Source organism: Erythrolamprus reginae, chromosome 3, assembly GCF_031021105.1.
Source record: "Erythrolamprus reginae isolate rEryReg1 chromosome 3, rEryReg1.hap1, whole genome shotgun sequence".
Lineage (NCBI taxonomy): Eukaryota > Metazoa > Chordata > Lepidosauria > Squamata > Dipsadidae > Erythrolamprus > Erythrolamprus reginae.
Genome location: NC_091952.1, coordinates 206,771,780 through 206,915,958, shown reverse-complemented (window position 1 = coordinate 206,915,958; position 144,179 = coordinate 206,771,780). Strand labels below are relative to the sequence as shown.

The 144,179-nt window shown below is 38.7% G+C and overlaps 1 protein-coding gene across 2 annotated transcripts; it reads left to right on the top strand.

The window, feature by feature from the left end:
- The first annotated feature begins 53,091 nt into the window (after nt 1-53,091).
- On the top strand, nt 53,092-135,929 carry KLHL14 (kelch like family member 14). 2 transcript variants are annotated; one of them, XM_070747702.1, is made up of 9 exons: nt 53,092-53,176; nt 54,801-55,796; nt 75,641-75,762; nt 104,003-104,092; nt 110,984-111,062; nt 124,495-124,685; nt 124,787-124,945; nt 128,091-128,248; nt 133,521-135,929. In XM_070747702.1, the coding sequence occupies exons 2-9, from the start codon at nt 54,844-54,846 to the stop codon at nt 133,659-133,661; spliced, it is 1,893 nt and encodes a 630-aa protein (XP_070603803.1). In that variant the 5' UTR covers nt 53,092-53,176; nt 54,801-54,843; the 3' UTR covers nt 133,662-135,929. The 2 variants fall into 2 exon arrangements, with proteins under 2 accessions (XP_070603803.1, XP_070603804.1); XM_070747703.1 differs by lacking the exon at nt 53,092-53,176 and adding an exon at nt 53,493-53,707.
- Nucleotides 135,930-144,179: the final 8,250 nt, after the last annotated feature.

Below are 144,179 nucleotides of genomic sequence, written 5' to 3'. Positions count from 1 at the left end.
CGTCCAGGCACTCTGGACTGTGGATGCATTTTGCTGTGGGCTGGGGTCACGCAAAAAGCCTGCTCAGGCAGCTGGTCCTGGCTGACACCTCTGCTGCCTTAGGAAATGATAGCTGGGATCCCGTCTCTGTGTCTTTGAGCATATGAGCTATTCTTAGCATACATGTGCACAAGATACGAGACCAAGAAGCCAGTGCACATGCACACACTGGAAACAGGAAGATCATCTCCCAGTGAGCGCATGCACATCACCGGGTGAGTTATTTTGGTTTCTGGCACTCCCGCATGCGTGAAGACCACCTGGCTGGTGCACCAGAACCTGGAAGAGCAATGGGCAATGGCTTCACGTGCCTGGAGAGATAGCTCTGTGTGCCACTTCCGGCACTTGTGCCATAGGTTCGCCATTATGGATTTAGTGTTTATGACGTAGGCTACTTTTCTTGTTCAACAAGAAATGATAGTTTAAAACATAACTTAGTATAATTTGTGAACCAGTGGTATTCAACCGGTTCTATCGAGATCAGACGAACCAGTAGTGCTGACCAGTACCTGTCCAAATGTAAACACATCGTGTTTTTGATACTGTGCACATGTAAACAAGACTTTGCATGCACTCATATTTGTGAACCATTAGGGAAGGTAAATGAATACCTCTGGTATGAACCCAACTAACATGCATAAGTTCCTACCGAATCACTTGTACCAACTGGGTATTGCCTTCAGCAATGGTAATTTTGCTTAATCTGAGAAGTAAATCTATTTTACAATTCATTTTCATCTCCTCTCACACTATGGACTTTTGTTTTAAAAATTGTTAAATTAAGTTTAAAAGAACACAATATAACAAGTTTTATAAAGTATAATTATATAAAGAACTACATTAATGATAATTATGTCTTGGGAAAACTAGCTTAAGGAGTGTAATTTAAATTTAAGGAAATACTGGATAAATATATAACACGGCATAAATAAGCTATATGTCTATTGGATGTGTGCATGTAGTCCTTTTGGGTGAAAGTCCACCCATGGTTAATTTAAGCTTTCTCCATTCTATGTTTAAAAAATCATAACCTTTCTACAAAATGTAGAAACATTCTGTTGACATTGTTAACTACTTGGCAATCAGATATTCTTAATTTCTGTTGTAAGTCACTTAAGCTCTATGAGCTATCAAGTCCTTGGTCTAAGGTTCATGTGTGAGCATCTAAAAATATTAACCCAACTGACATACTAATTTAAGGTTAATTCTCCACTCAAGTACAACTTTGATAAGGTCCAATGTCTGCATATAAGTTAATCATTTTTGGTGCAAATCTTCAGTAACTTTGGAAAGACTCAATTCTACTAAAAAAGCAATGGTTGTGCATTTCCTTTCTGCACACAAACTTCAGGCATTTAGACAATATTTTCAAAGAATGAGTCTCCATTTATCTGTAAAGAAGAGCAATGGCACTGAAAAAATTAAATTTAAATTGCTCTTACCACAACATAGCAGGAATAATTTTCTGGTATCATATAACCTTCATTGCACAGAATGTTTAAACTCATGTTTCATTTTCAGGGAGCTGAGAGATTTTTTTTTCAATTACAATTTCCCTATATGCAAAATATATATTACACATACTATATACTTTGATCAATAACAAAGATTTGGGTAAGCAAACTGACCTTCATAAGACAGTTGGACCCTGTAGTTGAGATTAAGATGGGGTTCATGAGAGCAAGTAGATTTATGCCAACTAGTTCCCATTTTAAAATTTGATGCTCAAGAATTGTGCAAACAATGGTACAGTACAAGAATTGGACCAAACTGCATTTAAGTCTAAACTAAGGGTAGCAAATATCTGGTTTCAGATATCCCAACTTCCAACATTCCACAAACTAGCATAATTAATGATTAGAGGTACTCAGACAATGGAAGTTACTTAGTTAAATACTCTTCAAACTCCCTGAAAATGAAATGACAGATGTTAGCAAGCTCCTAACTTCTTACTGTGTGTCAGCACAAATTTATCCTTGCAAAAGTTATTTATAGATTATGCCAAGGCTAGCTCCATTGTTAGAAAAGATTTTGGTTCTTATAAAAGGTCAGTACATTGGAGGTTATTTAATCCATTATTGTGCACTGGGAGAAGATGCTGATGGGGGTGCCTGCTTCGTGAGCCAATAAAGTACCTACTTTAGATATTGGATGAGTGGAGGTGCCATTTACTGCACTGCTCAGAGAGCCAAATAGATTGGCCCAAGTTTGGCTTCAGCTTTGAATCCATCAAATCAATGACATGTTAGCAGGAGAGTTTCTCTAAAGAGGAAATGTTTCCACTTTTGGCCTTGTTTTCCTAATGGAGCTTGCTTTCAGAGAAAGTTGTATCATTAGAACAAGGAAAACACCTGGGATTGCTATCATGGCTATTTCCCAGTTTTATAGAGGATTGCATCTGTATTGTTTGCTTGGGAACTTAAGTATCTGTTTGGGAACCTCGCAGTTATATTTATTTTTCATTAGGATGCACTTTTTAGCTTTTCTTCTAGGAAATCCATATAGAAAACAAAGCAATGCATCCTGACAACTGCTTCAGAAAATATGTGGGAAAGGATGCAATTTTAGATATAGTATCCTAGATGTTTGTCCCACTGAAAGCCATCAGACTTTGCCTTCTGCTTAGACCTGCACCTTTATTATAATAATAATAATAATTATTATTATTATTATTATTATTATTATTATTATTATTATTATTATCATCATCATCATCATCATCATTATCATTATTATTTATTAGATTTGTATGCCGCCCTTCTCGGCAGACTCGGGGCGGCTTACTTAGCATTTTCCTTTCTAATTGTACCAGAATAAAGATTTGTATTTGAATAGGTTAGGGCTTTTGAGTTTTTAAAGGAACAGTAGGATATCAATGTTTTGAATAATAAAATGACAGAGTTAGTATCTTCTTGGAAGATCAAGATGGTACTTTTCCATTTCACAATTAAATGTTGATTCATGACAATCTGCTTTTCTTATTTATTCAGAATTATTTTGATGTTAATAGAGGAAAAGATTGTCATAAAATATAGTAAGAAGAAAGGTGGAGAACCAAATAAAAATTCTCCTCCTAGGTCAGTGATGGCGAACCTTTGGCATGGGTGCCACAGGTGGCACGCAGAGCCATATCTGCTGGCACGTGAGCCGTTGCCCTAGCTCAGCTCCAACATGCAATGTGTGCCGGCCAGCTGGTTTTTGGCTTGCACAGAGGCTGTAGGAGGGTGTTTTTGGCTTCCAGAGACCCACTGGGGGGATGGGGGAGGGTGTTTTTACCCTCCCCCTGGCTCCAGGGAAGTCTTTAGAGCCTGGGGAGGGTGAAATACTATGCTACTGGGCCCACCAGAAGTTGGGAAACAGGCTGTTTCTGGCCTCCAGGCAGCATCCAGGGGGCAGGGGAAGCTGTTTTTGCCCTTTGCAACCATTGAATTATGGGTGTGGGCACTCGCTCATGCACCTGAGGAAAAAAAGGTTTGCCATCACTGTCCCAGGTCTTTCAGTCTTAAAAAGTCCTAACTTTAACAATAAAAGCAACCATAACAGTAATATGTGGAATGCCTTTTTACAAGGTTTTGTTCATTCCAACGTGCCGAAGGGACACTTTTAACAGCATGTTTGAAATTGGCATATACAGAATGGAACGCCAATACAGACAGTCCTTGACTTATAACCACAATTGAGCCCACAATTTCTATGACTAAATGGGACAGTTGTTTAGTTTTGTCCCAATTTATGACCTTTCTTCCCACAGTTGTTAAATGAATCATTGAAGTTGTTATAACATCATTGCTACATGAATCTGGCTTCCCCATTGACTTAGCTTGCCAGGTCACAAAAGGGGACCACATTACCCTGGGACACTGCAACCAGAATACATATGAACCCATTTGCCAATTATCCAAATTTTGATCATGAGTATGCTGTACTGGTCATAATTGTGAGAAATGGCAATAGGACACAAGTGCTGTTGTAACTTTGAACGGTCACTAAATGAATTGTTGTTAAGTTAAGGACTACCTGCAAACCCTAATATGTAGTGTTTGAATTTATGTGACTGTATTGCAACTTTTGAAATAGACATTAAAGCTGACCTTCTTGTAAAACTATTTGTTGCTGCTTTTCCCACTCCTTTGAGAAATATCCTAGGAAATCATACCAGAGTAGCTTCTTTTGTATATGAGAACAGAGCACTAGAGTTCCTTTACTGTACTTGTTCAAATTAAAATGTAAAAGAGCATTTGATAGCAGAACCACTCTATCAAATCAGATCCCCACAAAGATACCTTTCATCCAAAAATATTTAATCTTCAGATAGCTCTCTGTTTTCCCTTCTCTTCTCAATCCATAGGCTGCCCAACTGCATGCATAATTTGCCAAAAGTTAGTTTCAGATCCTACATTCGCCATTTATTGGATTGTTCATATTTATTAAACACGAGTGCTGTTTTGTCTAAGCACTAATAATTTCAAGGCTAAACTGTATTGATAATCAGTAAACAAAGTGAGTCCCACTGAAATTAATTGTAGCAGTAGCACTAGTGATGCCATCGTAGATTAGGACTGAGGGTCACCATGGCCATTTAATCAAGAGCATATTTTAGATCTTTGTTTTGCTAAAAGAAAGAAAGAAAGATCTGCAGTCCTGGAAATGCTACCCTGCCTCGCTTCCTTTCTGATTCTCATTGTCATGCTTTGTGTAACTAGCTAAGTTGATTTGACACCCACTGCACAAAAGGTTGTCCCTTCTGTTCTATCTATCTTAGCTGGTACCAGGAACAGAGTTAAAAAGCAGCACAGCTGGGAAGACAGTGATCCTCACAAATATACAAAAGCGTACCAGAGGGAATAGTCATCAACATAAAGTGAACAAGCACCCAGACTATTGATTACATGCTGCTCACAGAACACTGGGCATTTCTGCCAACTTCTTTCCACTTGTATGCTGAGTTACAGACAGCATGTTATACTTTGCATCATCAGTTTGATGAATAATGCACTGATAAACACTGCAGCCAATATTCTCTTAGAGCGGAGAAGCCAGATGTCATCTGGACCTCCAATAGTTTTAACCCTGGGCCAAAGACAGACACTGAAATAAATAGTAGAGTGCACCACAGAATGGGTAATTCCTAAATGCAAGATTATGTACAATATCAATGTAGTTGGGAAAGCATTTGCAAAAATAGAGGACTGTTGTAATTGTTCTTGTTCCTTCATAAGCGAGGAAAGTAATTCATTTATGTTTCTAGTGCACGGTTGGCTTAAATGGTTTGCTTGTTAATCCTGTCCTAGGTCAGAAACTTTACTTAAATTTTAGAGAAGGCAATATCGGGTGAGAACAGGTTTAAGACAAGACACTGGGCCTAATCAGCAGGCAGGAAGCTTCAAGGAAAGGGATTTTTAAATATATATATATATATCTTCATATAAAGGAATTTTTCAGCTAGACTATGGGAAGAAGGAAATTAGGTGGTAACTTTAGAGAATACCATAAAATATGATTGGATGCTGTTTCTTTATAACTTTTTCTCTTTCTTTTTTTTCCTCTTTCTTCACATTTTTTCCATTTTTAATACTTTACTTCCTTTATTTACTTACTTACTTACTTACTTACTTACTTACTTACTTACTTACTTACTTACTTATTACATTTGTATGCCGCCCCTCTCCGTAGACTCGGGGCGGCTCACAACAGTAATAGAAAAACAATGTACAATACAAATCTGAAAAGTCAGGACTCCGGTAGTTTAAATCAAACTGGTTTATTCATGGCAAGAGAGATTACAAACACTGGAACGGTAGATTCGCCGGAATGAGGGCAACGGCTAACCCGTTGCCCTTTTATACTCTTTTTAACGCGGGCTTTTCCCAACTGACACACATTTAACTTTCGCGGCTATTTTCTGAATAGCCGCGTCTTAACCAATCGCAGATTTTCTGCGAATATTTTTAAACAAACACAACACCCCTCCCTCTTTGGCTGAGACCACGATTACGTGTTAATCCACGTCACATAGTCCTGCAAGCGGATTGGTGGTTTTACAGATCTCTGGGACCTGCGCAGTTCATTTTGCTGGGAGCTGCTTGCCTGGGCGGCTGGCTCCGTTGCTCCGCTAAGGCTAGTCTCTGACGGGCCTGGTTGCGATGATGCATTTTGATCTTCGCCGGCCGCCAGGGGCAACAAGCAGCCATCGCTGGAGTCTCGAGGTGATTCTGGTAAGTCCTCTATTGGTTTGTCTACAGTAGGCAAAATGTCTGGATTAGTCTTCATTCTCTTGCGTAGTTGGTCGACATGCCGATGCCAACTGCGCCCATCTGTTAATATTACGATGTATGTTTTTAAACCTGTTTTATCTAATACTGTTCCCTCTTTCCATTTATCGTTCGAATCATAGTCTTTAGCATAAATTAAATCCCCGATGTTAAACTGTCTCTCACTTTGTACTTTTATTTCTTTTTGGTCATTCTGGTAATTTGGGTGAATTCTGTCTAATTTAGAACGGAGGTTTCTGCCCATTAAAAGTTCTGCCGGGCTTTTGTTTGTGGACGCTGACGGCGTAATATGCTGAATGGTTAAAAATTCATCAATTTGTTGTTGCCAATCTCCTAATGGTGCTTTGTTTAATGCTTCCTTTGTGGTTCTAACCATTCGTTCTGCTTGCCCATTAGCTTGGGGAAAATGAGGTGGAGTGAGCACATGCTTTATGCCCTGGTCTGCAAGAAATAGTTCCATTTGACGGGCTGTTAACTGAGGCCCGTTGTCAGATACCAAAATATCTGGAATACCATGTGTGGCAAACATTTTCCTTAATGCCTTTATAGTTGCGCTAGTAGTTGTGGATGCCATGAGTTCAATTTCCAGCCACTTGGAGTATGCATCCACAACCAGTAAAAAAGATTGGCCCCTGATTGGTCCTGCAAAGTCAATATGTATTCTAGACCAGGGCCCTCTTGGTGTTGGCCACTCTGATGGTGTGACTTTTGGTGGGTTGGGTCTTGTTCTCTGGCAGGGTACACAACCACCCACCCATGACTCTATGTCCTTGTCCAACCCTGGCCACCATAAATGACTTCTGGCAATAGTTTTCATTTTGACTATTCCTGGGTGACCTATATGCAATAACTGCAATGCTTGCTTCTGTAAGGATTTTGGAATAACAACCCTATCTCCCCATAATATACAATCTTTTAACACATTTAATTCAAACTGTCTATTCTTAAAAGGTTGAAATTGGTTAGGTTGTTGTTCAATTGGCCATCCCTTTAATATCCATTGTTTAATGTATTTCAAAATTGGATCTACTTGTGTCTGATTGGCTATTTCTGTTGCTGTTAATAATGTTTGTTTACTAGTTTCAATTAATAAAACGCTTGAGGCAGGGGCTGGATCACTGACTAATTCTGTTTGGGGGCACCTGCTTAATGCATCAGCATTTCCTATGTCTTTCCCCCCCCTGTGGATTAATGTATAATTGTAAGCGGCTAGAAAAATAGTCCAACGAGTCATGCGAGGGGAAAGAAAGGCGGGAGTTTGTTTGTTTCCCGCCAAAATACCTAAGAGCGGTTTGTGGTCGGTGATTAACGTAAAGGGCCGACCACAAAGATAATAATGAAATCGTTTAACTCCAGCGACAAGGGCTAACGCCTCCTTGTCGAGTTGGGAGTAATTCCTTTCAGCTGCCGAAAGAGTTTTAGAATAATAGGCTATTGGGGCTTCTGTGCCGTCCGGAAAGTTATGGCTGAGGACGGCTCCTATGCCGAACGGTGAAGCGTCGCAGGTTAGGGATAGGGGCATAGCTACATTATATTGTACTAAGACACTGTTGGAGGAAAGTAAATTTTTTACTGCTGTGAAAGCGGCTTGTTCTTTTGGTCCCCACGTCCAGGCAGAGTCTTTCTTTAGGAGGTTATGAAGCGGTTCTGCCACCGTCGCTTTCTGTTTAAGAAAGACGGAATAAAAGTTAAGGAGTCCTAGGAATGCTTGTAAGTCTGTCTTATCTAAAGGGGTGGGGGCATTTCTTATGGCATCAACTTTGTCATTTGTGGGGTGAATTCCAAAACGATCTATTGTAAAACCCAAGAATTCAACTTTGGGCACGGCCCAAGAACATTTGTCTGCTTTTAAATGGAGTCCTGTTTCTTTAAATTTAGTTAAAACGCGCCTGATTCTGTCCCATAACTCAGATTTGGATGTGGCTGATATTAATACGTCGTCGAAATATGGGACGACCCCAGGAATATTATTTAAAATGCGTTCCATCAGACCCTGAAAGATACCTGGGGCGGTAGAGACTCCAAACTGGAGCCGGGTGCATTTAAAGGCACCTCTATGAGTTACGATTGTCTGGGCCTCAGAGGTGTCTTGATCTACGGTGAGCTGTTGATATGCCTGTGCCAGGTCCAACTTCGCGAAGATGGACCCATTTCCTAAGGTGTGCAAGAGTTGTTGCACTACTGGGATTGGATAGGCATTATGCTGTAGTGCTTTATTAATCGTGGCTTTATAATCTGCGCAAATTCTAATAGAGCCATCCGGCTTAACGGGTGTTACAATAGGAGTTTCCCATTTGGCATGATCAGTGGGGATTAAAATGCCCTGAGCTATCAATTTGTCCAATTGTTCATCCACTTTAGGCAAAAGTGGAATGGGAATTCTGCGGGGCTTTAATCGGATAGGCGAAATATTTGGGTCCAGATTAAACGATATGGGGCTGCCTGTATATTTACCCAGAGTGCTAGAAAAAACTTCGGGAAATTCTTTCAACAAATCATTTGGGTCAAAAGAGTCACATACATTGTTAACCCCTGAAATTTCAATGCCTAAAGGTTGTAACCATCTAAGTCCCAGTAATGTGTGTTTAGGACCGTCAACCACTAACAGAGGTAAAAACCCTTGAAATTTTTTAAACGCAATAGGAACATTTAAGCATCCTAATACTGGAATAGAATGGCCCTGAAAATCACTCAAACCCGGTTCCCAAGGTTGCAAGTCAGTTTGTTTTACACGAGGTAAATATAATTTAAGTTTTTCCCAAGGCATTATGGAATGTCTGGAACCGGTGTCTAATTCCATTTGGCAGGGGTGGCCGTTGAGGAAAAGAGAAACAAATAGCTTGTTTTCCGCAGCGGGGAAATTGCAGTTTACGGAAGAAGGGGAGTTACCTCGTTGGTTAGAAGAGGGCGAGTTGTCAGCCGGGCGGGAAACGTTGCGTGAAAACGGTGGTCGTCGATTCCTCGGTGAAAAATAGGGTCGTTGGTTTTGCTGAGTTGCTGGAGTTGGGTTGGCGGCGCGGCAGACTTCAGCGATGTGGCCGCGGCGCTGGCAACGACGGCAATAGGCGTCCTTGAAATGGCAGCGAAAACGAGGGTGATTTCCGTTGCAGCCGGCACATCTGTCTGCTCGGGAGGCTTCTTTGGCGTCATGGTCGGAGGCTCTTCGGATTTGAAGACAGGTGTCGTCTGGAGTAGCGGATTCGGAGTGTTTTTCATCAGGAGAGCAGGCGTGCCAAGGTGATTCATCAGGAATGTGATGAACGGTTGAGGTTGCGCGTTTAATTTTGGCAACAGATGTTTCAGATACCTCGGAGGCTTTTGCTGCCTTAAGAATGTCTTGGAGAGAGGCATCCTCATCAACTAAGTATTTCTTCTGGAGTGTGATATTAGTTAGACCGAAAATAAGGCGGTCAATCAATTGTTCCTCTGGATCCTTGTATTTGCACTTCGGAAGGAGTGCGCGTAGGCGAGTTATAAAATCGTTGGTGGATTCTCCGTCCGCTTGCCTCATCTGAGCGAATTGATGGCGGTATACGCGGACAGGAATCGTCGGCTGGTAATGAGCGGCAAGTTTTGCTTGTAGAGTTGACCATGCGACGGTTTCCAGGGTGTCTGGGTCAACGAGTGTGGAGGCTAGGCTGTAGACTTCTGTGCCGCAATAAGCGAGGAATATAGCTTTCTTCCTCTCGTCATCGGCGTCATGTAGATTGCTCGCTTTCAGGAAAAATGTGAATTTGGACATATACGAGGTCCAAGCTTCCGTCTCGGAGTTGAATACAGGCGGCGGTGGAGCCATGGCCGAGTTCATGGCTGCGTTAGCGGGAGTTCGACCTCCTCGTCGCCACTGAAAAGTCAGGACTCCGGTAGTTTAAATCAAACTGGTTTATTCATGGCAAGAGAGATTACAAACACTGGAACGGTAGATTCGCCGGAATGAGGGCAACGGCTAACCCGTTGCCCTTTTATACTCTTTTTAACGCGGGCTTTTCCCAACTGACACACATTTAACTTTCGCGGCTATTTTCTGAATAGCCGCGTCTTAACCAATCGCAGATTTTCTGCGAATATTTTTAAACAAACACAACAAAATCTAATAATTAAAACTAAAAACCCATAATTTAAAAAACATTCACTCAACATACCATACATAAACAATATAGGCCTGGGGAAGTTATCCCAGTTCCCCCATGCCTGACGGCAGAGGTGGGTTTGTCTAAACTTGTATTATTTTTATTGTCATAACAAAATTCTTAATAAAATTTTTATCCCAACTGAAAAAAAACATGTTCTTTTGCAATCTATTCTGTCTGCAGATTCACTGAACTATAATTTCCATAATGCCCAGTTAGCATGCTCATTTAGGTTGATATATGGTATTTATGGACTTTCTTCTCTATTCTGCTGCGTTTGAGATATTTCAAAGCAACCAACCATTTTGACAGTATGAACGAAAATAGCTTTGTAGGTCCTGCAGTTTCTGTCAGGCCAGTGAAATGCACAACCCAGGCTACCTGTAACCTAATTTGACAGCTCAAACCAGGGGGGGGGGAGGCTTCTTTAAAAACACACAGCAAAAGAGATTTGGTCCAAATGTTTGAGAATCCATCTGAAAGCATGGGCAAAATTCCTATGTAGTTGAGGACAAACCATGGCTTTTATTTTGAAATGATTGTTTTAGCTTTGCTCCAAGTGGAAGGCTATTTCATAGCTACTGGATTTTGCAGAATGTGAAAACAATTAGAAAGCATGCACTTTAACTTTGTTTACTTACTTACTTACTTACTTACTTACTTACTTACTTACTTACTTACTTACTTACTTACTTACTTATTACATTTGTATGCCGCCCCTCTCCGTAGACTCGGGGCGGCTCACAACAGTAATAGAAAAACAATGTACAATACAAATCTAATAATTAAAACTAAAAACCCATAATTTAAAAAACATTCACTCAACATACCATACATAAACAATATAGGCCTGGGGAAGTTATCCCAGTTCCCCCATGCCTGACGGCAGAGGTGGGTTTGTCTAAACTTGTATTATTTTTATTGTCATAACAAAATTCTTAATAAAATTTTTATCCCAACTGAAAAAAAACATGTTCTTTTGCAATCTATTCTGTCTGCAGATTCACTGAACTATAATTTCCATAATGCCCAGTTAGCATGCTCATTTAGGTTGATATATGGTATTTATGGACTTTCTTCTCTATTCTGCTGCGTTTGAGATATTTCAAAGCAACCAACCATTTTGACAGTATGAACGAAAATAGCTTTGTAGGTCCTGCAGTTTCTGTCAGGCCAGTGAAATGCACAACCCAGGCTACCTGTAACCTAATTTGACAGCTCAAACCAGGGGGGGGGGAGGCTTCTTTAAAAACACACAGCAAAAGAGATTTGGTCCAAATGTTTGAAAATCCATCTGAAAGCATGGGCAAAATTCCTATGTAGTTGAGGACAAACCATGGCTTTTATTTTGAAATGATTGTTTTAGCTTTGCTCCAAGTGGAAGGCTATTTCATAGCTACTGGATTTTGCAGAATGTGAAAACAATTAGAAAGCATGCACTTTAACTTTGTTTACTTACTTACTTACTTACTTACTTACTTACTTACTTACTTACTTACTTACTTACTTACTTACTTACTTACTTACTTATTAGATTTGTATGCCGCCCCTCTCCATAGACTCGGGGCGGCTCATAACAATAACAAAGACAATGTAAGAACAAATCTAATAATTTAAAAAACACTAAAAAACCCATTATTAAAAGCAAGCATACACACAAACATACCATGTATAAACTGTATAGGCCCGGGGGAGATGTCTCAGTTCCCCCATGCCTGACAGCAGAGATGGGTCTTAAGAACTTTACGAAAGGCAAGGAGGGTGGGGGCAGTTCTGATCTCCAAGGGGAGTTGGTTCCAGGGGATCGGGGCCGTCACAGAGAAGGCTCTTCTCCTGGGTCCCGCCAAACGACATTGTTTAGTCGGGAGAACTTTGTTGTCTGCATCTTACTCAAAGATAATGCTAAATCTGCTTAAAGTATCATGTGAACTTACCAAAATATGCATACAGTGTTAAGTAGGGTGAGTGAAGAGACTGGTAGCAGGCTTCATGCAACAGCTCTTTATTCCAATTATGAACAGATCCGGCAGAGAGCCAGTCTGACAGTTTGCCCTTTTATAAGAAGCTGTCAGATGACTCAACCAATCAGGAGCTAGTATTTTCCCGCTCAAACAGAGGACCTGTTTGAGCAGGAAAATGTTGTAAACAGGCACTCTTGATATGTAACACCCCTCTCATCTTGAATGGAACATTCTACTTAACAGAATTGTCCCATAAGTAGGCGGGACATTTGCAGACCCTTTCAGATCTGCACAGCTCAATAGGTATGGTGACAGCAGCCTAAGAGGATGGGTCAGGTTGTTTCCTGCTCTCCGCCCATGGAAGCTCCTGAAAGCTTTTGGAGCTGGGTGGGGGGGACTTGGCTTCAACCAGAATCAGTTTGTGGCTAGTGCATCAGTGTATATCTGGTTCTTCAGGTATGTGTTCCGCCTCCTTTGGGCTTGAGTTAGCTGTCTCCTGCTCCATCCATGGAAGCTCCTGAAAACTCTTGTGGGGGATGGAGCTTGGCTTCAACCGGAACCAGTTCACAGCTGGTGCATCGCTGGATATCTGGTTCTTCAGATATGTGTTCCACCTGTCACGGGCTTGAGTTATCTATAGGTGGATCACATTGGAATTTGTTATTGTCTGGATTTATTTTACCCTCTATTTCTAAGTTTGCTTGGCACTGGCTACGCAATTGGTCTATGCGCTGCCGCCATTTCCACCCATCATTTAACCTGATTATGCATGAGTGTGGTCCTGTTATTTCTACTATTTTTCCAGGTAGACATAGGGACCCCTCAACAAAGTTCTTTACAAATACCAGGTCCCCGATGATAAAGGATCTGATTTGTGTGTTTGTTTCCTCGTCTTTTTGTGCTGAATAACTCGGATGCAACTAATCTAGTATTGATCAAAGCTACCAGCCTATTAACTACTCAGCTGGGCTTCTCCCTGTTGCTGCGCTTGGGGTGATGTGTTGGACAAGCATGAATTTGTCCACCCTGGCTTGCCAGTACATGGGGCCTACCTGCCCGATTCTTTCAGTCTGGCTGGCTGGAAAGGATTAGTCAAGGTGTGGTGGATGCCCTGCTTAGTTAGGAACCCCTCAAATTGGGTGGCCGTAAATTGTGATCCATTGTCAGAGAGAAGGACATCGCATAGGAAGTGCATAGTGAATAGTTTCCTTAGCACTCGTATAACTGCTTCAGCAGTAGTTGACCCCATGAGAATAATCTCCAGACATTTGGAGTATGTATTGATGACTACTAGGAATGTTTGGCCATGAAGGGGCCCCACAAAGTCTATGTGGACTCTGCACAAGGGTGCCCAGGGCCATTCCCATTTTTGAACTGGAGCCTTAGGGGGAGCTGTTGGGACTCCTGGCGTGAAGTGTAGCAGGCCACCCACTTCTCAATTTCCCTGTCCATATTTGACCACCACACATAGCTTCAGGCAAGGGTCTTCATTCAGACCGTCCCCAGATGTCCCTCATGCAACTCTCTTAATATAGACTGATGTAGCTTAGGGGGTAAAATAATCCGATCCCCCCATAACAGGCAGCCCTCTTGTCAGACATTTCATGCTGTTTAGCCACAAATGTCTTAAACTCTAAGCTAACTGGCCCTTGTGGCCATCCCCTCCACAGCCAGTTCAAATATGCCCAGAAAACAGAGTTCTTCACCAAGTGCTTGGCCACCTCGACTGAAGGGACCGAGCCAGAGTCAAGGCAGTCTATCAGCAGGATGGGAATGCCCATGGTTGAATTGTCCACCAGTTCAGGCAGGGGGCACTGCTGAGGGCATTGGCATATTCCAGCGTCCATCCCAGCCTGTAGATCTGTCTGTAACTGTAGGCAGAGAGAAATATAGTCCATCTAGTGAAGTGGGGAGAAAGAGACCCTAGGGTGGGCAATCCCCAGCAATAAGTCCAAGCAATGGCTTGTGGTCCATGACAAGTTCAAAATCCCTCCCAAACAAGTACTCATGGAAGGTGCTCTGAGTAGGTGCTCTACTGAAGCACTTTGTTAATTGTGCACTTATAATCAGTGCAGATGCGCACTGACCTGTCATTTTTGATAGAAGTCACTATAGGGATTTTTCATTTTGCATGATCGATGGGCTTGAGGATGCTCTGGCTAATCATTTTATCTACTCTTGTTCGATCTTTGGCTTTTGTGCTAAAGGGACACTCTGGGGCTTCATTCTAATGGGTGTGATATTAGGGTCTAAATTGAATGAGATGGGGGTGCCCACATACTTGCTGAGCTCGGAGTTATATGTCTTGGAACTCTCTAAGCAGGTTGTCTGTGCAGCCACTGGAAATGGTGTTGATTCCTGTCACTCCCATGCCCAATCAAATCAATCTAGGCCCAATAGACTAGGGAGGCAGCCGCGGACCACAGTTAGGCTTCTGTTGAACTTCTCAAACTATATGTGGAAGGTCCCCAAGTCCAGTACTGGAATGTGATTCCCTTTTGCTAGATGCCCTGGCCGTTCGTACCACCAGCAAATGAAGTCCCAATATTTGCATGACATCCTTGGGTGATGAGACCAACTGGGACAATGTGGTGGCCTGGAAACCTTTGCCCCCTTCTGTCATTCCATTCAGAAGACCTCTTCCTTGTTGTTTTCCAACTCAATATCTTGGCACTTGCTCTTGTGCATGGATGGTGTTGTCTTTTGTGGGACTGATGTCATGGCGTGCCTTTGGAGGGATTCAACTGCCTTGTTCAATGCCTCAGTAGCTTTCGCCTCGTCTAAAGCCATCTGTAATGTGAGATTTGTTTTAGCCAGCAATCGTCTCTGTAGGTGGAAACCTTGCACCCTGCAGATTAACTGGTCTAAGAGAATGTCATTTAAGACCCTAAATTTGCAGTGCTTTTTGTAGGGCCACCATATACTGATTAATTGACTCCCCATTTCATTGCATCCATTGCCGAAACTCGTGGTGTCTCACTACCTTAGATGGAACCAGGGCATAATGGGTCTTCAACATGTTCTACAGCAGCACTTGCCATGGTATTGTCGGTACTGGGACTCTGTACTGCCATGTTGAACACCTTGTGGCTGCAGAGGCTGAGAAATAGTGTCTTTTTGCTATTGCCCAATAACCCGAGGAGGTCATTTGCTTCCATGAAACACTCAAATCAGGTTATGTATGAGTTCCAGTTCTCCTTTTCTGGGTTGACAGGCATAGGCAGGTAGAACATTAACATTTTGCAGCTTTGGTTGTTTGAATTTGCCACACAGAATGGCCGCCATTCCCCGTTGCTGCTTGGGTGGATCTAGTTGGGTTCTGTCAGCTCTTTTTACTTCAGTCCATCTTCATATCCCACCTTTGTCACCAGTTGCTAAGTCAGTTGAGTGAAGAGACTGGAAACAGACCTTATGCAACAGCTCTTTATTTCAACTATGTACAGATCCAGTAAAGAGCCAAGCTGACAGCTTGCTCTTGTATAGGGAGCTGTCAGATGACTCAGCCAATTAGGGATTAGTATTTTCCCACTCAAACAGAAGACCTGGTTGTAAACAGGTACTCATGATATGTAACATACAATATATATAGTTGGCCCCAGAAAGGAAAAATAGGACGGAAACAGAGAGAATCTGCAGACACATCAAGAAAGAATGACTGCTAATTTAAATTATTTTGAACTGTTGTTTTTTAGCAGTATTCTTGAACTGCAACATTCAACATGCTATAGATGGATGGATGGATGGATGGATGGACTGATAGAATCATATTCACCATGAAACAATCTCATAATGATAATATAATGGCCATTATTTTAAATAAGAAAAACATCATCAAAATGGGAACTACATATTCTAATGTGTAGGCATAGATTCAAATCTATACATAATTACCATAATTAAAAAATAAAATACCTCTCAGCATAATAGGGAAGACAATAACCAGATGACCTCTTCTGTTCGTTCTGCTATCCGGATGCTAAATGTGGTTGGGCAATTTCAAAGTCACCATTCTGATTTCTCATCTTTAAACTAGGTTAGGGCTATGCAGTCCTACAAATAGAGAACTGTCCTCTATAAAGTAGGGCACAGGAACACATTAAACAGTGGGGGGCTACCAAATTGAAAACTGATGCTTAAGAGTGTGCCTGAAGAAGAAAATAAGTTGATTTCAAACATTTAAATCAATTCTTTAAATAATTGAAGATATCAAAAGATCCCTACATTGTGTGTCAGAGTTTCTATAACAAGTTGACATTCCAAATATGACTCAGGAAAATCAGCCTAATTATACTTTAAAAGGCTACATGTGCCCTATAAATGAAAGAAATTGTTCAAAAAGGGTAACTTGCTTGTAATGATGATCCCCATAACTTTGCCAAGAACAATGAGTTTCTTTATAGCTTGTTTAGCTAGTAAAATATATAAAATCTAAAAAGGAAATTGTTTTAAAATCCCTACATTTTAAAAATCTAGCATTTATATTATTTTTATTTATTTATTTGTCAAACAAGTATAGTATTATAGTACATATTAACACAACATAACATAAGTAGAATGTAGTAACAAAAATGATAATAAGACAGTAGGACAGGGACATTAGGCACATAAGTGTACTTATGCACGCCCCTTACAGACCTCTTAGGAAGGAGAGGTCAATTGTAGATAATGTAAGGTTGAAGATTTTGGGGTTGGGGGAAGCAACAACAGAGTCAGATAATGAGTTCCAGGCGGTGACCATTCTATTGCTGAAATTGTATTTTCTGCAGTCAAGTTTGGAGCGATTTACATTCAGTTTGTATCTATTACGTGCTCTTGTGTTGTTGTTGTGAAAGGTGAAGTAGTCACTGACAGGGAGTACATTACGATGTATGATTTTATGAACAACAGTTAAATCAGTTCGGAGATGACGTAGTTGTAAATTTTCTAGATTTAGTATTTGAAGTCTGGAGGGGTAGGGTAATTAGCATAGGTTGAAAAACTCTCTTTTTCAGCTAAATGATGTGTTGGGTAAGTACTATGGCCATAGCCAGTCAGTTCCCAAGTCGGATTTGTGCTCTGCTACTAAGTGCTAAAAGTAGCAGCACATACTGTTTCTAAAAAGAAAACTATCTTGAATCAAACCAAGTTAGAGGAAATGTAGTATGGCACTAAGTGTGTTATATTGCTGTGATGTGCAGGAGTAAAATCAGCACTCCTAGTTGAAGAGAAACATATAATGGCATTCTGGAAGTAACATGAAAACCATTTCCTTAGAATGTCCAGTTTTGATCTGACCCTCTTAGACCAAAGCATCTCTTCACTGAAACAACAAGGGGGGAGAGACGCATATGTTGTGGAGCCCTCAAAGGTACATCTAATGAAATGTCTTTCAAAGAACAGGTCTGATTTATTCAAGCCATAACTAATCTCTTTTTGAACATTATCTCACAGTCAACCATTGATTTATTTGGAAGTATTTTCTGAAGCTAATAACCTATTTATAAATGGCAAAATGAAGCATGATGAGCTGACTACTAGCTGCAGTTCGGCAGTTCACATCTCACTAGTTCAAGGTTGACACAGCCTTCTGTCCTTCCGAAGTGGGTAAAATGAGGATCCAGATTGTTAGGGGCAATATGCTGATTCTGTAAACCGCTTCGAAGGGGCTGTAAAAGTGGTAGATAAGTCTAAATGCTAGTGGTTATGTCTTGGACAGCTCATTCTTCAAAATCAAGGGAACAAGGGAAGTCTTCGTCTATTGGAAAGGAACAGGTTCTATAGGTAAAGGGCTTAAAGATTATGAGTATGATTTGCTCTCCTGAATTTGGGCAGAAAGTAAAACATCTGACGAGAGTGAAAATACAGCAAGGAAGTTCAGGGAGGGCGGGGGAATGAAACCAAACCTTTTGCAAATCATAATGGAATGCAGCACATGTTCATCTTAAGGAATGGATGGTAAAGAGAGACAAGCAAGGAGTTACCATATTTTTTGAAGTATAAGACACAAATTTTTCATCCATAAAAGAGGCTGAAAAATTGGGTGCGTTTTATACAATGAATGTAGCTTTTTGAAGATATTTTTTCTTTTCTTTTTTTTTCCTTTTTTTTATTAAAAAGTTTTTATTACATATATACACATTTACACACAATAAATGTTTTACATCATATATTAATACAAAGCCAAATCAACACATGACAAACAAACAGACAAACAAAAAGGATTCTTAAAATCTAGTTACTTATTTAAGTACATCAATTGCAATATCTATTCACTTAGTGTGTTATATAGTATTTGTACTTATATTCCCTTCAGGAGGTAAGTTATGAATGATTTTTGATTTTAAATTATTTTCTGGTGAAGCATGTTGTAACCTCAGTATTTACCATTTTCTCTTGTAGGTTGTCACTGTTCTTTAAATCATTTATTTTTTTCTTATCCGCCTTCTTTCATTCATGTTTAATTTCTTTAATATCATACAAATCTTTCTTAATAAAAAGGTTTTTTGTATATATATCTTTTATGATTTTTCCTATGTAATAAAAAGGATATAAAGTATTGTTAGTCTTGTATTTTCTTTTGAGTTTTATTTCTTCTCTTAAACCAATTATAAAGGTATTTCCATGTTTTATCATGTTCGGAGTCTTCTTTGTTTTTTAATTTGATTGTTAGTGCATCTGATTCAGCACAGTGAAGATATTTTTTCAACCCGGTCACAATTCAAAGTGTTGGTTATGACCTTTAAAGCCCTTCATGGCACTGGACCAGAATATCTCCGAGACCGCCTTCTGCCGCACGAATTCCAGCGACCGATTAGGTCCCACAGAGTGGGCCTCCTCCGGGTCCCGTCAACTAAACAATGCCGGTTGGCGGGCCCCAGGGGGAGAGCCTTCTCTGTGGCGGCACCTACTCTCTGGAACCAACTCCCCCCGGAGATCAGAACTGCCCCTACTCTTCCTGCCTTCCGTAAACTCCTCAAAACCCACCTTTGCCGTCAGGCATGGGGAAACTAAACATCTTCCCCTGGGCACGTTGAATTTATATATGGTATGCTTGTGTGTGTGTATGTTACTATAGGGTTTTTTCTTAAATTTATAATATTTTAATTAATTGGATTAATGTATTGGATTGTCTTTTCACTTGTTGTGAGCCGCCCCGAGTTTTCGGAGAGGGGCGGCATACAAATCCAAATAATAAATAAATAAATAAACCCGAACTGAATGATCAGCTCACGATCTTCCCAGCTCTTACTTTGCAGACTTTTTCATTGTTACTCTCTCCAAAGAATGTTTTTCCATTCTTAAGCCTTTGCAGGCTTTTTTTTTTTTTCATTGCTCCGAATAGGTTTCTTTCCAGCCCTAACAAGGTACTAACGATGTTTCCAACTCTTACCAGCTTGCAGGGTCTTTCATTGCTACCCTCTCTGAATAAGAGTTTTTTTTTAAACCCTAAGGAGGGGATAAAATAATGTGCTGAAGCCGACTAGACTAAGGATGCTAGCCAGATGAAAACCTGGTAGGCAGATTTTTTCCCTCTTCTATTTTCCTTAATTTTCCCTAATTTCCCCAAAACTAAGGTATGTCTTATACTCTGGTGTGTCTTATACTCGAAAAATATGATATTCAACAAATATTCAATTCATAAGAATCAGAGTCCTCGGAGTGGGGCGGTATATAAATCAAATGAATGAATGAATGAATGAATGAATGAATGAATGAATGAATGAATGATATTGCTCTTCTGTTAAGTCAACATAAAAATACCACTAAAAGAAAACCAAGGGAGCAACACTAGCATAAAACTGTTTGGGAGAAAATTTACATGGACTGGGAAAGGCTTAGGACACAATGGTAGATTAAAACAAAAAGAAAAGAATGTAGAAAAGAAAAGAAAAACAGATAGGTCTGAAAAATAATTTGTAAAGAGACAAAGAGCCAGTGACTGTAGTGAAATTTCAATTACCCTGGCATTGATGGGTATGGCAGCAATACAGTCATTAGAAAGGGGATGCATGTTTCTAAATGTAATACTGGGCTATTTCTTCTGTTTGAAGAGCAATCAACAGGACTAGAGGCTATTCTGGACTTCATCCAAGGAAATGAAAGTAGGTGAAATGAATAGCACGATGCTAATAAACCCTTAGGGCTATGTTATCATAATATCACCAGATTGGAAACAATTCTGAGAATATTTGTATCTGAATGGTTATCAAAGTACAGCACTCTGTCTGGAATGAGTTGGAGAAAGTTGATAGGAAACAACTGTTTGTGGGCTGTAAAAAGGGGGGGAAAGTATGCATTTGTTTAAAAATAGAAAGCCTGTGACATTTCTATTCTGTTTAGCTTTAATCAAGGTTGAAATAATAAGAAAGTGAAAGCAGTAGTCCCAAGAAAATGTAATGCAGGTATCAAAATAACTTTGTTATTCAAAGGACAAATGCCCTCGAGACACAAATAAATGTGGCAGAATCAAAATGAATTAAAAATATTATGGGAAAATATTATGAGAATATTAACCAATAATCTATAAACAATGTTTCTATCAAAACTAAAGCCATGTTACCCTATATATTAGAGATACATGTGGGAATGCAAACATAGCACTAGTTTGAGACTGTTTAAAGCACTTGTATCTTTCCCCATGACAAACTTAGAGCACCTTATAGTGTTCGTAAGTTAATGTGGTGATGAAGGAAATCCATGATCCTCTTTTGGCTAGGCTGGTTAAAGCTAGAAATTTTATTCAGATCATCTGATCTTCTGAAGAGGAATTAATATGTTGACCTGTGACTTGGTTGAATTGAGACTTCTGTTTATTTTGACTTCTGCCTTGTAACAGCTAAAACCTTAGCAATTCTCTCCTAGGGTTGATCTTGGTTGTCCATTGGTCAAGTAACAGTTCCATACTTTCTCCAGGAAATCTAAAGTTAGCCCACACCAGCTCCGTCCGTTTCTTCAGCAGTTCTTTTTAATATGTTGACATTTTTGTACCTCTGCTGAAGGAAATAAGGAAAGGTAGAATAGAAATAGGCAGTCTTCATGCTATAGAGCTGGGGTATCAAACTGATGGCCTGTGGGCCAGATGTGTCACATGCAAGCCACGCCTATGAGTTTATGAAAGGCAAGGAGGGTGGGGGAAATCCTAATCTCAGGGGGGAGCTGGTTCCAGAGGGTCAGAGCCACCACAGAGAAGGCTCTTCCCCTGGGTCCCGCCAGACGACATTGTTTAGTCGATGGGACCCGAAGAAGGCCGACTCTGTGGGACCTAACCGGTCGCTGGGGTTCGTGCGGCAGAAGGCGGTCCGGAAGATATTCTGGTCCGGTGCCATGAAGGGCTTTATAGGTCATAACCAACACTTTGAATTGTGACCGGAAACTGATTGGCAACCAATGCAGACTGCGGAGTGTTGGAGTAATATGGGCATACTTAGAGAGGCCCATAATTGCTCTCGCAGCTGCATTCTACACGATCTGAAGTTTCCGAACACTTTTCAAAGGTAGCCCCATGAAGAGAGCATTACAGTAGTTGAGCCTCGAGGTGATGAGGGCATGAGTGACTGTGAGCAATGACTCCCGGTCCAAATAGGGCCGCAACTGGTGCACCAGGCGAACCTGGGCAAACGCCCCCCCCCCCCCCAGTCTCTCAGTTTCAGGCCTAATGTCTTAATAACATGCCAACTAGCTGTATAATTCTGTAACTTTTATAAATTTAATTATTACCCCAAGAACAAATATTTCAGAATAGGTAAAGGCTACCAGATTTGGTATGCAAAAATTTGAACATCTGAGAGTTTTCCGTATAGATTTGCTGCTGCCAAGAAGCCACCCAGATTGCGAAATCCAAATCTGGGAAACTGAGTATGTTTTTCTAAATAAATTATATCTTTGTTATGTTAATTTAAAATCTCATTCTGTTGCATTAATTATTGTAATAATTTCAGGTGCCATGGATTTATTTGGTTCTTATCCCAGGCCAATATTCTTTTTTTTATCACATCCTTAGCATTTTCCTGTGAAAATGAGAGTGAAGGATAGACTGACTCTCTAGTCCAGTGTTTCCCAACTTTAACAACTTGAAGATATATGGACTTCAACTCCCAGAATTCCCCAGCCAGCATTCGCTGGCTGGGGAATTCTGGGAGTTGAAGTCCATATATCTTCAAGTTGCCAAGGTTGGAAAACACTGCTCTGGTCTATAATAGAAAATGTGAATGCTTAACTCTAAACTCTCAATACTTAACTCTTATTACTTCGTGGTCATTTTCTTTATGTTTGTTTTCACTAGATATTTATTCCTTGCTTTTTAAAAAATTATTTAATTTGACTTCTATGCTGCCCAATTTCGAAGGACTCGGGGCGGCTTATAATAATAAAAGAATTACAAAACAGTAGAAGTCAAAAATATTATCTAATCTCTAAAATCCTAATAACTAGTATAAAATGGACATAACAACATGCATACACACCAGGAACTCAAAGCATCAGATACAGAACAGATTCTTTGAAAGTTTTTCTACAATAAGCATCTTCTCAGGCATGTTGGGCTGACAAAAAGAGGCCCCAAAGAACCCAGTGAGTTTAGGTGGAACTTGAATCTGGGCCTCCCTGGTCCTAATCTCACACATTAACACATTTAGACCCCCCCAAAAAATCATCTTTCATTAAGGAAATTTCAGATGAACAAGTTTAAGTTGGATTTATGCCTTTTGCTAAGCTATAATGCTTGGTTTCATGTGTTGTATGATTGAGGTTTATTGAAAAGAAGATAGCTAAGCATACCATAGCTTAGTGTGAATTGGTATTTAGAGTTCACTGTGATTTTGTACAATAAGGGTTTCTTCAAAAACAGATCCTTATGATAGATATAAAAGTGTTTCCTTCTTCACAGCTACCCTGCAAAACCTTGTCTGTTGTGAAGCAATCATGGGGCTGATGATATCTTCCCTTGGGAGCACAGTAAGTCTTTAGTGTAAAATATTTCCCATATTTTGGTTGAATTATCTGAATTCTCCCATCTTGTGTGGCAGGGGGAAAAAAACAGAAGGAGATAAATGAGATTCAGGACCTGGTGTCAAGCAAGACCTTGGTAGATGGAAAAGGGTTGATGAAGAACGCAGCAGCTTGTTACAGCTTCAGAAGGGGGTTAGTTGTGTGCCCTTGGCTGGTGCTTGTTGCCAACTCCAGCGTGTTCCCTAGCCAGAAAATGGGGCGGCTAGGGGATGCTAAGTATGCTTCACTAACCAGTAGATCATACCCCCTCAGGAATGTGTTGTCTAGCTGGCAGGCTTGAAATGCTCTGCTGAGTATTAGAAAGAAAATTCTGTCCTGTGTATGTTTATGTTTCTACATCTTTCCTCTCAGGTTTTCTCTGAAGCTGCTAATGGCTTCAGCAGTCAAATTCAGCCCCAGACTTCCCCTACAATTCATGAAATGTTTAGTATTACACACACACACACACACACACACACAAACCCCTTAATGAGGATCGTTGGCCTCAGAATCAGAATTCCACTCTGAAATATCCCCAAGAGTTGCATCAATAATCTGTTGGATAAGGAAGGGCCAATGCTGATATAATGTACATAGATTTCTGACAGGGCCCAATTATAGCTTCATCCCTAGAAAAATTACACGGGCTGTTAATTCTGATATAATGTTTCCATGTATATGTGTTTGAAGAATCATCCTGTAAACATCAAATGTTGCGTTTGAAGGGCCCCCAAACCTCTAGTATTTAAGAAGCGGTACAATTATTGCGATTTCATCCATTGTAAGGACGGGAGGATAACAGGAGTCGATCTACCCCTGCTGGATTGCAATGCTGACAATACCAAAGCCTCCTTTACAGCAGATGCTTAATTACCTGGAATTAAAATTGTTATCCCAGCTAAAGATCAGCGGCCTTTTTGATTTGCATTTAGAATATAAACCTCTTTTTAAAAAATAATGGAATAAACACTGTTTTGGAATATAAACATTCAAGATACCAAAGATAATGAGGTGCATATTGATTGACAGAGAGTACATATCTTTTTTTTCTTTTGCTAATTAGATTTTTTAAAGGGCCTTACTGTAAAGTGTTGTAATAATCAGCACAAAATCACACTATGCCTCAATCATACTCTAAGGCATATTCAGTTGGCTTTTCATTTGCCCTTTTCAACCAGAGACCCCGTTCTACCTCCTCCATACAGTAGATTGTTTTTATGGAAGATTGAAACAGGTGGGTCAGAAGAGTCAAGATGGCAGTTGTAGCCAGATGATTGAACCCCATACCTTTCAAACATGTGATACTTGTAAAATAAGGGTCAAGGCTCAGCCATCATGTCTTTCTCTTCCACATTGAACATGGTTGTTTTTAGGAAAAAGAGCCATTATGGAATAATCAGCCCTGGGATCTTAACTTAAAGGGTCTTAACTTTGACCTAGCTTCATTCTTCAAAGTAACTTACTTGTTATCTCAAAGATACCCAATTATCAACTCTCTAGTATGGAAATCATTTGAAAAGGTGCTTCCCAAAGCCATATCAGAAGAGGCAAAGCATCTTTCTCCGTAACAGTAAAATAGCCATGCCCTTTAGCCGCTTCGAAGGTTGTGTCTGATTGTAAGCCCATTTGAGCACAGTCTGTACCTGCACGTTTGAAGTGAACTGGGGACAGCCTTTAAATATAATTGCACCAGATCCAAAGATCTCTAGCAGCTTTGCTCCTGCTAATCTGTTTTTATAAAGCATTTATTTTCAAATACTTTGTGTTGTGGTTGGCTCTGGCCCAGCTCCTGCCCCAGGGAATGGGGAGGTGGATGCAGAGGAAAATTCAACATGTCACAGGCCTGTGTTATTGCCGACAGAGTCAGTTCAGAGTTTACTCTCCTCAGACGAAGAAGAAGGTGGGAGTGACTCGGCAGAGGGGGGCTTGGCACACAGCAAGGGCAGTCAATCTTCCTTATCTTCTATAGCTTCAGATGATGACATTTTGGACCCATGCAAGCGCAGAATTATGCGTAGAAGAGACCAAGTAAGAACATATTACAGGAAATAAGGGAGGCCACCTATGTTTGGATGGGGCTCCAGAAATTATGGCAGCATGTGGATTTGGCCATTGTGGAAGCATATCTGTTTCGTCAGGAATCTTGTGTGCTGGACTTTGTTGCTTTTTCACGCCTTTGAAACCAAAGCAGAGCAGTGTGTATGTGTGTCTCCCTTCTTTGGAAGAAGAAGGGGTGTGAAGTTTCTCCACAGCTGCTGGCTAAGTACTTACTGACTGCTTAAGGGAAATTGTACAGACTACTTAGTTGTTTTGGGAAGAGTGCTCTTTGCAATACAAAAAGAGTGCTTAGTTTATTTTGACTTGTTTGATAAAGAACATTGTTTTGAATTTTCAAACGTGTGTGTGTGTGTCTAAAATTTATATCCTTGAATTTTTGGGAGGCTCCTATCAGAGAGCCCGGCAGAACACTTTACATAACCTAAAAGTTCATTGATCTCAGTGTTAATTCCAGTTTTAGAAGAACAATATTGATGAAATGAGTTAATGTTTCTCACCTTGCCACTGTTTTTCTCATTATATTTTGACCAATGGGCTTATATGAAAGTAAAACAAATGGGAAAATAGCACAGAAACAAATGCAAAATGGATCTGCTGTGTCAACTATCTTTCAATCTTAATACCTTCTTTATTTAGATGGTGTTGTCTCTGGCAATTACATAGCTTCTGGCTGGGTTTACAATACACCTATCATGGTCCCGTCGGATCCCGGTTTGGAGGAGAAATCAGAACCGGCACCACCTGATAGGGATGGCACATCTCTTTTGGAACATCTGGAGAGTCCAACACCAGGAGATGACATAGCTCCCCAAATCAACACAGACTTTGGAAACTTCACACTGGATTTCAAGCATCTTCCACTGTTTGCCTCTCCATTCTTGCACCATACTCTGGGTCCTTGGTTTCCAAATGAGATGCAAAAGTTTCCACAGTCTGTGTTTATTTGGGGAGCCATGTCATCTCCTGGTGTTGGTCCATTGTGCTTTATTAAATCTGGGGTCAATGCAGCCGTCTACAAGAAGGTTTTGGAGCACTTCATGCTTCCTTCCGCAGATGAGCTTTAAGGGGATGCTGACTTCATTTTCCAGCACGACTTGGCACATGCCCACACTGCCAAAAGCACAAAAATCTAGTTCAGTGACCAAGGGATGACTGTGGTTGGTTGGCCAACAAACTCACCTGACCTGAACGCCATAGACAATCTATGGGACATTGCCAAGAGAAAGATGAGAGACATGAGACCGAACAATGCAGAATTTCTGAAGGCTGCTGTTGAAGCATCCTGGTCTTCCATAACACCTCAGCAGTGCCACAGGCTGATAGCTTCCATGCCAAGCCACATTGAGGCAGTAATTGCTGCAAAAGGGGCCCAAATGAAGTACTGAGTAAATATGCATTATCCTTTTCAGAGATCCAATATTGTTCTATGTACAATCCTTGTTTTATTGATCGCATGTAATATTCTGATTTTTCTGAGATTGTGGATTTGAGGTTTTCATGAGCTGTATGCCATAATCGTTATAATTATGACAAATCGTGGCTTGAACTATCTTGTCTTGCATGTAATGAGTCTCTCTGATAAATTTCGTTTCACCTTTTAAGTTGCGATACTGAAATAAATGAACTTTTGCACAATATTCTAATTTTTTTAGTTTTACCTATATTTGCTGACTAAAATGGGCTTCTTTCTATACTCTTTCAACCAGGCCAGCTGCTAGTTGGAACAACAGAGCATGGTACTTATGCCTGCAGTTTGTATACTAATTCATTTACATGCCCTCATATATGAATGCCAAAAATTATGAAAAGTATTTGTCTGAGAACACCTATATTGTAGAAATGATTAAACTTTTATATTTCATAGAACTTTTTAAAAAATTATGTAGACATGAGTAGCTTAAAGCCAAATTGTACAATACAATCAGACACATTTGATGTATATAAGCTTGAAACGACTTTTCAGATTTTAAATGTAAAGTATGAATTCACTGCTGTGGAATATTTTCTGTATTATTAACAATACCCACAACAACAAAATAGGTTTATACACACAAATCTATCGGAATTGATACCGGTATTAGATCAAGTTTGTTTCTAATAAGTTCTAATTTCCATTGTTTTTAGTCTGCTCAGTTGAATCTGAAACCATGTTTTGTGAAGTAGTACTATCTTTTGAAATAATTAGAAATAATTTATGCTTCTTAATCTCTGGTCAGCGCATAGAATCAAAGGCCTTTACAGGGTGGGTCAAATGGTAGAATATTGTTAAAGGGGGGGGACTTCAATTACATGAGAGTGACTGTCTCTTAAAATTTTTAACTTTCCTAAGGAGGCTTTCATACACCATCTATTATTCCAAATCTTAGAGTAGTTCAATTTCAATTCAATTTATTAGATTTGTATGCTGTCCCTTTCCAAAGAGAGAGGTTTCCTGGTAAAGCTTTACCTTTGATCTTTGGAAATTATATCAAGTACTACATCCCAACAAGTAAACAAAGCCAAGAGGAAGAAGTAGTTGGGATCAGGACTAAAATTAAGTTTGATTTATTAAAATTAAATTAATATGATTACTGTACCATGTCAAAATAATAATGATGAAGAAGAAGAAGAACTGATGATGATGTATGATTTAACATGATAGAAGTACAATCATAATACTTTCTTCTATCATATTAAAAATGACATGTGACTGTTGGGTCTGAAGTTATGTACCTCTGCCCCAAGCTCAAACTTCTCTTTGCCATTTAGGACTTTGTGTGATGGCATCAGAGGGAATACCATGCATACTTTGAATAGAGGAATGTAAGAAAGCAACTTTAGAATTTCACAGCCTTCTGGCAAGGTCCATGCTGTTTTACAGAACCAGCCAAGCAAAACAAACTAACAAAAAATTAGTTAGTTCCTGAGGGAGATCTATGCAGTGATAACAGCAGCTTCGGGCTGGGTATAACATTGTATTGCAGCTGCTGTAAGTGAATGTGCAAACATTTATTTATCAAAAATGAAACCTTGATATAAGGTTTAATGACACCACCCCTTGAAAACCTTAGAGGCTGTTTAAAGGTTTTTCCTCCTCCCAACTTGCTCCAACCTTCCAGCCAAGTCGTTTATCTGTAGAGATGCTGCACAACCAATTTATATGGCCTGTTGGAGCTTGCACACTTTTAGTGGGCTTTCCTGTAAAAAAAGGTTGGAGGAGCCGGCTTTCATTTTGCCCACAGACTCATGAAACCCTGTAGAAATTACAGCCTCGTGATAACGATCCAAATTTCCATGAAGCTTAACTCACAAACAGGTTGGGAAATGTGTGTTCTTGGTTGGAGGAGCTGGAGAGGGGAGAAGAGAAGCAAGACCATGCATACCTGCGCAATATTATGCATTTATTATGCACAGAATAAGAGGGGGGGGGAGTTTAAAGAAGCAGCCACCAAAGTAGCCACAATGCTGAAGCCACATTTCTCACTGGATTTCCATCCTGCAGAAATGGGAATATCTGTTCACAGAAACACACACATATAAGCACACACACCTGGTGTGTAAGTGCGTGTATATGCATATTTAAATAGAAATGTCCGAAAAACTGGATTAGATGGTAGTACTGAAACAAAAGTAGAAGATAAAAGCATCCTACAGCTTTTTTGCCTGGTTTTCACTATTCCCAGTGGGGGGGACGGACATAGAAACATAGAAGATTGAAGGTAGAAAAAGACCTCGTGGTCCATCCAGTCTGCCCTTATACTATTTCCTGTATTTTATCTTAGGATGGATATATGTTTATCCCAGGCATGTTTAAATTCAGTTACTGTGGATTTACCAACCACGTCTGCTGGAAGTTTGTTCCGAGCATCTACTACTCTTTCAATAAAATAATATTTTCTCAGGTTGCTTCTGATCTTTCCCCCAACTAAGATTGTGCCCCCTTGTCCTTGTGTTCACTTTCCTATTAAAAAGACAGAGATAAATGTTAAAGGAAGGTAAAAAATTTTGTTGGTTTAACTGTTTCCAAGCTAACTTGTATAAGATTTGAAGATATGTATATTTTTGCTAGCTTTATGACTTCAGACTAAACTAAGTATTTGTTCTAAGTAGCAGGCTCAGAGGGAGAGGTTTTAAAAGACTTTGCATTGTTCATAGAGTCTCTCAAGCAGAGTAAGGGTGGAATTCCATCTGTTCCATCCAGTTCAGTTCAGTGAACTGGTTCGCTTTCAGTGCTTCACTGGGCTGTGACACTTTGTAGAAATTAGACTAAATTAGAAAAAAGGGGGGAAGCTTTAGATAATCATTTAAGAGGCTGCATGGTAGGATTGCCAGAAAGTCTCATTGCCTCAGGTTTCTCCTTTTTGCCATAAAGGCAAATTTAGCACATTCCATTAAGGATAAAGGATTCTACCTCCCAGATTTTAAACCTGTTAAAACAGACAACATCCTCCTGAAATTAATAGGATCTGCTTCAGTGTAAGCAGAGATGCAAAAGTCTCTCTTTCTCCCTCTCCCTCCCTCTCTCTCTTTCACACAGATATCTTGCATGAACTCCTGGCTGATCCCTTCTCACCTTGTATGACTGTCCACCGACTATGAGGGAATTAACAGCAAAATTGTGTTTTTGGCAATTTGAATAGAAAGCATGGTGTCTAGCTGATTGAATAGACTTTCATTTTGATTCAATGCCTTTTTTAATCAAGCAAGTCAGAATAATCCACATCCTTTGGCTAACTAGCAAAGCACTTCTCTTTTTAAAAAAAAGAGAGAGAGAATCAAATGCCAAATATGAAAGTACATACTTTCTAATAAAAAGTTGCACTAAAATCAGTTGTATGCATAATTAAATTGGTGTAAATTACATTGATTTAATAGGGTGGCATATCTGTAAAAATATTAGTAACATCCAAAAATGTTAGTCCTCCTTTAATCAAACCAGAATGCTTTATCGCTGGCAATGTGATCCAGGAAGATTTAACACATGAGAAGCATCTATTCTGCGAGAGCAGCTTCACGATTTCACTTATTTTCTGGCTCATAAGAGCATGATTTAAAATGCACGAATGAGAATTGTAACAGTGAAACATCAGCAAGTGACACTGCTGGGATCTATTTTAGTTATGTAAGTGACAAAGGATTAAATGGTACAGCTACAACCAGGAAAGGATTCTGTTAATTCCAAGCACCAATTAGCCTAGGAGGAGGAGAGGCCTAGTATACATATCATGCAACAACAACAGAGTTTATGTTTGGGGAGAAGCAGGAATCAAAGGGTTGATTTCATCTCCCCATTGTCTATAGCCACCATGTCCAGTAGTAATGGATGCTAAGAGTTGTGCAGTTGAGCCATAATTGGAGGATCAAATATATTCTATCCCTTGCCTAGAAACATAGCATCCAGCAGCCACAAAAGAATAACCATGGCTTAGATCCAATGCAGGCCATCTGTCCATAGAATGGAGACCATAGTCAGAATGATCATCCATCTTTCAATGTTAATTGAGTTTCAAAAATCTTCCAGATCAGATTTGGGGGCAGGACATGAGCAAAGAAGCCATTCTTAAGCATAGAAGCTGCTTGGGTGACTTTGGGCCCATCACTCTCTCTTAGCGCATTTGCCTCATTGAGTTGTTGTTATGGAGAAAATAGGAGGAAAAGGGAATATTATATGTATTTTCTCCTTCTTTTATATATTTAAAAAGGCAGGATTAAAAAGAAACTTTGGCATCAGAGCTTTACTAAAGAAGCCCTTCATACAAAGCCTATTTATTTTTAATTACTATACAGTGGTACCTCTACCTACAAACGCCTCTACTTACAAACTTTTCTACATAAGAACTGGGTGCTCAAGATTTTTTTTTTGCCTCTTCTCAAGAACCATTTTCCGCTTACAAACCCGAGCCACCAAAACTGTAACCTGAAAAGGCAGGGAGAAGCCTCCGTGGGGCCTCTCTAGGAATCTCCTGGGAGGAAACAGGGCCTCCACCTTCCCTGTGGTTTCCCCAATCACACACATTATTTATTTATTTGCTTTTACATTGATTCCTATGGGGAAAATAGCTTCTTCTTACAAACTTTTCTATTTAAGAACCTGGTCACAGAATGAATCAAGTTTGTAAGTAGAGGTACCACTGTAGTAATATTAATTAATTAAGTCTATATGTTGCCCAACTCTCAGTGACTCTTGGCAGTTACAGTGCTCCAAGAATAAAATAAGAATGATATTTTGGGACACTGAGACAAAACCCTTCTATCCCATCAGACTGCAAAGGAACCGCTAAAGTTGTCTTTTGTTCCTTTAGGTTATTAATGCTTTGAACAGCCTTTTCCCTATGTATAGGTTACATTTTCTCAAGACACGAGTTGAGAAATGTTCACAAATTATGTTTAGATGTTTGTTTTTATTTTCAAACAAGTGGCAAAAGGACCAGCTTTTTGTTCCAAATGTTTCTGTCTTAAATCAATCTTCTTCCTGTGCTTATCTTATCTTTCTCCAATCTTTTCTTTTCTTTCTTTTCGAAACATTGAGCATATTGCCCAGCAAACATGTATCTTACTAGCAAATTAAAATATAGTAATTAAAGATAAATTTTACATTACAAAAAGATGGTAATTAAAAATAGCTGCAACCCCACTTAATAGAGCTACCCGTTTCTTATAAGTTTTGCTACTGTTTTCTAATTATATAGGATGATGACAATTGATACTCAAATATGGCCAAAGTATAAAAATGGACAGATCTGATAAAACAAGCAAAGTAAGTTTTATTGTATCTAATTATTCTACCATCCTCTTAACTGCTTAGAAATATCTTCTGGAAACAATTGTACAAATGAGCTAGCAGCTATTTCGCTTTGAATATCTTACTTCAAATTCAACAGTGTGTGTGACCCAGCATCTCATTTTTTAAGAAATCACAGCAGGTGGCAGCACTTAGTTGATACTGGTAGATCTGAAAAAAGCTAAGCAGAGTGAAACCTGGTTAATATTTGGATGGGAGCATCCAGAAATCTAAGGGTTGCAAAGTACATGATTTAAAAAAAAAAAAAAAACCACAAGGAGAAGACAGCAAATTAAATTTGTGTTATTACCAAGATAACTTCATGAGCTTACTCATGTAATCACTAAGACCTTGAAATTTACTTTGAGAAAAATGGATTTTAGCAGGAAGATAGATTTGAACAGTTTGTAGTGACTGCATTGATTTTTAGCAAACATATTTTCAATTAAAATGAAAGGCACTTTATCAGTGATAGTTTTCTCTAAATAAACTTGGAAAATATGAATTATTGTACAAAAGATTTTCTAGTCACTTGCTTTTGCTTTGTGTTTTTCTAAGATACTAGCATAAAATGAGCAGCTAGGACTCCAGAATACTAATTGCCCAATTTAAATTTAAAGATACCCATATATGCTGCAGATAGAATGCTAAATGTAATTTCTACAAATCATATTTTTTTATTTTATGTACACTGAGAGCATATGCACCAAAGACAAATTCCTTGTTTGTCCAATCATACTTGGCCAATAAAGAATTCTATTCTATTTTTTCAAAACAATTAGGTACATACTTCACATTTCTATTTATGAAGACCATTTAAACAAAGAACTGAAATAGAAAACAGATGGTGTAAGACAAAACTCTATCAACCTGAGTAATATGGACTTCATAGGCTGGTCAATTTAGGGCTTTTAGCAGACCTACAGAAATAGTCTACCCTTGTCTCCTGCCAAGATATTGTTTGTCCATATAGACTAGCCCAAATACCTGGGTTTAATTTCTTTCAGTTTGCCCCTATTGATTCTTCTGTTCAAATGTCACCCACTGATGTCAGCCATTCACCTACCTTTCACCCACCAATTATTTATTCCCCTTACTCCTTTTTCTTCCAACATGGCTCCCAATAAGTAAGCAACAGAAAGGCAGATGATGTAGAACAGGGGTCTGCCCAAGTCTTGGCAACTTTAAGATTTGTGGACTTCAACTCCCAAAATTTCTCAGCCAGCAAAGGGAATTGAAGTTCTCAAGTCTTAAAGTTGCCAAGGTTGGAGACCCCTGATGTAAAACATCATGATCAGATAAATACTCAAAAGAGTTTCCCCCTATATTGTGGCATGTTTTTCATAGCTAATTAAAAGCAAACAACCCTCCCTCCTCCAAGAACTGGAAATGAATATATCAAACTGAAAGGCTCCGCCCTACGTTGAGTTGGCTGTGGTAGCAGCCGAGGTGACCTGAGGGGAACGGATCCCGCCATGGGGAACTGCCACATGGTAGGGCCCAATAAGACATTCATTGTCTCAGGCGGCTGTTGCAGTTCCGATGACAAACAGTACATCTACAGCAGCTGGGCCTGGGCTACCAGGTGCCTTTCTGAAAGACAGAGGCAAATTTAGGGAGGAGCCATGGTGAGCAGGTGAGGCAGAGTTAAGCTCTGCTCCCCAAACCCAAATTCGCCAAAGTGTGCCAGGACATTTCATCTCTGGGGGAACAGACAAACAAATAAGGAATCCAGCGAACATCATGGAGAAAGATAATTGCCTGTCACGAAGACTGGGGGCCTTTGTAACTTTGAATCAGGGAGCAGGAAGATTGTTGGCCTGGCAGGCCAAAGTCTCTTTATTTATCACACGGCCATTGTGATGTCATGATAGCTCGAACAGCAAGGAAGCAGGGAGGAGCAGCTCGGTCAGGGACAGGTGCTTATCAGGAGCCAGCAATCTTAAAGACAAGGGGATATCAACTTACTGTCTCCCAGTATGTCTCATGTTCTGTGTGTGGGTGACCAGCAGCCTGACTTTTTACTATAGGAGAATGCCGGCTTGCCCAACCAGCATTACTACCACCAGCAGCCTCCTCTAAAGTGGTAGGTTTTTTTGCAGCCTCCCACTTGGCCAGTTTGACTCTATGGCAAAATGATTCTCACTGCCCTGGGCGCAGCGTCCTCTTTCCCCAATATCACAGCATCTTCTTTGAGTCCCACTGCCGCCACAAGCCTACTTTGACCAATGCAGCCTCACCTCCTCCATGCCGTTTTGACTACGGTTTCAGCTGCCGCTGCCCCTACTACTATTGCCACTGTGGTGGCTAGCAGCAGAAGGAAACAGGACAACAAGGCCAATATTTTTGGCTTTAGTGGCACTTTGCTGTGGGGCTGGACTGCCGGTGGAATTCCCCAGGCTCATGGTGCTGGGGGACTTTAACTTGCCATTGGTTAGCTGATGCAGCTAAGGAGTTCAAGGCTTCCATGACAACCATGGACCTGATGCAAGTAGTTCAGAGACCGACTCATAAGGGGGGGGGGGTGTCACACACTTGACCTAGTGTTTATCTCAAGGCAATGAAGAGATGACCTGAGATTAAGTGGCATAGTCATTTCTCCCTTGTTGTGGTCAGGTCATTTCTTGCTAAGGTTGGACTTTAAGGCATCACTCCTCCATTAAAGGGAGGAGGAACTGATTAAGTGGTTCTGCCCCAGACGCCTAAAGGACCCAGAAAGGTTCCAGAAGGAGCTTAGGCAGATACCCAAATCCCTTGTACACAATCCATCTGAGTCTCCAGTAGTATCCTGGAATAGAGCGATATCTGCATCTTTGCGACCTCTCCATGGCAGTGGATCCAGCTCCCTGATTTACTGAAGATATCCGAGAGATGAAATGCCAAAAGAGACATTTAGAGCGATGCTGGAGGTCCAGTAACTCCAAATCTGACTGAACACTAATAAGAGCTTTTATTAGGTCTTATTTAATGGTGACATGGGTGGCAAAATATTTGCATTTGTCCACACTTATTGCATCCACTGACTCGCGCCTAGCAGCTCTTTTTAGGGTGACTCGTTCCCTCCTTCAGGTAGACGAAACACAGGAGTGGGCAAGGCTATGGGAGTCATAAGTTCCTTCACTTGTTTGTTGGACCAATGTCTTTCCAGGCTGATTTCGTCCAGCAGGGAGGTGTCACGAGGCTGGCTCAAGGCTTGGTCAATGCCTCCTTGAGGGAGGGGTCTGTCCCACAACCATTAAACGTGGCGGTTGTGAGCCCCTTCTCAAGAGGCCTTCCCTAACAAGACCAAGTGGCTGTGGATACTGCCTCTGAAGGACTATGTTGACTGCTCCTCCTTGGTGCTGGGGAGACAGAAATTAACCCCCTCAGAATGGGTTCACAATTTGGGTGTCCTCCTAGACTCAGATCTGATCAGATTAGATCAGATCAACATCTGACAGCTGTAGCTAGGGAAATCTTTGCACAGGTTAGACTAGTGTACCAATTGTGACCCCACTTGGATCGAGAGGCTCTTCTCACAGTCACTCATGCTCTTATCACCTCACGGATGGATTATTGCAATGCACTCTACATGGGTGCTACCACTGAAGAATGTTCAGAGACTATAGTTGGTCCAGAATGCAGCTGCGAGAGCTGTTGTGGATATGCCCAGATACCCCCACACTACATCAATTCTTCGCAAGCTGCACTGGCTTCCTATTGGTCTCTGGTCACAATTCAAGGTGTTGGTTATAACTTTTAAACTCCTACATGGCTCAGGGCCAGAGTATCTACAAGACCGCCTTCTACCACATAGCTCCCAGTGACCAATAAGATCCCATAGGTTTGGTCTTCTTTGGCTCCCGTCAGATAAACAGTGGCGGGTCTGCAGGGAGAGCCTTCTCTGTGGTTGTCCCGACTCTCTGGAATCAGCTATCTCCTAAGATCCACACTACCCCTACCTTATTGGACTTCCAGAAATCTGTAAAGACCTGGCTTTTCCGACAGGCCTGAAGCCATTGACCTCGAGGGGATGACTAGCAAGGTCGGTCCATGAACGTATGGATGGCTGCAATTATTTTAAATTTAAGTGTTTTTATACTGATTAATTTCATTTTTGTTGTGAGCCGCCCTGAGTCCCTAGGAAGTTGGGCGGCCTAGAAAAACAAACAAACAAACAAACAAATAAATAAATTTTGCTTTCTGGATTCATCCCAGAGTAGATGGTTTTTGATCTAAGATTATAGACCAGTTTTAGGTATGGTTTAAAAAGTACATCCCTATGCCCTGATTGGTCTGGGATGTTGGGATCATGTCTTATGGGACAAGAACTGATTATAATTATTTGTAACAGCTGCCAATAACTGCAATTCTACATTATGGTTACAAGAGTAATCTCTCCCGAGGGAACATGGTTTACAAAATGAAAAGAGTTTACAGAGAGGAAAAAGATTATTGCCATAATAAAACTGATTCCTGAAATTATGGCATGATGCCACAAACTTCTCTCCATGCAAATAAATGCAGCATATGGGGAGGTTTGCCAGAATATGTTTCCTCTGTGAATAAAAGCTTATGCCAAAAATCATATATGATCTCTTGACAAAAATCATAGATGGCCTCTTGCATTTTTGCCCAGTGAAACAAATTTCCCATTAGAGTTTTGCTCTGCTTCCTGCAGCACAGTAGCTTGCAATATCTCTCACGAGCATTTAGTAGGGGAATTTCCCAGTATTTATCTGAAGATACTAAAGATTAAAACTGGCCTTTCAAATGCTCAGTCCTTCAGGGTTTGTCTGATGCCAGTAGTAACAGAAGCTATTTTGCAGGAGTCAATTAATTAATCAGCTCCCAGTAATAGACAACTGATCTACACTGTATCCTCAAGCAGAAGGACATGCAGAAATCGAGAATTCGGTCCATTTGGTAGATCTTTCTTAAAATGAGGTGTATTGCACTGGCCTGGTGTTTATTGCGCCAGCTATTTTAAAGTTTCACTTTAAAATAGCTTTTAAAATTTTATTTATTTATTCATTTGTCCAATACACAAATACATAGGAAGAAAAATAGGCATGTGATAATATAAAAGAGGGTGAAAGTGAACTTAGAGGAGAGGATATATGAAAGGAAGAGAATATATAAGATAGGTGAAAGAAAGGAAAGACAATTGGACAGGGGACGAAAGGCACACCAGTGCACTTATGTACTCCCGTTACTGGCCTCTTAGGAACCTGGAGAGGTCAATCGTGCAGAGTCTAAGGGAGAAATGTTGGGGGTTTGGGGTTGACACAATTGAGTCCGGTAATGAGTTCCACGCTTCGATAACTCGATTGTTGAAATCATATTTTTTACAGTCAGGTTTGGAGCGGTTCATATTAAGTTTGAATCTGTTGCATGCTCTTGTGTTATTGCGGTTGAAGCTAAGTACTAAATAAGTAAAGCTAATATGTGTATTACATTCATGTAAAAGATGAAGGCTAAATATACACCTGATTTAATGTATATTTAATATATACCTGTAATGTATATGTATACACAGTGAAGGGCTACCAAAAATTTTACTACCGTACTGTGGGCGTGGCTTATGCAGGATGCCCTGCATTTTCTTTCAACTTCTTTCAGTGCAAATTGGGTGCTCTGGGGTGGAGCTCCATTTTCAGTACCCCACTGCGTCCCCTCCATCCGGGTATTAACCCACCCTTGTGTATATGTATGTGCATAAAAATATGTATATGTGTATATATTAATGTAAATATATAACTGTATAATGTATATAAAGCAAAACAGAAATGTTTTATACCAAAGAAAGATATGTAGCACCCATTGACATTGTTGGAGGGAGCATGAGATCCGAAAGCAAGCTTTCTTGACAACCAGCATAACCCCTTGGCAATGTTTAGCTACCGTTTGCTCATTAGTAAACTTATCCCAATTATAATTTTTTATTTGAATTTACAAAGAGAGAGGGGAAAAATTGCATTTACATTTCTCTGCAAACTAGAATGCAGAACAGAATTTTGTGAAGAACAAAACACATACTAATGACTTTCTTGATGGCATTTAGAATACCAGTAGCAATTCTAGTCAAGTGCATGCCACTCCTAAAATCTGACTTCAAGGGAGTTAGTATTTACTTCCTGCACAGGACAACTTCAGAAAAGAAATCCTAAATTTAAGGATGACGTTTCCTTATAAGCAAATGATCCTTCCAAATTTGGGGATCCTTTCATTGTTGCTGCATGAAAATAAGTAAAGGTCTGCTCAAAGTAATAAACCAAAGATGTGATTGATGGTTAAAGTGAACTGATGCTATTTTATTTCCCATCCCCTGCTCTGACTTCTCTTTAACACTCAGGTAACTGTCAAAAAATGGACCTAGCTGTTATGGATGACAAGGGGTAAATGCCTTCGTGTTGTCCTCCAAAGGTTAAAGTTTACCAACTCAGTTGGAAGCCACAATCTCCAATAACCATTAATCCACTAAACTCCAGTAGGAGTGAACACATTTATTGCTGTAGTCACTAAAGGGTGAAATAAAGATTAGTTTTTAGTTAGGAACGCAAAGCTTTTTAGATCAATACAGACCCACAGCTGGAATCAATCTAAAGTTTGAAATTTTTAGGTAAAGATTTACAGGGTTATTTTTTGCACTGTTAATATTCCAAAGGTAAAGGCTGGGAGAGGGGAAAGTCTCTGCTATATTATATAATAATCAAATGGAAAAAATACTCACAACTTCAGAACTGACATCCACTATGCATCTAGCAAATGAGTAAGCCACTAGTAATGTGGGCCATAAATTTGCCAATAAACAGGTAAAGCCAAAATGTATTCATAAACCATCATGATAAAATAGTAGCTACAATTGCCTACTTAAAAATATAAGTAATCAATAAACATTAATAATAGAATTGTTGTTGCATTTCTTTATCACTATGCATATTAAGCATTTCAATTATTTCTACTTAGTTTGGCCTTGAGAAGAATATAGATATGCTTTATTTTAAAAAAGTCACTGTTTCTCAGTCAACTGGGAATAGATAGCTTGTTCTACTCCTCTATTGTTCATGTCTGAAGCATGTATGCAATTTATTATGTAATTTCTCCAGATCTGATCACCTTCAGACCATGCAGTGTCTGAAGGTGGAATAGCAAAATGACTTAATAGATCAGTGTTTTAGATATTACTAAATCTGGTTGAAATGTCTTTGAATATTAGTAGCTTGGGTTGGTGGTTATGTTGTTGCTGTGGACTCTGAGCTTCACAATTATTAAATCTTCAATGTGAGGCAGAACCCAAGTTATCATGAACATTTTATGATCATACTGTATCATTCCATGCATTGCCACTAACAGAGCCAACGTCAACATGTATTCCTGAAGCGAAAAGGCATTTCCCAATTACACATGATGTAGATACATTTATATGCACTATTTAATGTAACTGAGAAAAATAAAAGAAAACCATTGCTAGGCAAGGTTGCAACTTCTTCCGCATGGCTTATAATTCTCTCATATTATATAGACTGTAGTACAGTGATGGTGAAACTATGGCACGGATACAACAGGTGGCATGCGGAGCCATATCTGCTGGCACGTGAGCTGTTGCCCTAGCTCCGCTCCAACATGCATGTGTGTGCTGACTAGATGATTTTTTGCTCACACAGAGGCTCTGGGAGGTCATTTTTGGCTTCCAGAGGGGCTCCAGAAGGATATAGGAGTGCATTTTTACCCTCCCATGGCTCCAGTGAAGCCTTTGGAGCCTGGGCAGGGAGAAACGCGAGCCTACTGGGCACACCAGAAATTGGGAAACAGGCTGCTTCCAGCCTCCAGAAGGCCTCAATTTTTACATAAAATAATCTTCCAACTCAACCAATCAAAAGAGAAACATTCTATTTAGCTCTCTGCAACCCTTCAGTATGATCTGCTATGCACAATGTAGCACAATTATACATTGAACATAAGCAGGTATAGAGCTCAGGACCCACATTATGATATTTAATGATGAAAAAATCCAGAGTATAAGGAGAATGTATATGAGACTTTGAGGAGGTAGCCCATACATCCAAGTTGTGCATTGCCCAAACTTTTCTGAGAGACAAGCCCAAAAGATTACTGTTAAATCAGTAGACTGGAGACCACGGGCTAATAATCAGCTCTTTATTAGCACAGACAAATAGAAGTGATCAGCTCAACTCTCAGTCTCCAACAGAGAGACTGGCTTGAAACCGCAGCTATTTATACTTTTCGGGAAAGTGGGAAACTTTTGACAGTTCGTTAAAATTGGCGGCAAGTCCATTTAACTTGCCACGTCTTAGCCAATCAGCGTTCGTTTTAAAAACGGCTTACAAAGACATAACAATTACAATTGAGGACCTCCTGGATCCATCACTGTCAATGAAGACATAGGGGAAAGTGGATTTATACAAATCTTTGAGGGAAGAAATAACTTGGCATCAGTTCTGCATACACTCTTGGACCTCAAGGAAAAATATGTCTTTTCATTTTTTGGGTCCCAAATATGATATACTTTTATCAGAGAGGCATGTACAGTCCATATAGTTAATTTTTTTGGAAGTAAAGACAAGCCATTCCTTCAAGTGTTTTATATTTAATTTGTTTTAGTGTTTGTGCTATAGTAAGATACTGCATTTTACTATTCTGTGTTAATTATTGACAGAATTTTTCGTGTTTCTTCCTTCTAAAAATATTTTAACATTATAACACATCTTTATACTGTTGATTATTGGGAGATTTTAAATTATAAGGATGTTCACAAATATTTTATTCAGTAGAGCTCATGAAAAGCAAGTCCTGAAAGATGCAACCTGCTTACCAAAAATAATAAAAAGGCTGTATATTATATCACTGCCTATACTCTTTCTAATCCTTTAGAAGAATATCAAAATCACTCTTTATATGTGTTTATTTCATTAAAAATCTATAGAATTTTACAATGAAAACTTTTACACTATAGCAGAATTTGGAATGTATTACAGCAGAAGAGCATCTAAGCCAGGTACAATTAAATCCAGCCAAGATCAAATAGATATGTATAAAACTTTCAGATCTTTGATCACTTCTCTGTTTTTTTTAGTCCTACAGAAGATTGTTTCACATAGTGATTTCGTTTGTAGTTACATTTTACAGAATACAGTATTATGACTTACCCTGAATTATATTAACTAATATTTTGGAAACAGCAGCAAACATTTCCCAGTTATCACCAACAATTATTCAAAACAAAGCAATAATAAATAGGGCTTCAAAAGTAACTTTTTCAAAGAGATCAGGTCTTCCTTGAGCTAATAGCCGATCAACTTGTTTTTATTCCTTCCACTCAAAGGAATATAGAAAAGAAATTGCATAACTCAGAAATTTTTTGTTTGACTGTCAGGAGGATTACGCTCCCCAAACAGAATTGAACAAGATCAAATTTGTTTTGCTAGAATAAGTTGGAAAAGAACAGAGAAATGTTTGAAATGACTCCAACCATGTTACTTCTTTGTTGGTAAAATATAAGTTCCTAGAGCTTATGAAGGAAAAGAAGAAGAAGAAAAAGGAGAAGCAGTGTCTGGAGAACTTCCAGCTCCCTAATTAGGTCTTTCCCCTTCTTAGCCTCATTATCCAGAATGAAGGGGCCAGGGTTAGAAAAAATTCTACGTTGTTTTCCATATGCAAGCTATCTTGTGTACACATACAAACACATGAAGTTGAAACACAATGGAACAGAAAAACACAGAGAGACACAAAGTCTACTAATCTATCCTGGTTATACATCAAAGATACACTTATGCACATACTTGCATTAATCCTTGGGGAGAAAAGAAACACATACAAGTAAACAAATGTAAATACAACACCTGGCAAGAACAGAAAACATATACACAGGCAACACGTGTGCACAAATCCTGATTAGACATCGGGGGAAATGTGCATCCATATAGATACTCACATTTCCTTATTTATTTAGTGTACAATGAGAACATGACAGAAGAGAAGTAAACATATACACACAATCCATATAATTATATCCAAAAACCTCTATGGGGGTATGGCAGTGGACTCATAACTGAACGTCCAATTCAGCAATCCAGTTGATCACCTCTAGTATTTCATGCAGACCTTCAGGGAAATAGAAAATGCACATTGTGGGCAATCTTGCACAATATGTTTAATAGTTTGCATATCAGCACCACAATTGCAACAAGGGGAACTTTCCCATCCCCACTGATAGTCACATATCAATGCATTGCGAAGAGAGCAGAAATGCACACACATGGATGCAACAGGTTACCTATTAAAATGCACACCATTTTCCTATGGCAACTGCTGGTAGAACAGATAGAAGGAATTCCAGAAACTGAAATAAATACTTTGAAAGAAATTCCAGAAACTGAAATAAATACTTTGAAAGTTTAAATAAAATGATATTGAAGTTTATTTGGGCAGGGGAAAAACCAAGAATTAAACAACAACAACAACAACAATAATAATAATTATTATTATTAATAATAGTAATAATAATAATAATAATAATAATAATAATAATAATAATAAATAGATTTGTATGCCACCCCTCTCCAAAGACTGAATATTTTCAAGATAATAAAAAACAAGGATGACCATAGGATTTTATAAGTTTGGATATAATGGACAGATACTGTACATTTACTAATACAGTAGATGTATAGATAAAAATTGTAAAGAAAATACAGTTTATATGGATTATATATAAATGAAAATTTAACGTTAAGACAATTTACTGTAGAAGTACCTAGGAGGTTTATATGTATAAATGTATTGTTTGTTTTGTTTGATGTTTGTTTGCTTTTTTAATGTTTTTATTTAAATATTTATACACAATTTAAAAAATTTAAAAAAGGAATTCCAGAAACTGGACTCTATTTTGTTATTATTTCCAGCCCAAGATAATATCATGTAAATAGGTTCAGAAACCTAGTGTCACCAGGAAAACTCCAAAAGGTGACCAGAATTGTAACAAATTTGGTATGCTGAAAAAGGTTAGTAAAAGAAAATTTATGCTAAAAAAATGAATCTGATTCTTTTTAGAGAGCTGTGAAAATATGCAGACCCCTTGCACTCTGGACATAAATGGTTTCAGCTTCACCCTCAAGATGATACTATAGGGTACTGCACACCAGAACAACTAGACACAAGGGCAGGTTTTTTTCCTGAATGCTGTTACTCTGCAAAACAACTAATTCCCACAACATTGTCAAATTATTTACAAAGACTATGTTACAGAGCTGGTATTCAGCTGGCTCTATCTGGTTCGGGCATAAGACACACCAACATTTTTAGCCTCTTTTTTTGGAGGGGGGAGATGTGTCTTATAATCCAAAAAATACGGTACTCTACATAATTTCTCTACTTTGCTTAATATTTATATGGCATTGTAAGGTGTCTTGTTTCTGACATGGGACGGTGTTGCGAAATGTAATTTCTATGCTTCTTTTATATAGTTATATAATCCCTATGTTTTGGCTACTTGAACAATATTACTACTAATGTTTGCTTTTATTATTAGCCATACATAAATGTTTATTTTGGAATTATCTTTGTAATGAAAAGTATCACAACTGAAGCCATCAACTCATCACATTTAAGTTTGGAGCTGCCATGGGTCCATAATTATTTTTAGTCTCTCCTGACGAAAGTCCGATTTCAGCTGATTGGATGATGATTTCTATAAACCATTATCAATTGCCTAAGGGCATTCAACTCCCCCAGTTTCTTACTTACTTTCTTACTTTTCAAGACTTCCATGGAAGTTGAACAATTCATTATTTTTAAAGAAGATAACCCACTCACTAGTTGTACAATTTTCTTCAGTGCTAAAGAACTATAATAATGTAATTTCCCATGTGCAATGTTCATATATCAACTAAAAAAATAGCCAATATACTCTTCTCAAAATGAGGTTAAGCCAAGATAGTGTAAATGCTGGGCCCAAATATGCATAGACTTGATATTTTAAGCTTTAATTATATTGTTGTTTTATTTTATCCTTAACGTTCCACACAGCCAAAAGTAACTTTAGTAAGTGGAGTCGGATTAGAATCTCCTTGTGACCGATATCCATCAATTCTGAGGCCCCTGGCCAATGAAATCCTATAAATAACTCAACACAACTTACAAGGGTTTCTATCAGTATGTTCCACACTGAGTTGGGTTTCATTTTTATGTGCCTTTCTCATTTACCTGGTTTACACTGAATGTATTTTTTTAATTTATTCTTCTAATTAAAAATATTTAAACATTGAAAGCATTTTAAATACTTGCATTTGCAAATCAAATTGACAATATTTAGTTACATTTCCTACTGGAAAAAGTTAAGAATTTCACTTGCATTTCTTTGTATTGATATATTTTTAAATACTGTACTCAGATTTGTTATTATAAAGATTTATTTTTACATTAAACATTTATTTTCCTCTTTGTTTTTAAATATATACCGTATTTTTTAGTTTGCTGACTCCATGTTTTATCTGTGACTTTGCAGAGGGTGATCTGCTTCCCTTGTTTTTTTTCCAAAACATTTTTCCAAAACATTTGAAACAGGTTTAAATGGGTCTACAAGTCTACATTGAAGACTGTAATGCTGCCAATCTTGCAATAAAGCAGGCTTTTATTAGTAACTACATTAAAAATGCCAGTAAAAATTAACAAGAGGAATTTTCAAATTTTCTACAGGAGGTTTTTTGATAATTCTCCTTTTTTCTGTCCCGCCATTATGGAGTTATAGGGAATTAACTAATTAACCTGATGCAATTCCACTTCTGGCTGGGATACTATTTAGTTTGAGGGAGATTTTTTTTCTTTAATTTAGCACAGCTGAAGGTATTTCATAAGGAAATAAACCTGCACAGCAAAACATCACATTTCCACAGGGCTAACAAACATTTACAACAAAGGGGGATAGTAATGTCTTCTCCATCCATTTGCTGTACTGCATATAATTTCTTGTAGGTCACCCAGGGAAAAAAGTTCAGCCTTATAGCTTTCTACTGAGCAAACATTGGTGGGTGAAAACAGTCTAAAACAAGTTTACTCGCCATAACTCTATAGATCTCAATAAATCTTATTTTTTGCAAATACAGTAAGGATTGTTTTATTGCTTTCTAGAAACTTTGATGAAGAATAGGAATAGGAATACTTTAAATTTTATCTGCTGAAAGTAATACAAATACAAATTTGAAAATAAACAACAATATAATCAGAAAAAATATTTGTATTTGCATGATTTAAATAAGATGATTAGCCAATCTAAGGTTAAAGTTTTTGGGGTCAGATAGTATATTCCAGGCATTGATCACTCTATTGCTGAAGTCATATTTTCTGCAGTCAAGTTTGGAGATGTTTACATTTAGCTTGAATCTATTACGTGCTCATGTATTGCTGCAGGTGAAGTAGTCATCAACAGGAAGGACATTTTGGTATATGATTTTATGAACTACATTTAGATCAGATTGGAGGCGATGTTGTTGTAAATTGTCTAATCCCAGTATTTCAAGTCTGATGGAATAAGGTATTTTGTTGTGAGTGGAGGAGTGAAGGACTCTTCTTGTGAAATATTTCTGGACTCTCTCAATTGCATTAATGTCTAATATGCAGTGCGGGTTCCAGACAGGTGAGCTGTATTCCAGAATTGGTCTAACAAATATTTTGTAAGCTCTGGGTTAGCAGTGTAACATTGCCAGAGAAGAAGCTACATAAAATCAGATTAACAATTCTTAGTGCCTTTTTGGCAATGTTGTTACAGTGGGCTCTAGCATTTAGGTCATTGGATATGAGTACTTTAAGGTCTTTGACAGAGTAAGGGTTATCAACAAGTTTGTTTCCTCCAAGTTTGCTTTTTGTATTCTGATTCTTTTTGTCAGTGTCTAAGACAGAGCATTTGTTGGTTGAGATTTGAAGTTGCCAGTTATTTGACCATTCTGCTACCTGACTCTGTGGTTTCTTCCCCAGAGCCCCAAAACTTTAACATTAGACTGTCTACAGTCGACCTTTCCCCATTTCTAAGAGGACTGTAAGGGGCATGTATAAGTGCACAACTATGCCTACCGTCCCTGTCCTACTCTCCTCTTTTATCATTACTTTTTTTACTTATGTTTATTCAAACTACTACTATCCTGTACATGTTTGACAAATAAATAAATAAAAATCAAATAAATCAATCAATCAATAACTGGCCCTTGTGAGGAAGAATAATAGAAGCTTAGGTTCTTCCCTATTCCCTTCCCATTATGCATTCCCAGTTCCCAGCTTCCTTGTTCCTCCTGGCAGCCAAAGCAGAAGTGGCTATGGAAAGAGCAGTGCTGCAGGGGGGCAATTGCAGCCCCGCAGATTACTGAACCCCCTCAGGCTCTTTCCACATGCAACACTGAATGTTCAACTACAAAAAGCCTGTTCCCTTTTCTCTTGGAGAATACCACTTTCTGACCACTCTACTTTAATCCTGCCTCAGTAGCAATCTTGCCCCAGCGTGAAGGCTCCAGTGGAGGACATCTTCCATAAAATAGTAAATACCTAATCATGGAGTTTGGACAGAGATTATTTGTGGATGAACTCTTGGGCCCTTTTTTTTTTTTTTTACATTAGGCCATAATCTTGGAACCTTTTATTTTTATTTTGGTCTTCTGCTTCTTTCCAATGCTCTGGGTCATGCAACTGAAACTCATTTCAGCTAAATAACAAGGAATAAATGCTAAAAAAAATTGCATACACCATATTTATTCTCAATAACACATATATACATATACATATACATACAAACATGCATACATAATCATATTATTCTCAATCTCAATAACATATATAAAAAAGAATATATTACTCTTTTCAGATTTGTAAGTATGTTATATTTACTGCAAAATCAAAAACAAATACTCTGATAGCAATAGCACTTAGACTTCTAAACCACTTCACAGTGATTTGCAACACTGAGCGTTTTACAGAATCAGTAATTTCCCCCAACAATCTGGATCCTTATTTTACCGGATAGCTGACTCAACCTTGAGTTATTCAGGATTTAAGGAATCGAACTCCTGACAATGTAAGAAGTTAGCTTGCAATACTGCATTCTAACCACTACACCACAACTCCAATTTAACTATTTACAACTACACTATATTGGAGCAGGTAGACACTATACTTTGAAAACCTAATGGTATAATTATATATACACCACTGTCATCAATGATCCATCCTTACTGGTCCTGCCATTGCTTATGGGTTTTGAGCAGTGCTCCTTAACCCTTTTGGCACCAGAGACTAGTTTCATGGAAGATAACTTTTCCATGGACCATGGGTGGGAATAGTTTTGTGTGCAACCTAGATCCTGCACATGTGCAGATGAAGCTTTGTTCACTTGCATGGCCCAGTTCCTAACAGCCTGGGGATTGAGGACCCACAGTTAGACAATCTCTCAGAACAGATTTTGGATATATAAGCCAAGCTGTAGAGAAGAGGAAGAATTATTTTAAAAAATGTTGGCAGATGTTTCTTATAACTTAGTGCAGAAATCCACTTAATCTGGGCTACTGAGCATGTTTGGAGTTTTAATGCTCAGTCAGGTGCAACAGATGGGAAGGGGGCAATCCCAAAAGTAAAGAAAAAAACCAAAATCAGATAGGGAATAGAGGCTAGAGGTTCCTAAGAGAGGTCTGCCAGCACATTGGCATGAGCAGAAGACTCCGGGTATTATGGCTAGAGTTCCATACTCAACAAAAAGAATATCTTGATAAAGAGTTCAGAACATAAGGAAAATCCTGGGCAACAAGTTCTAGATGTCCAAAAATGTTTGGGCTACAGTTCTGTAGCTAGAGTAGTTTCTAATTGTCATCCTTCCCATGGCAAGATACTTTTAAAACTGGGGGGGGGGGAATCTTCTATTGGGATTTGTAGTTTCATGGGGAGACTTTTTAATTCTTTGGTTTAGCACTATTATGCAGGGGGGGGAAACTCTTTTAAAGGGTTTAGAAAATAAGTATAAATTCATATGAATAATATAATAGGTAAGCTACTTCTTGGAGACAGTACAGAACACATTCATGGAGCATTTTTATTTTGCAGTACAGTAATTTGTCATCAGTAGAAGGTATGACATCATTTAATATCACTTTGTAGTTCAATAAGGCAGATTTTCCTGATCTCTTTCCTTTCAAGATGTGTCAGACTAAACTACTATCACCACCTTCTGAACAAGGATTTCTGTTTGCAGATGACAGGACCAGCTTCCCATCATACCTGAGAAGCATCAGAGTGGGGAAAGTTGTTCGTATTTCATTTGGATTTCAACTATCTCTTCTGTCACTTGATTGGATAGACTGGTGTGAAGACATGAAACAAAGGAGAAATTTTACAGTATCATGAAAAAAAGGTTATGGGTATCTTTTCATTTGTATCCTGAAAGGTAATGCAGCAGAGACAAATTCCTTGTGTGTCCAATCATACTTGGCCACTGAAGAATTCTATTCTATTCTGGTGCATTGTTATATGATTATATACTGCTCAAAAAAATAAAGGGAACACTTAAACAACACAATATAACTTCAAGTAAATCAAACTTCTGTGAAATCAAACTGTCCACTTAAGAAGCAACAGTGATTGACAAACAATTTCACATGCTGTTGTGCACATTCAACTTTGTACAGAACAAAGTATTCAATGAGAATATTTCATTCATTCAGATCTAGGATGTGTTATTTGGGTGTTGTCTTTATTTTTTTGAGCAGTATATATATCCACAGTGGAAGTAATGGAGCAATTGCTGGAAATGAGAGTTCTCTACCTTGCATGGTTCTCTTGGTGAACAGGTATTGAGCATAAAAGAACTATAATAAGATTTAGTGGCTATTTAGCATTATGCCTTTTGTTAGTAAAGATTTAAAAACGTAATATACATGTTGAATGATACTAAATGATAGGGGTGGGCTACTGCCTGGATGGGGGGGGGCGCAGTGGGGTAGCGAAAATGCAGTTCCACCCCAGGGCACCCAATTTTCACTGAAAGTTGAAAGAAAATGCAGGGCATCCTGCATAAGCCACGGCCACAGTGTGGTAGTAAAAATTTTGGTAGCCCTTCACTAGTTCTTTGGATACATAAAAGAAAGTGTTGCTCAGCTGAATAGGCTAGACAATGTCTGCACAATGACAATCAATAAATCACAGACTATTATACTACACATTCTTTGTGCAAAATATATACTGTATATCTAAACTAACTATATATATTCAATGGAAACTGCAGTTTAATGTTTCCAAATGTAAAATAATGCACTTGGGGAAAAGGAATCCTCAATCTAAGTATTGCATTGGCAGTTCTGTGTTAGCAAAAACTTCAGAAGGATTTAGGGGTAGTGATTTCTGACAGTCTCAAAATGGGTGAGCAGTGTGGTCGGGGAGTAGGAAAAGCAAGTAGGGTGCTTGGTTGCATAGCTAGAGGTATAACAAGCAGGAAGAGGGAGATTGTGATCCCCTTATATAGAGCACTGGTGAGATCACATTTGGAATACTGTGTTCAGTTCTGGAGACCTCACCTACAAAAAGATATTGACAAAATTGAATGGGTCCAAAGACGGGCTACAAGAATGGTGGATTAAGCATAAAACGTATCAGGAAAGACTTAATGAACTCAATCTGTATAGTCTGGAGGACAGAAGGAAAAGGGGGAACATGATTGAAACATTTAAATATGTTAAAGGGTTAAATAAGTTTCAGGAGGGAAGTGTTTTTAATAGGAAAGTGAACACAAGAACAAGGGGACACAATCTGAAGTTAGTTGGGGGAAAGATCAAAAGCAACGTGAGAAAATATTATTTCACTGAGAGAGTAGTAGATCCTTGGAACAAACTTCCAGCAGACGTGGTTGGTAAATCCACAGTAACTGAATTTAAACATGCCTGGGATAAACATATATTCATTGTAAGATAAAATACAGGAAATAGTATAAGGGCAGACTAGATGGACCATGAGGTCTTTTTCTGCCGTCAGTCTTCTATGTTTCTATTCTATAATATGAAAGCTATCTATGGTCCATATGTGGTCCTTGCCATCCTTCTTTTTAGTTTCTAAAAACCACTGAAGTTGTAATGTTGGAATGTGCTGACAAATCAACATGAGGAAATATTCCCATTTTTCTAGCAAATTAGAAAAATTTTCAAGAAAATTGACATGCAAACCCTCAACTCCATTTACCCCATTCAGTAGTATGAAAGTGATATCTTAATGAGACAAGACTACCTGTGTTTTATAGCCTGAAAAATTGAAATCTACACATTACATATATACATATTTGTATATCTGTTTTTCTGTCAAAAAAACACAGATATGTGTGTGTGACATATTTTTGCTGATAGTGAAAATGGAGACTAGTATAGATCTATTTCAAGCTATTTAGCTCTCATCAGCTAGCCAAGAGGCAAAAAGGAAGCAGTATGCTCCCTCCCGTATTTGGGTATACCAGGGTGATTCGGGGGGGGGGGGGGGTGTCTGTGTGTGTAACACACAGTAGTTTTGCTGAAAAGAAAAATGAAGGGAGACTAGTATAGATCTATTTCAAACTATTTTGCTCTCATCAGCTAGCCATTCCCTTACTAGGATTTGAACCTGGGGAGTCTGGCTGTAAGGCAGTAGCTTTAACCTCTAGACCACAGGTTCTCCTCCTCTCAGAATATATATATCCTTAGAATATACTGTATATAGTGAAATCACAAGCTGAGATTTCACAACACCAAGAATGCAGCGAAGGATTTACTATATTTTACAAAAGTTCTACTGCATTTTTTTGAAAATTAAATATTTTCCAGTATTATAATTTTTGAATACAATGAACTTTACCACCATGTCTATCACTGTTGCTGTAGAAGTGGTAAACATCTTAGTAAGTAGCACTTTATGCTTTTAATTTGACACAAGTGGTAGCAAATGTGTCAGATTTGGTGCTTCCAAAAGGGTTTTGTGCCTCTGTATAGACACAATAGACCAGGTGGGTGTGTACTTACCAGGTGGGTGGGTGGAAACCAGAGGAACTATAGTTCAGCATAGATGCCTGGCAGCAGGTTGGCAAAGGCTGATGTTAAACTAAGGCCAAAATTGTCAATGCAATTAACCCAAAACATTGAATAATGTTTAATAGGAGCCATTTTAGAGAAAGCAATTTGTAAATTATATTACAAACTGTATACAGTAATTTGAATCATGACATCAGCATTATTTTTATGGAATTAGTGACCTCATCACAAGATGGGTCCACCCACTTTCTTTATGATTCAACCTCCATCTGGTTTCCTCCTCTCAGCATATACTTTTGCATTCTCTGCAAACCAAGAAGAAAATAAGGACATCTCTCCACCTAAAAATCTTGCTTCAAATTTTAAAGAATTTTTATTCCAAACTTCCTCTGAATTGCTGATCTCCAGCTTCCTTTAGCTTTTTCAAGATTGTACTGTACTTTATTTTCTTTGGGGGTAACAGGGAATTTGACCAGTTGTAGATCTGGGAATGTAATGTATCATGGAATCAATGATGGAGACCTTGCCCTCTACTTGAGTTCCTGTGCATAGAAGGAACAGCGTAAAATATCCTCAACCAACTATTATAAAACAACTAAGGGGGGAAATGTGTTCCTCAGCAAGGAGCATAACTGTCTGCAGATCAAGGGAAAAGTTGAAAGGCTTTGTTTGGTTAAAGAATAGCCACCTCCCTACTCTTTTGAGTCATCTCCTGCACAGCAAAGTCTCTAGACTCCAAAAGAAATGACAATATGCTAATCTGATAATAAAAGTGACTTCTGATCTGTTATCTGTTCAGCTGACAGTGAAGTACAGGGACGGTTGTCTAACCAGACAAAATGATAGAGAAAATATGCTTTCAAACAAGGGCATAAATCTCAGATGGCACAGATGAACTATTAAAATGGAATAGTTATAGTACCAATACTACGCACTAGCCTCATTTTACCTCCATCTTTTCCTTTCACAGATGCATGAACGAGGATGTACCCTGTCAAGCTAATAACAGAGAGTTAAGAGGGTGGCAATATCTCTTACACCTAGATCAGAGTTTCCATCATGAGGGAGGGGGCAGAAAAGAAAATAATGGCTAGTATGAATCTAGGAGCATACTGTACAGGAACCAAAGTTTGCATATTGCACTTGGTGCCTGAAGATCATAAATCTATGCATGAGAAAGATGTAGTGGAAATTTTTTTGGGGGGGATTAGAGTTTATTTTTGTCATCTCTGTGAGACAGCTACTCATTCATCCAGATCACAGCTAAGAAAAAAAGCTGGTCACAGAAATTAGCAGTTTCAGCTCAGCAGCAAAGTCGCCAGCCTGTGAAGGCAGAGAGAAATTGACTAATTAGCAATGCGCACTAAAACTTGACGGTTCTTTATAGAGAGACGAGAGAGAGGAGAGAGAGAGGCAGAGGAAGGGAGGGGGGGGTCGCTTTCTCCCCTTCTTTCTTCCAAAGATGTTTGAAATCGCAGTCATTTACGCTCGACAATTTTTACAATAGCCTTGAGCCATAATTTTGCGAGTCTCTCCAGCATCCATCCCCCTGTATGGTCTCTCTCCACTGGCCATGCACGACCGTTTCTCTCCCCAACCGTGGATTTCCTATTACTCTCGTTACGACTCACTGAGCCCCAGGCCCAAGGATAATGATGTGTTGTTTCTTGGTAGCATAATTTGTCACACGTACATTTTTTCTTCTTCTTCTCTTGCAGAAAGCTCTGCGCGCTCTCTCTTTCTCTCTCCCCTTCTCCCTCTCGTACATTTTCTTGCTGTTGCTAATTCATGGTGATCAAATGATGTACGACAAAATAAATTGTAAAGAGTGACTGCTTGGAATTGGGAACAAGAAGGTTTTCTTTTTTTGTTTTTGTTTTGAAGGAGCGATCAAACCTTTAAAAAGGAAGGACAATTGATTTTTTTGGGGGGGAGCTTAAGTGAACCTTTACTTTGGCAGCTGGTTGTGAAGCAGGTAAGTTTCTGGCCTTCGGTCTAACCGTCTTGGCTGTATTTTCTTGTGGCTTGTTTATTGTCGTGAAGACGATGTATGCCTGTGTGTGTGTGTATATGCGCGCGATTTCTGTGGACGACAAGTATGGGCGGGGGGGCACTTGTATTGCACACACGTCTTTGGAGAATAAACTCGAATTGTAAGAAATGGCCAGAGGAGGAAAAAAAGGGGGAGGGCGAATGGGAGGTGTGTATATTGTGGATGGAGGAGAGGAATGACCAGATCCACTTAAAGGGAGAGGCTCTTGGAGGTTTCTTAAAACCTGACTGCTGGGAGGGGAAAGCGGCCGGGGAAGGGGACTCCCTCGGACGCAGAGAGTGCAAGCAAAGCCGAAAAAAGGGGGGGACGACGACGGTACAATGGAAGTAGCAGTCCTCGCTGGAATCCCGCAGAGGAGAGCCGGCGGCGGCACTTGCCGTGCTGTGGCGGGCTCTATTCTCCCCGGGGCGGGCAAAAACCACCGCGGGCCCCTTTCCTCTTCACCACTAGCAGGTGCAACCGGCAGCGGGTCTTTTTTTTTCTTTAAGGCTCGCCTTTTTTTCATTCCCTCAGCCCCTCAAGAGTCCCGCGACTTTGGCTGAGGCGCTCTCGGGCTTCAGCTTTCTCGCGGCACAGGGACACTTTTCCCGCCAGTATTTTCCTCCTCCGCCCCCGCCCCCCCCGCGTATCTCCCAGGCCCTCCGAGCTCACCCGCCCTCCCCGAAGTTCCCAGAGTTGCCCGAGTTAAAAGCGCCCGCCGCTTCCGTCCCCGAAAGGCAGCCCAGGTCGGTCCAAACAACCCCGAGCACCGGGCGTGAGGCGAGCGGCCAACCTCTCGCCCCTTCCGCCCGGCGTTAAAATGCAGCAGGAGCGTGGAGGTCTGGCCGAGAGTTCGGTGCACGCGGCTGCGCTCCCACCCACCCCCACTCGGCACCGACAGCCCTTCCCCTCTTTTTTTTTCTCGTCCTGCTCCAAGGCGAAGCGTCTCTCGCTCTGCAGAAAATAAAAGGCGGGAAAAGGCGCAGTTTGGGAGGGGGGAGAAGGGGAGGGGCCTCCGAAGGGGGCAGCTCAGTCAGCTTGGCTCAAGTGATGGCCTGGCTCTGGACTTTGGAAGGACGGGGTGGCTTCTTTATTTCCCCCCCTCCTCCCGTCCTTTTCTTCCCCGTTTGGGTCGTCGGGTAGCCCTTCTGGGAGCTTTCTCGGCTTACGGAACAACAACCCCAAACTCTTCTCTCTCCCCCCCCCACTCCCTCCCCTTCAGCATGGGAAGTGCCCCGTTGCAAATTAGACAGCAAGTGGCGCGCGGTTTCTTCTGAGGCGGAAAGTAGTTGCCCGCAACCCCCACCCACTTTCGGGGAGGGGAACCCGCCTCGCCCGCCGATGAAGGGCGAAGCCCCTTGGCGGGGGGCGCTGGGAATGCCATGCAGCCCGAAGGCTGCCGCCATGGGGGGAAAGGGACGACGGCTGGATAGGAAGCCTCTCGGCTCTCGCAAGTCGGGTGGGCGAGCCGGGCCTGTGAAGCTCCGTGTGGATGACTCTGTGTGCCCCCTCCCAACCGCTCATTTTGCCTTGTCCCCCCACCCCCGCCTTGCCCCTCTTTGCCCAGGTCGGAGGTGGGTTTCCAGTCAGGTGCGCTGAGGCCGCTCGCCATGTCACGGTCCGGGGACAGGACGTCTACCTTCGACCCCAGCCACAGCGACAATCTGCTTCACGGCCTCAACCTGCTGTGGAGGAAGCAGCTCTTTTGCGACGTGACCCTGACGGCCCAAGGCCAGCAGTTCCACTGCCACAAGGCCGTGCTGGCCTCCTGCTCCCAGTACTTCCGATCGCTCTTCTCCAGCACCGCCGGTGGAGGAGGCGGGGGAGGCGGCGGCGGCGGAGGGGGGAGCGGGCTTAACCACCCCTTGGGTGTTGGACCCGGAGCTCAGGACGGCCTGCTTCCGAAGGAGCAGCAGCAGGAGGAGCCCGGCACGCCCTCCTCCTCCCCGGAGGACAAGTTGTTGGCCAGCCCTAGGGCCATCAACAACCTGGTATTGCAAGGCTGCTCGTCGATCGGGCTGCGGCTGGTGCTCGAGTACCTGTACACGGCCAACGTGACCCTCTCCTTGGATACGGTGGAGGAGGTCTTGTCAGTCAGCAAGATCCTGCACATCCCGCAGGTCACCAAACTCTGCGTTCAGTTCCTCAACGACCAGATCTCCGTGCAGAACTACAAGCAGGTGTGCAAGATCGCAGCCTTGCACGGCCTCGAGGAGACCAAGAAGCTGGCCAACAAGTACCTCGTGGAGGACGTGCTGCTGCTCAACTTCGAGGAGATGCGCGCCCTGCTAGACTCCTTGCCTCCCCCGGTAGAATCCGAGCTGGCGCTCTTCCAGATGTCCGTCCTGTGGCTGGAGCACGATCGGGAGACCCGCATGCAGTACGCCCCGGACCTCATGAAACGCCTACGCTTTGCCCTTATCCCGGCTCCGGAGCTTGTCGAGAGGGTCCAGTCGGTGGATTTCATGCGTACGGACCCAGTCTGCCAGAAGCTGCTTCTGGACGCCATGAACTACCACCTGATGCCTTTCAGGCAGCACTGCAGACAAAGTCTGGCCAGCAGGTAAAAGAAAAAGGGAGGTGGTGGAATTCAGCTGAAACCTAGTATTTTACAGGGCATTAACTAAGTATGAAACCCAAAGTTCAAAAGTTGACTTCAGCTGTAAGCAGCTGAAGGGGGTGCCTGAGAGGGACTTGATGAGTAGAGTTTAAGGGCGGGGTAAATGTACCTCCCATAGGTATTGTAGGAAAATAGCAAACAGCCGAAAATATATTCTGGCAACAATCACAGATACATAACTTAGGTTGAAAAAAAAAGGAACATCAGGGAGCAATTGTTAGTTCATGGCCTTTGAAAATTGTAATTTGTGATTTGGTGAGTTTGATTATTGAAAGTTTGGACAGAATCTACTATTTTTGACAATAGGCTGCTGAATCAAGGACTATTATCTTAATGCAGTGCTTTTAGAAAGAAGCTTCTTAAGAACAACCAAATGATTACCAATGCATTTCTCCTCCCTTTTTCTGAAAGAAATGTTGTTTGGGTATTTGAGGAAAGCAAGTTTTGGAGTCCTCCTCCTCTTAATTATAGGGCTTATTAATTTGGGGGACAAGAGAATGAAGGGAGAAGATGTATAAGAAGAGCCTGCTGAGAGCAAAGAGAGTAGAAGTGGGGGCATCCCTAGATAAGATGTTGTAGTGTTCTTCAGACTCTATACTGTTAGATGGATTTCAAATGTCTTGCCCATCCAACTAATTTTAGAGGAGCAATACAGCAAGTAAGATTGGTGACAGGGGAAAGTGAAATGTGCTGGATAATTCAGTAAACATGGAAAGAAAATTAGATAAGCAAGCAGCCATGCCTTAGTCCCATTAGTTTTAAAACTCACTATGAGCTCCCTGGGTTATCTGGGTCTTTTCTACTTGGAATTAGTGTTCGTTAACTGTGACAATAGCAGGTAAAAATAACATATACGGCGATGCTACATTAAATGTAAATATTATATTTAGTTACCAGAACATGCAATTAATTATGGCCTCTTGCCTTTTTTCCAGTTTAACATTTTGTAATTTAATTTTTTTTAAAGCAATTCAGAAATCAAGTAGATTTTAAATGCTATGGTCTGAGTTTATATCTTAAAATCAGATTATGTATCTACTAATACTAGAGATAATGAAATAGTCCCTGCTGTATTGAAAAAATTGAGTATCATATCTATGACATCAGCAGCACTTCCCTTCAAGTGAGTAAAGCAGTGTGAATATATTAGAGTGGAAAGTGTCTCATACAACATTTTAAATGGATAATTTAGGAAATCAATGTATAACATTAAACAGAACACACACACATATAGAACTTATGTTTCATAACAACCGTAAAGTTTACATATCAAACTTTCACTTTTCTACACAAAGGAATACTTTCTGACCTAATGTATCAGGAAATAAATCAGATTTGTAGTGTTTTGAAGTGTAGTTTGTTGCTTTGCATAGAAGAACTTATATAAAGTTTGTATGGCATTCAGTAACTGATATCTGAAGAATTTCTTATGTTCCTTTCTTGAGGGCTTTTTTAAAGAGCTCAACTGCATTAAGAATTATTACATATCTTGGGAGCTTAGTATTAATAGATTACTCTGGGATGAAATAGGTATCCCATATGGTGGGAGAGTGTGGTGCTTTCCTTAGCTTGAATTCTATGCACCACCTGTGACACGATGGGTCTTTCCTTGAGGTGGGTTACTGAGATACCAGATTGTTTGGTTCAGTGCAAATACCTTCCAGCTTCATTGGTCCATATCATTTGAAGGATGTGACTTCTGAATGTTTGCAAGTGTCAGAAATAGTGATACTGACCTTCCTTTGCTGTCATCTTACTTCATCCTGGGTGAAACCTACAATCTAGTTTTCTGGACATTAGCCCCATTAAATTCAGTTAGATTTGTTTTCAAGAAAACACATATAGGTTTGCATTGTATTACTTTTTATATCTATAAACATACTCAGATTTGGATATAGAATAACGTTGGATATATTTAGACTATTAATCCAAAGGAATTGCTATCATTTGAAAAAAAAAACCCAATGTTATTCTGACTAGCCCTGATATTTCGATCTTAATGGTAATATTACTCAGCTTTATCACTTGGATCGTTAACACCAGTAGGCCTAACTATGTCATTGTGGTGAATTATCACATACACATAAATAATAAAGAACAGATCAAATACCCTAAGAAATGAGAAAGTACATATACACTAAACGAGAGAGAGAGAGAGAGAGAGAGAGAGAGAGAGAGAGAGAGAGAGAGAGAGAGAGAGAGAGAGAGATTTATGCCATGATTTTATAAAAGTTGTGATTGAACTTTTAAGACCCAGTTTAGAAACTCAATGAAAAACTAGGACATAAATACAGTATTTAAAAAGAAAGCATTCTTAAAATGTAGCATTAAACAGAAGAAATATTTTTGAAAATATGCAAATATTACATATAAGGTTTTATTTTTTAAAGAAAGTTATGAAAGTAAATTAAATTAAGGCAAATGAACCCAGTGAATGGTTTTTTGAAATCTTTATTGATTTTTGGAGGAAATAATGACATTGTAAATTAACAGGTCAAAAATGCAAGCATTGGGAAGTAATACACAAATCTGATTCTTTTCTACCTTCTGATAGTTTTGTGTACTGGGATAAAAGATGGGATGTCATAAGTAACGTCTTGCTGTTCAAGAATGAAGACACAGAATTAATGCATATACTTTTAAATTAACATTTAATACAAACTCTTATTTCCTTTAATAGGGCTGTCTCAGGCCTTCAACATCTTTAATAACCATATTTTTAATTTGCTTAAAATAACACCTTTGTTCCCAAAATATTACTTATGTAGTACATAGTATATAGATGGTTTGGGATTTGTAGTATCTATTTTAAACTGTTATAAAAGAAAGTAAAAGTAAATAGCAAAAATGTGGAAACATCTGTACTGTAGTACAATACTGATATTTTTGATAACAATATGTTAAAATGACATTTAATTTGAAGCATGGGGTCATCATTAAAATCTTTTTCATTTCAAATATTATTAAGATTATACTACTGAGCTTCAGACTTAGAATAAAATAACTTCTTTGACACCAGATGTATATATGTGTATATAGTTTACAACCTGTTTAACAGCAAAACAGAAATGAAACCTATTAGCATGATTCCAAATGTTTTTAATAAGGTGAAATTGGAAAAAAAATCTAACTCAGGTTTTAAACGCTGAAATTAACAGGAATTCATTCCAAGCATACTTAAGGAAATTGCAGCTCTGTAAAGTGCTAGGTATTCTGTATTCAGTCAGTAAAGAGTTAACTTTTAATTATATGTACATTTCATTCTCATTATTTAAAACTTTAATATGGGGTTTTTTAATGATGTTTTTATATGCTTACATTCAAATGCTGTAATTATAGTTGTATGCAGGGCGGACCAGTTCCAACAGTGGAAAGCTGGAAATGTATCTTTGCTCTTCACTGTCTGTATCCAAACTCTTAAGATCATCCTGCTCTGGATGTTTTCTGTTGAAGATCTTGAGCTTTCAATTACTCTCTCCAGGGTGGCATGAGTAGTGTCTATAACCTTTTTGACTTAAAGCAAAAACTTTTGGGTTCCTTTTAATTTTAGCATACTCATGTTTTGTATTTGATTTTGGCTTTCATTTTTTTAAAGCTGCTATTATCCCCAGTATAGTTTGCTTCTAACTGATCATTTAAATGCTACTTTTTAAAGGTTTATATGTGTATTTTGTAAAGCTATTCTTGTTTTTATTTTGAGTTATTTTATGCTGTTTTCAATATGGCTTTTTGCGTTTATTTAAAATTATTTACATATACTATTTTAGGAACATTTCTAACCACAAACTGGAGAATGAATTCAGTTTAAATTAGTATAGTACAAATAGAACCTATCACAAGATGAGTACTGTGATGCGTGTCTGATTTACCCTTTGTTCCTGATTCAGTAAGTGCTAACAGCCTTGCTTCTGTACACTGATCTTGCTTGCTGGGTGAACTCAAAATCTGATTTTATGGTTCCACTTTTGGAAATGGCAATTTTATAAGTTTTTCTTTAGCCAGAAAGAACTTGTTTGAAAAAAGGGGTTCTGAAGGGCTTGCTATGCTAGAACTATGTTAAGGATGGCTTAAATTGTGTTTTGTTGAATGCCTACCCTGCCCCTTAAAAAAAGATTTATTTAGGAGAAATTGGTGTAGGAACTACTGACAGCAGACAAATGATGACATCATTATGACTTCTGCTGAACACCTACGTTCAGAAAATATCAAAAAGCATAACTACATTTTTATCCCTTTAATGGGGATAGAGAACCAGTCACACCATGCAGCTTCGGGCTGTTTTCATTTACTGACACAATAAACATAGCACACTTGTGTAGAGTGGGCTTTAAAGCAATTTTTTTCATGGCCAGTTTATTGCAAGCAGCACATCCTGTAAAGTATTAAGTTAAACTCTCTATGTAAATAGAAGAATTTTTAGATCTTTAAAACCCCAATAGTATCTCTTCTTACTAAATTTGTAATAGTCTGTATTAAATACCGGCATGTAGTGTTCTGCCCAAAAAACCCATTGATTTGAACATAGATTTGTTTTCTGTGAAGGAATTATATGACAAATACCTGCCTTTTGAGAATGTGTTACGACTTTGCCCAAAGAGATCATGCACTATATTTTTTCTTAGAAGCTTCTTGGTGGTCTTTAGCTGCCATGTTATCATAGTCATTGTGACCTCAATCCTGCTTTAGTGATAACCTACTTCAATCCATTTTCATTGCATTATACATTTTCTGCCAACCAATCTGGAGCATGAGAACATAGTATAACATCATCTACAGTTAGTATAATCCCAATGATTAGTTTTGGCCATACTATTATTTTCCTAGCTTACAATTATGGATATTGTTATATTTATCACTAGTAAATAATATATTTATTCACTTATTTATTAAGTTTATCTGTTACACATATGTATATATTTCATATGTCTTCCAGAAGCATTGACATCAGGTGTGAAATCATTCTATTTTATCATTTCTCCTTTGAGTTCACTAGATTAGATTGAAATGAATGGGAATGTTCTATGATCAACTTGTAAAAACTTGTCTTGTTATGACTTGAACCTAAGTCTCAACTGAAAAAAAAATAGCCATTCATAGCATTTTAGTCAATTTACTTCTCATCTCACAAGAAATGCTGGTCTCCCAGTAAACTATCACCAGTTACTGAGCATTTTGTTTTGAAATAAACAAATGTGTTTAATGTTGTTTTATGTATACAAAAATATTGTAAAAGGATATATCTTGTATTTGCTTGGAAGCTACACTTATCTATAGTTCAATATGATTTAATTGTTCTATCAATCGCCTGAGAAGCTATTCTATTTAAGAAATAACTAAAATACAAGTAAGCAGTATAAAACATGTATTTAATTTTGTCTTTTCTCTTGGGCAGCAATCTTACACACATGCTGTTTAAACACTGGGATTTACTGGGATTTAAGCAATTTAACTGTAGAGGGTTGCAGAGGTTCTGAATTGTGATTTAAATCACAGCATCCTGTTGAGTAATAGAGGGTCTATCACTACCTGCTGTTTTTGAGCTTAATAAAATAAATATTGGTCTGTGGTTGCCATTTCTTCATCTTCTAAGTAAATTTCCAAATCAGAAGTTGTTTGTTTTGCCTAAATCCTTTTTCCAAAGAGACACTTTTCTTTGGCATTATTGCTGGGATTTTCTGTAGAAAGCCTGATACCTGGTATGTTTCTGTCACACGGGATGAACAATTCCTAACCTTAAAATACTATCATTTATATTTGGCAAAAATGAATATGCTTTGTGTTTCCTAAAGGAAAGTTAGTTGTTTAGTACTAATCAAATTATAATTTCCGGAAGGGGCGGCATACAAATCCAATAAATAAAATAAATAAATAAATAAATAAATAAATAAATAAATAAATAAATAATTTTCTAACAAGATTTGTTAAAAAAAAATATTGTCCTCAGCTTTATGAAACTGATTAATTTATCACCCTGGAATACTTTCAGGAGGATCATGGTTCCCAAGATTTCTTTGAACACAATATATCTGTTGCTGTGTCATTTCAAGAGATATAACTGATTTAGCACAAATAAATCCTGCCAAGATTAACAGAACCAGACTGGTTGGAGGGTGTCTGGAGAAAGTGATGTCTGAGAAAGCAGACACACACAAACACACACCTCTCTGAAAACTCTTGTCTTAAGAGAAATCTCAGAGAAGATATAATCTGCCTTAATAAAGGAATAACTGTTTATCAGTGGAAGGTTACATTTAACAAGAGATTCAGAATGCAACATTTGCAGTATTTGGATTTTATTAAAAAAAAGATAATCATATAACCAAATATTACATAACTCTATTCATATAGGTAGGCCCCAAATTTGAATATAGGTGAGGATCCAGGATGGCACCAACTGCTTATGAGAGCAGTTAGTATAGACAGAAGGAGATATGACGGTAACTATCTCGCTTTTCAAGGAAAAGGAGATGTTGACAGCGTGGTGCCTGTCCCTTCTTCTAATCTATCTGCCTCTGCCCTGGTCTCCCTATTGCTTGCCTTTAGTGAGTGCCAAATCTGCTTATGATAATATGTTTATCCTTCATGAATTGGTTAGAAGGAGGCATAACTCTGTACTGATTGAATGAAAGTGATAGATATAATCAGTGTTCCCTCTAATTTTTGGGGGGGCGGGGGGCGGAAAAGTACAGTGTCTGAGCGGCAGTCCCTTCGGGACTGGGCTGCTCAGAAATAATAAATGAATAAATAAACAAACAAACAAATAAAAAACCCACCTTGTTTTGCCTCAGAGAATATCAAAATAAAATACTATACTGTGTGTCTATAACAATGAGCTCATAATAGGGTAACTCTATCAATATCAAAATGCCACTTAAATAGTTGAGCTAGTTTCAAACTAGATTTTGATTTTCTTTCTCTCTTCCTTACTCCCATTCTTTTTCTTTCTCTTTTCCTTCCTCTCTTTTTTCTATCTGTTTCTCTCTCTCTTCCTCTCTCTCTCCTTCCCTCTCACTCTTTCCCTCTCGGCTTCTGGGCAGGTTTGGAAAACTCTGAGTTGATGATGATTTTTAAGTGAGCGATTGCTCACTGCTCAGCTTAGAGGGAACTATGGATATAATCCTATCTAAGGTTTGCTCACCAATTCCAAAGTTAAGGTAAATGGTAGTGATAGTGTCCCTTTTTTATGCCTTTAAATTAGCTTTTTAACTAAAGGCAATTGCTTGGACTAATCCCTGCAGTTTTCTTGGCAAGTTTTTTCAGAAGCTATTTGCCAGTTCCTCCTTCCTAGAACTGAGTGACAGTGACTAACCTGAGGTGACCCTGCTAATTCAAATGCTGAGAATTAACAGGTTTCATTGAACTGTAATTTAAAATCTGATAAATAACACCTCTGTGCAGAAGTGCAATGTTACCTTTTCAATGGTCCATGAATAATTTAAGCAAAGTTCTCAAGTAATGGGTAAATTCCTGATTTTTGGAATGCAATTTAACAATATATTGACATCATGATTCTTGACAAATGTCTATTTTCTTTTATGTACACTGAGAGCATATGCACCAAGACAAATTCCTTGTGTGTCCAATCATACTTGGCCAATAAAGAATTCCATTATGTTCTTTTCTTTTCTGTTCTATTCTATTCTATTCACTGATTTGTGACAACTGGTGGGACGATGGGACAAGGTAAGACGATATATGGCGAGTAGAATCCGAGACCAAGCTACAAGGAATAAATTGGAATCACTCTATAATATGTAAACAGATACTTTGCTCTTGAGTTAAAATGGTATATACAAGAAACACCCCCGGTTTAGTGGTGGGGTGGGCACTACTCACAAAGCACCTGTGTCTGGGGGTGGGCACTACTCACAAAGCATCTGTTTTATGTTGTGTGTGTGTTCATAATTTTTTAAAAAATCAATAAAAATATTAAATTAAAAAATATTCCATTCCATTCCATGCTTCACTTCGAGCAATAGAAGTCTTCTCCCTGGTTGCTAACACTAGGCTGTGATAGCTACCACTAGGTTGTGACATTTAATCATGGGTGAAATTCAGCAGGTTCTGACAGGTTTTGGAGAACTGGTAGTGGAAATTTTGAGTAGTTTGGAGAACTGGCAAAAACCACCTCTGGCTGGTCCCAGAGTGGGGTGGGAATGGGGATTTTCCATGCCCACCGAACTGGTAGAGAAATATTTTGAATTTCACCCCTGCAATTAATGCTATAAATGTTACTACCACTAGGCTGTTACATTTCCTGCTCTATAAGAGTGACAGGCCATGTGCCAGCTGAGACCTTCCCGAGTGACCTGAAATGGCCACAATGCAGTACCTTAGCCTTTGGGGTTAGAACCATCTAACATCAGTTGCCTTTTGCAGTTCTCTTTCCTTCAGGGATTCATCAGCACAGGTACTTGCTCCCCTCGGTTAAAATTTCATGCCAGGCTATAAATAGGCAGTTCAGTTGGCAGTAATTAGAAAGGAGCAAGCTCCAAATTTTGGGGGGCGAGTGGGTGGGGGACTACAGAGCTCATCTCTTTCCCTCATACTGTTAAGCATGTAAATTACTGAGTGACATCAGGCATCCTTTCAAGATTGAGGTATCATCAATATCCAGTTCTTTGTTTCTATTCTGGGCTGGACAGAAGATTCAGTAAATGTCAACATCTCGGATGTGGAAGCAGTAATGGGATTGGATAGGATACAACAAGTTGCAACTCAGCAAGACAAAGTAAAATGGTTGGTCCTTATGCTTTTTCTGGATGTAATCATGTTCCCTCTGAAATGCCAAGAGGGAACATGATTACATCCAGAAAAATATCTGGACGTTTTTCTGGATGTCTAAGGTTTTCTTGAATTCAGACCACCTACTGAATCAACAGGTAGAGAGTGGCTCATGGGGTTTTTTGAATCAGAAGATGCTAGAGACAGTTACACTTTGCCTTGAGACTTGAATGTTTTAATTGCTCTATTTGGGGCTGTCTTTACCAGGTACAGGTAGTTAATGAAAGCAGCAGTTGTATGGTTATCCAGTGATTACCCATTTGTTTCCGAGTACAATTTAGTGTTTATTTTAACCTACAAAAGGCTATTTAGTTTGAGTCCAGATTATTTAATTGACTTTCAAATAGGATCTATATGCCCTGCTTGAGCAGCATAGGAAGAGCTTATTTGGTGTTATTTAAATTTTAAGGCATAACTGGGAAACTTTCAATGGTGCCCTTGTGTCTCTGGAACATGCTACCTCTTATCCTCTTCATCCAGATGCACCTCCACGCTTATTATTTCAGAAATGGGTAAAAATCTGTCCATTTCATCAAACAATTGAGAATTAAAATTTTAGTTGCATACATCCAGCTGTTTTAATTTTATTTTAATGATGGATTTTAAAAAAACCAAACATTTTATTACCAGTAATTTTCTGTAGTTGCCTCCATAATTTGTAACTTGCTTACCTTGGAGCTTCGTATAGTATCTTCTTTCCTAAACTATTCTAATCTACTTCTAGCTCAAATTAATTTTATATGAGCATTTGGGGGTGAAATGATTAGTTTTAATGTTTTGCTTTTTATATGACTACTTTGTTTTACACTGCCCATTGTATTTTTATTTGGGTGATTGACCAGACAATAATCTGGAGACTCAGAAGATTTATAGAGAAATGAGATGGCTAAAATTAATAATGACAAAACGAAGAATACCAGTCTCAATTCTGAACATTTGCATACAGAATACCATTAACAAGCGTAAATTATAAGAATTAGGATAGTTAATTATTTCTTGACTAACTATTAAGGGAGGTGCATTGAAAACCAAAAGGGAAATTAATATATATAGCTATGAAATTTATTCATAGCAGAGTGGGAAGCAATAGGATTGAAGAAAACCAAGTATTACATGCCAATTCATTTAAACATTAAGGCAGAAATCTGAAGTCCCATTTAGCTGAATGAGCAGGAGGACTTCCAAATGAAACAGGGTTAAACTTACCCATTTTGAAGTGAATGAAGTAATGCGTATTATCATCTAAAGAGTATCTCCAATTAAGTCTTTAGCCTAAGATTATCTTTTTGTATCTCTTCTCATTAGATTTGGATCAGTAGCATCTAGGGAATACCAAATTGGTGGGAAAGCATGTAATATCTAGAATGAGGTGGAATATAGGGAAATAAGATCAAAATAGTTAAACATGTTACAATTTAATACAATTTAATAAAACCAACTTGTCCTAAAAGATAATTTGATGAAATCAACCATGAGAACTGTTGTTTTGTCCTGGGAATTTCAGGTTCATCAAAGAAAGATAAAGTAAACAATAAACTAGACTGTGGCCACCAAGGAGATTTTGTACAAACAAAATTACTAGAAGACAAATGAGACCTCTCTAATGGATAGAAAAACATTTGTAGGTACCAGAAAAAATGATTTCAAGTAGCAGATTGTTTGATACAATTGAACTTTATCCACAAATAGAAATAGAAATTTGAATTTATTCTGAACTTTGGGGTGGTCCTGGGAAAATCATTTCACTAACACATTAAAATCTGTTCTGAGTTTACAGTGTGTTACATTTCCTTGAAATTTGGTTCTTTTCTCATTAATGTAAGTTGCTATAGTGGCACTGTATGTGTTTTTGTGCGCATATGTGTGTAAATGATACCAATAGTTTCTGTATATCATACATTATTTGTACAAAAAGTATATCTTACTTTTTGTTTATTACCAATATAGCTGTCAAAGTGGGATACTTTAAAAGATGAACTTTCTACTTGTGATTTCACAAGCTTGGATTTTTTTTTAGAAGTACTGTTTCAGCAATAATTAATTCAGCTTAACCAAACAGAACGACTACCTACTTTTCTGACAATTATTGGCTTTAGATTTTATTTTATTTTTACCAATTTTCTTTTTTTACCGCTCTAACACAAATTTTGGGAAAATAAACTTTTTAAAGTAAATGTGGATGGTTTAGAGTTTTTTTACTTTTAAAAATAAAGTAACAAATTTATGCTTCACTTCAAACATAAGCTTTTTCTACATCTGAGCATAGCAAATATAACACATCATTCATATAAATCATATGGCTATTCAGAATGATTTATTGGTTATATCTGTTCCTTTGGTATCAATGTTGCTTTTTCAAGCACATATACAGTAGCTCCTGATCAGAAACACTAAATCATGTAAACAATATTATTATTCAAATACAGTGGTACATCTACTTAAGAACTTTTCTAGATAAGAACTGGGTGTCCAAGATTTTTTTGCCTTTACTTAAGAACCATTTTCTACTTAAGTACCCAAGCAAGGAAAAATTTCCCAGGATATTTGAGAGCGGCATGAAGGCCCGGCCAGTTTCCTGCCATTCCCCCTTTAATCCTGGCCATCTGGACTGCCAGAAGAGCCTTTTAGTGGCCCTTAAGGAGGCTTTGGCAGTCCAGAGCAAATGAAGCATTTTCCTTTCTCCGGACGCTTGGATAGGGAATAAACCTCTACCAGCGCCCAGGGAAAAGAAATGCTCCCTTTGCTCTGGGCAGCCAAGGAGTCACCACAGCAAAGGAAAGGCGCTGGCTATAAAGCTAGCGAGCGAGAGGAGAGGGGGAGCCTTGCAGCATGGGAAGGAAGGGGCAGCAGGTAGCAGCAGCAGCCAGTGTATTGGAGGCATGTGCTCCTCCTCACCACCTTAGAGTCCCTCTTTTTTTTTCAGCCTTAAAGTTTTGGATTTTTTTGATTCCCCTCATGTCACCTTCTTCCTTCGGCAGCAACTTTCCTCCTCTTCCTCCTCCTCCCATCCAAATTCCAAACTTTTATTTCTTTCCTAATGGGTTTGCACACATTATTTGCTTTTACATTGATTCCTATGGGGAAAATTGCTTATACTTAAGAACGTTTCTATTTAAGAACCTGGTCACGGAACGAATTAAGTTCTTAAGTAGAGGTACCACTGTATTTCTATGTTAGCAGACTGATGGCAGTACAACAGTTCCAGAACAGTTGCCCTCAGGATTGTCCTTATGATATTGTCAAATACATTGAGATATATTTGTACTCTCGGTAAGATTTATACTTCTGTGTTTAGTTTTATGTTTGATCTATCTGTTTGAAATCTCACCTAAGCTTTCTGTTAAAACAACTAAGCCTCAGGCTTAAAGAGAAATCCAAAGCCATAAAACAAGTTGGCAGACTTGAATGGGGAGGCATGGTAGTAATTAGTAAGAGTTCTTTCCTATGCAGAGCTAGTAGCGGTGTATTTTGTCACCTGTGCATAGATTGCCTTCTTTACACTGCAGAGGTATCTTGTTCGCTGTTGTTAATTAAAGACAACTATTACTTCATTACATTAGACCTGAACAGAATACAGCCCAATAGAAATTTCTAGGCAACTCTTCACATTACTGTATGTGAAACAAATATTTATGTAATTGATTTATAGCCTAATACAGTGACGGCAAACCTGTAACACGCGTGCTACCTGCGGAGCCATATCTGAGGGAACACAAGGTGTTGCCCTATATCAGCTCCAGCATGCATGCGCGTGCTGGCCAGCTGATTTTCTGGCCTTTTTTTGGACCATTTTTGCTCTCCCCAGGCTTCAGGAAAGTCTCCTGAAGCCTGAGGATGGCGAAAAACAGCCCAACAGGTCAACTGGTAGCTCATTTCCAAACTTCCATTTGACCCGTTTGGCCATTTTCGCCATCCCCAGGCTTCAGGGGTCCGGAGGCTTCAGTGAAACTTGTGCACATGCGCACGGTGTGTGTGCGTTGTGGGCATGTGCAGGGGGGCAGATTAGGGATTGTGCACATGCACAAGGGAGGAACTGGATATGGGCATTCACGCTAGTGCGCACGTGCATAGACCTTTTTGGCATGCGAGCCAAAAAAGGTTTGCCATCACTGGCCTAATACATGTTACCGTAGTTGCAAAAATTGAAAAACTTTAATTTGAAGTTTCAGTGTTTTCATCACTCTATCATTCACTGCCATTTTATAAATCCCTCATTTGCAGGGAGTATCATCATGCATTCAGCAGAGACTTATAGCTTATTATGGTTTCTCAACAAGTATGTAAACAGGATGTCCTCCTTTCCAAATGTATATACAACACACATGCATATTTTCCCTACCTCTCTCTCTCTTGAACTCCCCCCAATCTACAGCTCGAATGAGAGAAATAGATTTTGCCATTATTATTATAGTAATAAGTTCAACCATCAATGATATGAGAGTTAAAGCAGTTATATATATATTAAAGCAAAAAGAAATATAAGAAAGTATGTCACATTATAAAATATACTCACTGCTGTTTAACTGACCCATTGGAATTGTGTATCTGTCACAATCATTTAACAAAGCTAATCTGGTACACAAGATACCTGTTTATAATTCATTAAAGTAATCATTTTTTCAGGTTTCTGATTGGGCCTGAAAAAAGATACCACTGCTGTAAAATATACATTAAATGTAATGAATGTCTGTGACTAGCTAGTTTTTATTTATGTTTCCTTGTTGGCATAAATTAATAAAGTCCAGTGGTGTCCAAAAGTCATTAATTATTTTTGTAAGAAAGATAAAAATAATTTCTTTGTTGTAAAGTGGAATATTGTTAATTTCTATAATGTATTGCGTATAGAATGATGTCTACTGATTATTTCTTTACTCCTATTCTTGAATTTAGGATATAAGTACTGTACTCTGAAAGGAGGCTTGTTAAGCTTGTAACTTTAATATGTACCAGTTGAATCCTAAGTTGGGGGCTTCCAGGTGTGCTGGAGACAGAGTTGGCTATGGAAGCTGTAGTTCAATATATCTGATAGGTCTTAGGCTGGAAACAGTTAATATAAAGCAGGGCTGTCAAACTCACGGCCTGTGGGCCAGATATGTCACATGCCAGCCACGTCCACACCAGTAGTGGGTTTCAAATTCCATTGTTAGCAGTTTTCTATTGGGAGTGCATGTGCATGCGTTCTGCCCATGTGCAGAAGCTTCTCCGCATACACAGAGATGTGTATCACTACTGGTTCGCCCGATCCAGGGTCAACTGGTAGCAACTAACCACTGGTCCACACCCTGTTTAGTGAAGGGGAGGAAGTTGCAATACTTCATGTGACAACGCCATGATGATGCGAGTTTGACACCTCTCCTGTAGAACTTTATAGGGTTATTGTCAAAGATTCATCAGTGAATTTTATTAATGCATTCAGCAGAATTTTAATCCAGTAAACTTTTTCTTGTGAATTCCCAGAATAATGTAACCTTATCTGCACTTAGATATAATGTGTTATGACGTATTTGTAGAACATTTTCTGAATAAAATAGCTCACAGTCATTCCAAGCTATCAGATATATTGGCTACAATGTAGATGTCATTCCCCCCCTTTCCCTTAAGTTAGTTTGATTATTTTTGCTTTGATTTATTTCAAGTACTTAAAGGGTACTTGTCCTTGTCCTTTGTGGCAGATTGTATGCCATTTCCCCAAGCCAGAAGAAGTAGTTAAGGGAAGAGACCACTAGGCTCCCCAGCACGAGTGATAAAATAAAGCTCCTTTTCTTCGACGGTTTGGGGTGGAATTTAAGGCTAACCCAGAAGAGGTGGTGGCCTGGTGCTTGCTGCTTCTAGCTCAGAGAGAGGCAATTCAGTGGAGCTGCCAGGAAGGGTGCATTTGGCGGGAGGAATGGGCTTCCTTAGCGGTCTTCCTTGCCGGGCTTGAGGAAGAGGGGAGGTGGGGATGAAGAAAAGAGTCACTGCCCTCCTCCTCTTGTGGCTCCTGCCCAGCCCTCTCTCTTCTCTCTCTCCTTCACCTCCCACACTAGTTTAGCTGTCCCAGAGAGATCCTTCTTTCAGTGGTTCATTTTCTTACCTCTAGGTGCCTATGCCAACTTTGTCCTTAAAGGCTGCTCTGGGTCTTTTGATCTTTTTCAAAAGAAAGAGACCCAAAAGAGAAAAGTGACCCTGTGAAGGGATCGAGCTTGCTGCTGAACTTGGAAGCTTAGTGGCTTCTTTTCCACCCAGCTGGAAAAACCAAAACCTGGCTTCTGTGCATGCAGAGAAAGTGGGGGGGAGGGGGGGGGAAACCTGGAATTAAAAAAAAAAAGATGGTGACGTCCACAGATTGGAACTGACAACCAGTTCCAGACATATCCGTAACATCAGCAACAGCTTGCTAAAGGTTCAGGCCTTACCAGTGAGGAACCCACCTCTGAACAATAATAAACATTTCCACTTTGGTATAGGATAAATTGAAAAAAGTGCCTGGCCATATGATATGTGACTGAAGTGACATTTTAATCTGGCAGTCTTGATAAAATAGGCTTATGTCATTAAATGAAAAGTCAATTCATAAATGTGCTTGTTTAGAAAATCCAAATACACTTCTCAATTGGCAGAAATAGTCTTCCTTGTGCATATCTAAATAGATTGGAATCTATTAGTACAATGAATGTTTTGAATACAAGTGTATGTATTCAGTGGATATTTGGTTTTAATTAATTAATTCTGATCCTCTGATTTTTCATCTGCATTGAACAGGTAGGTGATAGCTCTCCGCTAATTTCAGATGCTATAGATGTGTGCTAAATACTAGTAAACAAGTAATACTAAAACTTTTCATTGGTTGCAAGCATGTGCTGCGCATTCTGTTAGACAGAATAAATATAAACTTTTATTCTACATCAAAGGCAAATTGTTCTTCATTCTTTTATAATGCTTTGAGGCATGGAAAGTACAGTATTATTAGGGAAAGATTGAAATATAAAAACTAATACAAAATTGAAAAGTTTTCTTCTCGACCAACCTTACCAAAGTGTTTTGAATTTTAAAGAACAGCTATAGTTAATTGCTATAAAAACAACATGCTTGACAAAGAGGTTGGAGTAAACAATTTATTTGTTTATTAAGGATGACAATGCTTAAGTGAGTTATGGCTTTACATCACTGAGGCTCTTGTAATATATTTAGCCATACACATCCCACATTTAAAAATATTATAATCTACCTTCTAGACAAAGAGTTTGAAGCATATGGGATTTTTTATGATTTAGTCATGAGATTGAAGATAGTCCTGCAGGGTTGATTCTGAATTTGAGGGTTAAAATAATCATTAAGGCTTTTCTATATTAGATTTCTTAATACATTTTATTGTAAGAGACAATCTTAATAATGATTTAAAATAAATTGGCTAAAAAATGAATTTCTAAGTCTCTTTCTTCATATATTGATTGACACACTAGGGTATATTGCATTTCCCTATCGAAATGCCTATTATAAAATGGTGAAGATTCAGCACGATTTCTTAAGCATCAGAAACTCTGAATGTAATCTGAACGCAATTCAGAAATGGGCTCCAGACATATTTTGAATGTCCTTCCCACTGCAAAGGATGAATTTCTGTCCCAAAAAGTTATTAACAAATTTGAATTGAGTCTGTCAGTGAGGAACAGGTTTTCACACCATTCTCTTACTCTTCCATATTGATTCTATTTCTCCTCTTTAGCTTTGATTTTGTTTTTATGACACCAATGACAAAAGGCACTAGTTTCTTCCTCCTTCCCCTTTCTAATGTTTAGCACAGTGATGGCGAACCTTTTTTTCTTCGGGTGCATGCGCGAGTGCCCACACCCATAATTCAATGCCTAGGTAGGGTGAAAATAGCTTCCCCCACCCTGCAGAGGCCCCTTGGAGGTCTGAAGTGGCCTGTTTCCCAATTTCTGGTGGGCCCAGTAGGCTCATGTTTCAGCCTCCCCAGGCTTCAAAGGCTTCCCCGGGGAAGGTAAAATCACCCTCCCCTATCCACCAGGAGGTTCTCTGGAAGCCAAAAACACACTCCCAGAGCTTTTGTGCAAGCCAAAAATCAACTGGCCGGCACACACATGCATGTTGGAGCTGAGCTAGGGCAATGGTTCACGTGCCATCAGATATGGCTCTGCATGCCACCTATGGCACCCGTGCCATAGGTTCGCCATCACTGGTCTAGCACAATGCTTTTCGTTCAGTGCTAAGAGCCAAATATAGTTATATAGGTAGACTAATGGGGAAAGGAAGGATCTAATACTTTCATTCCAGTACTGTCATTTCAAATTACAAATATGGACCTGTTTTCTGAACCCAGTTTTAAACAAGATCAAGGTGGGAATGTTTCATCAAAAGCTATTAATGGCATAGATAAAATGGGATAAGTAGCACTTTCGGGCATAAGTACAGCTTTCTTGGTGCAGCTGTCTGGCCTCGAGTTGGTTAGGCTCAATGTAAAACCATCCTAAGACAATTTTTTAATATATTGGTATAACCCGTTGCACATTCCAGAAGACTTTCTCCGTAAGAACCTTCTATTTTAATTGTTATTAATGCATTACAACATTACAACAGTCCTTACTTTGCTTGATTATTTCTAGTACACTACTGTGCCAGTTATGTACCTGGACACTATATATTAAGCAGATGAATATTTTAGAGACTGCAGCATATTGATATTGGTAATAAAGCTCCCTCTCCAGAACTTTTATTATTATGATTGGTCACACAGTTATCCAGATGTTTAGCCTGGATTTGGCATTTTTATCCATCTATAAAGCAGTTCCTAAGGAGCTGGGATAGACAGATGTTATTGTTTGATAGGGTTAAAAGTATTATTGCAGAATGTAAGCAGTTACAAGTAAAAGCTGCCTTTTGCAATGGACTATGTGATTTTGTTAATGCCAGTCCTGTTCAAGTCGTGCTCCAGATATTTTAGAATTGAGTCACTATTGGTAGCTTTTCTTTTGAAAGCAGATATTGCTTTTCTTTTGAAAGCAGATATTATTATTATTATCATTATCACTAAGCATATACATGCCCACTTTCCACATGTGCCCAAATAATTCAGTCATAATACAGAATGATGAATGGAAATCTCCTAAGGATTAATACAGCTGTGTGAAGGATTAATACAGTGAATAATAGAAGTTAACTTCAGTAATCTCAAGTAGCTCAGCAACACAAAAACTGGTATTATGCGGTAATACATTATTTTGGACACATACTATGCTATGTCTGCTATTTTTTATCATACTAGAATGAATTACTTTAACACGATATCCACCCACCCACCCACCCTCTTTTTTTATTACTTTCCAAGCTTTGTGTAACTGATAGATACTCAATTATATGTAAAGTGACTATTAAAGAATTAGTACTCATCTAGGGGTCTAGGTCTCCTTTCCTCTTTCCTCTTGAATTTGTGTTAAAACCATTAGTGCTACAAAGAAATGTGCATTCATCAGGTATAGCAATGGAGGCCAGGGTGCATATTACAGCTTTTACTGCCTAGGAGACGTTGAAGCCCTGTTCTTAAGAACTGCCAGGCAGATTGGGAATCACGGTCACGGTTAATAGCAGCGAATTGCCAGTTCTTGATGGGTGGGTAGTCACTCTTCTCTGTGGCTGCCCCCTGGGGGAGAAGGTAGAAAAACAGAGGGAGGGAATTAGAGTGACTTTGCACAGTTGAGCAGGTTCATGCTGCTGGATCAGTGGCAGGCATTGGCAGGACTCCACTCTGGGGAGGCTCTCAGCAACATCACAGTCTCATTTTTACCAATTGGTGTTGCTATAGCCAGTGGGAGAGCAAAGAAAGGAGGGGCGATGGGATGGGGGGCAGAAAGGGGGAAATCGGAAGGCCAGGCTAAAGTAAACAACAGAAAGGTTCTTTAGATCTAAGTAGAGTACAGTGTACAACGATGGTTGAAATGCTTCGAATTGTACTGGTAAGTTGGAATTTAACTTGAAGTATGTAATTAAGGAATTGACTTGCAAATTCTTTGCATTCTCCAATGGTATAAACAGGGGGGAAGGCTAGAGAAGCAGCTGAGTTGGAGCACCCAGGCATGTGGTACTTGCTTCTGATTTTCCTTGTCCCACACATTCTACAAATCTGATGACCAGTTCTGAATTTCAAAAATGCAGAAATCAATAGAGGGTAAAAAGAGTTAGAGTTTACAGCATCTCTTTGCAAACTATAAGATCTATATAGAAGAGAAGCACAGAAAGAAGGAACAACGAAGTAGAGATGATCCACTGCTTTTACATATTAGGGTTCTGGTTTCAAACTGCAGTCTTAGGAAAGAAAGCATAAATGTTTGATGTTCTTTTTGATGCAGGGCCTTTTTTTCTCACTGTTCCCTGAGACTTTGTTATTTCTGCACTCTAGTTTCTTATTTTCCTCCCTTGTTTGAAAGCTCTCCATGTAGAGTAACATCTGTAAACTGTCATTTAAGAAATAAAAATGATGGGATAAGAATTTTTGGAAAGTAAATGTAAGAGTTACAAAACTTGTCATGGACTTGGCACCCAGGTCATCCTACTTTGGGGCCTAGACAGCTTAACTTAGATGGTATCACCTTAATTTTTTTATGGTTCTTTGGGTTTAAGAATGGCTTCTAATAATAATTTTGACTAATACAATTTTCACATGCATTCAATGCTTAACCTTAGTACAACTCCAGAGCATTCTGTGTGCATTCAGCTGTAAAGAGTGATGATTTAAGGGAATGATATGAAGAAAAAGGTCGTTCTAGAATGAACCTTTAACAAATTTCATAAAGAAAACGTATTATCTCACAAGTAGAGGGCTACACAGCTTTTCAGATTATTATTTTTTTCTGCTTGATTCAGAAAGTTGTTGAGACATAATAAGGAAAAGAAAAAGTGAATAGAAAATTGTAATCCATGAAAATTCTTTGTGAGGTTTCTGATTATTATTGCTTAAAACACTGTCCAATAACATAAGATTTTTATCTTCTCTCTTTTTGGGGGTGAAGAATTCGTTCCAACAAGAAAATGCTTTTATTGGTTGGAGGATTGCCTCCTGGACCTGACCGGCTTCCCAGCAATTTGGTTCAGTATTACGATGATGAAAAGAAGACATGGAAAATACTGACAAGTAAGCAGTTTATTTATGTTAAGCTACCTTGATGAATTTTAAAACATGGCTAATCAAATTAGGCACTTTATTGATTCTCTTCCCTGAAGAGATTTGTTTATATAGCAATGGGATTTCACAAAGGACAAATAAATTGAGATAGAGGAAGGTAATATATTTTCTGTGAATAAGCCCAAATTAAAACTGGCTTAAAATCATTTAATAATGTTTTAGCATAAACTTGTTAAGCTTTCTTTCTTACCTTCTCTAAATAAGCAGGCATTTTTAGTGCAGGGCTATGGCTACTGTCCAGTAAAACTGAATTACAAGAACAGTTATATCTGTAGGACAATTGTGTATCTGTTCATATCATAAACACTGCAGCTAATAAAGTTTGGGAAGTTTAACCTTGGCTAAATTGTGTCTAATTTATATTGTATTTTGAAATTCAAGGCACTCTGTATTGTATTCCATTCTGTATATTTTACTGTTGTGTGATTACTATATTACTCTGTATATGTGTACAATTTTAATGTTTCTATTTTCTTTAGTGGTACTCCAAGATCAGGTTATCAGCAAATGCCCTTAAGTTTTTACATCTTTACTTCCACAATTCTGTCATCTTGATTTATATTCAGTAGTTCAGTAATTAAAATAAATAAGAGTCAACCGGCATCCCTGTCTAGTCCCTTTTTGGATCGTAACAGAGTTTTTATTAAATTTCCATTGTGATATGTACTTTCTTGAAGCATAAATTGATTTCTATGAATATAAATGGATCTTATAATTACTTACTTATTGTATACATCTTCCAAAACTTTAAACAGGAAAGCCTCTGTCAAAGGCCTCTTCTGAATCTAAGACAATCAATGTGGCCAATTTTTCATTACATTGTTCCCAGTTGTTCAAAATATCCAAAGTATTTTAACATTATCCATTAAATGTCTTTTAGATAAAAATCCACATTTATTCTCATAAATAAATTCTTGTATAACTATTTTCACTCTCTCAATGAGAACCATTGTAAACAGCTTATAATCATTATTAAGTCATGATATTGGCTGATAGCTTCATGTTAAAGTCAATTCTTGTCCTTCATGAAGTATTAATACTGTATTAGCCTCTTTGCAGCTCTCTGGCATTTTTATGCTCTATAAAGTAGAATTCATCATATTTTGTAAATGTAATAAGAAAAGTATAATTCATGTATAGTCCTGGAACCTGTTTTAGTCTTTTTTATAGTTTTACAAACTTCCCTTATTGTTATAAGTCCACTTGTAATTTATTTCTTTTACTCTGCAACCCACAATAAATTTTGTGCTTTTATATGTTGATCTATTTTCTCCAAAAATTAATGCCCTTTATCTTAATTAGAATATAAATTAAATAACTTTTACCTAGCCACATTATGTGCCATTCAGCATTTCACTCTTGCAAATTTCAATATCATTTTATTTTATTTTCATAATTTGTATGTTAACCATCTCTTGGTTTATTTGCAAACTCAAAATTCTTTTGTTTTGCAAAATTCACTTTCATTTATTTTACTTTTTACATAGATAATTGCTGTAAAAGCTTAATTTGTTGAGAAATATTTATCTTCTCTGGAAACCTCTAATTCCTCTCTTGTTTTTATGTCACTCAAAGTAGTTTGTGTTTTCTCTTATCTCTTCTCTTTGAGTTTACCACCATGTTGTAAAAAGTCACCTCTATTGAGAGTTTTGCTTATATCCCAAGCCATTCTTAAATCTGTAGCTTAATTAGGATTAAGGTTAAGTACCTTAACATCTGTATTCATTTAGCTTCTTTTTACAGCCTCGGTTTTGCCTCTTTCTGTAACAGTATTTTATTTAACCTCCATCTCATAGGTAAACACAATGTGAAATCTCCATTTAAAAACCAAACTCACTGAATTAAGGACTAAAAAAAGTCTTTGTTTTGATGGATGAACATCACAAATCTTAGTAACCAAATCGATACCTATTTGAAAAGTTTTGTGTTGAATTCTCATTTTTGTACTTACACCAAGGCTAGATGAGTCTGTCTTATGGCCTTGTATCAATACAGAGTATTACTTATAGTTTCCCAACTCTTCATCTTTTTTCTTAAAGGGTAGCTGCGTCCTGAGATTTAGAAAATACTGTTTTATCAGTTACAATTTCCAAATTTACTTGGTTGTAGAATCAAAAAAATGTTTTTGGAGGATTGATTGACTGCATTTATATATCAGTTCCTTTGTGGGTAGGTTAGCTGATTTGGTCAATAAAGCTAAATTTTTCATTGTCAGAATTGCCTAAAGCTATTCAGATAAAATTATAAATGAGCACTTTTCATCCATAATTCAGATCTATACTTTAACAGCTAGACCAGTGAGATTTGAGAATTGTAAAATAAATGTTTTCCAGCAGTCTGATCCTAAGAACAATTTTATCTAAAGTCATAAAAGTAGGAACTTGAAAAAAGTACAGAATTGAAAAATACTATATAGAGGCATGTACCAATACACATTGATTGGTTAATTAAATGCCATCAAGTTGGTGTAATAACCACATAGTTACCGTAGATCTTCTCCATGGAGATTTGACTCCAATCTAACACTTCAGGTATTCTAATAGTGCAACCATTGTGGTTATAATCAAGTCTATCCACTGTCATCCCCTTTTCTTTCCTTCACATTTCTTAGTATTACAATCTCCCCCAGAGCGGGAGGTCTTCACATAATGTGGCCAGAATATTACAATTTGAGCTAGGTCATTTATGCCTTATGACTTATGTTATGTAGTCATAAAGTGAATCTGGCTTCCCGCATTGGTTTTGTATGTTGGAAGCCAGCTGGGAAGATTACAGATGTTGATAATCTGTCTCCAAGATGCTGCAACTGTCATAAATACATGGTAATGGCCAAGTATCTAAATTTTGGTCACATGATTGGTGGGATGCAGTGAGGATATAAGGGTGAGGCTTGATTGTAAGTCAGCGCTGTCCTAACAAATTGCAGTAGTTTAACCAAGAAATTGGAAGGGTATAAGTCACTATTTTCAGCACCTCCTATTCCACCAGTTGGCTGGTTCACAAAAGGACACAATGGCACGATAACCTAAGTTGCATTCCAGTTTTGATTTTAATTTTATTTAATTTTATTATTTAATTCCCTCTCCTCACTCCCCTCTTTTCTATCTCTTCTACCAGATATTACTGGCCAACATTTATTGCTTATTCTTTATATTCCACATAAGTTTTTATTTCTAAATTTATACCACATTGTTTAATATTAAATTGTTTTTCCAGGCAGAAAAGCTATTTATACTATTGTATTTGTATTATTCAACTAATAATAAAAATATAATATAAATAACACGATAAGAAAAAAATCTAACAGCAGAGGTAAATTTCCAGGATAGTAAATAGAAATGGCTGTCAATTATAGATACAGAATGGAATACAGAATAGAACACAGAACACATAATAAATTGTTGACTGCAGATTAAATGAACCGTCAGTATGTAAAATCTTGTATTAAAATGTAGTAGTAATATAAGATATTGCTTGTTTCCTGTCCAGATCAGGCATTTACTAGAGCCCACATAATTGTAATCCAGTCCAAGTCAATCCTTCTGCAGCGCTCTCCTGGCTGTAAATGGGCACCTCGCAGCCCTCACGTCGCCCATTTTCGGCCTGCCTGGCTTCCTGCGGCACTCTGAGGGCTGAAAATGGCCTGCACATCCCTCCCCCACCCCATGGACTGTTTTGACCAGCAGAGGCACCATGGGCCAGTCCTTTTATATTTCCAGGCTGGCCATGTCAGCCAGATCTAAGTCTTGAGTTTGATACCCCTGATCTAGCGTCTCTGTAGCTGAAGTTAAGTTTTCACTTAACAAGAAATGGTGGTTTGGAGACTGACAATAATTATGTAAGCTGGTTGAGTCTAAGAATTGCCTTTTGGAGGACAAGGCCCAACTTTGCCTCCTTCAAGGCAAATCTGCACATTGCAGATCTCTCTGCTATGTGAAAAATAGAATTTTAACCAAGGGATGGAGAAATTAAAATGTTTGGCTATATTTGTATGCTAAGAGAGCCAATTTCTCCTCACTTTTCTCTGATACAATTTGTAAGGAATGCAAAACTTTTAGCTTCAGTCTTCATTAATTTCAGCTTGCTAGTTCTGAACAAAAGAAACTATCATTAATCTTAGCAATTAAAAAAACAATATTAAAATTGATTTATTTTATTTTATCAAGCCCCGTTTAAGACTTTGAATGATATACCTACGCACGATACAAGAAAAGGGATTTGAAAAAGTGGAGGATATAGTTATCCTTTCTACATTCACTCTCTTCCATTTTTTTATCCAAGCTGAACTTCCCACAGTTCTGCTTATTTTGAATCAAGACAAACAGAGAGTTAAAATGGCCTAAAGAAGCAGTTCCAGAGAAGGCTTGGTAAGTTCAAGAAGAATGTATTTCATGGATGGAGTTTTACTAATTCCTTCTCATGATGAGAACAAGGCGCAAGAAGAATGTATCTTCCGTTAGCATACAGTGATGCAATCTTTAGTTAAAATATTATTTAGCTCCCAACATCTCTTTAGGTCAATTTGTATTACTCTGCAAGTTTAGAAATGTAATTTTACTATCTTTTAAATTTGACATTGATTAATTTGATTTATTTATTTTTATTTTTTATTATTATAAATTTTATTAGGAAGGGTAAATTCATATACATTATAAAAAGACAAACATGAATACACAAAAACCTTTAAAAACTAGGGATACCTAGTTCTATCTTCCCTTACATATTATCTCTTATATAACTCTACATATTATGCAGATATTTCATATCGGTATTTTTCATGCTTTCAAATTATAAATAAAGGTAATTACTTAAGTTCATAATATATAAAAGAAAAAAGATGTAAACAGAAGCAAAAGTTAAATGTAAATTACAAATGATATACATTCTGGGTTAAGTAAGTGATTCTTACCAAATCATAAGAAGTCTGGCATTTATCTATTTTTTACTTATGTATAATTTTAGCATATTTAACAAAAAATAAATGAAAAATTCTCTATATTCATTCTTATAATATCTCCTCGATGTGACGTAAAGAAAAAAATTATTTGTTCCCCTTTTTTGTTCTGTTTTGCAGCCAATTACACCATTCATCACAAATTTTGTAGAATAGATTAACCATTTGTATTAAATAGAAAGAAGACTCCGTCTTCTACAAGATTAATTTGATTTAATTTGGTAAATAGTGTTTCCTTGACTTTCGCGGGGGATGCGTTCCAAGACCACCCGCGAAAGTCAAATTTCCATGAAGTAGAGATGCGGAAGTAGTTACACTATTTTTGGCTATGAACAGTTTCGCGGGACATACCCTAACACTTTAAACCCATAAATTACAATTTCCCATTCCCTTAACAACCTTTAGATTATTACTCACCATTATTACTGGTACTCACCATTGAAGAAGATACTTAATGATCCTGATATTTATTAACATAATTATTGTTAATAATTAATTAACTATAATTTGGCGATGATGTATGATGTCACAGGTACAAAAAACCACAATGTAGAAAAAAACCTGCAAAGTGTTTTTTAATTAATATTTTTTTTAAAAACGTGGTATAGACTTTTCCCGTCTAAGTCAAGGGAACACTGTATACTGTATTCTTTCCAGACTTAGGAATTCAAGATGTTAAGGTGCTTTCAGTTTCCCATTTTAATTCAGCAGAACAGCAATGTACTCTGTTTCAAATACAGTATGATCTACACGTCCTCCTTGATCTTCAGGAAATCAGAACCTCTGCTCATTTTGTTCCATCCTTCTTCCATGGACAGGAAGGTATCCTCCTCCATGGTAGGCCATTGGTTGAAGCCATGCATTGCAAAGGCCTATGTAGTTTAAAGCCAGCCCTTTATCCGGATGGATATTAGCTCACTCTTGCCAGGAATGGCCGCGTGAGCTACACAGGCATCCACTGTAGACATTTCTAGGGTGGTTACTTGGTCTTCTTTATCACCATTTATCCACCACTATGAACTGGACAGTTATGCCTTGGCTGAAGCGTCCTTGAGACAGTTTCAGAGAGTACATTCCACCCTGGAGAGCCGGGTCCACTCTGAATCCTGCCTATAGAACCTTAAGCTTGGGTATTTCCCATGCTTGAATTCCTAAGTCGCGCACTGGAGAATGGATGTTGGTCCTACCTGAATGTCTTTTCTCAGTGCACTGGGGGAGAATCCAAACTCACCCTGCTAGTGGCCTGCTCTGGGGCTCCGGAGGGTGGTTTTTCTGCAGCAATGTACCTCTTTCACTGGATGGCTACACTTTCATTGAAAAACAAGCTCAGCTGAGCAGAGGAGGCATGGCTAAGAAAAAACTACACTCAGTCTCTGGCAAATAGAGAGAAGTCAACCCACGCAGTGCACTGATTCCCCCGCAGTGCACTGAGAAAAGACGTTCAGGTAAGACCAATGTCCAGTCCATTGCAGAAACCCTTTTATGTAATATTTGATGTTGCAGCTTATCAGCATAATTTCAACAAGCAATATATGTATAGTATGACTCAGAATTTATGTGCCTGTGAAATTGGACAGGAATGAGGGAGCATAAACATAAAGGATTAATGATTTATTGTTTTATATATAAAGATGAAAAACGTGTTGGAATTGTGTATGGAGCACATCAAATGGAACTATGATTGGGGGTAGATGCAAAAGAGAATAGTTTCCTTCCATATTTTTTTACCTCCACAGGGAAAACTAACATTTAACTTGCTTCAGTTGACTTTATTCCATAAAGTGTAAATATATCATATCTTTCGGTTTCCATATAAACTAGCATATCCAATACCATGTGGAAAATTGCAAATTGGGTGTGCTTATACTACTTTTTTGGGAGGGAAATCCTTTGTGTTGCATAATTGGTAAAATCTATGTTGCTTAAGGATTTCACTCTGGTCTTTGTAATATTGCATATTTGTGTTCTTTGTCTATGCATAGTCATTTTCAGCACCTTCCACAGAGACTTTGATAGGACTTAATAAGTTAAGATTTCCCTCCCTTGCTATCAGTTTTCTCTGATCAGCAGGAGAGCCTTTGCCTATTTTACATCAAGTGTGAAGCTGAAAATCTTTCTGCTATGCTTAATTATATTTACTCTTAATCTCTTTCATTATTTTCATTTTCATTTCACTTTGGAGAGATTGAAATGCAGGTTTTTCTGCAGTGGTTTCCCTACCCACATTCTCAAGAGTTTGGGGCTGTAAGAACTCTGGTTTGCAAAAACTCAAAAGTTCAGTTGTAAATTGCTGCTAATCCATTTCTTCTATTTGCTGTATATTTGGAAAGGCCAGTATGGGAAGGTGTGTATTTCTTACTAAAAGTCTATCAAGAAAGCAGTGATGGTATCTTGATGGTTTTTCAGCATTGCTGTGTTGCAAGCCAGTAATGTCTTAAATCAAGGTTCGACAAACCCAGGCGCCTGGTCGCCAGTGGCGCCTAGAAAATGTTGTCTGGCGCCTAGAAGGGCGCTGCGGTGCCTCTGACCTCTCCGCTCCTGCCCGATGCCGCGGTTTCTGGCGCTCTCCTGCTGGGTCCCAAAGAAGGCAGGCAGGAAGGAGACCTCCATTCTTCGCGCCTTTTTCCCGCCTTCCTTCTTTGGGGCCCAGCAGGAGAGTGCCAGAAACCGCGGCATCGAGCAGGAACCGGGAGGTCGGAGGCACCGGCACGGCAGCGCCCGCCCTGCTGAAGGTCGGAGGCACCGGCACGGCAAGTGTCCTTTGGTTGCCCGGCGGGAGGGCACTGGCGGTGGGAGCGAAGGATTTATACTCCTGGCGGTGGGAGCGGGGGGGGGGCCGCGGCTGCAGCGGCACAGGCAGTCGCGGGGAGATGGCGGGGGGAGGGGGGGCGGCTAAAGCGGCCCCGGGCACCGTTCCCTGTACGCTTTTCCAGGGGCGCGCAGGGAGCCGCGGCCACCCGCCCGCCTACCGGATTTCCCTCCGCGCGGCTGGGGAGGTGGATTCGCCGCCCCCGCCAGCCCGATCTCCCTCCAGTGGCTGGTGACGTAGTTCTACCGCCCTCGCCAGCCTGATCTCCCTCCGTGGGGGGGTGGGGGGCGACGAACCGACGACCGGGGGCTGTCCGTCCGTGTTGGGTGGTGCAGGGCAGGCACAGGCAGCCCCAGGGGAGAACAAGGGAGGGAGAGAAAGGAAAGAGAGAGTAAGGGAGGGAGAGAAAATTGAATGAAGGAGGGAGAGAAAGAAAGAGTAAGAAGCAGAAAGGATAGAGAAAAAGGAAGAGAAAGGGAGGGGGAGAAAGGAAAGAGGGAGGAAGGGGGGGAGAGAAAATTGAATGAAGGAGGGAGAGAAAGAAAGAGTAAGAAGTAGAAAGGATAGAGAAAAAGGAAGAGAAAGGGAGGGAGAGAAAGAAAGGAAAGAGAGAGAAAGGGAGAGAAAGGGAGGGAGAGAAAATTGAATGAAGGAGGGAGAGAAAGAAAGAGTAAGAAGTAGAAAGGAAAGAGGGAGGAAGGGGGAGAGAAAGAAGATATGAAGGAGGGAGAAAAAGAAAGAGAGATAGGAAGGAAAGAGGGAGAGAAAGGAATGAGAGAGAAAGGGAGGGAGAGAAAGGGAATGAAAGAGGGAGAAGGGGTGAGAGATAGAAAGGATAGACAGAAAGGGAGAGAAAGGAAAGAGAGAAAGGGAGGGAGAGGAAGGAAAGAGATGAGAGAGGAAGGAGGAGACAGAGGGGGTGAAAGCGATGTCAGGTGGAGACTCGGCAAAAAACCAAGTTTGCTTAAAAAAAATTCTGGCTCCTAAATTTTTTGGCTGGCTCCTAGATTCTGAACAACTTTGTCGACCCCTGTCTTAAATCATATATCTGTTCCAGATTGTTATATTCTGTGGAACAACTAGTTTAGCAATGGTAAATGCCATTGCCAACTCCACTGACAAACTCAGTCCAGTGATCTCTGGCATTCAGAGGAATCTTTTGATTGGTTGCTGTTTTTGAGCAAATCAAAGTAGAATAACATGAAGAAAAGGAAATGGTTCCTCTAAACATCATTTTGGGGGTTTTTTGCAATAATTTTTATTGATTTTTATTTTATTTATGCATGTTAACATGTTCAAGCAAATCAACACACATATATATATATATACACTATATATGTGTGTTTTCGTAGATTTTCACGGGTACATGTATGACGGTCTTGGTATATTCGGGTTTCTTCCCGTGTAGGATTTTGAAATTTCTGGCGACGTTTCGACGAGGTCTCACTCGTCATCTTCAGGCTGGTGTTTCTGTCCTTGTTCTAAAGCGAACACTGCGAGACACCCTGGTATATTGAAGGAACGTCACAGCTCCTTTTTGCCTCTAGGCCCAACCCAGGACCATTTCAAGGCAGTTAATTTATTCATAGCCGACAACTATAGAAACATAGAAACATAGAAGTCTGACGGCAGAAAAAGACCTCCTGGTCCATCTAGTCTGCCCTTATACTATTTTCTGTATTTTATCTTAGGATGGATATATGTTTATCCCAGGCATGTTTAAATTCAGTTACTGTGGATTTATCTACAATGTCTGCTGGAAGTTTGTTCCAAGGATCTACTACTCTTTCAGTAAAATAATATTTTCTCATGTTGCTTTTGATCTTTCCCCCAACTAACTTCAGATTGTGTCCCCTTGTTCTTGTGTTCACTTTCCTTTTAAAAACACTTCCCTCCTGGACCTTGTTTAACCCTTTAATATATTTAAATGTTTCGATCATGTCCCCCCTTTTCCTTCTGTCCTCCAGACTATACAGATTGAGTTCATTAAGTCTTTCCTGATACGTTTTATGCTTAAGACCTTCCACCATTCTTGTAGCCCGTCTTTGGACCCGTTCAATTATGTCAACATCTTTTTGTAGGTGAGGTCTCCAGAACTGAACACAGTATTCCAAATGTGGTCTCACCAGCATTCTATATAGCGGGATCACAATCTCCCTCTTCCTGCTTGTTATACCTCTAGCTATGCAGCCAAGCATCCTATATTCTGCATGTGTCTAAAACAGCTAAAAACATTTGACATATATACATATACATATATATAAATATGTAAATATAAACAATTACATTAGTGGTAATGCATTATGTAGTTTATACATTTGAACATTATTTCTCTTTGTTAGCTTTTCTTCCACATCCATCTCCTATTAATTTTTTGTCTCTTTTTTTGTCTATTCATACCATTTAACCCATATATAAGTGGTATTCTGAGTCTTTTTTGACCATTTACCTCCACTGTTAATCTGTCCATTTCTGCGCAATCATAGATTTTTTAAAAATGACTTCCTTCTCCAAGGGTATCGGGGGATCTTTCCATCATTGTGTGTAGGTGATTCTTGCTGTCCATATATGTAATGTTAAGTACTTAATATTTGGGGGGTATTGTTTCTTGACAATTCCTAACAAAAAAAAAATCAGTGTGTATTCAATTGTTTTACCAGTCATTTCCTGCAACCATTTATGAATTTTCCTCCAATATCGTTTCTGTTCGGGACACATGCACCACATGTGAAAGAAGGTGCCATCATTTTGATCATATACAGAAAAAGAAGTAGCTGACTGACTCAGCCATTCTGGTGGTTCCAACTGAGGTGCTGTCTGTGATTCTGTTGATTCCAGCAACATGTTCTACATCGCCATTCCCATTCATTTGCTTCTGCAGTGCTGAGAAAATAGGTACAGTAATCTCCTTACAGGGGGGATCGCTCTTCATTTTTATCCTTACAACAACTTCAGCTAATGTAGACTTCGATGGAAAGAAAGTGATTGCCACAAAGTCACAGGGTGAGTTTCCATGGTTGAAGGTGGACCTTACCTTGAGCAAATGCACCACATGGAATGCGTTATTTTGAGATGGCAAGACTATGGATTAATCATTTAGCATCAGATCTATTCCCACTCCTAATCCAACAATTTAAATTAGTTTAAATTAAAATTGCGAGCAGTTTTGAGTTCTCCTTTCTGGTGCTATCGTTCAGTATGAGGTAACTGGACGGGAATCTGGAGTTGTCTATGAACACCACCCAACCTACTTTTTTCTTCTTCTTAGGGCAAGGCTAGTTCGCCCAGGTTCTGTAGCTGCTTCTCATCACTGCCACTTCCATGTTGGCAGTGTTGCATAAAACCTAAATTTGTTTTATCAAACATGCTTAACTGCAGTGACAAGCCAGTATTTTTTTTGAATATTGAAGATTGTCATATTAGCTCTTATACCTTTGGTTTCTGGCAAAAAAAAGTCTATTTTTAAAGCTGGGTTTATTTAACAACTACATGATTCACTTAATGTCCTCAGTGATTCAGGTAACCATCATAAAATGGTGGTAAAATCAGATCCAGTCAACATTGTGACTTGACTTATTGCCACCATGAGTTATGATGGAAATTCCAGTCCCAGGTGTGGTAATAAGTCAAGTATTACCTGTATTCCAAATTGTGCATTGTTATCAGTTACAAACTTTGGTTTAAAGAAATTTCAAGAAAGATAATTGTTAAGTGATAAGTTCTATGCCAGTATCCTCCAGTAAATCCTGAACAAACTGGATACATCGAACAGAAATGTATTTGACTTGTATTTAAATTTCTACTTCCATAAGATGATCCCAACATTTCATGCAGAAGAAAGTTCCACATTTGTAAAGACGACTAAATATAAGTAGGAAGTGGTGCTTTCCTAGCCCATCCACTGTTTCATGTACAGGACATGCATTTTATATAAATTAGCATTAGCCATGAATAATTGGGTTATTCAGGTGAGCAACTCAAAACTTCATTGTTAGCACCTTTATCAGCATAAATTTTTGATTAATTGAACTTTAAAGCTACAAATCTGTACCCACTTTGTTGTTGTTAATTCTGAAGTTGTGTCCAACCCAACCCAAGGACAATGTTCCTCCGGGCCTTTCTGTCCTCTACAATCCTCTGGAGTCCATTTAACCTCATGCTGATATTCAGTGATACCATCCAGCCATCTCATTCAACCAAAATTATTATTATTATTATTATTATTATTATTATTATTATTATTTATTGGATTTGTATGTCACCCCTCTCTGTAGACTCAGGGCGGCTAACAACAATAATATAAAACATCATGATTAGGGAACTGGAGACTAATACATATGAAGAACGATTAGAAGAACTGGGCATGGCTAATCTAGTAAAGAGAAGAACCAGGGGGAGACGTGATAGTAGTGTTTCAATATTTGAGGGACTACCACAGAGAGGAGGGAATCAAGCTATTTTCCAAAGCACTTGAAGGCCAGACAAGGAATAATGGATGGAAACTGGTCAAGAAGAGATTCAACCTAGAAATAAGGAGGAACTTTCTGACAGTGAGAACAATCAACCAATGGAACAGCTTACCTTCGGAAGTTGTGGGAGCTTCATCATTTGAGATTTTCAAGAAGAGACTGCCATTTGTCAGAAATAGTGTAGGGCCTCCCGCATAGATCGGGGGTCTGCAACCTGTGGCTCTGGAGCTGCATGCAGCTCTTTGGGCCTTCTGCTATGGCTTCCTGTCGGGTGATCCCATCACTGACTAATCCTGCCTCTCATTCTCCCCTTCCAGTCACTCCTTGCCTAGCCTGAGAAGGTAAGGGCAATGACGGGAAGATGGAGAAATAACTGGGGCTGATTCTCCAGCGTCTAATTCTTGCTGGAGCTTCTTCCAGCTCTTGTTGGTGCTGAGTGTGCCTCGATTGCTTGGGGAGATGTGCATCCTGCTCTCTGCCCTGTGACACTGGTCTGATGCAGCCGTGACTCACTCCAGCCTCCTCAAGTGAATGCCCTCCTTCCCTGCATGCTTCTTTTCTGCACTTACACCAAGTCCAGCTGCTTGCTTGAGGTGGGTCTTCCCACTCATATGCACCCTCCCACCCTGCCACAGCCGGCATGGGAGCGTGGGAGAGACATACAGAGAGAGATGGGGGGAGAGACACAGAAAGAAACAAAGAGAGGGGGAAGAGACAGGGAGAGTTGGGGAGACAGCAGTGATGGGCTCCTACGGGTATAGTCAGGTACACAGAACCAGTAGAAAAATTTTGGGGGTTTTCCCCTTTTTTTCCCTTCTGGGCTCTTGATATGTTTTTCCTATCTCAATAAATGAGGTTGAATGTATATGAGCCATGCATGTGTGTGTGTGTACATACACATACATTTTATATAGTAGATTATGTATATTTTTGTGTGCCTGTGTGTAATATGTATGTACACATAGAGCATATATACATAGAATTAAATAGTATATTTTGGATGTTCAGTAATAGTACATAGAGAAATTGTATCTTTTGAGGCGAGGAGAGGGCAGGCACCCAAACCCAAACCCTTGACGTAAGTTAGATCAAGTTGGCCACCTTTAAGCTAGTCACATGACCTTCAAGCCACCCCCAGTCACATGATTGTCAAGCCACTCCCACCTGGTCACATGGCCGGCAAGCCACACCCACAAAATAAGCCACATCCACATTGTGGTAGTGAAAAAAATTGCAGCCCTTCACTGGGAGAGAGAGATACAGAGAGAGGGGAGACATAGGGAGTAGGACACATATACAGATATAGAGCGGGAGACATAGAGAGATACAGAGAGAGGGGAGAGGGGAGGAGAGGGAAAGATAGAAATACAAAGAGGAGGAAGGGGAGAGAAAGATACATAGAGAGAGGGGTAGAGAGGGGAGAGAGAGAGAGAGAGATATGTCAAAAGGGTTTTATGGCTCCCAGTCTTTTTTAACAACCAGTTGTCTGCCCTAATGATCGACTGGGTAGGCATAGCTAGGAGGGAGGTCATGTGACTGGATGGGAATGAGTGACGTTGAGTTGGCCATACCTACTCAGGTTTTGTGGCTTCTGATGTTTTCTTTTCTGTGGGAAATGGGTCCAAATAATTATTTAAGTGTTTAAGGTTGCCGACCCCTGGACTAGAGGATCCCTCCCAACTCTGTTAAGGTGTCCCCTTCTTCTTTTGCTCTCAATTGTTCCCAGCATTAGGCTCTTCTCCAGTGAGTCCTTCCTTGTCATTAAGTGGCGAACAGAAAAGAGTCCTAGAAGAGATCAACCTTGACTGCTCTTTAAAAGGCCAGATCCTGTACCCACTTACCTGTGAGCAAATACCAGTGAATTTAATGAAGAATATTTCCAAAGAAATATGCATAGGATTGTGAAGCAAATTAGTTTGTTTGTTTTTTAAGTTGAGTGTTGAAATTGAATAGAGAGCCAGTTTGGTCTAGCTTAAGGCACCAGGCTAGAAAACCAGGAGACCATGATTTCTAGTCTCATCTTAGCCATGAAAGGCAAGCTGGGTGACCTTGGGCCAGTTACTCCCTCTCATCCCAACTCATCTCACAGGGTTGGGTGTTGTGGAGAAAATATGTGTGTTGGATATGTTTGCTGCATTGATTTATTTATAAAAATAATAAAGGCAGAATATAAATAAATAAATAATTTTGTCTTGGGTTATCAATAGAATTCTTCAAATAAAAATCAGATACAGTACCAATGCTTATATTTTAGTTGAATTATGTAAAACCTGCGGCAGTTCGTTCAGTTTTAAAGAATAATTTAAAGTGATCAAGCCAAATTACAATTATCAAAGGATTTTGGAGGAATAGCTTTATTTGTTAGAAATGAACTAAAGTAATTGTCACCTATAAGAGACAGAGTTATTCAAAGCTGTACAGTTCTTTAAAAAAAATCCAGCCACTAAGGCAATGATGTATCACTTTTACTTTCATTATATGTTTTTAATCAGAGCGAGACTTCAGTAGACAAAGCGATGCTTTCTGCATGATCTCACTTGTTTTTGCTAAAATCCTTTGACATGATTAATTTTACTTTAATGCTTTTGTCTTGTTGTACTTGTTAAAATGATAAGGATGAACTGGGGCCAAAACCCTTGCTTTTTTACCCTACTATCAATGAACATTTTAAAAAAAGCCAATTAGATGAGAGAGAAAGAAAAAAATGGAATTAAACTGCTGTCCAAATATCAGGACACCATTAAATTTCTATTAAAAAGGAATATAATTATTTATTATTAATTTTATTACTAATGTTTCTTTTATAATATCATTTTTCTCATTTTATTACTTGCAACAAGAGAGGCTGGATTTTATATCTAGATGAACTAAATGTACTGACAAGTGGTTTGCATTGGTCGGAATGAAATTTCTGAATACCGATCTTCACACTGGTATAACTTGATGTTCTGGGATTTTTTTTAAAAAGGAGGACTATTACATAAAACATGCTTTACAGAGGCAGATAAATATTTTTGGGAATGCTTGTCTTAAGTAGTAAGGGTAAAATATTTACTGACCCCTCGCATCCTGGACACAAATTGTTTCAACTCCTACCCTCAAAACGTCGCTACAGAGTACTGCACACCAAGACAACTAGACACAAGAACAGTTTTTTCCCGAACGCCATCACTCTACTAAACAAATAATTCCCTCAAAACTGTCAGACTTTCTACTAAATCTGCACTTCTATTCTACTAGTTTTTCTCATCATTCCTATCACCCTTTTCCTCCCATGTTGACTGTATGACTGTAACTTGTTGCTTATATCCGAAGATTTTTATTAATATTGCTTCTTCATTGCTTATTTGACCCCTATGACAATCATTAAGTGTTGTATCACATGATTCTTGACAAATGTATATTTTATTTTATGTACGTTGAGAGCATATGCACCAAGACAAATTCCTTGTGTGTCCAATCACACTTGGCCAATAAAAATTCTATTCTATTCTATTCTATTCTATTCTTAGATTGTCATTCCTATTAATTTCATGCTATATGGAATGCAATGAACATTTCATGTTTTATGAAAGTTGCAAATTATTAGATGGTCAGGTTGTGACATAAATTATAAAAAATATTCAGATTAATGGCTAAAATATAGTCTAATATATTAAACAAAACTCTCCAGTTTTCTGTCAAAAATATATATTAAGAATGTAGGGACTTTTAAACCATTGCTTCAATTGAATACAGCTTCAGTCAAACTGGGATTTGGTTTCTTTTTTGGAAGCAAAGAGCTAAATTAAACTCCTTTTTGAAGTTCTGAGCTAGGTCCACATGCCAAAAGGATTCTGAATATACTTGATGCATTAGAAGGAAACTGGAACCCTGTGAAGCTCACACAGCACTGATATTACAAAAATAAATCTAGGAGCAGCATCATTATACATTCCACCTCATTTGATCAGTTGTAGCTTCTGGGTGATCTTCAGGGTCAGCCACTTGTAGAATGCATAATTCAGATGAGATTTGGAGATGACCAAGGCATTAGTGACAGGGAGCAAGGCCTCCCAGTGCAGGAAAGACTTTCACTGATTGCATTCGAGTAAGGGTGTCAAATTCAATTTCATTGAGAGCCGCATCAGGGTTGCATTTGACCTTTTGGGCGGGGCAGAGATGTGTGGCTAGGTTGAGTGTGACCAACTTAGCATCATTCATGTAGGTGGCAGCCATCCCAGGCTATGTTTTTGGCTGTGGCGGCCTCCTGCAGCGCTCTGCCAGGGAGAAGGGAGCTCGGAAGGGCTGTGTACATCCCTCTGGAGCTCCATTTTACCTGGGAGAGGCACTATGGGCCAGTCTTTTGTTGTTTCTCACAACATAGTAGCCAGAAGAGTCCGGTAGCACTTTTTAATACTAACCACTGTGATGGTTTGTGACTATGAGATGTGCACTTCAATGACTATTAGTTTTAAAAAGTGTTACCCAATTTTTTCTGACTTGGTCAGCATAGGTTAAAAGGCTCACCCACATGGTTCACAACAAAGTATAAAATGTATAGATAGCCAATTTGTATCAGATCAGTATTAACATTTAAGGTGAATATTGTTTTTATGCTGACTGATTGCTGCTTTTCTAGACCGAACTTTGGGTCTTCGGCAGGCAAAAAAATCATTAAAAGCAAAATAAACATAAAAATCGGCTTAGCTTCCTTATGACTTGAGTTCTTTTTTTCCTGGCTAAAGAACTACAAAAGAAGAAAAGAAGAATAGACTGAAAAACAAAACAAAACCCTATGGCTGTTACATAAGCCAATTTCCATTTCATGGGAAATGGCAATGAACAAGGCAAATACATGGAGCATATACTGAATACATGTTATAAATGTATCAGAGAAAACTGGTGAATATGATTTATATCTGTGTGAATCTCTGGTACTTGTTATTACATCATGTTATAAAATCTTGCACCAAAAAGCTGTGTCAAATTTCTCTAGTTACTTTGTTGCATTAGTTCCAATTCTCTCAATTTCTTTTCCAAGGATAGAAAAAGGCAAAATGTTTTAACTTTGTTTCTACATTTTGCTCATTTATACTGTATCCTGGGTCTGTGCTATGTTTCAGATTTGAGCTTCAAAAAATCCTTCGTGGGAGCACAAACCTAGCAACCTATTACAGACAAGGGCACATTTGTTTGTTGTAGCATCTTTCATTCCAAACAATATTTTAGAGACTGACTTTTAAGTACTGCACAACCCAGGTTTACACCTGCAAGGGGGAGCACTCCTGTGGCAACCTTTTATAACCCAGTGTCTTCATATGGATTGAATTTCAATTCCCCAAATTTCTAGCCTGCACAACCACTGTCAAGCAAATTGCTAGTGGCACTAGGAAGTGCTATAATTTGCTGGCAAATTAAAAGCTTTCCCAACAGACTGCTATTGTTGGAGAACATCAGAAAATAATACCAGGCAATTGGAAATAGAGTGCTGCAGACACACATTTTCATTAGAGGTCAGACACAAAGTTAGAAGTGCACAGTTCATGGCTGCTATACTCAAACTGATTGCTCATCTTTTAGTGCTGACATCAAATTCAAATTCTGTGCTCTTCTTTCATGTGATCTCTATTAGAAACTCAAATGCACCTGGATTATAAAAATAGATAAGAAGGCACAATTAGATAAATAAGTAACATGTACCAGTACAGTGGTACCTCTACCTAAGAACGCCTCTACTTAAGAACTTTTCTAGATAAGAACCGGGTGTTCAAGATTTTTTTTGCCTCTTCTCAAGAACCATTTTCTACTTAAGAACCCGAACTCGGAAAAATTTCCCAGGAAATTTGAGAGTGGCATGAAGGCCCGGCCAATTTCCTGCCATTCCCCCTTTAATCCTGGCTATCTCGGGCTTTTCTGGGCTGCCAGAGGAGCCTTTTGGTGGCGCTTAAGGAGGCTTTGGCAGTCCAGAGCAAACAAAGCATTTTCCTTTCTCTGGGTGCTTGGAGAGGGAATAAATCTCTACCAGCGCCCAAAAAAAAGAAACGCTCCCTTCGCTCTGGGCAGCCCAAAGTGAACAGAGCATTTTCCTTTCTCTAGATGCTTGGAGAGGGAATAAACCACTTCACTGTGGTGACTCCCTCGTGCTGTTTGCCATACACCCAGTGTGAGGTTGCCTCCCAGAGCGTCTGGGCATGGAAAGGCAAAAGAGGGTGCTTTGCTCTGGCTCAGTGATTTTCAACCTTTTTTGAGCCGTGGCACATTTTTTACATTTACAAAACCATGGGGCACATTGAGTGGGGATGGGGGGGCGGCTTAAAAAAGTTTGGACAAAAAAATTCTCTCTCTCTCTCTTCCTCCCTTTCACTCTATTTCTCTCTCCCTCCCTCCCTCTTTCTCTCTCTTTCTCTTTTTTCTCTCTCCCTCCTTCCCTCTTTCTTTCTTTCTTTCTTTTTTCCTCTTTTTTGCTCTCTTTCTCTCTCCCTCCCTACCTCCCTCTATATCTTTCTCCCACCTTCCCTCCCTCTCTCTCTTTCTTTCTTTCTCTTTCTCTCTTGTTCTCTCTCTCTCTCTCTTCCTTCCTTTCTTTCTCTCTCTCTTGTTCTCTTTCTTTTTCCCTCTCTTGCTTTCTCTCTTGCTTTATTTCTCTCTCTCTCTCTCTTTCTCTCTCTGTTTTCTTTCTCTCTCTCTCTCTCTTGCTTGCTTTCACTCTCTCTTGCTCTTCCTCTCTCTCTCTCTCTTTCTCTCTCTCTTGCTTTCTCTCTCTCTTTCTCTCTCTCTCTCTTTCTCTCTCTCTCTCTCTTGTTTTCTTTCTCTCTCTGAGCTTCGCGGCACACCTGACCATGTCTCACGGCACACTAGTGTGCCGCGGCACACTGGTTGAAAAACACTGCTCTGGCTGGATCAACTCGGCTTCAGCCAAACCGAGGAGTCACCACAGTGAAGGAAAGGCACTGGCTACAAAGCGAGCGAGCAAGAGGAGAGGGGAGCCCTTCAGCATGGGAAGGAAGAGGAAGCAGGAAGCAGCAGCAGTCGCCTTTCGATCAAAGGAGAGGGAGGTTCCCCCCTCTTGCCCACCTGGGTTTCTCTCTCTGGTGCAGTGTATGGAAGGCAGCTTCGTGCCGGGTGTATGGGAGGCGTGTGCTCTTCCTCGCTGCCTCAGAGTCCCTCTTTTTTTAAAAAAAAAGCCTTAAAGTTTTGGAGTTTTTTTATTACCCTCCCCTCCCCTCCTTCTTTTAACAGCGACTGTCCTCCTCCTCCTCTTCTTCCTCCTCCTTCTCCCACCCAAATTCCGAGCTTTTATTTCTTTCCTAATGGATTTGCATACATTATTTGCTTTTACATTGATTCCTATGGGAAATATTGCTTCTACTTTCAAACTTTTCTACTTAAGAATCTGGTCATGAAACATATTAAGTTCTTAAGTAAAAGTACCATTGTATTTAAATTAGAATAGAATGGAAATAGCAATAAAATTTAAGATTGTGATTATAAGAAAAGAAAAATGAGGAAAGTTGTCTAGTCTGTCGTTTACTATAGTTAAAATTAGTTATTTGAAATAAATTCTTGGACAGGCTGAACTACTAGGAATTTGATTATACTACTAGATTACAAGGGATTATACAAATTGATGGACTGGCATTGAAGGTATATGTGTTGTCATGTATGTTTTTGCAATGTGGAGAAAAATAAAAAACCTTTCCAAAAAATAAACTCTAATGCTGCCTTTTCTAGCACTACAGTATACAGACATAGCTTAACAGTGAACTAATTGTGGCGTTTTGGCAATAATAAGGAAATTGATCCATTTAGGGATAGACATTACAGATTTATATACTGTGGTAGTTCCTTGAAATCCTGCTTTAAAAATGTTGTAATGCTAGCAAGAACTGTGCATCTATTTTTGGCTCATGCCCTTTTTTCCTTGCTACATATCTAGTTGTGGCATGTATTGTTGGCATAATCTGTATCATGCTAAACCTTCTCTATTCAGCTGTTATTTTAGTTCTATTTGGCTTTTGGAACTTATTGTATTCTTTGAGGGAAGGGAGTTTTGAAAAAATAGGGGAAAGTGGCAGAATGTAATTTCAGATATCCTTCAGCACTGTCTCAAAGAAACTCGAAAGTTATTGAAGCTACGTTCATATATAATCTTTGAGGAGGAAGTGATGTGAAAAACGTGAGTGCCTTGAAAATGAAAGATTCTATCATAGGATTCAGCAGCTTAGATTGATTTTTTTTTTTGCTTGTTTGTTTCAACTTAGAGCAGTAATGGCAAACCTTTTTTGGTTTGTGTGCCAAAAGGGTGTGTGTGCATGTGCTAGCACATGTGCCACACCCATTCCTTCCCATGCACGCTTATCCCATGCTGTGCTTGCACATGGTCACAACAACACACACCCCATCCATGCACACAGCGCACAGGCATCACTGAAGCCCGGGCAGTAAAAAATGGGCAAACAAGCAAACTGGATGTTTGGAAAAACAGACTTCTGATTTGCCTATTGTGCTGTTTTTCGTACGGCAAAGCCTTCAGGGAAGGTTCCATTTTCCAAACTTCTGGTTTGCCTGTTGGGCACATGTCCAGTTCAAGTACTCTATTGCAAACAAAGTAATCCTACAGGGATTCAACCACTACCTTTGCCCAAGGCATGGGAAAACAACTTAATTTTTAGCAACGTTCTGTATGTCATCAGGATTTGAACTAAATGGATCTCTGGGGGGATATACCTTCACAAAAAGATAAGGGATACTTTCTAGATCCCAAGAAACGATACTGTTTAATTGAAAGAATCTAAAGTGCACCCACTCTGCCTGAACTGCTGCAAACCTTTTAGGCAGCAAGTGCCCAAACTGCAAGGCATGCAAGCTCATGTGTGTTTGTACGTTTGTACATGCGCAGCAAAGACCTGAAGACCAGCTGGATGGTGGGAGGCAGGGCATCCCAACACTGGCAACTCTGGAAGAGGTGAGATATTCTTTTGTGAGCTTCTGTTTTGTCATTTGCAGGGAAACAGAAGCTCACAAAAGAAATGCCATGGAGAGAGTTGAGCTGGGGCGATGGCGTGCGTGCCCAAAAGGAGGGCTCTGCATGCCACCTGTGGCACATGTACCATAGATTTGCCGGCACGGCACTAGATCAGCAGTCAGAAACAATTGGACTCTCATTGCTGGGGAGGATGTGTGGATCAGGGAGAAATTAATTACATTCCACCGCCTTCCTTCCTCTTTCCTTTCTTCTCTTTCTTTCCTTTTCTTTTTGAGATAGAATCCAAGGATGCACGCCTCCTATCAGGTCGAGGACTGAATCTAAAGAGGGGGAACATGGGCAAAGGAGCAAAAGTTTTAAACTCAGATTCAGTCCTCCTTGGTCATAGGGCGGTATCTTTCCATCCTTGGAGGCTAGCTCAGGCCAGCATAAAGAAAGGCAACTATAAGTACTTGTGCTTTGCATTTTGAAACAACAATATCTTGTAAATGGTCATCCAGGACAGTCCCATCATATAGATCTCATTGCATTAGTCCATTTACGGTATGTTCTTCATATAGGTCCCCATAAATACGAAGGATAATTTTAACTGCTCCAGGAAAATTTTATTTTCTCTGCATCTCTATCATATTGTATATAGAATCCATTTTTAAGTATGACAAAATACATGGTTCTGCACTACAGAGAGCTGCTATAATTTGTATTTTTTTTCCTTTATCGGATGAAAAAACTAAGATGAAATCAAGATATATGTAATGGGAAAGTTGTATTCGAAAGAGGTACTTCAAAATGTACAGGAAAATGTACTTACTATCTATTTGTAGCTCATTAAATAGCCATGGGTTGTTCTACAATCATATGGCTGCTGCGGAGATTTTTCTGCAGTGTTGCAGGCTTATAAATGGGCATAACTATTTAAATAAGTTATAGACATGTGCTGACAAATTTCAGACCAGCCCTTGTGATTCAAATCTAAAGTATTGCATAGTTTTAAGAGGACTACAAATTTTGCTTAATGTAATGCTATTTTTGTAAAATAAACTCTTCTGTTTGTTTGAAAAAAAGAGGGTACCTTGTATTTGCTATCTGCAGTTTTTATTTTCATGTGTTTAGTTAGTAGATAATTTTTAAAGTGCAAAATTGTTTTCATTAACTTTTGAATCTTATATTCTAGCCTTGTACTTATAGTTTGATTTCAATTATAAGAAAACAGAAAAAAATATAGCTAACTAACGGAGAAGCTGCAGGAACTTGTTTGATGTAATGCATGAGACAGCCATAAGGCAGCAAACAGAAGCAATTCTTTTTCTAGCACTGAAGTGCAGAATGAAAAACCAGATGTGTTTCGATTACCAGAGAAATCAAGAACTGATTCACATCCAATTTGGCATAAGATCTGAGACAAGAAAAGCAGATAAGTAGAATTTAATACTAAATTTAATCAATGGAAGGTGTAGGAGTTCAGTACTTATCAGGATCAGCACCAAATATACATGTTTCCTGTACAGTGCAGTTGATTTCTTCCCTTCAAATTGAACAAGAGGAACAAACAAGAAACTTACTGCTAGAAAGAAATCAGCAATGTCATTTTTGTTGCATTTCACTTCTTTGTTTTTTGGTTGGCTGGAAATTCTGATTAATACAATAATTCAAATCATCTTGAGGTAGGCCATAGGCAGGGATGGCAGCTGTGAACCATCTAATAGTTTATTCTACAATTGCAATAGATGAGAGGATGACTAGTTTTAAAACAAAAAACAAGGTAGCAAAGATGCTGCAACTATCATGATTAATTTGATAGGCTGACGGTATAATCTCACATATGGCTACTCAAAAATAAGACCTGCTTGATCTGATGAACACTGAATCCAGCATGTCTAGATAGATACAAGACTGCAGATTTTATTTTTCTGGAAATCCATTCAATTGACTATTGTACGGATTACTTGGGAGTGCACCAGCATAGAATTTAGTGGAAACCATTTGAATGAGTAATTCATGATCTGCTCTTTTACAACTACATATAGCAATTAATGTGTGGTATTTATAATTTATATTCTCCAAATGTTTGCATAATAGCACATGCTGCTCCTTATTTAGGGGAAATACTACTTTTCTCATCGTACACACACTATCCCTGGCGAACCTATGGCATGTGTGTCACAAATGACACATGGAACCATATTGCTGAGCACGTGAGTTCAGGTCTGGTGCGCATGTGTGTGCCAGCCAGCTGATTTTCAGGTCTTCTGAGCCCACTGGGAGTCGGGAAACAGCCTGTTTTCAGTCTCCGGAGGGGGTGGGGAGGGCCTGTTTTTTGCTCTTCCAAAGCTCCGGAGCCTTTCTAGGAGCCTGGGAGGCAGAAAACAACCTTCCCTCCCCACTTGAGATCTTCTGGAGGCTGAAAACATTCTGTTTGCCAACTTCCAAGTTGAACCGGAAGTTCTGTTTTTTGCTCTCCCCAGGCTTCAGAGCCTTTCTAGGACTTGGGGAGGTCAAAAACGCCCTTCCCCAAACCCAACCCAGAGGCCAGAAATGGTCCGTTTTCCAACTTGAAATTCCTACAGTCCAATCAGTATACATAATAGAAGGAGCAGAGTGCCCTTTCAAACAATTATTGGAAGAAATAAAATTTGTATTCACTTGGAAGAAGCTCCTCATCCTGCAGAATAAGATACTTTATATAATTCTAACAAAGATTGTTTTTAAATTTATTTTTTCATCTGTCAAAATTTTTCCTCTTAATTATTATTATTATTATTATTATTATTATTATTATTATTAATTAGATTTGTATGCCGCCCCTCTCCGTAGACTCGGTTTTTATTCTTTCACTTCCCTTTTTGTTTAATTAAAGCTGTTAATAAAGCTGAGAGCTCCTTTGCAAAGCTTTATAAATTCATGTTCTTAGATTTTTGAATCACTTTTGAAAGTGGCTCTATCCTACTTCCTTCTAGTAAAGTGACCTTTTTAAATGGAGAGAAGTGGGTTTAGATGACAGTCATGATAAATGCGGTCATGTTCACTCAATAAAATAAGGCCCAGTGCATTTGAGGATAAATCAGTGAAATGTACAGCCCCACCTGTCTGTCTCCATCATTCATTTCCACTGTCACTTTCACAGTGGCTGATGGATCACAGTTTCTGTAAAATTAGACAGCCTTTAATCTCATTTCATCCTGATTAGCTTCTCTTTACCCTTTCCCTCTAACTCACTGACTGACACGCTAAAAACTCACACTGGGCTGTGTTTGAGCGTGGCGTTCAAACTTCTTTTCAAATCCCTTTTTGGAGGGGAAAATAGGTACTCACCTGAGCTGAAATGAAATGCAAAGATGAGTGAGCCCGAGACTCATATTAAAATAAATCAGCAAAGCAGAAGACAGTATACAATTAATGGAAGAGATGGTTTGCATCACTAGACTGCAGAGTGGCCCGTACATTGTATTATTTACACCCATGAATTCTTAGTGAATTGTTGTAAGATTAGTTGAAAGGTATTGTGGGGCAAGAGGAATGTCTCAGCAGTACAAAACAAATTAAGTTACCTCCTCTAAAATCCAGCCATAGCTGTTGCATAGTTCAAATGGCTATTTTAGCCATGCACATTCATATATCTTACACCTAGTCATATAGATTTTCATCCTCTTTTCCATTGTTCTGCTTAAATATTGCAATTCTATTAAGTTCTACTTGTATTTGAATTGAAATGTAGGGGCTTGTATATGATCTTCATAAATTACAGTTTCAGACTTTAGTTAACATTCTTGGCCTTTCTTTCTTTGTTTATTACTTTAGAGTTTGAAATGACACAAAATCATAATAGTGAGAATCTTGTAGGTTTTCAGTCTCTGCTCTGATAAGTTGTTTGTCTTACGTTTGCATTTTACTGCATATCAACAGACATGCTCAATAGCATGAAAATACTTCATCCACTAAAATATAACAATGTGATGTACTATAATTAGATGCACATGTAGTTTGTCACCTATCTAAGAACACTAAATTTAACACTGAATTAATTGATTAATAGAGTTGGAAGGGAACTTGCAGGTCATCTAGTCCAGTGATTTTCAACCTTTTTTGAGCTGCGGCACATTTTTTACATATACAAAATCATGGGGCACATTGAGCGGGGGGAGTGGGGGGGCTAAAAAAAGTTTGGACAAAACAAATTATCTCTCTCTCTTCCTTTCGCTCTATTTCTCTCCCTCTTTCTCTCTTTTCCTTCCTTCCCCTCTCTGTCCATCCCTCTTTCTGTCTCTCTTCCTTCCTTCCTCTCTTTTTTGGTCTCTTTCTATCTCTCCCTCCTTCCCTGCCTCTCTCTCTCTTGCTTTCTTTCTCTCTCTCTTGCTTTCTTTCTCTCTCTCTCTTGCTTTCTCTCTCTCTCTTTCTCTCTTGCTTTCTTTCTCTCTCTCTCTTGCTTTCTTTTTCTCTCTTGTTTTCTCTCTCTTTCTCTCTTGCTTTCTCTCTCTCTTGCTTTCTTTCTCTCTTTCTCTCTTGCTTTCTCTCTCTCTTTCTCTCTTGCTTTCTTTCTCTCTTTTTCTCTCTCTCTCTTGCTTTCTCTCTCTCTTTCTCTCTCTCTTTCTCTCTCTCTTTCTTTCTTTCTCTCTCTTTCTCTTTCTTGCTGAGCTTCGCGGCACACTTGACCATGTCTCGCGGCACACTAGTGTGCCACGGCACACTGGTTGAAAAACACTGATCTAGTCCAACCCCCTGCCCAAACAGGAGACCCTGCATCTGCTTCTACCTAGGATCGAACTCACAACCTCCTGATTTTGAGGCAAGAAGTCCGACTGTAGGTCACAGAGTCTCTTATTAATTTAATTAATAATTAATTAATAATAATACATTAATATAATTGGCATTGTTTGAAATTTAAAGCTCATTCATAGGCCTAACTATTTCAGATGCATGTTTTTTTAGTATAGCATCACATCATTTTAATAAGGCCCATGGATATGTTGTTGAAGGGCACTGCAGTATTACATCAACCAAAAACACAACTGGAGTTCAATGAGTTTCACCTGAATAAATTTTTTTAAAAAAATCTCAATTCCTAAGCAGATACAATTGGCTTGTCATTTGTCATAAATTAAGATAAAATAGCATATTTATAGCATTTGTTGTTTGTAAGATATACCACCAATATACAATGTTAATTAATGCAGTTTTACTAAACTTATCTGCCTATCAGTTGCTTTTGCTTAGACAGCTGCATGAGCACAGACTATGAAAATGATATTTGACCTTTACTGGAAACTAAATGTGCACCTTGCTTATTCATCATTGCTTTAGAAAAAAAAAATCAGTAAGAAGCTTAAATGGGACTACTTGATCTTTAGGAAAACGTGTCCTACACAAGGAAGTTGCACATATTTCTTATTGTTATTTGCATATGCTACATTCAAGTGCATTGAGAAAAATAAAAGATAATAAAACAAATGAAATGAGAGATACATCACCCAAAATAATTCAAGTGTGAGATAGGCTGCCTCTTTTTTTGGCACTGGCAAAACAGCACAAAGTAAGAGCTGGCCCTGAGTCATATTGATTTCCCACTGCACTGGTTTCCTAAGTGCTCTATTGATCCGTGTCAAGCAATAAGTTCCCTGCCTATACATGCACATCACCTCCCCATTTGTCCTCACCTAGATTTAAGGTGCCCATATGATGAGCAGAACAAGGACATTATTTTTCCTACTGGTGACACCCAGCCAGAACTGCTGCATGTGGTACAATTTAGCTGTGTGAGTATGCATTTCAACATATGATGTTTAATACTGTCACATACCACAAAGCAATTCATTTTATGGCATTAATGCTGCATTTTTTTTTCTAGTACCTTGGTAACCTTAGGGAAAACATGTAAGAAAAAAGGACAGTCCCATTTTTCTCCCCTTCATAATTACAACCATTTTTAAAGGAATGTTGCTCTTTCAACAAAGGGATTCCTGATTCAGTGGATGGAAAATGTTTGATTGTACTGCTAATGACATTGTACAGGAAATTAAGCATATACATTTGGAGGAGGCATTAAATCAGCAGGACCTTAATTTAAAAACTGAAAACTATATGGAAATGCAGCATGCTTATTGCTGTGTGAGAGAAAACTATTGAATAGTTGGAAGTTTTGATGTGGAAATGTTGCCTACAGACTGAATCTTGCCAAGGGTATTTTTTAAAATGTTTTGTAAGTCTACTTTTTAAAAAAAAGATATTTGTTATATGATTACAGAGCATTGTCTAACTATTGCAATGTATGAAATGTTTCTATTTTATAGGGTACATATATAGTATTGGCTTAATTTGTTGTTAGCAAGCTAAACTTTGTCCAGAGTAGATGCTAAGACTGCCTCAATCCAAAATCTAGCTGATAATGCTATTGAGACTGGCTGTGCATGCTAATGAGACCTTCTGCATGCTTTGGGAAGCTACTGTGACAGCTCATTCAAATCACAGAATGCCAGAAACTGTTACAAACTTCTCTGAGTTCTTTTGTTGTGAGATATAAATTATGCTGGAGTTTTCCAAGGCTGCTAAACTTTTTTCAATTGCAGGTGCAGAACAAAATGTTCTTATCAGAACAGTAAGCAAATATGACAATACTACTGACCATCTAAACAGGTTATAAGGGTTGATTCATAGCAGGTTTTAGATCACTGAGCACATTTACTGGGACTAAAACATGAAAGTCTAAATTTGAATGAATGAAGGCAAATATATGTGTCCCAGGATACATTCTGGGTTGGTCACTGGGACAGAAGCTTTTTTCTTCTTTCTAACAGCACACATTCCATTAGAGAGAAGTTCCTGGAGAATAGGCTCCAGCACAGGTCTGTAAGATCGGAAGACAAAATCTCTGGTCTTGGTGATCGACCCAGATTGAATTCTAAATTTAAACTTCCATGAAATCCTCAGAACAACCATACTATTAAATCTACTGCTAAAATGCATCTTAATAAAATATATATCTGCTTTATTCACAGTTATGCCATACAATAGTGCTCACCATTGTGTTGTGGAAGTAGAAAATTTCTTGTTCGTTCTGGGAGGAGAAGATCAGTGGAATCCTAATGGTATGTATCTAATAATTAGTTAAACTATGAAGAAATACATAAATAACATCCTCCACACAAATAACTAATGGGTAGAAAATCCATGAACTGCTACTTATACATGAAATAGCAATATGGTATTTTTCCTTCTTTTTTATAAGTTGATTTGCCCCATCTCCCATTCTAATCTCATCTCATCTGATCAGAACAGCAGATTGTTTAATGTTAGCTTATTTGCTAAAAAAATAATAATCAAAAAACACTGAAAGAAACATTAGGACTCTACAATCGACCTTGAGCAACTCCCTTGGGCTTCAGGTTATATATCAATGATTTAGGCTGTGATTTAAAATTCATTTATGGCAATAAAGTCTCAACTGAGCCGCCCCGAGTCTGCGGAGAGGGGCGGCATACAAATCTAATAAATAAATAAAATAAAAAATAAAACTTTGAATGTCGAAAATTACATATTTATATAAGAACAAATTAGAACACAGAGTTCTAATGATCAAATTAGAATACAGGCTTTTGAGGCCTATTAAAACATTTAAAGTATAAATCTATGCATGCATAAAGAGAGGATCCATAACATATGCATTTTTATAGATCCAGTTGTAGTTACTGTAAAAACATGCATACATTTTACACATTTAAAGCCAAATATTTGTTTATTTGTTTATTTATTTATTTATTTATTTATTTATTCATTCATTCATTCATTCATTCATTCATTCATTTATTAGATTTGTATGCCGCTCCTCTCCGGAGACTCGGAGCGGCTCACAACAACAAAACACAGTACAAATCTAAAGATTAGAAGCAGTTTAAAACCCTTAATATAAAAACAGTCATACATCCCAAACAAACCATACATAAAATGGAACGGCCCGGGGGAATCAATTTCCCCATGCCTGATGGCAGAGATGGGTTTTAGGAATTTGCTAAAGGCAAGGAGGGTGGGGGCAGTCCTGATCTCTGGGAGGAGTTGATTCCAGAGGGTCAGGGCCACCACAGAGAAGGCTCTTCCCCTGGGTCCCGCCAGACAACATTGTTTCATCGACAGGACCCGGAGAAGGCCAACTCTGTGGGACCTAAACGGGCGCTAGGATTTGTGCGGCAGAAGGCGGTCCCGTAGATATATGTTGATATGAAGCTCAAAAGTGATGTATTAGCAGATGTATAATCTCTTAAAATAGATATGTAAACTAACCCATACACATATATGTCTAACAAAAGAGATTTAAACAAGATTTGTCTGTATTTCGAAAGAAATCTTACTTCTAATCACTTTTTCAATTCAACAATCAAGCCCTTCTTCTTTAGCAGAGCACTTCTATATTATGATGTGAGAATAGAAAGTAGAAACTAATTTCATGAGTTGCCTTTCTAATTACAGTTATGTCACTAATTTGGGATTTCAATATTTCTGGAATTCACTCATAATCTCTAAAATGTTTGAATAGTTATTTCTTAATTGAGACATTTGGTGAGAATTGTTTAAAGGTGTATCAACATTTTTGGTACCATTATATTTCTTGTGTTTCCATTATTCACTTTTTTTTCTAGTGCCAATCTAATATGATCATGTAAAATGGGTATGCATTCGCATTCTCAAATGCTTTCAGATTTTTCTGGTACTCCTGTATCTCTAGTCTTATCAGCGATTTACATAATGATTATGGTAAGGGCTTTTTAACGAGATTACTTTATAAATTTTCTGTGGAAAGAAATGAAATCATTTAACAGGCTTCTGAACAAAGCAAAAGAACAATATGGCTTGCAAAATTTAGAATATTGTCAAGACATCATTGAAAGGCTCGTACATAAAGGCAGAGTTGCAGCTGTAGCAGTCTGTGTAACATAGATAATTATGACTTAGAAAGTATAAAACAGCTTGCAGGTACACATTTTCACTTCAAAATGCCAGAAGATCCAGCTGAAATTACGTATACTGCATATATTTTATTTGAAAAGCCCATTGCAGCATCTGTGCTAACCCAAACTGTATCAAAGCATTACATCTGTTCATTTCTTTACAAACTAAGCTAAGCAATCTTCTCTAATAGCATTATTTCAATAGAGTTTTAAAAATTATTTATTTGAGTCAGTGTTCAGGAAAAATAACTTTTGCCGTCTGTTCTTAACAAGCTATTCTATAAAAAGATTACAGATAATTTATTTATAGAAGTATGTGCTATAGAGCTTACCTGAAGGTTGATGTTATTGAATTTCTTTAACAAAAAAAAGGTGGTGGGACAAACATTTACATTAAACTAATTGGGTGGCAGGTCTCCCCAACCGCTAGACTAAATTCAGAAGGATAATTTCCAAGCTATTTCACTCAAGGTGAAAATGTTGGTTTTGTTTTTGGCTAGTTTATTTATTTATTTATGTAGCCACTCATCTCAAGTATATAAACTCTAGGAGGATCTAGAACTCTAGAACCAAAATACATACAAATATTAAACAATCAAGAAATAAAATGCACACTATTCAAAGAATCTTAGAATCGTGACCAATGTGTCCAATCTCACATACAGGGCCCCACACTCAGCCGCAGAATCAAATCTTCAAAGCTTTCCAAACAGCCAGCAGATTGGGGGGCAACCTAATTACAGGATGAATGATGTTCCAGGGAGTGTGCCCCACAGCAGAAAAGCCTTTTTTTTCCAGGGGGCTCAGCCATCCTTCCTTAGTTGAAGGAACCTATCACATGCCTCACCTGCTAGATTTGACAGAATGGGTAGAAACAGTCAGCTTGAAATGGTTCCATAAGTAACCCAGGCACAAACCATTAGGATTTTTAAAGGTAATTACCAGAATGTTAAATTGTATCTCCGGAACCGCCTTCTGCCGCACGAATCCCAGCGACCAGTTAGGTCCCACAGAGTTGGCCTTCTCCGGGTCCCGTCAACTAAACAGTGTCATCTGGTGGGACCCAGGGAAAGAGCCTTCTCTGTGGCGGCCCCAGCCCTCTGGAACCAACTCCCCCCAGATATAAGTGTTGCCCCCACCCTCCTTGCCTTTTGCAAGCTCCTCAAAACCCACCTCTGTCGTCAGGCATGGGAGAATTGAAATTTTCCCTTCCCCCTAGGCTTATAGAATTTATACATGGTATGTTTGTATGTATGATTGGTTCTTTAAATTGGGGGTTTTTAGATTATTTTTAATATTAGATTTGTTTACATTGTCTTTTTATTGTTGTTAGCCACCCCAAGTCTGCAGAGAGGGGCGACATACAAATCTAATAAATAAATACATAAATAAATAAATATCTGGAGGTAAACTGATATTAGTGAAATAGTAGTACTACATGCTCCAAATAACTACTGCCAGTAATTACCTGTTGCTGTATTTTGCATCAACTGAAGTTTATGAATGCTCTTCAAGGGCAGCCCCATGCACTGCACATTACACTCATCTAAATGGGAGGTCACAAGGGCACAAATGATGTCCTGATCTCTGAATGGGCATAAATGACGCATAACATCAAGACATACGAAGGCCCTCCTATCTATGGCTGCCACTGGTTCTTTGAGCAGGAGCTACAGGTCTGGGAAGACCCCAAATTATGCACTGCTTCTACCTGAGACAGTGTCACAGCATCCAGAAATAAAAATGGAAGGTTCCCAGAACCAGGAAGTTCCCAAAGCCACACAATCTTACATGGGTTGAAGCCTGTTGTGTCTCTTCCAGACGCACACAGCCTTCAGACACTAGAAGAAGACTTCTGTTGTATTATTCAAATGGTCTGGGGTGGAAACGCTGGGTATTAGCAGAACACCTTTCTGGCAGCTTCATGTAAAGCAGGGGTCTCAAACCCATGGCCCATGGGCCATCTGCAGCCCTCGGGACAATAGTTTGCGGCCCCCACCTCAATATCAAAGTTTAATGTTAGTGTGGCCCGAGTTTGATACGAATGGCACTTTTCAGTGTTGTGTGCAGAGTTGAATGAACCTACCAATCACGGTGGGGTATATTACTCTCGGAGGTGGGACATCAGCCGGGCATATTGTGAACTTGCGCCATTAGCCCGGGCTCAGAAGCGGAGGCGGAAATGGCTACTTAGCAAGATAGAAAAAACCCGGAAAAGACGCATCGGCTAAAGTTTAACCACTAAACACTGAAACAGTGACACCATGTGGAATTATATATTACACAGCCCCAAATAGGTCTTTTTCAAAGCCTGCAGTGAAGAGAAAGGTTGGTGATGAGCACAGACAATTTCAGAAAGTAGGAAGTGCAATATTTCTTTGTTGAGCACAGGGGAATCCCGACATGTCTTATTTGCACAGATAAAGTTTCGGTGCACAGAGAATACAATTTGAAACGTCACTGGACATGCTGAGGAGTATGCAAAATACCAGGGAGATGAGATAGCAAACCAGGTTGCTAATCTTAAAACATATCTACTGAGGCAACAAGGTTTCTTTAAGAAAGCAACCAAAGAGAATGATGCAACTAAAGCAGGAAAGCCATTCAAAGAAGGTGAATTTATAAAAAAGTGCGTATTACAGGCTGCAAGTATTGTCTGTCCAGAAAAGAAAGGTCAGTTTACCAACATCAGCCTTTCTGCCAACACCGTAGCAGAGCGCATTTCTGATCTGTCAAGTGACATTTACGATCAACTGTGCGAGAAAGTAAAATGTTTCAGTGTATACTCAGAGGCTCTTGCTGAGACCACAGACATCACCGGCACTGCCCAGCTCACAATCTATGTCCATTAAATGTTAAAGAACTGTCAATTACAGACATTATTATTAAAGAATCTGAATAATAATAATTACATTTCTCTAGTCAGCAACTATATGTGGTTTCTTCATTCTTCTATATCTGCTGTATTATTATTATTATTATTATTATTATTATTATTATTATTTTCATTTTATTTATTACTGATTTATTTATTTTTTCTTATGAATTTTTCTTATGAATTTATTTTTTAACACAAAATAAGATGAAAAAATAAAGACATTTGATATTTTTGTAAGAGTTTTTCTTGTGGAAAACCTGATGCGGCCCAGCCTTACCCAGACTCTACCTCCAGCGGCCCCCGGGTAAATTGAGTTTGAGACCCCTGATGTAGAGATTAAACAGGAGGAGAGAACATATCTAGCCTTGTGACACCTTATATATACGAAAATGCAATAATGGTGGAGAAATTACTTTATTGACCTACCATTTCAAACTCCAGAAGTAATGTCATGGATTAGAAGATCAAAAATTGTTTCTCCCAGCTCTTAACCTTGACATTCATGCATCCTGATGAATGCTACAAGGAAAGTTACACAGAATATTCTGGTGACCCACAGGAAGGGACATGATGTCATAGTATAATGCTAAAAAACCTGAAACCAAAGAATTTTCCCTTTTTTGCTTCCATTTTTAAAACTTGGACATAAGGCCTATTCTTTTCATAATTTGTAAACAAATTTAAGTACGTCAACAAAAAAAACCCCAGAGGAGTCATCTTCCTGACAAAGATGCATTTTAGAAGTGATATATGGGGTACAATAAATATACATGTGTCACAGCTTTGCTTGCCATTTATCAGCAAAGAATATTTTTTTAGCTCATTCTTTGTTTTGTCTAAATAAATTTCTTATTCAATTTCTGAATATCAGACAGACAAAGAAGAGCTAGAAAGGGGAAAATAGAGACAGTATAACTGGAAGATGAAAGATTAATAACAATAAATGGGAGATTTGGAAGGGAAAGTGTATGTGAAGGGAAAACAGGATTGATATTCTAGGAAAAATGGAATTATATTGGGAGATGCTGATTGACATGACAGATAGTACTTCTGGGTAACTTGTGTTACCCAGAAGAAAATTTGTGGGTAAAAATGTCTCCTGGGTAACTTGTGTTACCCAGGAGAAATTCATACAAATAAGGGACTCCTTAGTGCTCTTTAGAAGTATGAAATAATCTGAATCACATGACATAACTAGAAAATACAAATCAAATTATTTACATGATTACTTTTGAATGCCAAAAATCTATATTTCATTGCCAGTGAATTTTGAATTTAATTCCCATGAACAAAGCACTTTGTAAGCATCATGGTTTTGAAAGAGAAATACATGATTTAACTGTGATGTAGTCATGCTATAATTTTAAGTTGCATGCAAGGAATAATTTATTTTTAAGATTTCTGCATTGAAAGTTCAGGTATTTAAAAAATTGTAATGCATTCTCTTTTCTCAAGTCTTTCTTTAGATGTTTATAAGAATATAACATGCATTCAATATAATTTAATATCTTGGAGGCATAGTTTTTTCATACGACTGACATATACAAGTCCTTATGAAATACAGGATGAAGTAATAACTAATGCTTTTTCATATTTGACTAAATAAATTTGACTAGAAAAAGCTGCAGGGAAATGTTGTTAATTTTTTATTGGTCTAAATAAAAACATCCATAATTGTTGTTCACAAGTTAAAGACTGATGCTATAAAACTGTGACTTGCAATCATACAGCATCAGCAGCCACCCTACTATTAAAACAGAATGAGGCAAATGGCAAGTGCTCAGGGGCATGGAACAGTAATGAAAAGTGGGAGTACACAACTGTGTCTTATGTTTACCCCTTAAGTTCATCTACTCAGATATTATGAAGAATGCTATTAATTAGTTCCATAGCAACATATTCTTACACTATCTGAGAAACAAATATGGCTGGTTCAATAAGTTACTCGTGTGTACTCCTTTATATTCTTCTGGATTAAGTTCAAAGCATTGCTAGTCCTACTTACATCCTAATACTGGAATGAGAGGTTTATTTGGTCAGCCGAATAATCTGTATTTGAATGGAGAAAATTTTTCCATTTTTGGTCTTCAAGCAACAAAAGGTTTTGGGTGAGTCCTTCAAAAAACAAAGAGCTAAATGTGAAATTTATCTCTTTACAGGCAAACACAGTACAAACTTTGTCAGTCGGTATGATCCTAGATTTAACAGCTGGATACAACTTCCGCCTATGCAAGAAAGGTAAAACATACTAGATGTTAGGAAAATTATGGTATCTCAATGAATGGCAGTACTTTCTCTGAAACAGAGCAGTGAGAGAAAGAAATGAAATGCTATGGTATTTTTTTCTTATTTATAAGAAAAAAAAACATTGAATTATTAATGTTCTGTTTGGAAGCCTTAAAATGTGTAATTTCTTAAGTTTCTTAACATTTGATTGTAGCATGTTATATAAAATCGCTGTAAGATTGAAAAACGTTATGATCTTCATTCATGGCTTTTCCTAAGTTCAGTATGGTTGGAAAATTGACTTCCTGGTGCAGTTTAGGAGCCAATAGGTCATATGCATTGGCAATTAAACCACAGCATCTGGATATTTGCTGCAGTTTCGGTATAATCAGGCAGAGAAAGTTGATTAAAACATGCTAGCAATTAAGGGATTTCTTCTTTTGAGCTGAACCTTATGGACCCATTGTTTTATTTTTTTCTTATTTGAAATATTTACACTGCTTATTTTATGCAAGCCCACCTGCTATCAAATGCCACTTTGAATCAATCCTGTATTATTCAAATTGATACCAAAGTGCTGATGTATTAAATAATTAAAACTGTTAAAAGGTTAGGTTCCAACAGTTTTTTAAAAATACCTCGCAAATGTACTAAACAGAACAAAGTGTTGGTACTCAGCCATAGGAAATATATTGTAAAGCCTTTGAACAAAGCAGTAAAAGCTGCACTTCCACGCTTTCTGTTTGTTTGTTTATTTGCCATATGGAGTGAAAGCTAATTAGGGAACCCCTAAATTTAATGTAGCTGATTACATGGGCAGCTTGTAAATCAAGAGTTGCAATTTTAAGATAAAAGTCATAATCCAGATCTTAAGACACTGATGAACACTATCTAAAGCATTTGGGGATACCCTTTAGCTAGGACATCCATAAAAACGGAAGATGTTCAGCTCATTATCCATTTGAATAAATCTTCTCCCAGCCTCACTGCCTCTAACTTAAAGCAGATTTAATGTCTGAACTGAGTATATTACATTTACAGATATATTGAGGTAGAGAGCATCCTCAGTATTTTCCTATGTCTAAGTCATATTTCAAATATAACTAAAAGTACCAAAACATTATAATATTGTGGGTTTTGTTGCCATTTGGGTTTCAAAATAAGGCCATTTACCTTTACAGCAGTCTATATAGTTTATAAAGTGTTTCAAGACAGATTTTAAGCATGTAATAATTCTTTAATTAAAAGGCCTTATATATTCCTGCAGTTTTCTAACAAAATATCTGTGAACCTTCAAACCCCTCCAAAAAACAAATTTTTTGATCAAATTTTATTTATGTTCCTATTTACCTATCATATCTATAAGACAAGCCAGAGAAGAAATAAAATGATTTTAGAAACATAGAAACATAGAAGTCTGACGGCAGAAAAAGACCTCATGGTCCATCTAGTCTGCCCTTATACTATTTTCTGTATTTTATCTTAGGATGGATATATGTTTATCCCAGGCATGTTTAAATTCAGTTACTGTGGATTTATCTACCACGTCTGCTGGAAGTTTGTTCCAAGGATCTACTACTCTTTCAGTAAAATAATATTTTCTCATGTTGCTTTTGATCTTTCCCCCAACTAACTTCAGATTGTGTCCCCTTGTTCTTGTGTTCACTTTCCTATTAAAAACACTTCCCTCCTGAACCTTATTTAACCCTTTAATATATTTAAATGTTTCGATCATGTCCCCCCTTTTCCTTCTGTCCTCCAGACTATACAGATTGAGTTCATTAAGTCTTTCCTGATACGTTTTATGCTTAAGACCTTCCACCATTCTTGTAGCCCATCTTTGGACCCATTCAATTTTGTCAATATCTTTTTGTAGGTGAGGTCTCCAGAACTGAACACAGTATTCCAAATGTGGTCTCACCAGAAATAAAGAGTTCCATATAATCTAGTGTTTTACTGTTTTTGCTATATATCTTTTGGAACAGACAGTGTAGGTGAAGAAGGACAACTTCAACAGCTTCCAAATTGTCTAGCAAAATAGCATACAAGATTCCCCGTATCACTGGTCTACGGTATATAGATAGGGAAACATGCAGACATAATTTGGGGTTTTCCCAGAACAGCAAGACTTGGAAGAATCACTGATTTCGCCTGCTCGTTGCTGGGGCGAAAAGGAGGCCCCAAGCCAGCGCAGCCCTTTATAAGGGCCGGCTGGCCACGCCCCCAGCAACATCATCGGCACGCCAATGACAAGCATGGCCAGGATCTTGCGAATCTCGTGAGATCCCGGCCTTACAAAATGGCAGCTACGCCAAGAGCCGTGTTTCCCCACCCACTCTGCAAATCCGGGCCGGGGATAAGTCACCGGCAGGGCAATTCTTCTAAGTCTTGTTTTTTGGAAGAAACCTTGTGAGGAGATGTCGCTTTGTATACTTCTAATTATTGGGGTGCCTAGAAAATTGACATAGCTAAAAAACAAGCCTAGCTTCTCTTGGAAAGAACGTTCTCATTACTGGCAATATTTAGTTATATGAAGGTTGTGACTTGCTGGTAATGCGAGACAGTTTTGCAAAGATACACAGACTACAGAAGACAACACAATGAGGGCAGAACAAAAGATGAAATTGTAATATTTTCATGCCCTTATTTTACATCAGTAAAGGTTTGGCCAGCAACTGAATTAGCTTGATATCTATTCGCTTAATCTCAAGAAACATGTTGCAGCCATGCAGATTTTAAAAGTACCGATAAGAGCAACTGGAATTTATATTCAGAATACTGAAGACAAAATTTAATTTCCACTTACAGTATGTATTACATTCCAGAAATGTAGCATTAATTAGTACAAATTATATTAAGGCTTGTGGCGTATTTGAAAAAATATAACAGAAATTGTTAATATTACCACTCCAAGGAATCGCTGATAATTAAAGAGTTTAGTACAGGATTAAATTGTTTGGCTGATCAGTGTGTCCATATCGTGCACCACCCTTTTTCATACAAAGTAGTAGGAAATTAGACATCCTCAGTGCTGTCTGTGTTTGGTTGTTTTCTTGCAGACATTCATTACCCAAACTAGGTAACATCAACATGCATCCACAATAGGAAACTCATCCAATCTGGAAAGCTCTGGAAGACAGCATTGTTACCTCCCAGTGGGAGGCACCTTTTCTAATTTGCAGCTTGTTTCACGTCATGGATCTCTTTTGTGGGGAAATTATTTTTTTAACTTCATGGATCTCCTTTGTGGGGTGATTGAGTCAAAACTTTATAAAATTGAAATGTTTCTTCAAGTGCAAATGTCTTTATTTTTTTCTAGCAGTTGGCTGAAATAGTGTTATGTATTATTAAGTAGAAACAATCTTAGGAAAAATCCAATATAATTTTAATGGAAACCTACTTTTATTTCTATTAACCAGTGATGAAATCCATTTTTTTTACTACTGGTTCTGTGGGTGTGGCTTGGTGGGTATGGTGTGGCTTGGTGGGCATGGCTTTATTTATTTATTCATTCATTCATTCATTCATTCGATTGATTGATTTATATGCTGCCCCTCTCTGAAGACTTGGGGCAGCTTATAACATATAAAAGGAAACAATAAAATACAGCAGGCCAAATCCAGTTAATTAAAACTAAGTGAATTACTCTAAAATCCTTAATTATATTAAAAATCAATCATACTCATTCAAACAACTACACATAACATTTATCGGCCAGGAGGCTAAGGTCTAATTGCCCACCAGCCTGGTGGCATAAATGAGTCTTAAAATGCTTATGGAAGGCAAGGTGGGTGGGGGTAGTGTGAATCTCTGGGAGGAGCTGATTCCAGGGGGCCTGGACCCTCAAAGAGAAGGCTCTTCCCCTAGGCCACACTAAGCAACATTGTCTAGTTGACGGGGCCTGGAGAAGGCCGACCCTGTGGGATCTAACTGGTCGTTGGGACTCATAGGGTTGGTGGGTGTGGCAGGGGAAGGATACTGCATAATCTCCATTGCCTCCCCACTCTGGGACCAGGCAGAGGTGGTAATTGCTGGTTCTCCAAACTTCAAACAAATGTCTGAATGTCAAACAATTTGACCAGATTGTATCATTTTCCTGAACTTTATAACAATGAATTTTATCCATACTTTAAGAAGTAAGGGTGCCACCATCCCTTCTCATTCAGCCACTAACCCAATCTGTATCTACATTGTAAAAGTTACCTGTATGTTTATTAAATTTATATGTTGCCCATCTCACTGTCCAAAATTCAATTAGAGGGCCTTCTTTCATAAGGCTCTGAAGGATTTATGATTGAACCAATATCCTGATATGGAAGAACAATTCAATATAGTATATTTTACCAGAGATAGCAAGATATTTCTAGTGATCCGATATATATGAGGAGGTTATTCCTTTCTGAACTTGCATTTTTAATGTAAGATTTTATCACGGAAAGGTTTTTTTTATAGCAATGAAATGTTACATTAATTAATTAAGGCTCTGTGGTGCAAAAGTAATTTATTTGGTGGGAAAGAAGAAAAAAGAAACTTAAATCATACTACTAGGAGTTTGCCAATAAAATACACTTTTGAAGTTGAAACACAATGTTATATTTTTGTTCCTAACAGTGACACTATGTGGATGAAGTAAAAAATGCACACAGGCAATAAGTTTGTTACAAAAAATGTTTCTGAATAGATGTTGCTTTTAAAAAGATAAGATTTTAAATTATACATTTTTAATTGTTTAAACATGCAATTTGAATGCATACCAGCATACTGTCTGGACCTTATATCTTGCATAAATGCACTTAGGAAATAACTGGCACAAATATGTCAGAAATTGCGGTTAGCAAGGACTGTTGCATGTAGTATTGATATAACTGATGTTAATCTTGTCCACACCTATATCTTAATATAAAGCATTGTGTAAAACTGTAATTTGACAAGAGTCATAATGTGCGGTGGAGATCTATGAGTCCATCTGGACAGAGCATATGGAGGACTATGACTTGGATTGTAAGAGCATGAATCAATACATGAATTTAAGGGAAAAATAGAGTTTTGTGTGTGAGAAACTAAAGAGAAAGCAGGTGGTAATGCTCAAAAACTACAGCTGAACTGTGGAGGAAGGGTAATGGTTACAGCAGAAAATATGAATATATATACCGTGTTTCCCCGAAAGTAAGACAGTGTCTTACTTTCTTTTTATCCCCAAAAGCCCCACTATGTCTTACTTTTGGGGTATGTCTTATATTGGAAAAAAATTGTCGAATTTTTTGTTTTAACCATAAAATTAACATTTATTAACAACCTGGACAGACGGAGGCGGCAGACGTGGTGACGTATGGAGGGGGGACAGCGCGGAAGTGGGCAGGAGGCGGCGCTCATTAAGATCAGAGGGAGGTGGCAGACACGGTGACGTATGGAGAGGGGGACGGCACAGGCGTGGGCAGGAGGCGGCGCGCAGCTAGATGAGAGGGAGGCGGCAATACCCCCGTGTTTTCCCGAAAGTAAGACATATGTCTTACTTTCGGGGTACGGCTTATATTAGCCGACCCCCCTGAAACCCCTGATACATCTTACAATTGGGGGTGTCTTACTATCGGGGAAACAGGCAATTGTGCATGTGCATAAAATTTGGAACCCTAAGTTTGGTGGTACAGTGCTAGTCTAAATGTGATAATGAAAGAAACAGTGGTGACTTTTGTAAAAATTGTGAAACTTCTTATAAGGCGACACAAATGAAGGAATAAAGAGGAAACAAGGCAAGAAAGTTCTGAAAAAATAAATTAATTCAGAGACTCGTGAGTGGATTAAAATAATAACTGGGAGTATTTACTTAGAAAAGGAACGCTGTTTTTAATATGTGGTATAAGCATAAGTATTCATTTATATATTGCAAGAAAATGACCATATAGCTTTTGTTACATGACTAATTTGTTATTATGAAAAACATGAGAATATAAGTGAAAGATATATATAGTGTGAATATGAAACTAAATCATTTTTCAATAATGACAAGAGTGGATCTTTGGAAAAAGTTGCATATAGAATAAAAGCAATAAGGTTAAAGAAACCAAAAAGATGACAAAAGGATTTTTGAGGACCCGGATTGTGGGGGCAATAGGCTGGCTCTGTTAAAAAGTGGTATTGCTAACATGTTGTAAGCCGCCCTGAGTCTAAGGAGAAGGGCGGCATAAAAATCAAATAAATAAATAAATAAATAAATAAATAAATAAATAAATAAATAAATAAATAATAAATAAATAAATAAATAAATAAATAAACAAACAAACAAACAAACAAACAAACAAACAAACAAACAAACAAACAAACAAATAAATTAATTAATTTCAGGAAAGAGAGTATGAGCTTAGTGTAAAAAAAAAAAATCTCCCAAAAGTGAAAAGAAAAATATTACAGTGAGACGCATTAGCATGTGGAGGTATTGTAATGGGAAATAGAGTGGGGGGATGCTTGATGGAAGGATGATGAAGTAACTGTGGATAACAAAAATAGAAAACAAGAGTTATTGATGCAAAAATTGAGAGAACTGTATAATATGGATAGAGACAAACTTGCAAAAATGTAGCTAAAGTCACCAAAGGTTAAAATTAACGAAAGGAAGAAAATGCAGAATTATTTAGATGGAAATAATTGTTTTGAAAATGAATGAAGAGAGCTGAAAAAGAAGTTTCCATAGGAGCAAATGGAATTAAAAATGATGAGATAATTTGGAATATGTCCTAGATTACTCCTAAGCGACTCCAACAATCTCTTTTGGAATTCAGATGCACACTGGGTTTTCACAAGGAAAAAAGAACACAAGTGGGAAACATAAGCTTTATTGCTGTCATAAGTAATTATTGTGGCAATAAAGCTTTACTTCTACAGAATTTTAAGGAATGAAATTTCAATCCTTAGCAAAAAAAATTCCTTTTTAAGAGTGCTATAAGTAATTTTTGCTGTGTTTTTCTCTATATCTATATTCAGTTTACATAAACAACTTATTTGTCCTCAAATTTCTTGTTGCACACTTGTTGCACAAGAGCCGGAAGTGGAGAAATGCTTGAAGAAGTATTTTAGACAACTTCATGGGAATGAATGTGATATGTAGAAGAGGGAAACTGAAACAAATACTCTAAATGTTAGTGTCCAAGAAAAATGAATGTCTAAAAAGTTTAAAAATTGTAAGGCTGCAGGTAGAGATGATATGGCTGGAGAAACATTAAAAGACGTATGTGGTTTGCTTAGGGAGTGGCAGTGTGATTTATCAACACAGCTGAAGACTGCATGTGTGCCTAATGATTGGAAAAATGATACTTTTGCTTCCCAATACAGAGGGAAATATTTTTTTAAAGAGGGGAGTCCACTTGTGAAATGTGCATGGGGAGATGTTTGGTGTAATTTTGAGATAAATTATACAACAGGTGTAAGTGAAATTTGAGAGGTACAATGAGGCTTTCTGCTAAACAGAACTAGCAAAGAAGAAAATCTGATGTCCATCCTATTAAATACATTTTAACAAATATAGTATATACATGTATTTTTTAATGAATCAGTTTTAAACTCAGATCTATTAATACCATTTTAACATTTTTAAAGTCACGAATCCATAGTTAGGGCTTTATTAGAGATTCTAGTACTTTGGAACTTCCACAGAATTTTCATGTTTGAAATGGTGTAGAAAATATACTTTAATTTTTCATAGAAATGTGTACAGGTTTTAACTCTGTTATGGATTCTGTCAAGTGAGTGAGCATTTTTTAAAATGTTTGCAAGGTGGGTAGGTATTTCAGGGTGAATTTAAGAATACTAGTTTTATTGTTTTATTTTTTAAAATAATTTTATTACACAGGTGAAAACTAAGAATGAAACAATACAAAAATATGTATAAAAAGAAAATGTGTGGGGAAAAAATAAGAAAAAAATCCAATCCCTCCCCAAAAAAGATAGTAAGAAAAAGAAACTTCTTTCTTCATCTCTAGAAAGTATATTCAACATTAACAATTTTATCATTGTCTTAAATTACAATAAATATCATCTTCATTCCATACTTCACTCCACTCTATAAATTCATCTCTAAATCTTCTCTTTACTGATCAATCAAAGTCCAATAAAATTTACAAAAATATCTAATAACGTAAGTATTTAATGTCTCTTTCCATTTAATCTAAATTCCCCTCATCCCTCTCTTAGCAATTGGGAAAGTTGTTGAGAAGGTGATGTCGCTCCAGGTCCAACGGTCCTTGGATAAAGCCAATTATCTGGGCCCTCAACAGTCAGGATTCAGCATAGAAACTGCTTTGGTCGCACTGATGGATGACCTCTGTCAGGCCTGGCATAGGGGTTTATCCTCTATCCTGGTGTTCCTTGACCTCTTAGTGGTTTTCAATACCATCGACCATGGTATACTTCTGCAGCGGCTGGAGGGGCTAGGAGTGGGAGGCACCATTCTACAGTGGCTCACCTCCTACCTCTCCAGTTGGTTGCCGTTGGTGTGGGCAGGGGGTCAGAGGTTGACTCCTAGGTCTCACCCTTTTGGTGTTCCTCAGGGGTCAGTCCTCTTCCCCCTGCTGTTTAATATCTATATGAAACCGCTAGGTGAAATCATGCAAGGGCACGGGATAAGTTTGGCCAAGGACTAGGATCCAATGGCCCCAAGCTTGACAGCATAAATGAGTCTTTAGATGCTTTCAGAAGGCGAGGAGGGTGGGGGCAGTACAGATCTCCGGAGGGAGCTGATTCCAGAAGGCTGGGCCCCAACAGAGAAGACTCTTCCCCTAGGCCCCACCAAGTGACATTGTCTAGTTGACGGGACCTGGAGAAAGCTGATTCTGTGGGGCTTCACTGGTTGCTGAGATTTATGCGGCAGGAAGTGATCCCACAAGTAGTCTGGCCTGATGCCATGTAGGGCTTTATAGGTCATAACCAACACTTTGAATTGTGTCCAGAAACCAATTGGCAACCAGTGCAGACCATGGAGTGCTGGAGAAATGGGCATATCTGGGAATTTGCAGTTTCCAAACACTCTTCAAAGGTAGCCCCATGTAGAGAGCATTCCAGTAGTCGAACCTTGAGGTGATAAGAGCATGAGTGACGAGTAAAGACTCCGTGTCCAAATAAGGGCCACAACTGTATTGTATATTTTATATGTTGTTAGCTGCCCTGAGTCCTTGGAGAGGGACGGCATAGATATGCAATAAATAAATAAACTGATGCACCAGGCAAACCTGGGCAAACGCCCCCTAACCATAGGCGAAAGATGATGTTCCATAGTCAGCTGTGGATCAAGGAGGATGCCCAAGTTGCAGACCCTCTCTGAGGGGATCAGAAACCCCCCCCCCCCCACAGGGTAGTAAAAATTTCACTCGAATGCGCACTCATATACCAGAGCCGCAGAACTGCGCGCAAATATCCATAACGGTAGGAACCCATACTGAATCCAGATAAATATTAAACATCAAAGATAACTAAATACTAACTAAATAACCAGTTGTGGGGTTATTTTCCTTTTTCCCAGCAATATTGCATAAATAAAATTCTTACTCTTATTATTTTCTAATCACTTTGTTCCTTCTCATTTAATTGTTGTAATCTTTAGTCCATTTGTAATTTCCATGAAGTAAATCCAGCTAATCTCTTATATTTCAATTTAAAAGGACATATTATTTGTATGCCTTTTTTTAAAAAAAATGATTATCCAATTCCACTGGTAAATTCAGTACTGTATTTCTATTTCTTACTTCTTGTTATAATTTTTAAGTCCGATTTTTAAGTTCATTTCAGTTTCCTTCAAAGGAATTTGTTCATCTTCGGTAACAACTTAGTAGTAGTAAAAAGTTAAAAAGCTCTTTGCACAAAAGTACAAAAAGTACTTTACACACCAAAGATTTAAGTTTTCTTTTAAGGTAGCCATCATGTGCTTTAGTAATCAATCTTCAAAGTTTTGCTTTGTATCGAAAAGAAAACAAAATAGATTTTTCTCACATAAGAGAATCTTTCTAATTAGTTTCAAAGTCTTTCTCTAAAGCAGACACCCAGCAATTTGTAGCCTTGCAGTTCCAAAGGTTTTTCCATCTTAAGAGGCAGTACAAAAAAATAAACTTCAAAGTTTTTTAAAAGATGAGGTTTGGTCAAATCTTGAATCCAAAGTTTCCAAAGGCTTAGAGCATGACTGAACCCATGACTTTCAGCTGATTGGAGAATCCATATGGAGAGATATGTATTATGGAGACTACTTCTCCATGTATTATATATATTATGGAGACTACTTCAGCTTCAACCACAACAATACACAGGCACACAACAGAAACAATCTCAAAGTAAACTGCTCCAAACTCGACTGTAGGAAATGTGACTTTAGCAACCAAGTAGTTAATGCATGGAATTCACTACCTGACTCTGTAGCAGTGTTCCCTCTAATTTTTTTTTTTGGGGGGGGGGGAGGGGGGGGAAGTATAGTGTCTGAGCGGCAGTCCCTTCGGGACTGGGCGGCACAGAAATAATGAATGAATGAATGAATGAATGAATGAATGAATGAATGAATGAAAGAATAAACAAACAAACAAACAAAAAACCCACCCTGTTTTGCCTCAGAGAATTTCAAAATAAAATACTGTACTGTGTGTCTATAACAGTGAGCTCATAATAGGGCAACTCTATCAATATCAAAATGCCACTTAAATAGTTGAGCTACTTTCAAACTAGATTTTGATTTTCTTTCTCTTTTCCTTCCTCTCTTTTTTCTATCTGTTTCTCTCTCTTCCTCTCTCTCGCCTTCCCTCTCACTCTTTCCCTCTCGGCTTCTGGGCAGGTTTGGAAAACTCTGAGTTGATGATGATTTTTAAGTGAGCGATTGCTCACTGCTCAGCTTAGAGGGAACTATGCTCTGTAGTAGTATCATCACCAAACCCCCAAATCTTTACCCTTAGACTTATCCACTGTTGACTTCACCCGATTCCTAAGAGGTCAGTAAGGGGCATGCCTACCTTCCCTGACCTAATGTTTCTCTATTATTAGTACCAATATCATATATATGAACATTGTTATATCTTTATATACTATCAATATGTACTTGACAAAATAAATAAATAAAATAAGAATAAAATAAGAATTTCAGCAGTATGGATCTCAGATATCTTACTGCTTTTTCCGCCATAGTTCCCCTGTAATCTGTGCCTCATCTAATGTCTGAATTCTCGTCATCATTTTTAGTGAAAATATTTACAGTCCATGCAATAAAATATCAACTGGAATGTGTTTGAATTGAAGATGAATTATCTTTAAACCAGAGATCTTCAAACTTGGCAACTTTAAGGCTTGTGGACTTCAACTCCCAGAATTCTCCAGCCAGCAAATGGCATGCTGGCTGGAGAATTCTGGGAGTTGAAGTCCACAAGCCTTAAAGTTGCCAAGTTTCAAGACCTAAAAACTTTGGTTCTTGGCTTATTCATACAGGGATGCCAGATTACTCTTAATGAATAAATAAAATGAGTGTTTTAAAAAATAACTCTTTAGGACTTTCAGAAGCCCTGAAAATTATTGAAATTGACTGTTTGAAGAGAGGTTAGGTAGCAATATTGATTCCTTAGTAAACTTTTATATTTCTTTTCAAATAGGACCATGGAAACAAGCAGATAAATAAGATTTTGTTCAGAGTTAGTCAGAGAAATCCTTTTTGGAAAGAATGGATGTAATACAAGGAAAGTTGTTCTGTTTGCAGTAGTGCAGAAAGAAGAAGAAAAGCGATAATTGAAGAAAAAATTTGATGATGTGGTTCTCTTAGTAAATTGAGAACAATGACCCTTGAAGGACCATAAAGAAAGTGAATGTCAAGCTAATTTATTATTGTTACATTATCTGTCTTAACTTTAAACTTGTCTTACTGAGTTGTTAAATCCTAGCCTCATACCAAATGCACCAAATGTTAATGACTCTCTGAATAAATCCAACACTGTCAACATTGCAGTGTTTTTGTCTTCTGCCTTACCAATAATGTTCCACCTATAATATCTCACCTGCATAGCTTCCTAATATCAGCTTACTTAGAATATAGCATCTTTTATACAGGACATCGCTTCTTCCTTCCTTATAAAAGGTCTCTGCCTCCATGCTTTGATACAAGTGGGCAAAATATGTTCAACATCTTGTTATTCACTACACTTATGAAATCTTACAATTAGGTCATAGAAGCAGTAGCTTTTTTAAAGGTAGTTCTGGTTTTTGTTTTGTTTTTTCTGTATCTCTGATCTGTTTAGCAGTGTCTCTTCTAGCCTGAACAGTAGTTATTAATACCCTCCTATATACATTATGAATTTATTTTCTCTCTTTCAGTCGTGTTATTTGCATCAAATTCCAAAATTTAACAATATGCTGTGTGACGTATTCGACTGGTTTGAGTTTTCCAATATTAGACGATTCTTAAGTTCTCATATTTTGAGAATGGAGAAAATCATTGTCTGTATATCCCATTTTTTCATACAAACCCCCCCCCCCCGTAGCAGAGTTGGGTTCCTACAGTGCAGTCCAGTGCACGTGCTCTGATAATAGCCCACCGATGATGCAATTTTGGCGCCACGACTCCGTTGCTCTCTTTGCCGGTCCATGGGTGCCACCATGCTTTTTTGTAATTTTTTGCGATTTTTCATTTTTCTGAGCATGCACGGAAGTAAAATCACGCATGGGGATGTGCACACGCGAAATGTTGCGATGTGCACTGGTAGGAAAGGTAAGAGGCACCCCCCCTGCCCGGAGGCCACCTTTTCTAAAACTGAAAAGGTGCAAATCTTTCCTTATAGCATGAGTATTCAGCTTCCTAATTTTTTCTTGTATTTTTTTCTCAGATCTACAATATCCTTGCTAGAGAATTATACCAAGTATTTCAAGGGTAGCAACATTGAAAAGTTTTGCAGTGGTCACTGTTTTATTTCTTTTTCTTAGGACAGTGTTCCCTCGATTTTCGCAGGGGATGCGTTCTGAGACCGCCTGCGAAAGTCGAATTTCCGCAAAATAGAAATTCGGAAGTAAATACACTATTTTTGGCTATGAACAGTATCACAAACCTTCCCTTAACACTTTAAACCCCTAAACTGCAATTTCTCATTCCCTTAGCAACCATTTAGATTATTACTCACCATGTTTATTTATTAAAGTTTATTAAAAAATATATTTATTAAAGGCGGACGAAAGTTTGTCGATGTATGACGTCATCAGGCGGGAAAAACTGTGGTATAGGGAAAAAAACCGCAAAGTATTTTTAAATTAATATTAAGTTCGAACCTGCGAAAATCGAGGGACCACTGTATTTAAAGTGGGGGCTTGAGTGGAAGTTCAGTAATTATTATTCAGTAAGTATTAGTAAACAAATGCTTTTTGTTCAACTTTGGTAAATAATTATGACAGAATTAACTCTAGTCACTGGAAACTAACTGCTCTATTTGTTATTTTTGTCCTCTAGGAGAGCTAGTTTTTATGCATGTCGGCTTGATAAGAACTTGTATGTGATTGGAGGGAGAAATGAAACTGGCTACTTGTCAAGTGTGGAATGCTATAATTTAGAGACAAACGAATGGCGTTATGTATCTTCCCTACCACAGCCTTTGGCAGCACATGCAGGAGCTGTACATAATGGAAAAATCTATATTTCAGGTAAGCTGTTTCCTAGGTTCCATCTGATTGATTTAAAAATTTGGTGCAGCCCAAATTTTATTTTAAAAACTGTAACTAATAGAGGTATGTTTGATTTATAGGTGGTGTCCACAATGGTGAATATGTCCCCTGGCTCTATTGCTATGACCCTATAATGGATGTCTGGGCTAGAAAACAAGATATGAACACAAAAAGAGCCATCCACACACTGGCCGTAATGAATGACAGACTGTATGCAATTGGAGGAAATCATTTAAAAGGTCACTTTTTAAATAGCAGAATACTGTACTTCTCTGATTTTTTAAATCAAAAATTGTTTTTTCTCTGTTATCATAGTTAAAAACCTGCCACAGACTTTAGTATCATGCCTCAGTAACATTTTTAGTAAAGAAAAATGTATAACACCAGATTAAATAAATGAGTAATGAATGTTTTAGATAATAAAAAAGAGAATTTTCATTACTCAGAATCATGGATGATTTGTCATCTCTATGAATTCATTGTTACAAACAGATTATTATTAACCCAAATTCCCTGCAATATTTTCCTCTATAAATTATTTGCCATCATAAGAAGTTTACAAGAGTTCCAAGGAGACAATATTCCTAGATTTTTATGAAGAAACTGTAAATATTCAGCTGCAAAATATTTACTTGGGAACTTCTGATTTGGCATAAATACGATTAATCTAAATTTCTTTTTTATTCTTATCAACGTTTTCTTAATGCTAAAAGCATGTATTATGTCTTTGTATTTATATTGGAAAAATATTTTACCACAATATTGGACAAGTGCTGTATATCTAAAATAATTTTGTTTGTGTCATTGTGCCCATAAAAAGCAGAATTACTTTCAATATTTTATATGTTTCCCCGCCCCCAGCAAATCTTGCTGCCATTAATTTAGGGAAAGGATCATTATGGCCCCAGTAACCGTCAATTCCAGAACTTTTTTATTATTTAAAACAGAAGATGTATCTTGCAACCTGAGATTTGTATGTGCAAAATTCAGGATTATACTCTCTGGAACTGTTCCAGAGGTTCCCAGCAAGTTGTGATTTAATGTGACAGAAGATAGAATTTATTGAAAAGACAAAGAATAGCAACAATAATTAATTAAATTGAAGTTTAAATTAAAGCCAATCATGTTCTGCTTTTTTGGCATGGCTTTTCTCACTGTTTAGAATACTACTCCGGAGATGTGTAGTTTTTGACAGGGGGAAAAAATCCTATTATTAAGTGCATTTAAATGAAAGGGTCATTGAGTTTAATTTTTGTAAAGTCAATCCAAATTTTATTATGTTTTTAAAAATAATTTCTAATTTTTGGCTTACTTTGGTTTTATTCACAGCTCTCAATTTCATTTAATGCACTGCTAAACTTTGTTAAAAGGATTACGTTTATATTATTCTCATCTGGAAATATGAAATGTATCGGAGGGAACAACTATCTAAAAGAAGATTTTTTTTTCAATCAGCGTGATAGGTTTGCACTGAAGAATTAAAGGACTATAGTGCACACATGCAGTGGTTGTATATGTACACAAGCCTTTCTGCTAACATATTTTCCTCATGTTAGTGTTGTGTACCAGTGTTTTTATAGGTAGTCCTCAAGTTATAGCCATTTGTTTAGTTACTGTTCAAAATTATAATGGCATTGAAAAATGTGATGCCCAGCCCTCCCCCTTATGATCATTGCAGCATAGCCATCAAAATTTGGGCATTTGAAAGCTCATGTACACGTTGTCCTCGACTTATGACTGCAATTGAGACCAAGATTTCTGTTTCTAAGTGAGACATTTGTTAAGTAGGTTTTGCCCTATTTTATGAACTTTCTTGCCACAATTATTAAGTGAATCACTGCAGTTGATAGCTGGTAACATGGTTGTTAAGTAAATTTAGGGTTCCCCATTGATTTTGCTTGTCATAATATTAACAATTTTTAAAAGATGATCTCATGATACCGGGACACTGCAACCGTCATAAATATGAGTCATTTGCCAGACATCTGAATTTTGATCACATTGAGGATCCTGCAATGGTTATAACTGTGAAAAACAGTTGTAAGCCACTTTTCAGTGTTGATGTAATTTCAATCAGTCATTAAATGAACAGTTGTAAGTTGGGGACTGCCTGTATTTACTGTGATTGCAACATCCTGGGGTCATGGGATTGCCATTTGTGATCTTTCCAGCTAGCTTCTGACAAGCAAAATCAATGTGGGAAACTGGATTCGCTTAATAACTGCTGTGATTCGTTTTACAACCGTGGTGAAAATTATTACAGAATCAGACATGACTTCCTTAACAACAGTATTGCTTAGCCATGGAAATTCTGGTACCAATTGTGGTGGTAAATTGATAACTACCAATACAGAGATCTTGGGAATCTTTGGAATTTTACAATTCCTTGCAAGTGACATTGCAACGTAATATATTTGCCTGTGCACATTAGTATTGCTTATTTGTTTCATTTGCCTGGTAACGTTTTCCTTTTGCTCTGTTTTCAAAACCACAGAATACAAGAAGAGATTACGTATTTCTTATAAAGCAAATTGTAAACATCAGCATATTGTCAAAGATAGAATTTACAAGAAATTCCTCAGTGCAAACTCTATGAAGTGAAAAAAAAGCTTTACTATAAATATTCCTAATCCCTTTAAGCCATGAAATCAAAATCTCAGTATATTATAGGAGTAGAAAAATATTTCATGTTGCATGTTATTAACAGTCCTAGCTATTGTAGTTGTTAGGGGTCTGTCATGGGTGCATCTCACCTATGCAAGCTTCATGAGCTGACAGCCTGACATTAGCACTTGAGTGTGGGCGGGATCTTGGAATATAAGAAAATATTGGAGGATGGAAACCCACGTGAGACTGGTGAGAAGCTACAAGGTAACCTAATCGTACGCAAAGCTGGGAACCAGCACCGGTTTCCTAAACAATATATAAGCACCTGATTGGACATTTGCAGAAAACCAGGATATTGGGGGTGTCTCCCCCAACTCGTTGTGTTTTTTGCATGGGAAAACCTCAAATTCAGCTTATGCTACTTACGTAACAATCTAAGCTTTAGTACATTATACTCTTGGCAAAACAAATGGCCAAGTCTTTCACTAAATGACTGAATGGTATGGTTGACAAAGTCACTATTATGTTTGCTATTAAGAATAAGGGCCAATAATTAAGTTGACATTCAGTATAATATCCTATGATAATGTTAGCTGAATTTCAGAGAAAATCAAAGGAAAAATTTGCAATGTTTTATTTTAACAGGCTCATTCCTTTTATTTCCAATAAGTTATAAATATTGTCCTTTTATGCTGCTGACAAATTGTTTATTAACGGTGACCGTAGTCATTATTTAAAATAAGTGGATTCAAATTATTTTATGAATGTGTGATACAGGTTTTTCTCACCTTGATGTCATGCTTGTGGAATGTTATGACCCAAAGGGCGACCAATGGAATATTTTGCAAACTCCTATTTTAGAGGGTCGAAGTGGCCCTGGATGTGCAGTCCTTGATGACAGCATATACCTTGTTGGAGGCTACAGCTGGAGTATGGTATGCATTAATTTGAATATGAAGTCTTAACTAGTTCATTCAGTTATAATTTTATAGCATGCTGTTTATTTATTTAAGCAATTGTTTACCACTACCTAATTTGTGGCACTGAGCACAGAGGATTATAAACAAGACAGTACCCCCAAAAAGTCACTGTGTCTTAAGTAATAGTGCAGATGAGAGTAGCAGTACCAGTAGCAGTAATTGTAACAGAAAACAGCATACATCCGGGCCCCAAACATTCCATTTTTAATTAATGTACAGTGATCCCTCAATTTTCCCGGGTTCAAACTTCGCGAAACGGCTATACCACGGTTTTTCAAAAAATATTAATTAAAAAATACTCCACGGTTTTTTTCCTATACCACGGTTTTTCCCACCCGATGACATCATACGTCATCACCAAGAGTCACTTCTCTCTCTCTTTCTTTCCTGTCATTCTCTGCTTCAATCATTTTCTCATTTCTCTTTTTTTCTCCCCTTTTTTCTATCATTTCTCTCTCTCTCTCTACCTTCCACTCTCCCCCCTCTTACTCTCTCTCTCTCCCTCTCTCTCTCCCTCTCTGTGAGAACGCTTGCCCCGCCTCTCCTGCAGCCTCCTCGCTGATAGCTGGGACGAAAGCGCTCTCAGCTAAGGGACTGTGAGACGGGCGGGGCGGGCATTCTCAAAGCGCTCAGAGCTGCTAGCGACCGAATGAGGAGGATGAGAAGCCGTAGCCGCCAGTGCTGCTGCAGGAGGACCCGTGTCCCAAGAAAGCCATTGAGAGGGGCAAATTGGGCAGGTGGGGGGTAGCGGTGAGGGGGCCGGAGGCGCTGGGGGGGCGGGGGCAACCGACATTCAAAACAATCTTTGCCGGCCTCCGCACTTTCGTCACTCCCCGCCCCCAACTTTAAGCTCGGCTCCTTGCGCTGCCTTGAAAAAGGGTGCGTGTGGGTAGTTTTTGGCTGTCCATAGCCAAAAATGGTGTTTTTACTTCCGCACCGCTACTTCGTGGAAATTCGACTTTCGCGGGCGGTCTTGGAACGCAACCCCTGTGAAAATCGAGGGAACACTGTACACCAAAATAAACTAATCCACCCTCACTCTCCAAGCTATTCAGCATTTTGATCCAATTATTTGAGAAAACATCCAGGTCTACAGTAACTTGCCACGGATCAGGACCATCCTGATCCTTGGCAAGTTACTCCGCCCCTAGTCCTCGGAGAGAAGCGGCATACAAATCTAATTTATTATTATTATTATTATTATTATTATTATTATTATTATTATTATTATTATCCCTATCTCTAAAGGGATACTGCTTCATAGTACTGTAATGCAATCCCAGGTCAAGGGTAGGTTCCTCCCGATTTGGACCAGGTTGCCTGAACCGTTAGCGACCTGCTGGTGATGTGAAGATTGCATCACGGATCTGGTTCTGTGTGTGCTGGTCCGTGTACTCTGCCATCTTTTTTTTGTAAGTTTTGGTGATTTTTGGGGGTGTTTGGATGGTTTCTCCTCCTCTTCTGCTTTGAAAAAACTCCCTCCTGCAACACACAAATATTCAAAATGGTTTGTTTTAGAAATTAATCTACAAACTGTTCAAGGAAGATCAAGATAAGGAAGACAAGGAAGTCTGGTTATCTTATTGAGCCTCCAAGAGTTGGCAAAGTTCCTAGAAATTAGTCCTTGAAGAATCCAAGCCGAAACAAAAAAAGCAAACTAGAGACACTGAGCAGGCTATGAACAGACAGATTTTCTGAAGATTGGAGGCCAAGATTCATGCCACGATACAAACTGGAAACACAGGTTAATATTCTTGAACTGCAATTCAAGATTCAAAATACAAACAAGGAACTCAAGTCAGGATTTAGGATTGGCATTTTTCCATGCAACCTGGCTCAGCACTTAAATAGCCTCAGGGCATGGCCAATTAGCCTGCAGCTTTACTCTGAAGTAGACCTCCACCAGAGTAAACCTTCCTGATTTTTCAGCAGTTACTGCTTCTCAGCAGCTCTGCATGCTCTTGCATTCAAGAAAGGAGTAGCCCCTCCTTTCTCAGCAGCCAAGGGTCACCGCAAGCTTCCAAAGGCTCTGGCTGCACAACCTGCCAGGTAGGCCACAAGAAGAGATCCAGTTTATGCCAACTTTCTGGTACTGACGGGACAAACTGAAATGTCAGGAGATAGATAATTCTGCAAATAACCTGGCTGTATGCTGTGTATAGTTTTATAGGTGACATCCAGCATCTTGAATTTAACTGGAAACTCACTGGGAACTAATGCAGCTCACATTAGACAAATCTCACTAGAGGAGCCAGGAGAAGAGTGTCACTTCCATAAAAAAATATGTTGAGACATAAACTACAAAAACACATGCCAGTTCAGTCATTGCCCATTCAATACGGATCACACTAGGTGTTATTGTTCCAGAATGAAAATGGGCAACAGGACTCAGGACTCTTGGCTGAGCAATCAGAGCTAGCAGTTACAGAACTACTGGAAGAAAGGGTGTTTATCCATTGCAAAAATACAGTGATTGAAAATAAAGAAATAATCTGTTATTAAAGATCAAGTCCAACAAGAAGTGGATATTTGAAATGCTTGCATCAGTTTTGTAAAAAAAAGTAACATACAGAATCAGAAATAACAGATGAAAGGTTATAGCAGATCAATGTCAATTTATAATACAAAATATCCACAGAAGTAGAATTGGAAGAATTGCAAAGGTCTTTCCACAGCAAAGAAACTCAGATTGTAGAGGTAAACTAGGGGAAGTTTTCAGTAGATGAAGGCAGCACAGCTATTGAATTGTTTTCATTCCAGAACCAGGCAATCTCTCCTCTGCTTCAGAAAGAGCAAAGACCAAAGAAGTAGAAGAATTGAAACAAAGAATAATTGAACATTTACAATAGCACAAAAACAATAAAATAAGTTGCCTATATTGAAGCTTGTTCCAAAGAAACAACTAGCACAAGCATTAAAAGATACCAATACTGTAATATCAAATATAATGACCAATTCACTGCAAGAAACAAGCTAACTAATTTACTCCATTATGGTCATAAGCAGTGAAGGGCTACCAAAATTTTTACTACCACACTGTGGGCGTGGCTTATGCAGGATGCCCTGCATTTTCTTTCAACATCTTTCAGTGCAAATTGGGTGCTCTGGGGTGGAGCTCCATTTTTTCTACACCCACAGTGTTCCTCCCGTACAGGCAGTAGCGCACCCCTGCATATACATATATACACAGTGAAGGGCTACCAAAATTTTGTGGCTTATGCAGGATGCCCTGCATTTTCTTTCATTTTTCGTTGCAAATTGGGTGCTCTCCATTTTCACTACCTCACTGCGTCCGTCCCCCCCGTCCAGGCAGCAGCCCACCCCGGTCACAAGTCCTCCAAAGCATTTGGGAGCAAGCAGTATTGTTTAGTCATAATTTCCATGATATATGTGCAAAATACTATATGTAAGCTATGCTAGAATTTGTGTAATTACTGCATTAATGTATTAATCCTTTGTTCCCAATAAACAATAAGTTTCTTAAACCAAGCAGCAGTATTCTTTTGTGTCTAAAAAATGCATTACATCCATCCTGTTATCCAAAATGTATTTTATTAATTTCAAGCCCCATTGTCAAAGGGAGTATTAGGAATTGTTTTGTGGGAGTAGGCAAGATAGCAACAACCTGTCTGATCACTGATGACCTCGACAAGGTACAGCATTAGTCCCTGACTCCTGCCATTTTCTAGTGGATGTCCCTTCGGTAGTGATATTAATTGGATTATTTTTCCCAATCATTATTATAACCAGGTTCTTATTACCCACTCTCAATCCTAAAATTCCACTGCCGTTTATAAAAATAAGATGCAATAGCAATAGCACTCAGACTTATATAGTACCCCATAATGGGCATATACAGCACCCTCTGGGCAGTTTACAATGTCAGCATATTTCCCCCAACAATCATGATCCTCATTTTACTGACCTCAGAAGATAGAAGGCTGAGTCAACCTGATGTCTGAAAGCCAATAGTTTGTATGAACATAACATTCTGAGGATTAGTACATTGCAGGTTCCTGAATAGCAACAGCACTTTGACTTATGCACTGCTTTACAGTGCTTTACAGCTGTCTCCAAGCAGTTTACAGAGTCAGCATATTTGCCTTCAACAATCTAGGTCCTCATTTTATTGACCTCGGAAGGATGGAAAGCTGCGTCAACCTTGAGCCCTGTGAGATTCAAACTGCCAAATTGCAGGAAGCCGGCAGGCAGCAGAAGTAGCCTGCAGTACTGCATTCTAACCACTGTACCACCACGGCTCTTAATATGAATCATTAGTATACCTTGGTATACTAATAACAAAAGATTTAAGTGCCAAAGCCCACTGCAACCATATAGCCAAGAAGGCTTCAAGAGTTGTAAACCTAATCCTACGTAGCTTCTGCTCTGGCAATCTCACACTACTTACCAGAGCTGACAAAACTTTTGCCAGACCCATCCTCGAATACAGCTCATCTGTTTGGAACCCATATCACATCTCAGACATTAACACCCTTGAAAATGTCCAAAGATACTTCACCAGAAGAGCCCTTCACTCCTCCACTCGAAATAGAATACCCAATGAGACTAGACTTTCAATCCTGGCCTAGAAAGTTTAGAACTAAGACGCCTTAAACAAGATCTAAGTATTGCCCACAAGATCATATGCTGCAACGTCCTGCCTCTCGGCGACTACTTCAGCTTCAACCACAACAACACAAGAGCACACAACAGATTTAAACTTAATATTAACCGCTCCAAACTTGACTGTAAAAAATATGACTTCAGTAACCGAGTTGTCAAAGTGTGGAACTCATTACCCGACTCCATAGTGTCATCCCCAAACCCCCAACACTTTACCCTTAGATTATCTACGGTTGACCTATCCAGATTCCTAAGAGGTCAGTAAGGGGCAAGTACAAGTGCACTAGAGTGCCTTCCGTCCCCTGTCCTATTGCTCTCCTATATCTCCTATATCTTTCTTCTATTCCTATATCTCTTCTTCTATTCTTTCATTGATATGTTCTATTACTATATCTTCTTTTCTATTATTTCTTAGATATATTTTACTATGAGTATCTCCTCTATAACCTTCATCATGTATTTTACTATGTGTATATAGATATATACCCACTAAAACCCTCATTGTGTATTGGACAAAATAAATAAATAAAAATAAATGTTATAGTTATTTACATTTTGAATTGATATTTTTCAACTAATTAAACAAGCCTCTATTGCATTTCAGGGAGCCTACAAATCTTCTACTATTTGTTATAGTCCTGAGAAAGGATCCTGGACAGAGCTCGAAGGAGATGTTGCTGAGCCACTTGCAGGTCCCGCTTGCTCTACTGTCATACTTCCTGCCTGTGTGCCGTACAACAAATGAGTCCTGGAAATGCAGAAGAGGACATTGATGCATTCAGGAAAGGAATGATGGGAGGAGAGATTATTTTAAAGAACAATTATTTGGACCAGAGACCACAAGAACCTACTCCTACACCTGCATTTTTAAAAAAAAAAAAAAAACTAAGCAAATTCCCATCTCAGATGAATTGGTATCTTGTCAGACAAGTAGGTTAGACGCATGGAACACTGCACATGTTGACAGATGGCCATTTCAGATTGATATTTTCCCTGCTGCAGACCCATATACTGATACTAAATTTAAAGAAAATGAACAAGAACATTACTGCGCATTCTGTTTTACTGCATGGGATCTGTGTTGAAGTAACAATGATAGTCCACTTGTAATTCAAAATTGCGGTACTGAAAAGCACTGAATCGTAGAATGGTCTGCTCCATTTCAGTTGTAATCCATGACTGCTTTACATACTCTGCAAGCAACAAACTTCAGAAGAAAACTCAGAGGTAATAATGTAATGCTTCTATTGCAAACAAATTGGTTGTCCTGGTGTACACTGCACCCTAACATTCCCCTCGTTAAGAATTCCAAAAAAGCGATGGTAGTTTTCAGGATTTGTGCCAATCTCATCCAAAAGAATTACTCCAAAAGTTCAAAGATTCTGGTTTTCCTTCTTTCCATAGCATATAAGCATGTATTGTTTAAGATGGTTTTAAAAAGATTTGATTAATGTTTAAAGAACGATAATTACAAATGCTATTTTGCAAAAATGGTAAATATTCTTTACTTTTCATTTCCAAGGACAAAATTCAAGCACAGTACTTTTATAAGATGAGGATTTTGTGATATACTATATTAGCAAAGATTGGCAAATTTCCTAATTGTTTAATATAGATATACTGTAATTATAAACTACTCTTATGGCAGTAAAAAAGTGCAGGCCTAACTCTCAGAGCCAACATACTAGGGCAGGTGGCACGCGGAACCATATCTGCTGGCCCGCAAGCCATTGCCTTAGCTCAGCTCCAATGTGCATGTGTGTGCCGACCAGCTGATTTTTGGCTCACACAGAGGCTCTGTGGGGGTGTTTTCGGCTTCCAGAGAGCTTCCAGGGGGATGAGGAGGGCATTTTTACCCTTCCCTGGGTCCAGGGAAGCTTTGGAGCCTGAGGAGGGTGCAACACGAGCCTACTGGGCCCGCCAGAATGTGGAAAACAGGCCGATTCCGGTCTCCAGAGTGGCTCCAGGGGGGGCGGGATGCAGGGGAAGCTATTTTCACCCTCCCCAGGCATTGTATTATGGGTGTGGGCACTCACGCATGCGCGATAGCATGCACGCACACTCTTTTGGCACCTGAGGAAAAATAGGTTCACCATCACTGTACTAGGGTAAGTTCTCAACTAAATCCAAATACAGGTGGTCCTCAAGTTATGACCACCATTGAGCCCAAAATTTCTGCTGCTAAGTGAAACATTTGTTAAATGAGTTTTGACATATTTTAAAATTGATCTTGTCACAGTTGTTAATATGAATCGCTGCAAGTGGTAGTTAAGTGACTCTGCCTTCCTCATTGACTTAGCTTGTCAGAAGGTTGCAAAAAGTGATCACATGACCCCAGGACACTGCAACCATCATAAATATGGGTCAGTTGACAAGCATGCAAATTTTGATCAGGTGAGCATGGGGATGCTGCAATGAAAAATGGTCACAAGTCACCTTTCTCAGTGATGTTATAACTTTGAACGGTCACTAAATGAACTATTGTAAGTCCAGGACTACCTGTATAGTTTGCAGCTTCAAGAGCCAAGCAAAACTGAACTGAAAGCAAGGCAGATGTTGAGCAGTTGGAATCTTCCAGAGAGGAAATGCAGCGTAGAAAGATTTGGGCAGAAAAGTGCAGAAGGAACATGTAGCTTGAAGTTGTCGTGTTCTTCACAGTAAATTGCTGTCTTTGGAATCATTCTTTAAAAATTGGCAGCTGATTACCTGCTTATGTTTAATGTCTATTAAGCTGTATAATATACACACACCCAAACAGTAACCTTTGTGAACAGTACACGAAGAATGCAAGACAGCAGAGAGTGCAGAATTTTTATATACTTCCTTTCAACTATTGTGTGTCAGGTGCCATCCTTGCCATTTTAGATATTTAGATGTGGGTACAACAAATATTATAATTAACCATAATATCTTAAGCTTGGGGGTGAATGCTTGTAAATCTGCATTTCAGAGAGAAAACAGATGTGATATAAAAACCTAGTGGCTCCCCCTAAGCTATAAACAATGAATCACATGCTAGGCTTTGGTCTGCCTTTCTCACATTCTTCGAGTGGGTGGTCTGTTCCTTTTTTATATTAAAAAGAATTCATGACAATGGTACAAACAATATTTTTTGAATGATGGAAACAAGCAGAAAGAGAGGAAACAAGCCGGAAAAGCATACAGAATTTGAAAAGGTGTTTCATATAAAATCAGACCTCTAGTTCTATCTTGTTCTCCACATTGACTGACCTATCATTTATATCCAACTGATACAGTAATACCTCGTCTTACGAACCCAATTGGTTTCCGGGGGAGGTTCGTAAGACGAAAAGTTCGTAACACGAAAAACTTTTTCCCATAGGAAACAATGTAAAATCAATTAATCTGTGCAACGAAAAAAAACACAAAAAAACGCCGCCGCCCAGCTGTCACCTTTTGAAACAGCCTGGGGGCTTCTCAGCATCCTGAACCCGAACGCCGAACCCGAACTTCCGGGTTCGGCATTTGGGAGGCCGCCGAGAAGCCCCCCGGCTATTTTAAAAGGTGACAGCCAGGCGGCGGGGCTTCTCAGTGGCCTCCCGAACCCGAACCTTTGCCGAACTTCCGGGTTCGGCATTCGGGAGGCCGCCGAGAAGCCCTGCCGCCCGGCTGTCACTTTTTGAAACAGTCGGGGGGCTTCTCGGCAGCCTCCCGAACGCCAAACCTGGAAGTTTGGGTTTGGCGTTCGAGTTCAGGACGCTGAGAAGCCCCCCGGCTGTTTCAAAAAGCGACAGCCTGGCAGCGGGGCTTCTCGGCGGCGGTGGCGGCAGGTTCATAAGAAGGAAAAAGTTCGTAAGAAGAGGCAAAAAATGTCTGAACCCCGGGTTCGTATCTCGGGTTGTTCGTAAGACGAGGGGTTCGTATCATGAGGTACCACTGTATTTTCAACTTGGGGCTGTGATTGAGCTACGGATTAAAGTCTGTTGAAGATTTTTTAAAAATAAACAAAATGGTCACTAATTTCTGACCTTCTTCAATATACAATAGCTCATGAAAGGAGGTCAAGTTTTAACAGCGGTAGTTATGTTTTGCGGACTGACAATTCTCCCTCTCCCTTTCTCTCTTTCTCTCTCTTGTCCATCCCTCCCTCCCTCTCCCTCCTCTTTTTCCCCTCTGTCATACTGTTTCTTTAATAAAATGGAGCAAGGCTTCAGATTTCCTGTCCACTGACCCAGCATTCAACTTTTCGTACATTGCCATAAAAAGTTCAATTTTGGTCTCTATCTACTTTCATTTTCCACTCTTATTTCCCCATTTTGATGCAGAATGTCTTGATATCCCATCCCCTAATTCAGTGTTTCCCAACCTTTTTTGAAAACCGCAGCACATTATTCATATTTTCAAAATCCTGGGGAACACTGAATGGGGGGGGGGGGGCCTAAAGAAAAGTTTGGACAAAAAAATATCTCTTCCTCCATTTCACTCTATTTCTCCCTCCCTCTTTCTCTCTCTTCCTTCCTTCCCTTCTTTTTCTCTCTCCATCCCTCTTTCTTTCTTCCTCTATTTTTTGCTCTCTTTCTCTCTCCCTCCTTCCCTCCCTCTATGTCTTTCTCTCTCCCTTGCTCTCTCTCTGCCTCTCTTGCTATCTCTCTTTCATTCTCTCTCTTTCTCTGTCTCTCTTGCTATGTCTCTTTCTCTCTCTCTCTCTTTCTCTGTCTCTCTCTCTGTCTCTCTGTCTCTCTTGCTATCTCTTTCTCTCTCTCTTTCTCTCTTGCTATCTCTTTCTTTCTCGCTCTCTCTCTGTCTCTCTTTCTCTCTCTCTTTCTCTCTCTTTCTGTGTCTCTTGCTATCTCTTTCTTTCTCGCTCTCTATCTTTCTCTCTTTCTCTGTCTCTCTCTCTGTCTCTCTTGCTATCTCTTTCTCTCTCTCTCTTTCTCTCTCTCTTGCTATCTCTTTCTTTTTCTCTCTCTCTTGCTATGTCTCTCTTTCTCTCTCTCTCGGGCGGGGGATGGGGGCTAAAGAAAAGTTTGGACAAAAAAATATCTCTTCCTCCATTTCACTCTATTTCTCCCTCCCTCTTTCCTCCCTCCCTCTTTCCATTGTATCTCTCCCTCCCTCTTTCCTTTCTATCTCTCCCTCCCTCTTTCCTCCCTCCCTCTTTCCTTTCTATCTATTTTCTTTCTATCTCTCCCTCCCTCTTTCCATTGTATCTCTCCCTCTTTCCTCCCTCCCTCTTTCCTTTCTATCTCTCCCTCCCTCTTTCCTCCCTCCCTCTTTCCTTTCTATCTCTCCCTCCCTCTGTCCTTTCTATCTCTCCCTTTCCTCCCTCCCTCTTTCCTTTCTATCTATTTTCTTTCTATCTCTCCCTCCCTCTTTCCATTGTATCTCTCCCTCCCTCTTTCCTCCCTCCCTCTTTCCTTTCTATCTCTCCCTCCCTCTTTCCTTTCTATCTCTCCCTCCCTCTTTCCTTTCTATCTATTTTCTTTCTATCTCTCCCTCCCTCTTTCCTCCCTCCCTCTTTCCTTTCTACCTCTCCCTCCCTCTTTCCTTTCTATCCTTCTCTCCGTCCCTCAGCGGCGGCAAAGAAGAAGGAAGGCAGGCTGCAGAGGGCACCGAGGACAAGAGCGCTCGCTCGCTCCCTCGCCCTCTGACTTCCCTCCCTCACTGCTGAAGGGACGAGCGCGGGCACGAGCGCGCGCGCAGGCCCGTTGCAAGAAGTTTTTGTTTGTTTGTTTTTTCCTTCCCCCGGCTCACGGGAGAGAGAGAGAGAAAGAAAGAGCGCAGCCAGGGAAAGCGGCCTCGAGCCGAGTGCGAACTGCAGGATGCGGCAAAGGACTCCTTGCCAACCAAAAAGGGGGTGGTGGTGGTGAAGGCAAAGCCTGGGAGGTGGGTAAGGGAAGAGCGGGAGACCCCCAGACAGAACGGCTGAGGGGAAGGAAAGACGGAAGGAGGGAGGGATTGAGAAGCGAAGCCAGGGAGGGCTGAGAGAAAAGGGGAGCGGCGCGCGAGAGAGAGGAGGGGCGGGCATTCCCGAAACGGACGGAGAAAGCCCTCTCTCGCAGCGAAAGCGCTCCCAGCCAGGGGGCTGCGAGAGAGGGCATTCTCCGTCCGTTTCGGGAAAGCCCGCCCTGGCACCCGCAGCGCCCCGCCCAGCTGGAGCTTCCCTAGGAGCTCCATGGCACACCTGGCTGTGTCTCGTGGCACACTAGTGTGCCGCGGCACACCAGTTGGGAAACGCTGCCCTAATTGATGCTCAGCATTCTCAGACCATTGGGCATTCTTGGTCTTTTGACTTTTGGGGCAATTAGGGGTTTTCTTGACCTATCAGATAACATTCAGGAACATCACGAAAGAAAGAGGAGTATTGCCCTTGTACTGTCCAATATTTAGGGGGTGGGGAGGCAGATATGGCCTGCTACTGGAGGTGCTACGCTCTAGTAGTGATTTTTCAGGATGTGCATGCAGCTCTGCGCGTCCCTGACGGGGCCCACACCAGCAAGCGAAATCTTGTGTGGGGACGCTTGCCCGAGCAAGATTTTTGCTATTTTTGTTGATCTTTTGCAAAAATATCAGTGAAAATTGCCAAAATCTCACACTCGTGTCCTCACGTTAGATTTTGCTTACTGCTCCTATGCAGAAGCCAAATCCCGCGCTGCTGGGCACGCACATACGCCGGACACACACACACTTGCGATGGCCTCAAAGGGCGCACTGGTAACACCAAAGACAGCAGTCCTTCGTGAGGGGGGGCAAATAACCTGGGTTCAGCTCCAAAATGGCTGTTTGTCCTCACTACTAAGTTGAATTACATTTACATACATGTTTACTTAGAACTAATAGGAATTTAGACTCATCTATATTTTGTTTAGGCTTTGAGCGATGAAACTCCTTTCTCCTGTCCTCAAGGCATAGATTAAATTGTAGCAGAGTAAGCAAAACCTTGCACTGCTAGAGTCAAGATTTAATCATGTACCTGGTTGAAGCAACTGGCTTTGCCCTGCGCTCTGAGAATCCCATACCTTTATTAGTCTGAAAACAGGACCATTTCTCATCAGTGCTATACAAAAATTGGAGTGCATGTTGCTTCTATCATTTCTTCCTTCCACTGGAATCAACTGAGGGCCCTTGCACTATGCAGTTATCTTGCCTAGGACTCAGGAGGAGTAGACTAAGATTGGGATTGAGTCATAATATAAATAAATAGATATATCTTGACTTTCTTGGGACTCTATAAACTTTCATCTCATTTCAGCAGCTTATAACAAGCCATAGATGATATTTTTGAACTCCAGTGTTCGGTACAAATCCTAAATTCATGTAGATTAGCACAGTTTCTGAGAATTAAGTGAACTCGTGGTATGTCTGTTTCGAAGTCTAGCTTGTAATTTGTATGAATATTGTATATTCGAAAATGCAAGGCAATACATAACTTCAAATGGGATACAAATCGTGAAACATATAAATAGGCAGAATAAAAGAAGTAATGTACTAGATAATATTCCAAAAGGTTTGATCTACTCAGAAAATATTAAAAATAAAAATTCATATGTGTTATACCACTGTGCCATGATTATTATTACTACTATTATTATTACCTATAGTTGTTTTACTAATGTTTACTCCAGTGATACTATATAATTTCACCAAAATTGGCTGAGTACTGCATTACCCAGGTAGAAAATCATTTGTTGAAGGAATTGTATCTAAAGGGAAAAGGGGGAAACAATAACATTGTTAATGAATTCCTTGAAATTTAAATATTTATCCTGGAACTTCATTCCATTTTTGCTTATGTTGTGGAATTCTGATAGATTGTATTTATTTGTGTTATTCAATTCAAAGATTTGTTTGTAAAATAATACATTGTGCAATCATCATTTGGGTAAAGGGATGGTATTTAGAAATATATAACTGTGTATATAAATATGTGAAAAGGAAGCCTGTCACGAACACTACATTAGAGAATATTCTATGGCATTTAAAAAAAAATAAAACACTGAACATTATCATGTGCCACTGTTAAAATGCCACTTTAAGGAGTAAGGATGGGAGGGGTCTTATCATTTAAATTTCTTTTTAAGAAATATAATTAAAGAATTTATGACTATTATATGTAAATCTTTTTAACTCTCTAGAAGGCATGACCAAGGAAATCATACAAGTCGCCAACAGTGTAAATTTTGTACAGTATTATGCGTGTATAAATGAAGCTTGCTTGTAGGGTGAGGGGACTTTAAATAAAATCTTATGTACTAACATGCCTGTCTGACAAATCTCTGTTTAAATTACAGAGCATTAATTTTTTTTCAAAATTGCTTTCATCGCATAGATACATAAAAACCTGACTATCAACCACAATCATTTTATATTGTTTCTTTGGCCTGAATCCTATGTAGAAATGCCAGATTGTTGTTTTATGTTGAAATATGTATAATATTTTGAATATGTTATTTTGATAGGCCAACTCTCTTTAAAGGTGTTTCTTTGTAAGTGAAAAGCTGGTTTAAAAAAAATAAACAATACAATTGTATATTTAATCATTATCGTATGTTTATTTAAAATGTTGGTGTATGAAAAAAGAGAATGAAAGAGAAAAAAAGATTTAACAGGGCATCTTGTGTTGTGTTTTGTTCCAGGTTTCTAAATCCATGACAGCAAAAAAAATTTAGTGGTATTAGAGGTCAGAGTAGTTAGTGGGAGGGGAAACTAATGAATTCTAGAGAGCTTTTAATGCCATAAATGATTCTGTTAATCTGCAGCATAGATGTTGATCAGTGGAACTGAACTCAGCTCCCTGGACCTTGTCAGATTTATTCTGTGCATGTCCGTGTTCCACACCAATTACAGATTTTAGAAGAGGTTCTCATGCAAAACTCTGCACCCTAATATTTAAGCCAACTTAGACGTCATTGAAATTAAAATCTAGCTGTGGAAAATCTCTGTGATCCTGATATATGAAAATCCAAATAAATTATTTATTCACAGAAATGAAAAATAACTTCAGCAGGAAATTTCAGAAATTACTTATGCAGGATTAATCCAGTTCAATGAATGCATCTTGCATTGATTAATAAGCCATCCATGGATTGCAAACTAAAACTACAGAGGTTGTGCTTTCGTGTCTTTTATTGAAACTAAAACAGAGTGCATATTATACATAATATACAATTGTTTATGTATTTTAATTCTAAAGGATTGTTATGAGTACAATTGCATTATTACTGCATCAGCATTGTTTTGATCAACTATATGATTAGATTTAATTGTTTTACTTTTGAAAAGACTGAACTTTTGTGCAGTCCAACCTGGTGACTAACCAGGGCACAACTGAGTTTATTTAAATAATGTAATGATTTTGTTCTCTCAAACTTCCCACTGATACTTTTTCCAGTGTTAATTTGGGGTGTATGCTCCTCCCATATTGGGGTATACCACGGTGACTCAACAATAAATATCACACACACATGCACACAATTTTATTTAAAGTTTTTTTTTAACATCCATAATGCTTAGTGAACAGTCTATTGTTTGGGTCGATATATTTTATACAAAATACTAATAATAATGATATTATTTAGATACACATAATCATAATCTTTCAACTTCCCTTACTTTCTATTAGACAGTTGGGAGATAGACTTTTCTCCCTTTCTAAGAAAAAAGTCTTTGACTTTATCCTAAATCCTGACTATCACTACACCTTGAAAGGACTGAAGCTACATCTTGCAGGATATATGTATGTTTGGTTTTATAATAAGGTTTTTTTTAGTTGTTTTAATATTTGATTGTTACATTCTGTTTTTTATCACTGTTGTTAGCCGCCCCGAGTCTACGGAGAGGGGCGGCATACAAATTAATTAATTAATTAATTAAATGAATGAATGAATGAATGAATAAATAAGAATATTGTTTCCCCTCATTGCCAGTGCTGTTTCCTAAAAATATTGCATCAAATAGAATCTTCTACTGACTTCATACAGACTGAAATTTGCTTTCCAGGCATTATAGCCTTCATTTTTAAATATGGTAAATTCATGGTAAATGAAACATTTTTAGGGTAGCCAAATTATTTAGTTGAGTACACAAATGCCAACATTTTGCTCTCAATGAAGTCAATTAGAAGGACCGCATGGAGCTATTGATCCTAGCTGAGCACTGTTAACACGACAGAAGAGAATACGTTTTATAGGGATTTGATTAAATAATGTTCCAGATCCAATGAAACTCTATACAGGAAAATGAGCTGCTGAATACTTTATAAGCCATGAGTATTGCTTACAGATTTAGGTAATTGACTTCCTCCTGTATCCCTTTGTAACGTTTGTAAGGCATTAGGACTAAAGAACATTAGGGAACGGCGATGTTTTATGGGAATTTAGAATTTTTGTGCACATTTTTTTCACAAAAATGGGATGGGGAAAGGGTCTGGGTAGCCTGATCAAAAAACTCCTGGGTGCTGGGGGATGGCAAAAATGCCCCCATTTTTGTGGAAAATGGGCCATTTTCACCAATTTTTTTTCACAAAAATGGAAGCATTTTTGCCTTCCCCCAGTCCCCAGGAGCTCTCTGCAGGTTCCCCAGACCCTTTCCCCACCCCATTTTCATGAATAAATGGGTGAAAATGGCCCATTTTTTTGCAAAAATTGGGCCATTTTTGCCGTTCCTTAGTACCCAGGTGCTCTCTGCAAGCTTCCCAGACCCTCTGTCCAAAAATGGGATGCTGGGGGGCACGGCTTCAGGACAGCCTAGATGGCTATATTCGGTGTATAAGATACATAGAAACATAGAAGAGTGACGGCAGAAAAAGACCTCATGGTCCATCTAGTCTGCCCTTATACTATTTCCTGTATTTTATCTTACAATGGATATATGTTTATCCCAGGCATGTTTAAATTCAGTTACTGTGGATTTACCAACCACGTCTGCTGGAAGTTTGTTCCAAGGATCTACTACTCTTTCAGTAAAATAATCTTTTCTCATGTTGCCTTTGATCTTTCCCCCAACTAACTTCAGATTGTGTCCCCTTGTTCTTGTGTTCACTTTCCTATTAAAAACACTTCCCTCCTGAACCTTATTTAACCCTTGAACATATTTAAATGTTTCGATCATGTCCCCCCTTTTCCTTCTGTCCTCCAGACTATACAGATTGAGTTCATTAAGTCTTTCCTGATACGTTTTATGCTTAAGACCTTCCACCATTCTTCTAGCCCGTCTTTGGACCCGTTCAATTTTGTCAATATCTTTTTGTAGGTGAGGTCTCCAGAACTGAACACAGTATTCCAAATGTGGTCTAACCAGCGCT

What these genes read in the sequence shown, in the direction of transcription:
- KLHL14 (XM_070747702.1), top strand. Translation starts at nt 54,844, where the DNA reads ATGTCACGGTCCGGGGACAGGACGTCTACCTTCGACCCCAGCCACAGC. An exon ending in CTTCCGCCTATGCAAGAAAG is followed by an intron (nt 111,063 to 124,494) that starts GTAAAACATACT and finishes TTTGTCCTCTAG; the next exon opens with GAGAGCTAGTTTTTATGCAT. An exon ending in TGGAAAAATCTATATTTCAG is followed by an intron (nt 124,686 to 124,786) that starts GTAAGCTGTTTC and finishes TTTGATTTATAG; the next exon opens with GTGGTGTCCACAATGGTGAA.